This window comes from Oncorhynchus clarkii, chromosome 9 (genome assembly GCF_045791955.1).
Source record: "Oncorhynchus clarkii lewisi isolate Uvic-CL-2024 chromosome 9, UVic_Ocla_1.0, whole genome shotgun sequence".
NCBI lineage: Eukaryota > Metazoa > Chordata > Actinopteri > Salmoniformes > Salmonidae > Oncorhynchus > Oncorhynchus clarkii.
In genome coordinates, this window is record NC_092155.1 from 3,039,788 (window position 1) to 3,183,966 (window position 144,179).

Consider the following 144,179-nt stretch of genomic DNA (forward strand, 5'->3'; position numbering starts at 1 on the left):
GTTTTGCACCATCCACGTTAAAAATGTACCGAGCCGATGTTCGAGGTTTCCTGAATTATCTTATTCAGTTCCGGCCAAATGGTCTGCAAACTAAGGTCAGTGGAATTCGAAAGATGTTACTCTGCTTGGTGAAGATGGACAGGGATTCGCGGCAGAGCCAGGCAATGCACAGGGCAAAATCTCGCAAACGCTGCAGGGATGAGGTGCTCAGCGCTGCGGAGTTAAACCGGTTTGTTGAGCTAAGTAATCAAGCAATTCCTTCAGTTCTCAGTTGGCTGGAGGTCCGAGCCACCTACTCTGACAGGCGTAGGTTTGCGGCTCTCATGTCCAGCCGGTTGGCCATATTTAATGGCACTCGACATTCCCCAGTCACCATGTTCAGTGAGAGTGATTTTACTGAAGTAACCCCGGAAAGTGGGGGTTATCAGATGTGCGTTGCAAGCCACAAAACAAACTATAGCTTTGGGGAGTGCAGAATTGTTCTATGTCAGGAGGAATACACTTGGCTTAAACGATTCCATCAGATCAGGCCTCATCTGAGTGGAATGACCTCAGACATAGAACTCTTCTTTTTCACATCCTGCGGTCAACCTTACGGTAATCTGTGTGAGTATGTGGGCCAGATATTTGCAGAGTTCGGCATTGGAAGTAAAGTGACCTTCGGTACAATTAGACGAAGTGTTGCCACATTGAACTTTAACCAAGGGTTGGTTACAGACCGGGGAACTGTGGCTGACCATATGTGTCAAATCAAATCAAATCAAATGTATTTATATAGCCCTTCGTACATCAGCTGATATCTCAAAGTGCTGTACAGAAACCCAGCCTAAAACCCCAAACAGCAAGCAATGCAGGTGTTGAAGCATGTTGGCTAGGAAAAACTCCCTAGAAAGGCCAAAACCTAGGAAGAAACCTAGAGAGGAACCAGGCTATGAGGGGTTGGCCAGTCCTCTTCTGGCTGTGCTGGGTGGAGATTATAACAGAACATGGCCAAGATTTTCATAAATGACCAGCATGGTCAGATAATAGGTCTGGGACAGGTAGCACGTCCGGTGAACAGGTCAGGATTCCATAGCCGCATGCAAAACAGTTGAAACTGGAGCAGCAGCACGGCCAAGTGGACTGGGGACAGCAAGGAGTCATCATGCCAGGTAGTCCTGAGGCATGGTCCTAGGGCTCAGGTCCTCCGAGAGAGAGAAAGAAAGAGAGAAAGAGAGAATTAGAGAGAGCATACTTAAATTCACACAGGACACCGGATAAGACAGAAGACAGTACTCCAGGTATAACAAACTGACCCTAGCCCCCCGACACATAAACTGCTGCAGCATAAATACTGGAGGATGAGACAGGAGGGGTCAAGAGACACTTGAGGAGATGGCATGAAAGAGCACCAGTAAGCCAGTGACTCAGCCCCTGTAATAGGGTTAGAGGCAGAGAATCCCAGTGGAAAGAGGGGAACCGGCCAGGCAGAGACAGCAAGGGCGGTTCGTTGCTCCAGAGCATTTCCGTTCACCTTCACACTCCTGGGCCAGACTACACTCAATCATATGACTCTAAAATACTTTTCAGAAAGCATTTGATACAGTAAGTCACAATTTTATCTTTGTCTTAAGCATTTGAAGGCGTCACTAGAGATTGATGGATAGGGGGGCTAAGCCTCTTTTAGGGGGGTCTGGCATACTCACTCCTGTCCATTTACTGTTAGTTCCTTCTGTGGCTTGAGACTTCTAGCTAACAGTAACCAAAACGTTAACCAAAACGTTAGCTTTGGAACCCAAACCGGCTGCGCCATCGTGCATAAATGTATGTAGGGTGTTGAACCGCCGCCGGAGAACCCTGTGATTTTGCAATGTTTTGAAAATGAGTTGTCCGTGGATCAGCAGCTGGTGGACGAGGGTGAGCAGTCAGCGGTGGTGGATCAGCAGCTGGGGGCGAGAGTGAGCAGGCGGCGGGTGCGTCGGCGGCGGTGCAGCCAACCAGTCAGGTCGGTAGTGAACCGTGATCGGAACCGAGGGAGCAAGGCTGCGCTGTGGCGACTTCCACGGAGAGCGAGAGTGATGAAGGCGGCAGGGTGCCGTCCAGAATTGAGGTTTGGAGTAATGCAATTTTGACTCAATATGAGCACTATATTACGGGTAGAAACCCTTCAGTTAAAGGAATTGACAATAGTTGCACCAGTCTATCCCGAGTACGGGAAATCCTCCGCATTATGTCAGAGGGCAAGGCCGATGAAGGACTGTGTTTTCTGGATAACTACAGACGTGTGTCTGAGTGGTATGGCCAATGTGAAGACCGTGGTTTTGCACCATCCACGTTAAAAATGAAGAGATCAGTCTTCAGTAAAGACTTAAAGGTTGAGACTGAGTTTGTGTCTCTCACATGGGTAGGCAGACCATTCCATATAAATGAAGCTCTATAGGAGAAAGCCCTGCCTGCAGATGTTTGCTTAGAAATTCTAGGGAATTCTAGGGCGCGGTTACTAATTGACAAATCAATCCATTATTCACTGATCAATAAATACAATTTATTTGAAATTCACTTCAGTCTGTCTGTGTCATTTGGTCACGGTTGAGAATGTATGGAGGCCTGGGGGTCTGAATGACCAGGGTGTTATGGGTTACCAGGTGCACAGAGCTGAAGTGACAGGCCGAGATAGAGGGCAGGCAGGTGGGCATGGTAGAGTAAGCCCAGAGGCATGGAGAAATGGAGCTCCCTTGGTAACCACTTCAATCACCAGGTACACATGTGCAATGAGAGAGAAGGAGGACACTGTCATTGATTTAGATTGAGTTACCAGGTTACCTTGGTGTGGGGCCCCCCTATGGGTTCTCCCTAACCCGTGTATGGACACCTAGCCCTCCCCCATCATCAACTGGTAACCCGTTCAATAACCAGGTGCCCGGAAAACATGCAACATGCAAACATGCAATTTCTGAGATGGACTTTCGTTTTTCAGTATATTTTTTCAAACCTCCATAAATTGACCATTGGCATCCTCCAGTGACTGTTCCCAGTAGTGGGGTGCTCCCATAGCGGGCATAGAGGTCTGGATGACCCCTAAGTGCATTTAAAACAGTTTTGAAATCAGGGTCCAGGTAACCCCCAAAAATTACCAGGTGCACGGAAAACAGACTTAGTCGTTTAGTCCCTAAATCACTCAGGCCGGCCCCCATTGATGAAGGGCCATAGAGGGGTAGTCCCATAGCGGGCATAGTGGTCTGGATGCCCCCTAAGTGCATTTAAAATAGTTTTGAAAATCGGGTTACCAGGTGCCCGGAACAAATTACCAGGTGCACGAAAGGAAAAAGTGGGGACTGTCATATTTTCAACCAATTTCTCAACCAAAAATTATAAAAAATACTTCCCGAAGGGCTAGAGGTCCCAAATTTCGGATCATACGATCTCTCGTGATGGGCAACAATTACACCATGTTTGAAAAAGTTCACAGGATTCTATGCGCCCTGTAACCCGCACTTCTTTTTCAGAAACTTAAAACACGATTTTCTATTAAATGTTTTTATAGAAAAACGGTTTTAATTAGATGTAAATCCTTGTCTTGTGCCCTATCGTCCAAAAAAACTCTATCCAGATTGGAGTTATTGAGTTATTAAAGTTTTGATGTGCCGGAATTTGACCCCCGATGTCGCAGCACACACAAGCCCTGTGAGTGACAGGGCTTAAGTCAATAATTTGGCCTGTCCGGGGTTTACACACTCAGGGGCGGGTGGACCAGACAGGTACCGGAACGAAATCAGAAACCTGGTTTTTGAAAACAAGAGATCCATGTCCTAGAGAGACGGGGGTGGTGCCAAACTGCTCAGCCCAGATAGAAAATGAGAAATTGACACTTTTGAGGGACTTGAGCCCCTCGGAACCATGCTACTTTGGACCTTTTAGACCGGCGACCAATTTGGTGCTTAGATCAGCCCCTTCGGCGGCCGATTTGTCCTAACTATTGATCCATGTTTCCCAGCTTGGTGGTGGGAGGATATTGAGCTCTGTCCTGGCCAGGTGCTCTATCCCAGCTATCAGCTTGTGGGTTTGGGTCATCAATGGGTCATCGATGACCATTGATGTAGTCCTACAAAGGTGCCCGTTCCTTTGGCGTCCCTTTGGAGACCGATTGGTGGTTGTTTAGCCCCGGTGATGGCTAGCTCTCCAGTCCAGTCCCCCTCTTGGTTCACATTGCGTCTCCATGGTTCTCTTCTGTTGTCCAGACAGTTTAATTTCCTCTGACCAATTTGCATTCGTTTTGCACCTGGGAGGGCCCCTGTCGGCCGGCCTTTGGCTGGTGTTCTGACGGACGGTTCCTCCCTCCCCATGTGGATTTGCCTCTATCGGGGGAGCCCCTTTCGGAGACGGTTTCGATACGCTCCAGCCGCGCTCTGTCCAGCCGACCTGTCTGACCTAGTCGCCCTACATTGTTCCGGTGTGGGGAGTGACACACCCAGACTGTGATGCATGTGATGCACCGTAACGCACTGGCGCCAGAGACACATATTCTCTAAAGTGGACCCGACTCTTTTCTCTGTATATATATCAACGATTTCGCTCTTGCTGTGGGTGATTCCTTGGTCCACCTCTATGCAGACAACATCATTCTGTATACATCTAGCCCTTCTTTGGACACTGTGTTAACAACCTCCAAACGAGCTTCAATGCCAAACAAAACACTCCTTCCGTGGCCTCCAAACGCTAGTAAAACTAAATGTATGCTCTTCAACTGATCGCTGCCCACACCCGCCCGCCAGACTAGCGTCACTACTCCGGCCCTCGGTACATATTCATTGCCAGACCCACTGGCTCCAGGTCATCTATAAATCTTTTCTAGGTAAAGCACCGCCTTATCTCAGCTCACTGGACACCATAACAACACCATAACAACACCCACCCAAAGCACGCTCCAGCAGGTATATCTCACTGGTCATCCCCAAAGCCAACACATGATTTGGCCACCTTTTCTTCCAGTTTTCTGCTGCCAATGACAGAAACGATTTGCAAACATCACTATTATATCTCCCTCACTAACTTTAAGCATCAGCTATCTGAGCATTTTACCGATTGCTGCAGCTGTACACAGCCCATCTGTAAATAGCCCATCCAACCAACTACCTACCTCATCCCCATATTTTTTTTTTTTTTGCTCTTTGCACACCAGTATTTCTACTTGCACATCATGATCTGCACCACTATCACTCCAGTGTTAATTTTCTAAATTGTAATTAAATTGTAATTACTTCACCACGATGGCCTATTTATTGCCTTACCTCCTTATGTCATTTTCACACACTATGTAGACTTTTCTATTGTATTATAAAAAATGAAAACATTGTATAGTATTGTATTGCCCTCGTGCGAAATTGAGTCAAATGCTTTTTTGAAATCAACAAAGCATGAGAAGACTGTGCCTTTGTTTTGGTTTGTTTGTTTGTCAATTAGAGTGTGCAGGGAGGGTGAATACGTGGTCTGTCATAGAATAATTTGCATGGTGAATGCGTGGTCTGGGTAATTTGGTAAAAAGTTAATTTGGAGAATCCAGTTCTGGTTCTTTAAAAGTTTATTCTAAGTTTAAGTCTATGTATTTGATTTACTGTTTTTTCTTTGTTATCTTCTTATGGCTCCCGATGATGACAACAGCCAGTGAACGTGCAGGGCGCCAATTTCAAAACATCAAAAATCTCATAACTAAAATTCCTCAAACCTACATGTATCTCATACCATTTTAAAGCTAATCTTGTTGTTAATCCCACCACAGTGTCCGATTTCAAATATGCTTTACAGCAAAAGCACCACAAACGATTATGTTAGGTCACCACCAAGCCACAGAAAAACACAGCCATTTTTCCAGCAAAAGATTTTCCAGCCAGAGTCACAAAAACCACAAATAGAGATAAACTTAATCACTAACCTTTGATCATCTTCATCAGATGACACTCATAGGATGTTTTGTTTGATAAAGTTCATTTTTATAAAAATCTGAGTTTACTTTGGCGCGTTACATTCACTAGTTCCAAAAACATCAAGTGATTTTGCATATCCACATCATTCAACAGAAATACTCATCATAAATGTATATGAGAATACAAGTTATACACATGGAATTATAGATATACCTCTCCTTAATGCAACCGCTGTGTCACATTTCAAAAAAACTTTACGGAAAAAGAAACCCATGCAATAATCTGAGACGGAGCTCAGAAGTAAACGTCACAATAGCCGCAATGATGGCGTTAACATAAACAAGAAATTACATGATAAATATTCCCTTACCTTTGATGATCTACATGAGAAAGCACTCCAGGAATCCCAGGTCCACAATAAATGGTTGTTTTGTTCGATAATGTCCATTATTTATGTCCAAACACCTTCTTTTGTTAGCGCGTTTGGTATACAAATCCAAACGCTCATTCTGGTCAGCGTTACATCGGACAAAAACTTTGTATTACAGGTTGAAGAAACATTTCAAACTAAGTACAGAATCAATCATTATGATGTTTTTAACATATAGTTTCAATAAAGTTCCAACCAGAGTATTCCTTCGTGTCTTCATGAGCAATGGAACACAAGTGGATACCATGAGGAATAAGCGTGATCAGAAAATGGCTGACTGTCAGTCACCTGATAGATTCTGCTCTCATTCACTCCCACAACACCGTAGAAGTCTCATTCAAATTGCTATGGATGGTTGACATCTAGTGGAACCCCTAGTTAGTGCAACATCATTAATATCTCAAGGGGATTTCATTGGGGACTCTGGTGAATACATACAAAGCTCAGATTTCTCACTTCCTGTTTTGACTTCTCCTTAGGATTTTGCCTGCCATATGAGTTATGTTATACTCACAGACATCATTCAAACAGTTTTAGATACTTTAGAGTGTTTTCTATCCAATACTTTTCTATCCAAATACTACTACTACTACTCAGTCCCTTCTGAAGAATCAGAATAGTAACATGGCACCTTACTAACAGTAGAGTATATAATAAAATAAAAAATACATAATCAAAATTGAAAGATAATAAAGAATCAAATCCCTTCAATGTAAGTATTCACCCTTCAGAAACTGAATGTACAATGTTTATATCATAATACAGACTTGCACCTGTTTAATCATACAGAATAATACATTTGTTGAGTAAAAATAACAAAACATATAAAAAAATTACAAGAGAACCAGTGTCTAAACACAGGTCTCATTACAACCTATAGGACAGACAATTTCGAGGATCGTCGAGAGTCACTAGGGACATTATTGTATTGCGAGATGTCCCTCTTAATTAGTCTTAACCTGCTTGGAATATAGGAATTCATTTTATGCATTACCACAAGGGATATGTTTAGTTTACCAAAAATACAGCACCCTGTCCAATTTGTGGGTAGGTAAGCTTTATCACCACAAATCCAATAATTATCAGTAAATGTTGCCGAGCCAAATTGATGAGGAGAACGATCGTCAGTTTCCGCATCAATAAGGGTGTGTCCCACCCTCAGTCTAATGGGGTATCCAGAGCTGCATGTTCCCATCTTCCAGCTACATCCTATTGGGAAAACACTATAATTGACCCGTTGACATTCCCTGATAGGATTCATTCAATTGTGGTATGGAAATATTGCTTGGGTTGTGACAATGACAGGTCCTAAATGGGGTTCGCCGGGGTTGGACTTGAATAGGTTCTGGTACACGGGATCTAGGTTCTAAGATTATTCTACTACACCAATGTGAACAATCAAATTCCCCCCGTAAATATTTTGTTGATGACAAATTACCATTAATGCATTTATCCCTCAGTGTTCTACCTAGTGAAGGTTGACCCCCTGTGTTCTCATTGGACAAGAGCACTTCTAGTGCACATAGTGTCATTAATGCTGATCTCTACTGAATACTGTAAGAATGGGGAGATCGCTGAATGTGGAAACAAGCTACATACATAACAGGAGGTATTTCCTAACATCAGTCCAGTCTTTACTGTATAGTTAAGCAGTGACCACCAAGTGTTTCCCTCGTGATTCCTACTGTGATGCTCATCCAGTGGATGCATTGACCTTCTTCTTCTTTCGATATGGGAGCGGCTATTGTTTGCTGGACTCCTGTCCTGAGCCTGCTGTTGGCTTGAGCTGGAGTGGCTGTTATTTAAGTCCCGCAGTGGGACTGAACGGTTATCAGTCGAGACCGTACCATGTTGTCTTTCCAGGACCAGTTGTCCTTGAGTCACTGTCCATATGGCAACTGTAATGAGAAGGCTCAAGACCAGAGCAAGAAACATGATGCGTAGAGTCTGGGCCTGATGCTCCCATCTAGTCAGTGACTTCCGGCGTCTCTGGTCCTCCATCCTCAGGGTCTGGTGGGCAGTATGGCACCTTCCTGCAGTGGTTGGCGTGGATCCAAGTAGACCTCTCAGCTACGCGAACAGCAGTGGGGGTAATCAGCATCACCTGGTATGGTCCAGTCCACCTCTGCTGGTTCCAATGCTTTCATCTCAGGTCTTTCACCACCACCCAGTCACCTGGTTGCAGTTTGTGCAGGATCCCCACCAGTGGCTGGGGTAGAGCCGCTTTCACCCTGGGTAAAATAGCCTTCAGAACATTGTTTAGAGCAGTACAATAACTTACCATGTCATCGTCACAGCCCATCAGTGTCAGCTTGTTCTGTGGGAAGGGAGAATTAATCATCCTCATTGGTCTACCTGTCAGAACCTCATGAGGAGCCAATCCAGTGGTTCTGTGTGGCCTCCCTCGCATGTACATCAGAGCCAGGGGGATAACAGTGACCCAAGAAAGCCCTGTCTCTGCCATAAGCTTCACCATTTAAGATTTTAGGGTTTGATTAACGCGTTCAATTAAACCGCCGGATTGCGGCCTATAGCTACAATGGGTCCTGAGGTCTATCTGCAGACTCTCAGACAAGCTCTGTATCACCAGGTTTACAAAGTGGGAGCCATTGTCGCTGGTTAATTTAGATGGTAACCCCCACCTTGGGATGATCTCCCTAAGGAGATTCTTGGCTACTGCCATAGCAGTGGAATGTCGACATGGGAAAGCCTCTACCCACTTGGAGAAGGCATCCACTATCAGCAGACAATATTTGTAACCTTGACAAGGAGAGAGTTCAATAAAATCCATCATTATGTGTTCAAATGGTCCTTCAGTGGTCGGATGAGCCGACATCCGGAATCCCTCTTCCCATGTTGTTAGTCATACAAATCACACATTTTGCACAAAATTGTTCAGCAAACACAGAAAACCAGCAAAAAACAGCAAACAAAAATGTATTTACAAAATCAACAACTCCCCCCTGACCATGATCCCTTCCATGTGACAACTTAGCTAAGTAGGGGAAACATGAACGTGGTAAGACTGGTAGCCCAGCCGGGCCCAGCCAGAGTTTATGCACATGGTCATATGTTCATAGGCGTTTCCACTTCCTCAACTCAACAGGACCTACAGAGGATTGCAAGTCAGAGATATCAGTGGGAGAGAAGAGGTTATGATCAGGAAGTAAAACCATCTGTAACACAGGGGCGTCCAAGGAGACAGCTGCTGCCTTAGCTGCCAAGTCAGCCATAGCATTACCTTTGGAGACAGGGTCGGAAGAGTTAGCATGAGCAAGGCACTTACAAACAGCAATTTCAGAAGCAGAACACAAACTTCTACAGATGCACAATCGAGAGCATCCTGTCGGGCTGTATCACCGCCTGGTACGGCAACTGCTCCGCCCACAACCGTAAGGCTCTCCAGAGGGTAGTGAGGTCTGCACAACGCATCAACCGCCCTCCAGGACACCTACAACACCCGATGTCACAGGAAGGCCATAAAGATCATCAAGGACAACAACCACCCGAGCCACTGCCTGTTCACCCCGCTATCAACAGCTTCTATCTCAAGGCCATCAGACTGTTAAACAGCCACCACTAACATTGAGTGGCTGCTGCCAACACACTGACTCAACTCCAGCCACTTTAATAATGGGAATTGATGGGAATTGATGTAAAATATATCACTAGCCACTTTAAACAATGCTACTTAATATAATTTTTACATAATCTACATTATTCATCTCATATGTATACGTATATACTGTACTCTATATAATCTACTGCATCTTTATGTAATACATGTATCACTAGCCACTTTAAACTATGCCACTTTGTTTACATACTCATCTCATATGTATATACTGTACTCGATACCATCTACTGCATCTTGCCTATGCCGCTCTGTACCATCACTCATTCATATATCTCTATGTACATATTCTTTATCCCTTTACACTTGTGTCTATAAGGTAGTAGTTTTGGAATTGTTAGTTAGATTACTCGTTGGTTATTACTGCATTATCGGAACTGCTAACCATGTGTATGTGACAAATACATTTGATTTGATTTTATTTGAAAATAGCTTTTAGCAAGTTATCAACAAGTTTTGAATGAGAGATCGCCTTAACAGAGGCGGTCAGGAAGCCGCGCTGTTTCCACAGAGTATCAAAATCATGTACCACACCAAAGGCATATCTGCTATCTGTATAGATCGTAGCAGACTGGCCTTTAGCTAATATGCAAGCTCTAGTGAGTGCAAAGAGTTCTGCTGCTTGAGCAGAAAGGTGGGAGGGTAATTTAGCACTTTCCAGTGTGGTTGAGGCAGTAGTAACCACATACGCAACCAATGGTTCTCCTTTCTCAGAATGCTGAGCAGAGCCATCTACAAACAGTTCGAAATGTGCATTTTGCTTCAGTAGCAGCAGCCACAGCTCTCAAACAACAAACCAGACCTCTGGCCACACTGTCCAGCTGTTTGGAATAATACCCAACTGGGCGCTGCTTTCCTCCATGTTCCTGTGTTGAAACAGATGACATAAAACCATTTTTCTCACAAACAAAGAGGTTAAAAGGTTTAGAATGGTCAGGGAGCCCCAAACAGGGAGAAGTAGTCGTGAGTTGTTTCAGTCTGTTCAGAGCAGTCAGTCCCTCTGGTGTCCACTTAATTTTGTCACTCATAGCCATTTTGTGGCCATAAATAAGGTCAGCATAGTCAGGTAACCACGCCCTACAATACCCTGCCATACCAGTCAATGACATCATGTGTCATTTAGTAACCGGCTGTGGGACAGAAAGAATAGCCTGTATCCTCTCTTTACCCAGCTGCCTGCCATTGGGAGAGATGTCATAACCCAAATACCTCACTGTCTGTGAAACCAACTGTAACTTCTTCTTTGAAAGTTTGTGACCATTCTCAGCGAGAAATATCAACAGAGCCCGAGTATCAGTTTCACAAGTTTCCATTGAGCTGGAGCACAACAACAAATCATCCACATACTGAATCAGAGTGCTGCCCTCAGGGGGTATAAAACCCTCCAGAAAAATTAGCGGGGGAAATTTTAGCGGGGGTGAAAAATTAGCGGGGGATTCCACGTATCCCATTGGAGCCATAGTCCAAGTAAATCGCTTTCCTGGAAATGTGAAAACAAACAAGTTTCTGGTGCCACTGGAATACTGAAAAATGCATTAATCAAATCAATCACAGAGAACCACTCTGCTGTGGGTGGTACCGCCCCCAACAGAGTAGTAACATTAGGAACCACCGGGGCACGGGCAAAAACTGCATCGTTCACAGGCCTTAAGTCCTGGACCAATCTCCAATCACCTGAAGGTTTTCTAACAGGCAAGATAGGGGTGTTACAGGGTGATTCTGGACAGGGAATTAAAGCACCATTAGCTAACAAGGATGCATGAACAGGTGTAATACCTGCTATTGCCTCCCTACTGAGTGGATACTGTGCTCTAGATGGGCGCCTGGTATCTTTAGGAGTGACTAGCATTGGCTTAGCTCCCTTTATTCTCCCAAAATCATACTTGTCCCTTGCCCATAGGCATTCAGGGACCACTCTCAGGAGAAACTGCCCTCGTGGCCCCAATGGGTTTTGGCCATTGAGAAAACACGAGCAATATTGGGCACCTCATCATCAACATCCCATACATAATACCAGTCAAAACACTCAGACATTAACATCAATTGCTCCCCAACTTCCCCCTCTTCCCCATGAATAACAGTTCAACCGGTTCGGCCACATGTTATGTTGATGCCAAGTTTACACAGGAGGTCCCTGCCCATCAGATTGACAGGACAGTGGTCAGAGTAGAGAAATTGATGTTGACACTTCTCCTCACAAAAGGAGACAGGCAGAGGCATAGTTACCTGCTCTATGAGTGGGAGGCCTGAAGCCCCTACAGTTTTGACTGTTTCATTAGACATGGGAGGTTTTATCCTAGCCTTGCAGTTAATGACAGACATAGCAGCCCCAGTATCAACAATAAATATTAATGACTCACTATTGACGCAAGCCTCCACTGTTGGCTCTACTCTCGGAAGGGTGTGACATTATAAAAACAAATGCTCTTGTTGCTCTGAGGATTTTAGCACAACTGTCCCTGTCTTCTCATCATGTCAATACTCCTCCCCCTCCCCCTGTCCTGGATTGTACAGCGTCGTCTGTGCCGGCGGCCCTATCTGCCAGGTTCCAGGTTGTCCTCTGCCTGGAGGGACTCCTTGTGGTCCCCACTGTTGCTGTTGCTGGACCCCGTGAGGTGGCCCGGCCTGCCATTGGTTGGGAAGTGGCTGCCACGGCTGTTGTTGGAATGGGGCTGTCCATGCATGTGCTCTTTTTCTTCCTCCTCTTGCCCCCTCCTCTCGGGCCCCTCTTCTCGGTCCGCCCCTGCCTTTGTTCTTCTGTGGATTCGTTGGCTCAGAGCAGTCAGCAACCAAAATGACCCGGCTTCCCACAGTTGTAGCACCTGCGCACTCCACCCCCTCGTCCTGTCCCTGCTGGGGCTGCTCCCTTGTAAAACGTCATCTGAGCAGCCTGTAGTTTCTTTGTCTTTACTTTTTCTTCTTTTATTTTTTCTTCCTTCTGAGTACTTTGTTGTCTCTCAGCTTGCTTGCAGTGCTGTACCACCGTTGCTAATGGCTCAGTCACCCAAATTATGCAGGTAGTCCTTACAGCTTTCTCCAGGCCCGGTGTCAGACCACTCACCAGTGCGTCTTTCAGCAGATCCCCATATGCATGTTCGTTTGGTCTGATACCACTGTGTAGCCTGAAACAGGTCTCAAGTCTCTTTCTGAAAGCCTCCAGGGTTTCCTCTTTCTTCATAGTGCATTCTCTGATAGCAGTCCAGTCAGTCTTAGTTGGATACATCTCCACAATCCTGGCCAGCAGCGCCGTTATCTGGTCCTGATATGCGCCATTCTCAGCCCACAGGTAGTTGCAATCAAACTGTCCCTGTACATCCGCCCACCTGAGTCCCAGTTTCTTTTTACAGATATGGGCTATCTCAACAGCAGATGGTTTGTACTGACCCACCAATACCCTCATCTCTGCTGAATATTTCACAGCGTCCTTACTTGGGTCTGGTAGGTCCTCTACAATGTCTTTGATTTCATCATGTCTCCACGTCCTCTGGACATACACAATGGGGTTCCATGCTGCGGCGGCAGCAGCATTAGCATCATCAGGTCGAGGCTGAGGGTTGGGACAGGCCATCAGAGGGTATTGATGATACATGTCTGACGTTGGGTCGTATGGGAAGGGGGTAGAGACACGCCTCTCCGTCCTGGCCCGTAGACGGTTCTTCAACGGGGGAGTCAGCTGGGGTGCCCCTCCGTCCTCACTTTCCTCACTTTCCTCACTGGAGCTGAGTGGAGGAGCCTTGAGAAAAGGATTGTTGATTTTTTTTACCCTTCTGGCGTGCTCCCCCCACTGTGCCTCCAGTGAGACTGGCCGGAGTCACTCCAGAACCCTGTCAGGACTTCAGCCAGGCTCCGTGCCAGACGATCAATCACTGTGGTGTTGGGAGAGACAGGGGTGGGGCTTCAGGTTGTACTAGTCTTGCATCCAGCGGATCAGCAGGAGGCGGCTGAGGAGGAGGTAGGTCCGGCAACACTGGGTAGAGAGTTTTGGGAGTACAGTAGGGAGGGGGACGGTCTCTGTCATCATCATCCATCCTATTCCTTCTCACTGTTTCATCTTTCCCCTTATTTCTCCTTCCTCAGTCTGAACTACCATATTCTGACAGTGTTTTCCCCGAGATGTGTCCTGTCTTTTCTTCCCTTTCCCATTTCCTGAATTTCACCCAGTCAATTTGATCCTTTTTTCCTAGTTTAACTTCCTTCTCTACCAATCTCTGTCTTATCACACCACCCTCTCTATGCCATAGTAGTACCTGTTCCAGAATATCCCTACCCCATTTATCTACCATAACCTTCAAGGCTCCAGTAGGAGGGTCCGGAATGCCTGGTTCTTTGAGCTCGCGCGCGCCCATGGCTCCTTAGTCACACACACACACACACACACACACACACACACACACACACACACATACACACACACACACACACACACACACACACACACACACACACACACACACACACACACACACACATCTCACTCTCTCTCTCTCTCTCTCTCACACACACACACACACACACACACACACAGGGAGAGAAAAACAGTTACAACAGGAATTCCTTACTCACACAGAATTTTACTGATCACCCACACAGGATTGGTCAGATGCTCACACAGAACTGGTCAGATGTCCACACATAACATCAGAACATAAAAAGGTTACCCACACAGAGTCAACCTACTGCAGAACGCTCCTACAAAGCAAAATACTCACACAGAGTAACCCAGGGCATACCTGGCTAGCACATTTAAAATAATTGGAATTCACCACCACTGAGGGTCACTTAGACAATCACACAGACACACAGAATGAGGTCCTTCTTCCAATAGGGCTTCACCAAGTTTCATGTTTCACACAGAAACACACAGTCATCTTGGCCCCTCACCCCCACAGACCCCACCTATCCCCACTATGGTCAATTCAGTGTCAGGACGGCTCTAAGTCTTATCCAACTCAACTTCAAGTGTAGTTTGCTCACCTCACCTCTTTTTTTTTTTACTATGTTCGGGATGTGGTATCCACTCGGCTCGCGGCCTCTCCGATCTTAGGTTGGTCCATCTGCTCCATTCCCGAAGTGTGTTCTCCCTGAGATCCCAAGTTTGAGGGATCCCTTGTGCACGATTACCTAGGTTGTCAGGAGCAGTCACCGAGTGAAGATTCACATCCCATCCTCGTCGCCAAATGTCGTGGAAATTTCCTTAATTACCAAATGATGAGAGAGCAAATCACACACCAGTCAGAGTTATGCTTAATCTTCACTTTTAATAATAATTAAGCTTTTGCAATAGCATTTTGACTTTCAACATTTCAGTATCTCTAATGAAAAGTTGAGAGTGCCAACATAATGGCAACTGAGATCCTTTATAGCAAATATCCCCCCCCCCCTTAGTCGACATGACAAACCACAGGTCTTAGGAACTTACACAAAGATCCACCCCCCCTAGACGACATGACAAACCACAGGTCTTAGGAACTTACACAAATATCCACCCCCCCTAGTCGACATGACAAACCACAGGTCTTAGGAACTTACACAAAGATCCACCCCCCCTAGACGACATGACAAACCACAGGTCTTAGGAACTTACACAAAGATCCACCCCCCCTAGTCGACATGACAAACCACAGGTCTTAGGAACTTACACAAAGATCCACCCCCCCTAGACGACATGACAAACCACAGGTCTTAGGAACTTACACAAAGATCCACCCCCCCTAGACGACATGACAAACCACAGGTCTTAGGAACTTACACAAAGATCCACCCCCCCTAGTCGACATGACAAACCACAGGTCTTAGGAACTTACACAAAGATCCACCCCCCCTAGACGACATGACAAACCACAGGTCTTAGGAACTTACACAAAGATCCACCCCCCCTAGACGACATGACAAACCACAGGTCTTAGGAACTTACACAAAGATCCCCCCCCCTAGACGACATGACAAACCACAGGTCTTAGGAACTTACACAAAGATCCACCCCCCCCCCCCCCCTAGACGACATGACAAACCACAGGTCTTAGGAACTTACACAAAGATCCACCCCCCCTAGTCGACATGACAAATCACAGGTCTTAGGAACTTACACAAAGATCCACCCCCCCTAGACGACATGACAAACCACAGGTCTTAGGAACTTACACAAAGATCCACCCCCCCTAGACGACATGACAAACCACAGGTCTTAGGAACTTACACAAAGATCCACCCCCCCTAGACGACATGACAAACCACAGGTCTTAGGAACTTACACAAAGATCCACCCCCCCCTAGACGACATGACAAACCACAGGTCTTAGGAACTTACACAAAGATCCACCCCCCCCCCTAGACGACATGACAAACCACAGGTCTTAGGAACTTACACAAAGATTCCCCCCCCCTAGACGACATGACAAACCACAGGTCTTAGGAACTTACACAAAGAAAATACTTTACTTCAGAGAGGAGTATCCCCTAGCCAGACAGCATTGGCTATAAATTATCGTTCAGTTTGGTCACCTAAACAAAGCTCTTATCTCGTTCTTGGTACAAAAATACCATTTATTTTACCATTATTTAACTAGGCAAGTCAGTTAAGAACAGATTCTTATTTTTAATGACGGCCTAGGAACAGTGGGTTAACTGCCCTGTTCAGGGGCAGAACGACAGATTTGTACCTTGTCAGCTCGGGGATTCGATCCACCAACCTTTCGGTTACTGACCCATTTTCGGTTCCTTTAAGTTCTAACCTGCTGTGGACTTAGTTTGAGATTCACAGGAGATAAAAGAAAGCTCAGGAAACATTTATGTAAGGGCTGTGAGAGGAGCTGCCATCTGACCGAAATTACGGATGAAACGACGATAGAAGTTCGCGAAGCCGAGAAAGCGCTGCAGCTCGACGCGTGACTTAGGGACGGGCCAATCAATGACAGCTTGGACCTTAGCGGGATCCATCTTAATGCCTTCAGCGGAAATAACAGAACCGAGAAATGTGACGGAGGAGGCATGAAAAGTGCACTTCTCAGCCTTCACAAAAAGACAATTCTCTAAAAGGCGCTGGAGGACACGTCGAACGTGCTGAACATGAATCTGGAGTGACGGTGAAAAAATCAGGATATCGTCAAGGTAAACGAAAACAAAGATGTTCAGCATGTCTCTCAGGACATCATTGACTAATGCCTGAAAGACAGCTGGAGCGTTAGCGAGGCCGAAAGGAAGAACCCGGTATTCAAAGTGCCCTAACGGAGTGTTAAACGCCGTCTTCCACTCGTCCCCCTCCCTGATGCGCACGAGATGGTAAGCGTTACGAAGGTCCAACTTAGTGAAAAACCTGGCTCCCTGCAGGATCTCGAAGGCTGAAGACATAAGAGGAAGCGGATAACGATTCTTCACTGTTATGTCATTCAGCCCTCGATAATCTATGCAGGGGCGCAGAGACCCGTCCTTCTTCTTGACAAAAAAAAACCCCGCTCCAGCGGGAGAGGAGGAGGGGACTATGGTACCGGCGTCAAGAGCTACAGACAAATAATCTTCGAGAGCCTTACGTTCGGGAGCCGACAGAGAGTATAGTCTACCCCGGGGGGGGGTGGTTCCCGGAAGGAGATCAATACTACAATCATACGACCGGTGTGGAGGAAGAGAGGTGGCCCTGGACCGACTGAACACCGTGCGCAGATCGTGATATTCCTCCGGCACCCCTGTCAAATCACCAGGCTCCTCCTGTGAAGAAGAGACAGAGGAAACAGGAGGGATAGCAGACATTAAACATTTCACATGACAAGAGACGTTCCAGGAGAGGATAGAATTACTAGACCAATTAATGGAAGGATTATGACAAACTAGCCAGGGATGGCCCAAAACAACAGGTGTAAAAGGTGAACGAAAAATTAAAAAAGAAATGGTTTCACTATGATTACCAGAAACAGTGAGGGTTAAAGGTAGCGTCTCACGCTGAATCCTGGGGAGAGGACTACCATCCAGGGCGAACAAGGCCGTGGGCTCCTTTAACTGTCTGAGAGGAATGTCATGTTCCCGAGCCCAGGTCTCGTCCATAAAACAGCCCTCCGCCCCAGAGTCTATTAAGGCACTGCAGGAAGCTGACGAACCGGTCCAGCGTAGATGGACCGACAAGGTAGTGCAGGATCTTGAAGGAGAGACAGGAGTAGTAGCGCTCACCAGTAGCCCTCCGCTTACTGACGAGCTCTGGCCTTTTACTGGACATGAAGTGACAAAATGACCAGCGGAACCGCAATAGAGACAGAGGCGGTTGGTGATTCTCCGTTCCCTCTCCTTAGTCGAGATGCGGATACCTCCCAGCTGCATGGGCTCAGCACCCGAGCCGGCAGAGGAAGATGGTAGTGATGCGGAGAGGGAGGCGACGGAGAGCGCGAGCTCCTTTCCACGAGCTCGGTGACGAAGATCAACCCGTCGCTCAATGCGAATAGCGAGTTCAATCAAGGAATCCACGCTGGAAGGAACCTCCCGGGAGAGAATCTCATCCTTTACCTCTGCGCGGAAACCCTCCAGAAGACGAGCGAGCAAGGCCGGCTCGTTCCAGCCACTGGAGACAGCAAGAGTGCGAAACTCAATAGAGTAGTCTGTTATGGATCGATTGCCTTGACATAGGGAAGACAGGGCCCTGGAAGCCTCCTCCCCAAAAACAGATCGATCAAAAACCCGTATCATCTCCTCCTTAAAGTCCTGATACTGGTTAGTACACTCAGCCCTTGCCTCCCAGATTGCCGTGCCCCACTCACGAGCCCGTCCAATAAGGAGAGATATGACGTAGGCGACACGAGCAGTGCTCCTGGAGTAAGTGTTGGGCTGGAGAGAAAACACAATATCACACTGGGTGAGGAACGAGCGGCATTCAGTGGGCTCCCCAGAGTAACACGGCGGGTTATTGATTCTGGGCTCCGGAGATTCGAAAGCCCTGGAAGTGGCCGGTGGATCGAGGCGGAGATGGTGAACCTGTTCTGTGAGGTTGGAGACTTGGGTGGCCAGGGTCTCAACGGCATGTCGAGCAGCAGACACTTCCTGCTCGTGTCTGCCTAGCATCGCTCCCTGGATCCCGACGGCTGAGTGGAGAGGATCCGAAGTCGCTGGGTCCATTCTTGGTCGGATTCTTCTGTTACGGTGCGTGAATGAGGACCCAAAAGCGAATTAACGTAAACAGAGCTTCTTTAATAACAAAACAAACGTAGGCTCAGATGGACCGGCAGATTCCGACAGGACAGGACAAGGTTGCAGCAAACATGACGATAGTCTGGTTCAGGCATGAATAACACAAACAAGAATCCGACAAAGACAGGAACAAAAACAGAGAGAGATATAGAGGACTAATCAGAGGGAAAAAGGGAACAGGTGGAAAAAGGGGTGACGAGGTAGTTAGGAGGAGACAAGGAACAGCTGGGGGAAAGAGGGGGAGAAAAGGTAACCTAATAACGACCAGCAGAGGGAGACAGGGTGAAGGGAAAGGACAGAAACAAGACACAACATGACAATACATGACAGTTTCTTACTTTTTCAAAGTCACTGTGCATTTGGAATATGTTTTAATGGGCAGGTACCATCACGAATTTGTTTATCGAATTTGTTTATGTTTCCTTACTTTTTCAAAGTCACTGTGCATTTGCAATATGTTTCAATGGGCAGGTACCATCACGAATTTGTCATGCTCAAAAAATTTTAGATGTATTTTTTTTTGTTTCTTACTTTTTCAAAGTCACTGTGCATTTGGAATATGTTTTAATGGGCAGGTACCATCACGAATTTGTTTATCGAATTTGTTTATGTTTCCTTACTTTTTCAAAGTCACTGTGCATTTGCAATATGTTTCAATGGGCAGGTACCATCACGAATTTGTCATGCTCAAAATTTTTTAGATGTATTTTTTTTTGTTTCCTTACTTTTTCAAAGTCACTGTGCATTTGGAATATGTTTTAATGGGCAGGTACCATCACGAATTTGTTTATCGAATTTGTTTATGTTTCCTTACTTTTTCAAAGTCACTGTGCATTTGCAATATGTTTCAATGGGCAGGTACCATCACGAATTTGTCATGCTCAAAAAATTTTAGATGTATTTTTTTTTGTTTCTTACTTTTTCAAAGTCACTGTGCATTTGGAATATGTTTTAATGGGCAGGTACCATCACGAATTTGTTTATCGAATTTGTTTATGTTTCCTTACTTTTTCAAAGTCACTGTGCATTTGCAATATGTTTCAATGGGCAGGTACCATCACGAATTTGTCATGCTCAAAAAATTTTAGATGTATTTTTTTTTGTTTCTTACTTTTTCAAAGTCACTGTGCATTTGGAATATGTTTTAATGGGCAGGTACCATCACGAATTTGTTTATCGAATTTGTTTATGTTTCCTTACTTTTTCAAAGTCACTGTGCATTTGCAATATGTTTCAATGGGCAGGTACCATCACGAATTTGTCATGCTCAAAAAATTTTAGATGTATTTTTTTTTGTTTCTTACTTTTTCAAAGTCACTGTGCATTTGGAATATGTTTTAATGGGCAGGTACCATCACGAATTTGTTTATCGAATTTGTTTATGTTTCCTTACTTTTTCAAAGTCACTGTGCATTTGCAATATGTTTCAATGGGCAGGTACCATCACGAATTTGTCATGCTCAAAAAATTTTAGATGTATTTTTTTTTGTTTCTTACTTTTTCAAAGTCACTGTGCATTTGGAATATGTTTTAATGGGCAGGTACCATCACGAATTTGTTTATCGAATTTGTTTATGTTTCCTTACTTTTTCAAAGTCACTGTGCATTTGCAATATGTTTCAATGGGCAGGTACCATCACGAATTTGTCATGCTCAAAAAATTTTAGATGTATTTTTTTTTGTTTCTTACTTTTTCAAAGTCACTGTGCATTTGGAATATGTTTTAATGGGCAGGTACCATCACGAATTTGTTTATCGAATTTGTTTATGTTTCCTTACTTTTTCAAAGTCACTGTGCATTTGCAATATGTTTCAATGGGCAGGTACCATCACGAATTTGTCATGCTCAAAATTTTTTAGATGTATTTTTTTTTGTTTCCTTACTTTTTCAAAGTCACTGTGCATTTGGAATATGTTTTAATGGGCAGGTACCATCACGAATTTGTTTATCGAATTTGTTTATGTTTCCTTACTTTTTCAAAGTCACTGTGCATTTGCAATATGTTTCAATGGGCAGGTACCATCACGAATTTGTCATGCTCAAAAAATTTTAGATGTATTTTTTTTTGTTTCTTACTTTTTCAAAGTCACTGTGCATTTGGAATATGTTTTAATGGGCAGGTACCATCACGAATTTGTTTATCGAATTTGTTTATGTTTCCTTACTTTTTCAAAGTCACTGTGCATTTGGAATATGTTTTAATGGGCAGGTACCATCACGAATTTGTTTATCGAATTTGTTTATGTTTCCTTACTTTTTCAAAGTCACTGTGCATTTGCAATATGTTTCAATGGGCAGGTACCATCACGAATTTGTCATGCTCAAAATTTTTTAGATGTATTTTTTTTTGTTTCCTTACTTTTTCAAAGTCACTGTGCATTTGGAATATGTTTTAATGGGCAGGTACCATCACGAATTTGTTTATCGAATTTGTTTATGTTTCCTTACTTTTTCAAAGTCACTGTGCATTTGCAATATGTTTCAATGGGCAGGTACCATCACGAATTTGTCATGCTCAAAAAATTTTAGATGTATTTTTTTTTGTTTCTTACTTTTTCAAAGTCACTGTGCATTTGGAATATGTTTTAATGGGCAGGTACCATCACGAATTTGTTTATCGAATTTGTTTATGTTTCCTTACTTTTTCAAAGTCACTGTGCATTTGGAATATGTTTTAATGGGCAGGTACCATCACGAATTTGTTTATCGAATTTGTTTATGTTTCCTTACTTTTTCAAAGTCACTGTGCATTTGCAATATGTTTCAATGGGCAGGTACCATCACGAATTTGTCATGCTCAAAATTTTTTAGATGTATTTTTTTTTGTTTCCTTACTTTTTCAAAGTCACTGTGCATTTGGAATATGTTTTAATGGGCAGGTACCATCACGAATTTGTTTATCGAATTTGTTTATGTTTCCTTACTTTTTCAAAGTCACTGTGCATTTGCAATATGTTTCAATGGGCAGGTACCATCACGAATTTGTCATGCTCAAAAAATTTTAGATGTATTTTTTTTTGTTTCTTACTTTTTCAAAGTCACTGTGCATTTGGAATATGTTTTAATGGGCAGGTACCATCACGAATTTGTTTATCGAATTTGTTTATGTTTCCTTACTTTTTCAAAGTCACTGTGCATTTGCAATATGTTTCAATGGGCAGGTACCATCACGAATTTGTCATGCTCAAAAAATTTTAGATGTATTTTTTTTTGTTTCTTACTTTTTCAAAGTCACTGTGCATTTGGAATATGTTTTAATGGGCAGGTACCATCACGAATTTGTTTATCGAATTTGTTTATGTTTCCTTACTTTTTCAAAGTCACTGTGCATTTGCAATATGTTTCAATGGGCAGGTACCATCAAGAATTTGTCATGCTCAAAATTTTTAGATGTATTTTTTTTTGTTTCCTTACTTTTTCAAAGTCACTGTGCATTTGGAATATGTTTTAATGGGCAGGTACCATCACGAATTTGTTTATCGAATTTGTTTATGTTTCCTTACTTTTTCAAAGTCACTGTGCATTTGCAATATGTTTCAATGGGCAGGTACCATCACGAATTTGTCATGCTCAAAAAATTTTAGATGTATTTTTTTTTGTTTCTTACTTTTTCAAAGTCACTGTGCATTTGGAATATGTTTTAATGGGCAGGTACCATCACGAATTTGTTTATCGAATTTGTTTATGTTTCCTTACTTTTTCAAAGTCACTGTGCATTTGCAATATGTTTCAATGGGCAGGTACCATCACGAATTTGTCATGCTCAAAAAATTTTAGATGTATTTTTTTTTGTTTCTTACTTTTTCAAAGTCACTGTGCATTTGGAATATGTTTTAATGGGCAGGTACCATCACGAATTTGTTTATCGAATTTGTTTATGTTTCCTTACTTTTTCAAAGTCACTGTGCATTTGCAATATGTTTCAATGGGCAGGTACCATCACGAATTTGTCATGCTCAAAAAATTTTAGATGTATTTTTTTTTGTTTCTTACTTTTTCAAAGTCACTGTGCATTTGGAATATGTTTTAATGGGCAGGTACCATCACGAATTTGTTTATCGAATTTGTTTATGTTTCCTTACTTTTTCAAAGTCACTGTGCATTTGCAATATGTTTCAATGGGCAGGTACCATCAAGAATTTGTCATGCTCAAAATTTTTAGATGTATTTTTTTTTGTTTCCTTACTTTTTCAAAGTCACTGTGCATTTGGAATATGTTTTAATGGGCAGGTACCATCACGAATTTGTTTATCGAATTTGTTTATGTTTCCTTACTTTTTCAAAGTCACTGTGCATTTGCAATATGTTTCAATGGGCAGGTACCATCACGAATTTGTCATGCTCAAAAAATTTTAGATGTATTTTTTTTTGTTTCTTACTTTTTCAAAGTCACTGTGCATTTGGAATATGTTTTAATGGGCAGGTACCATCACGAATTTGTTTATCGAATTTGTTTATGTTTCCTTACTTTTTCAAAGTCACTGTGCATTTGCAATATGTTTCAATGGGCAGGTACCATCACGAATTTGTCATGCTCAAAAAATTTTAGATGTATTTTTTTTTGTTTCTTACTTTTTCAAAGTCACTGTGCATTTGGAATATGTTTTAATGGGCAGGTACCATCACGAATTTGTTTATCGAATTTGTTTATGTTTCCTTACTTTTTCAAAGTCACTGTGCATTTGCAATATGTTTCAATGGGCAGGTACCATCACGAATTTGTCATGCTCAAAAAATTTTAGATGTATTTTTTTTTGTTTCTTACTTTTTCAAAGTCACTGTGCATTTGGAATATGTTTTAATGGGCAGGTACCATCACGAATTTGTTTATCGAATTTGTTTATGTTTCCTTACTTTTTCAAAGTCACTGTGCATTTGCAATATGTTTCAATGGGCAGGTACCATCACGAATTTGTCATGCTCAAAAAATTTTAGATGTATTTTTTTTTGTTTCTTACTTTTTCAAAGTCACTGTGCATTTGGAATATGTTTTAATGGGCAGGTACCATCACGAATTTGTTTATCGAATTTGTTTATGTTTCCTTACTTTTTCAAAGTCACTGTGCATTTGCAATATGTTTCAATGGGCAGGTACCATCACGAATTTGTCATGCTCAAAATTTTTTAGATGTATTTTTTTTTGTTTCCTTACTTTTTCAAAGTCACTGTGCATTTGGAATATGTTTTAATGGGCAGGTACCATCACGAATTTGTTTATCGAATTTGTTTATGTTTCCTTACTTTTTCAAAGTCACTGTGCATTTGCAATATGTTTCAATGGGCAGGTACCATCACGAATTTGTCATGCTCAAAAAATTTTAGATGTATTTTTTTTTGTTTCTTACTTTTTCAAAGTCACTGTGCATTTGGAATATGTTTTAATGGGCAGGTACCATCACGAATTTGTTTATCGAATTTGTTTATGTTTCCTTACTTTTTCAAAGTCACTGTGCATTTGCAATATGTTTCAATGGGCAGGTACCATCACGAATTTGTCATGCTCAAAATTTTTTAGATGTATTTTTTTTTGTTTCCTTACTTTTTCAAAGTCACTGTGCATTTGGAATATGTTTTAATGGGCAGGTACCATCACGAATTTGTTTATCGAATTTGTTTATGTTTCCTTACTTTTTCAAAGTCACTGTGCATTTGCAATATGTTTCAATGGGCAGGTACCATCACGAATTTGTCATGCTCAAAAAATTTTAGATGTATTTTTTTTTGTTTCTTACTTTTTCAAAGTCACTGTGCATTTGCAATATGTTTCAATGGGCAGGTACCATCACGAATTTGTCATGCTCAAAATTTTTAGATATATATTTTTTTGTTTCCTTACCTTTTCAAAGTCACTGTGCATTTGGAATATGTTTTAATGGGCAGGTACCATCACGAATTTGTTTATCGAATTTGTTTATGTTTCCTTACTTTTTCAAAGTCACTGTGCATTTGCAATATGTTTCAATGGGCAGGTACCATCACGAATTTGTCATGCTTTAAAAATCTTGCAGGAATGTGAAATTGACTGGCCCAATGAACTCGGGATGGCTTTGCAGTGATTCTGGGTCATCTCAATCGCTCGTTTGGGTTGATTTCAGAATGTCGCTTTTGGTGATGTTTTTTCACTATAGGATCATATTGCAAATGTACAAGAGTCAAGTGGACAAGAGTCCATCAGTCAATTAGATATCATTCTGACCACCAAACTGATACAAACTGACACCAAACCCACTTTTTCCAACTCGTTTAGTAGCCAACTATTACATACTTCAGAGCTGGCCCAAAATTCACAACGCCTTCGGTTCAAACCATAAAAAAACCATAAAACACGTAGTTACGTTCTAGCTGCGGGTCCATTTCTTATGTTATGTGTTGGCCTAGCTGAGGCGACCCCGAATCCCAAGTTTCGGCTCGATAGGTCATTTGGTGTCCGAGAAAAACCCTAATTGGTGCTGAAAATCCACTATTTTCCATGACTTGCTACGGGGTCCTTGAATGAGCTATCGGACAGAAACGTTGGGGTCTGTCTATATGGGCCGAGACGTTCGCAATGCACCTAGTCTTGCGACTCTGGGACATTTCTAAATGTCGTCATTTTCGTGATGCAAAAATGAATTGAAGTTATTTCAAATGTACGAGGCTGTTTCTCGGTCCGAGAACCTTCTAGAGCCACGTAACTCACCACGCACCATCTACGGGAAGTCTAGAACAGGTTTCTAAAGTTTCGGAACTCTAGGTCCGACGGTTCTTTTTTAGCTCCAACAAAGCTAACTATTGGAGCCACTGTCTGTCTCTACGCACCCCAATACGTCCCTCCATCCAAGTTGTGTTTTAGTGCAATTTTTTTTTCCTTTGATTTTTTTGGGGAAAAATGACTGATTTACAGTTCATGGGGGTTGCCTAATCACACATATGAAGTTTTGGAAATATCAGACTTTTTTAACCCTTCGAAACAGCCCCTGAGACACCAATTATGGCACTTCCGGTTGGCACAGGAAGTTATAAATCAACACATATCGTCATTGGGGTATGCTGTTACAGAATCCTGAGTTTTAAGTCCTTACGTTAAGAATTGACTGATCTACACAGGGTTGAATGCACTATGTCTATCAAACTGCATGCAGTGTATGGGTAAACACTTTTAGGGGCATTTTAACCACTTCCGGTTGGTCCAGGAAGCTTAGAATCAACACAGGTAGACCTCATAGTGGCCTGATGGACTGGTACCGAAGACAGGTTCATACGGCATTCATAACCCACATAGGCCTCAGGTTGAAATTAGGGGTGCAGGCAATGTATTCCTATGGGGAGAGATGACACTGTAATCTGTGAGATCAAAAAACACTGTTTTACTGTGAAGGGTTAATGCCACACGGTCAAGGTTAGGCTTGTTCAGATCGGGAGGACCTTAGGAGCATTCATGTGGTGGAATTGTGCTTCTCACCCTAACGGTTCTCTCACTGCCCCCCAAAATCAAATGACATTGTGGTGCAGGCTTCATTTTGGGCCTTCTTTTTTTCAAGTTTGCTGCACTCAGAACGAGCTACGGTCAAGCGGGGCGTCTCCTTGAACTCGGCACAGTCTGGAGACTATGGTGATGCCATTTTTTGTGTTGATTTCAGAATGCCATTTTGGTGATGGTCCCTCTCCGTTTAAACATATTGCAAATGTACAAAAGTCAACTAGCAAGTCAGTGTCCATCAGTCAATTAGATGTCATTATGACACCAAATGCATATCAATTGACACCAAACCCACTTTTTCCTACTCATTTAGTAGCCAACTATCACATATGTCAGAGCAGGCCCATAATTCACAGCGCCTTCAGTTGAAAACATAATAAAAAGGTAAAACACATAGTTACGTTCTAGCTGCGGGTCCAGTTCGGACATTATGTGAAGTCCTATGTGAGGCGACCCCGAATCCCGAGTTTCGGCTCGATAGGTCATTTGGTGTCCGAGAAAAACCCTAATTGGTGCTGAAAATCCACTATTTTCCATGACTTGCTACGGGGTCCTTGAATGAGCTATCGGACAGAAACGTTGGGGTCTGTCTATATGGGCCGAGACGTTCGCAATGCACCTAGTCTTGCGACTCTGGGACATTTCTAAATGTCGTCATTTTCGTGATGCAAAAATGAATTGAAGTTATTTCAAATGTACGAGGCTGTTTCTCGGTCCGAGAACCGTCTAGAGCCACGTAACTCGCCACGCACCATGGCCCGGAGGTCTAGAACAGGTTTCTAAAGTTTCGGAACTCTAGGTCCGACCGTTCTTTTTTAGCTCCAACAAAGCTAACTATTGCGGCCACTGTCTGTCTCTACGCACCCCAATACGTCCCTCCATCCAAGTTGTGTTTTAGTGCAATTTTTTTTTCCTTTGATTTTTTTGGGGAAAAATGACTGATTTACAGTTCATGGGGGTTGCCTAATCACATATATGAAGTTTTGGACAGATCTGACTTTTTTAACCCTTCGAAACAGCCCCTGAGACACCAATTATGGCACTTCCGGTTGGCACAGGAAGCTATAAATCACCACATGTCTTGATTGACATGGCCACTTACAGAATCCCGAGTTTTAAGTCTTTACGTTAAGAATTGACTGATCTACACAGGGTTGAATGCACTATGTCTATCAAACTGCATGCAATGTATGGGTAAACACTTTTAGGGTGATTTGAACCACTTCCGGTTGGTCCAGGAAGCTTAGAATCAACACAGGTAGACCTCATAGTGGCCTGATGGACTGGTACCGAAGACAGGTTCATACGGCATTCATAACCCACATAGGCCTCAGGTTGAATTTTGTGGTGCAGGCTATGTATTCCTATGGGGAGAGATGACACTGTAATCTGTGAGATCAAAAAACACTGTTTTACTGTGAAGGGTTAATGCCACACGGTCAAGGTTAGGCTTGTTCAGATCGGGAGGACCTTAGGAACATTCCTATGGTGGAATTTTTCTTCTCACCCTAACGGTTCTCTCACTGTCACTCAAAAGCAAATGACATTGTGGGGCAGGCTTCATTTTGGGCCTAATATTCTAATGGTTGCTGCGCCTAGACCGAGCGAGCTACGGTCAAGCGGGATAGCTCGTTGAACTCAGCACAGTCTGGAGACTATGGTGATGCCATTTTTTGTGTTGATTTCAGAATGCCATTTTGGTGATGGTCCCTCTCTGTTTAAACATATTGCAAATGTACAAAAGTCAACTAGCAAGTCAGTGTCCATCAGTCAATTAGATGTCATTATGACACCAAACCCACTGTTTCCTACTCATTTAGATGCCAACTATCATATATGTCAGAGCAGTCCCATAATTCACAGCGCCTCTAGTTTAAAACATAATAAAAAGGTAAAACACATAGTTACGTTCTAGCTGCGGGTCCAGTTCGGACATTATGCGAAGTCCTATGTGAGGCGACCCCGAATCCCGAGTTTCGGCTCGATAGGTCATTTGGTGTCCGAGAAAAACCCTAATTGGTGCTGAAAATCCACTTATTTCCATGCCTTGCTACGGGGTCCTTGAACGAGCTATCGGACAGAAACTTTGGGGTCCGTCTCTATGGGCCGAGCCGGTTTCAACGCACCTAGCCTTGCGTCTCTGAGACTTTTCTAAACGTCGTCATTTTCGTGATGCAAAAATGAATTGAAGTTATTGCGAATGTACGAGGCTGTTTCTCGGTCCGAGAACCGTCTAGAGCCACGTAACTCGCCACGCACCATGGCCCGGAGGTCTAGAACAGGTTTCTAAAGTTTCGGAACTCTAGGTCCGACCGTTCTTTTTTAGCTCGAACAAAGCTAACTATTGCAGCCACTGTCTGTCTCTACGCACCCCAATACGTCCCTCCATCCAAGTTGTGTTTTAGTGCAATTTTTTTTTCCTTTGATTTTTTTTGGGAAAAATGACTGATTTACAGTTCATGGGGGTTGCCTAATCACATATATGAAGTTTTGGACAGATCTGAATTTTTTAACCCTTCGAAACAGCCCCTGAGACACCAATTATGGCACTTCCGGTTGGCACAGGAAGTTATAAATCAACACATATCCTCATTGGGGTATGCTGTTACAGAATCCTGAGTTTTAAGTCCTTACGTTAAGAATTGACTGATCTACACAGGGTTGAATGCACTATGTCTATCAAACTGCATGCATTGTATGGGTAAACACTTTTAGGGGCATTTTAACCACTTCCGGTTGGTCTAGGAAGCTTAGAATCAACACAGGTAGACCTCATAGTGGCCTGATGGACTGGTACCGAAGACAGGTTCATACGGCATTCATAACCCACATAGGCCTCAGGTTGAAATTAGGGGTGCAGGCAATGTATTCCTATGGGGAGAGATGACACTGTAATCTGTGAGATCAAAAAACCCTGTTTTACTGTGAAGGGTTAATGCCACACGGTCAAGGTTAGGCTTGTTGAGATCGGGAGGACCTTAGGAACATTCATGTGGTGGAATTTTTCTTCTCACCCTAACGGTTCTCTCACTGTCACTCAAAAGCAAATGACATTGTGGGGCAGGCTTCATTTTGGGCCTACTATTCTAATGGTCGGTTATTGTGTTATTTCAGAAAATCATAGAAAATCACAGAAATGTCGCAGAGCTCCGCAGCACACTTTAAAAAGATTCGTATGAACACCCTGCAACTGGATCTGTAACCGTTGAAAAAAAAAAACGCCTATTTGTGACCATCACCAATTTGTCATTGTTCCGTTTCTCTTAAATGACGATAGATAAATGGCTGGTTCTTTTTTTATTGACACCGGAGGCTCCTTGGCTTTGACCCGAAGTGGAAAAATAATTTCTCTACTTCCATTTTAAGCCTTTAATCCCAGAAAAATGGCCGTAGCTCAAAAACCGTCGAGGCCTAGACGCCATCCCGTTCGGGGCCAACTGCCCCTTGAGCCAAACCTACGCTCGCCAAGTTTCGGCTTCGAAATATTTTCAGTTTTTGAGATAAGGCCCCGTCGCGATTCGTGATGTTTTGCCAAATTGCCATATGATTCCGTATGCCATCTGGTGGGAGTGTCCGGGACGGCGGAAAAACGGTCCGAAACTTGTTTTTTTTTTTAAACGGAAACCGAAAGTCCGACAAAGTTCATTCGACGACTTCCCGGTAGGTCCGGCCCTACCGCACGTCCCGACGCCGACCGCGAATTTTACAAACGATTTCGGACGTCGGGTAAGGGACCGTACATTTGCAATATGGACTTTCTCACTGATCATACACGAAATGCCGAAATGTTCCCTTAAGGTATGTTATTTTGGTCACATATTTAACCCCTCATTTTAGTTGGCACAAAACTACCTCCATACTTCCATTCATTTGTATGGGTTACCTTCAGATGAAGGTTTAATATCTATATACAGTGCCTTGCGAAAGTATTCGGCCCCCTTGAACTTTGCGACCTTTTGCCACATTTCAGGCTTCAAACATAAATATATAAAACTGTATTTTTTTGTGAAGAATCAACAACAAGTGGGACACAATCATGAAGTGGAACGACATTTATTGGATATTTCAAACTTTTTTAACAAATCAAAAACTGAAAAATTGGGCGTGCAAAATTATTCAGCCCCCTTAAGTTAATACTTTGTAGCGCCACCTTTTGCTGTGATTACAGCTGTCAGTCGCTTGGGGTATGTCTCTATCAGTTTTGCACATCGAGAGACTGACATTTTTTCCCATTCCTCCTTGCAAAACAGCTCGAGCTCAGTGAGGTTGGATGGAGAGCATTTGTGAACAGCAGTTTTCAGTTCTTTCCACAGATTCTCGATTGGATTCAGGTCTGGACTTTGACTTGGCCATTCTAACACCTGGATATGTTTATTTTTGAACCATTCCATTGTAGATTTTGATTTATGTTTTGGATCATTGTCTTGTTGGAAGACAAATCTCCGTCCCAGTCTCAGGTCTTTTGCAGTCTCCATCAGGTTTTCTTCCAGAATGGTCCTGTATTTGGCTCCATCCATCTTCCCATCACTTTTAACCATCTTCCCTGTCCCTGCTGAAGAAAAGCAGGCCCAAACCATGATGCTGCCACCACCATGTTTGACAGTGGGGATGGTGTGTTCAGGGTGATGGGCTGTGTTGCTTTTACGCCAAACATAACATTTTGCATTGTTGCCAAAAAGTTCAATTTTGGTTTCATCTGACCAGAGCACCTTCTTCCACATGTTTGGTGTGTTTCCCAGGTGGCTTGTGGCAAACTTTAAACAACACTTTTTATGGATATCTTTAAGAAATGGCTTTCTTCTTGCCACTCTTCCATAAAGGCCAGATTTGTGCAATATACGACTGATTGTTGTCCTATGGACAGAGTCTCCCACCTCAGCTGTAGATCTCTGCAGTTCATCTAGAGTGATCATGGGCCTCTTGGCTGCATCTCTGATCAGTCTTCTCCTTGTATGAGCTGAAAGTTTAGAGGTCTTGGTAGATTTGCAGTGGTCTGATACTCCTTCCATTTCAATATTATCGCTTGCACAGTGCTCCTTGGGATGTTTAAAGCTTGGGAAATCTTTTTGTATCCAAATCCGGCTTTAAACTTCTTCACAACAGTATCTCGGACCTGCCTGGTGTGTTCCTTGTTCTTCATGATGCTCTCTGCGCTTTTAACGGACCTCTGAGACTATCACAGTGCAAGTGCATTTATACGGAGACTTGATTACACACAGGTGGATTGTATTTATCATCATTAGTCATTTAGGTCAACATTTGATCATTCAGAGATCCTCACTGAACTTCTGGAGAGAGTTTGCTGCACTGAAAGTAAAGGGGCTGAATAATATACAGTGGGGCAAAAAAGTATTTAGTCAGCCACCTATTGTGCAAGTTCTCCCACTTAAAAAGATTTTCATCATAGGTACACTTCAACTATGACAGACAAAATGAGAAAAAAAATCCAGAAAAAAATCCCAAAAATTACATTGTAGGATTTTTAATGAATTTATTTGCAAATTATGGTAGAAAATAAGTATTTGGTCAATAACAAAAGTTTATCTCAATACGTTGTTGTATACCATTTGTTGGCAATGACAGAGGTCAAACGTTTTCTGTAAGTTTAGTGGGAAGAACAGGTATTTGATACACTGCCGATTTTGCAGGTTTTCCTACTTACAAAGCATGTAGAGGTCTGTAATTGTTATCATACGAACACTTCAACTTTGAGAGACGGAATCTAAAACAAAAATCCAGAAAATCACGTTGTATGATTTTTAAGTCATCAATTTGCATTTTATTGCATGACATAAGTATTTGATCACCTACCAACCAGTAAGAATTCCGCTTCTCACAGACCTGTTAGTTTTTCTTTAAGAAGCCCTCCTGTTCTCCACTCATTACCTGTATTAACTGCACCTGTTTGAACTCGTTACCTGTATAAAAGACACCTGTCCACACACTCAATCAAACAGACTCCAACCTCTCTACAATGGCCAAGACCAGGAAGCTGTGTACGGACATCAGGGATAAAATTGTGGACCGGCACAAGGCTGGGATGGGCTACAGGACAATAGGCAAGCAGCTTGGTGAGAAGGCAACAACTGTTGGCGCAATTATTAGAAAATGGAAGAAGTTCAAGATGACGGTCAATCACCCTCGGTCTGGGGCTCCATGCAAGATCTCACCTCGTGGGGCATCAATGATCATGAGGAAGGTGAGGGATCAGCCCAGAACTACACGGCAGGACCTGGTCAATGACCTGAAGAGAGCTGGGATCACAGTCTCAAAGAAAAGTAACACACTACGCCGTCATGGATTAAAATCCTGCTCAAGCCAGCGCATGTCCAGGCCCGTCTGAAGTTTGCCAATGACCATCTGGATGATCCAGAGGAGGAATGGGAGAAGGTCATGTGGTCTGATGAGACAAAAATAGAGCTTTTTGGTCTAAACTCCACTCTCCGTGTTTGGAGGAAGAAGAAGGATGAGTACAACCCCAAGAACACCATCCCAACCGTGAAGCATGGAGGTGGAAACATCATTCTTTGGGGATGATTTTCTGCAAAGGGGACAGGACGACTGCACCGTATTGAGGGGAGGATGGATGGGGCCATGTATCACAAGATCTTGGCCAACAACCTCCTTCCCTCAGTAAGAGCATTGAAGATGGGTCGTGGCTGGGTCTTCCAGCATGACAACGACCCGAAACACACAGCCAGGACAACTAAGGAGTGGCTCCGTAAGAAGCATCTCAAGGTCCTGGAGTGGCCTAGCCAGTCTCCAGACCTGAACCCAATAGAAAATCTTTGGAGGGAGCTGAAAGTCCGTATTGCCCAGCGACAGCCCCGAAACCTGAAGGATCTGGAGAAGGTCTGTATGGAGGAGTGGGCCAAAATCCCTGCTGCAGTGTGTACAAACCTGGTCAAGAACTACAGGAAACGTATGATCTCTGTAATTGCAAACAAAGGTTTCTGTACCAAATATTAATTTCTGCTTTTCTGATGTATCAAATACTTATGTCATGCAATAAAATGCAAATTAATTACTTAAAAATCATACAATGTGATTTTCTGGATTTTTGTTTTAGATTCCGTCTCTCACAGTTGAAGTGTACCTATGAAAAGTGTAGCATGGGTAGAGTACAGTGTAGTGTGGGTAGAGTCCAGTGTAGTGTGGGTAGAGTCCAGTGTAGTGTGGGTAGAGTCCAGTGTAGTGTGGATAGAGTCCAGTGTAGTGTGGGTAGAGTCCAGTGTGGTGTGGGTACAGTCCAGTGTAGTGTGGGTAGAGTCCAGTGTAGTGTGAGGATAGAGTCCAGTGTTGTGTGGGTAGAGTCCAGTGTAGTGTGGGTAGAGTCCAGTGTAGTGTGGGTAGAGTCCAGTGTAGTGTGGGTAGAGTCCAGTGTAGTGTGAGGATAGAGTCCAGTGTAGTGTGGGTAGAGTCCAGTGTAGTGTGGGTAGAGTCCAGTGTAGTGTGGGTAGATTCCAGTGTAGTGTGAGGGTAGAGTCCATTGTAGTGTTGGTAGAGTCCAGTGTAGTGTGGGTAGAGTCCAGTGTAGTGTGGGTAGAGTCCAGTGTAGTGTGGGTAGAGTCCAGTGTAGTGTGGGTAGTGTCCAGTGTAGTGTGGGTAGGAACCAGTGTAGTGTGGGTAGAGTCCTCTGTAGTGTGCGTTGAGTCCAGTGTAGTGTGTGTACAGTCGAGTGTAGTGTGGGTAGAGTCCAGTGTAGTGTGTGTACAGTCCAGTGTAGTGTCGGTAGAGTCCAGTGTAGTGTGGGTAGAGTCCAGTGTAGTGTCGGTAGAGTCCAGTGTAGTTTGGGTAGAGTCCAGTGTAGTGTGGGTAGAGTCCAGTGTAGTGTGGGTAGAGTCCAGTGTAGTTTGGGTAGAGTCCAGTGTAGTGTGTGGGTAGAGTCCAGTGTAGTGTGTGGGTAGAGTCCAGTGTAGTGTAGGTAGAGTCCAGTGTAGTGTGGGTAGAGTCCAGTGTAGTGTGGGTAGAGTCCAGTGTAGTGTGGGTAGAGTCCAGTGTAGTTTGGGTAGAGTCCAGTGTAGTGTGTGGGTAGAGTCCAGTGTAGTGTAGGTAGAGTCCAGTGTAGTGTGGGTAGAGTCCAGTGTAGTGTGGGTAGAGTCCAGTGTAGTGTGGGTAGAGTCCAGTGTAGTGTGGGTAGAGTCCAGTGTAGTGTGGGTAGAGTCCAGTGTAGTGTGGGTAGAGTCCAGTGTAGTGTGGGTAGAGTCCAGTGTAGTGTGGGTAGAGTCCTCTGTAGTGTGGGTAGAGTCCAGTGTAGTGTGTGGGTAGAGTCGAGTGTAGTGTGTGGGTAGAGTCCAGTGTAGTATGGGTAGAGTCCAGTGTAGTGTGATTACAGTCCAGTGTAGTGTGGGTAGAGTCCAGTGTAGTGTGGGTAGAGTCCAGTGTAGTGTGGGTAGAGTCCAGTGTAGTGTGGGTAGAGTCGAGTATAATGTGGGTAGAGTCGAGTGTAGTGTGTGGGTAGAGTCCAGTGTAGTGTGGGTAGAGTCCAGTATAATGTGGGTAGAGTCGAGTATAATGTGGGTAGAGTCGAGTGTAGTGTGTGGGTAGAGTCCAGTGTAGTGTGGGTATAGTCCAGTATAATGTGGGTAGAGTCGAGTGTAGTGTGTGGGTAGAGTCCAGTGTAGTGTGGGTATAGTCCAGTATAATGTGGGTAGAGTCGAGTATAATGTGGGTAGAGTCCAGTGTAGTGTGGGTAGAGTCCAGTGTAGTGTGGGTAGAGTCGAGTATAATGTGGGTAGAGTCCAGTGTAGTGTGGGTAGAGTCCAGTGTAGTGTGGGTAGAGTCCAGTGTAGTGTGATTACAGTCCAGTGTAGTGTGGGTAGAGTCCAGTGTAGTGTGTGGGTAGAGTCGAGTGTAGTGTGTGGGTAGAGTCCAGTGTAGTGTGGGTAGAGTCCAGTGTAGTGTCGGTAGAGTCCAGTGTAGTGTGTGGGTAGAGTCCAGTGTAGTGTGGGTAGAGTCCAGTGTAGTGTGGGTAGAGTCCATTGTAGTGTGGGTAGAGTCCAGTGTAGTGTGGGTAGAGTCCAGTGTAGTGTGTGTAGAGTCCAGTGTAGTGTGGGTAGAGTCCAGTGTAGTGTGGGTAGAGTCCATTGTAGTGTGGGTAGAGTCCAGTGTAGTGTGTGGGTAGAGTCTAGTGTAGTTTGGGTAGAGTCCAGTGTAGTGTGTGGGTAGAGTCCAGTGTAGTGTGGGTAGAGTCCAGTGTAGTGTGGTTAGTGTCCAGTGTAGTGTGGGACAGCAGTTAGACAGTTAGAGCATTGGGTCAGTAACCGAAAGGTTGGTGGATCGAATACCCGAGCTGACAAGGTAAAAATCTGTCGATCTGCCCCTAAACAAGGCAGTTAACCCGCTGTTCAGAGGAAGTCATTGTAAATAAGAATTGGTTCATAACTGACTTTCCTGTTCAAAAAATGAAAATCTTCCCATTGCTTGTTTTAAACATTAATATTGCGACGGCTTCACTACATTACTATGGAGACGGCTTCACTACATTACTATGGAGACGGCTTCACTACAGAGCTTCAAATCATTACTATGGAGACGGCTTCACTACATTACTATAGAGACGGCTTCACTACAGAGCTTCAAATCATTACTATGGAGACGGCTTCACTACATTAATATAGAGACGGCTTAACAGATTCACTACCTTTCTACCTCTGTTGTCTCTGTACAGGATACAGTCTCTTACCTCTCTGATGTCTCTGTACAGGATACAGTCTCTTACCTCTCTGTTGTCTCTGTACATGATACAGTCTCTTACCTCTCTGTCGTCTCTGTACATGATACAGTCTCTTACCTCTCTACCTCTGTTGTCTCTGTACAGGATACAGTCTCTTACCTCTCTGTTGTCTCTGTACATGATACAGTCTCTTACCTCTCTACCTCTGTTGTCTCTGTACAGGATACAGTCTCTTACCTCTCTGTTGTGTCTGTACAGGATACAGTCTCTTACCTCTCTGTCGTCTCTGTACATTATACAGTCTCTTACCTCTCTGTTGTATCTGTACAGGATACAGTCTCTTACCGCTCTACCTCTGATGTCTCTGTACAGGATACAGTCTCTTACCTCTCTGTTGTCTCTGTACGGGAAACAGTCTCTTACCTCTCTGTTGTCTCTGTACGGGATACAGTCTCTTACCTCTCTGTTGTCTCTGTACAGGATACAGTCTCTTACCTCTCTGTTGTCTCTGTACAGGATACTGTCTCTTACCTCTCTGTTGTCTCTGTACAGGATATAGTCTCTTACCTCTCTGTTGTCTATGTACAGGATACAGTCTCTTACCTCTCTACCTCTGTTGTCTCTGTACAGGATACAGTCTCTTACCTCTCTACCTCTTCTGTCTCTGTACAGGATACAGTCTCTTACCTCTCTACCTCTGTGGTCTCTGTACAGGATACAGTCTCTTACCTCTCTGATGTCTCTGTACAGGATACAGTCTCTTACCTCTCTGTTGTCTCTGTACAGGATACAGTCTCTTACCTCTCTGTTGTCTCTGTACAGGATACAGTCTCTTACCTCTCTGTTGTCTCTGTACATTATACAGTCTCTTACCTCTCTGTTGTCTATGTACAGGATACAGTCTCTTACCTCTCTACCTCTGTGGTCTCTGTACAGGATACAGTCTCTTACCTCTCTGTTGTCTCTGTACAGGATACAGTCTCATACCTCTCTGTTGTCTCTGTACAGGATACAGTCTCTTACCTCTCTGTTGTCTCTGTACATTATACAGTCTCTTACCTCTCTGTTGTCTATGTACAGGATACAGTCTCTTACCTCTCTACCTCTGTGGTCTCTGTACAGGATACAGTCTCTTACCTCTCTGTTGTCTCTGTACAGGATACAGTCTCTTACCTCTCTGTTGTCTCTGTACAGGATACAGTCTCTTACCTCTCTGTTGTCTCTGTACAGGATACAGTCTCTTACCTCTCTGATATCTCTGTACGGGATACAGTCTCTTACCTCTCTGTTGTCTCTGTACAGGATACAGTCTCTTACCTCTCTACCTCTGTAGTCTCTGTACAGGATACAGTCTCTTACCTCTCTGTTGCCTCTGTACAGGATACAGTCTCTTACCTCTCTGTTGTCTCTGTACAGGATACCGTCTCATAACCTCTCTACCTCTGATGTCTCTGTACATGATACAGTCTCTTACCTCTCTGTTGACTCTGTACGGGATACAGTCTCTTACCCCTCTACGTCTGATGTCTCTGTACAGGATGGAGTCTCTTACCTCTCTGTTGTCTCTGTACAGGATACAGTCTCTTACCTCTCTGATGTCTCTGTACGGGAAACAGTCTCTTACCTCTCTGTTGTCTCTGTACAGGATACAGTCTCTTACCTCTCTACCTCTGATGTCTCTGTACAGCATACAGTCTCTTACCTCACTGTTGTCTCTGTACGGGATACAGTCTCTTACCTCTCTGTTGTCTCTGTACAGGATACAGTCTCTTACCTCTCTGTTGTCTCTGTACAGGATACAGTCTCTTACTTGCCTAATTAAATAAAGGTTAAATAAAATTAAAAATATAAAATTGTAAATTAGGGTGTGCAGGGTCTGTCGTTGGGTAATTTGGTAAAAAGCCAATATGACATTTGCTCAGTACATTGTTTTCACTGAGGAAATGTTAAAGTCTGCTGTTAATGATAATACAGCTCTCTCTATATATCTCTGAACCTCATTTTCTCTCTATTTGTGTATCTCTTCTTTCTAGCACCCCTGCTTCTATTACACACATCTTTCACACCTCTCAGTCCATCTCAGCAGAGAGGAAGTAGAGATGGGTAGAGAGGAGAAGTGGTCACAAGAGTTTAGAGAGAGTTAGTGATCGACATGTTGAGATGGAACGGACCTGTCTTCTACTCTGTGAGTTTAATATTATATATATGATTTATTATCTATATGGTTTAATATATATATATATTACAGTTTTTCTCAATTGCTAAAACACTAAAACCCATTGGCTGAACAAAGTTCTCAGTTGCCTGGACTCATTTAGCTAATTATGCAGTCTGTATGATTTAATATCTATATGGTTTAATATCTAGATATAATTCAATATCTATATAGTTTAATATCTGTATAGTTTAATATCTATATAGTTTAATATCTGTATGATTTAATATCTATATGGTTTAATATCTATATGGTTTAATATCTGTATGATTTAATATCTATATGGTTTAATATCTATATGGTTTAATATCTATATGGTTTACTATCTATAAAGTTTAATATCTATATAGTTTAATATCTATACAGTTTAAAATCTATATAGTTTAATATCTCTATGGTTTAATATCTATATAGTTTAATATCTGCATACTTTAATATCTATGTAGTTAAATATCTGTATAGTTTAATATCTATATGGTTTAATATCTATATAGTTTAATATCAATATAGTTTAATACCATCTCTCTGTCTCTCGCTTTGTGTCTCTCTTCTCTCTAGACCCCCTCCTTCTGTCACACACATCTTTCACACCTCTCAGTCCGTCTCGTAGACTGAGATGGGTAGAGAAGTAGAGATGGGTAGAGAGGAGAAGTGGTCACAAGAGTTTAGAGAGAGTTAGTAGTTAGGGATCGACATGTTGAGATGGAACGGACCTGTCTTCTACTCTGTGAGTTTAATATTATCTATATGATTTAATATCTATATACTTTAGTATCTATATACTTTAGTATCTACAGTGCCTTGCGAAAGTATTCGGCCCCCTTGAACTTTGCGACCTTTTGCCACATTTCAGGCTTCAAACATAAAGATATAAAACTGTATTTTTTTGTGAAGAATCAACAACAAGTGGGACACAATCATGAAGTGGAACGACATTTATTGGATATTTCAAACTTTTTTAACAAATCAAAAACTGAAAAATTGGGCATGCAAAATTATTTAGCCCCCTTAAGTTAATACTTTGTAGCGCCACCTTTTGCTGCGATTACAGCTGTAAGTCGCTTGGGGTATGTCTCTATCAGTTTTGCACATCGAGAGACTGATATTTTTTCCCATTCCTCCTTGCAAAACAGCTCGAGCTCAGTGAGGTTGGATGGAGAGCATTTGTGAACAGCAGTTTTCAGGTCTTTCCACAGATTCTCGATTGGATTCAGGTCTGGACTTTGACTTGGCCATTCTAACACCTGGATATGTTTATTTTTGAACCATTCCATTGTAGATTTTGCTTTATGTTTTGAATCATTGTCTTGTTGGAAGACAAATCTCCGTCCCAGTCTCAGGTCTTTTGCAGACTCCATCAGGTTTTCTTCCAGAATGGTCCTGTATTTGGCTCCATCCATCTTCCCATCAATTTTAACCATCTTCCCTGTCCCTGCTGAAGAAAAGCAGGCCCAAACCATGATGCTGCCACCACCATGTTTGACAGTGGGGATGGTGTGTTCAGCTGTGTTGCTTTTACGCCAAACATAACGTTTTGCATTGTTGCCAAAAAGTTCAATTTTGGTTTCATCTGACCAGAGCACCTTCTTCCACATGTTTGGTGTGTCTCCCAGGTGGCTTGTGGCAAACTTTAAACAACACTTTTATAGATATCTTTAAGAAATGGCTTTCTTCTTGCCACTCTTCCATAAAGGCCAGATTTGTGCAATATACGACTGATTGTTGTCCTATGGACAGAGTCTCCCACCTCAGCTGTAGATCTCTGCAGTTCATCCAGAGTGATCATGGGCCTCTTGGCTGCATCTCTGATCAGTCTTCTCCTTGTATGAGCTGAAAGTTTAGAGGGACGGCCAGGTCTTGGTAGATTTGCAGTGGTCTGATACTCCTTCCATTTCAATATTATCGCTTGCACAGTGCTCCTTGGGATGTTTAAAGCTTGGGAAATCTTTTTGTATCTAAATCCGGCTTTAAACTTCTTCACAACAGTATCTCGGACATGCCTGGTGTGTTCCTTGTTCTTCATGATGCTCTCTGCGCTTTTAACGGACCTCTGAGACTATCACAGTGCAGGTGCATTTATACGGAGACTTGATTACACACAGGTGGATTGTATTTATCATCATTAGTCATTTAGGTCAACATTGGATCATTCAGAGATCCTCACTGAACTTCTGGAGAGAGTTTGCTGCACTGAAAGTAAAGGGGCTGAATAATTTTGCACGCCCAATTTTTCAGTTTTTGATTTGTTAAAAAATATCCAATAAATGTCGTTCCACTTCATGATTGTGTCCCACTTGTTGTTGATTCTTCACAAAAAATACAGTTTTATATCTTTATTTTTGAAGCCTGAAATGCTTACTGAATACTTTCGCAAGGGACTGTATATGGTTTAATATCTATATATATTACAGTTTTTCTCAATTGCTAAAACACTAAAACCCATTGGCTGAACAAAGTTCTCAGTTGCCTGGACTCATTTAGCTAATTATGCAGTCTGTTTGATTTAATATCTATATGGTTTAATATCTAGATATAATTCAATATCTATATAGTTTAATACCTATATGGTTTAATATCTATGTAGTTTAATATCTATTTGGTTTAATATCTATATAGTTTAATATCTATTTAGTTTAATATCGTATATCTATATAGTTTAATATCTATATTGTTTAATATCTATATAGTTGAATATCTATATGGCTTAATATCTATATGGTCTAAAATCTATATGGTTTAATATCTATATGGTTTAATATCTATATAGTTTAATATCTGTATAGTTTAATATCTATATAGTTTAATATCTGTATGTTTTAATATCTATATAGTTTAATATCTATATGGTTTAATATCTATGTTTTCATATCTATATAGTTTAATATCTATATAGTTGACTATCTATATAGTTTAATATCTATATGGTTTAATATCTATGTTTTCATATCTATATAATTTAATTTCTATGGTTTATTATCTGTATGGTTAAACCATACGGTGTAATATCTCCTCTAAAATGGGAAGATTTTAAACTATATAGATATTAAACTATATAGATATTAAACTATATATATATATATATATTAAACTATACAGATATTAAACTATATAGATATTAAACTATATATATATTAAACTATATATATATATTTATATATATTTTTTTTTAAACCACATAGATTAAACGATATGGTTCTACTAAGCTAACAAATTGGAATTGTATTAGATGGTCATATAACTATTCGATTTAGAATTGTAGGACCCCTGTCTGAATAATTGTTAGAAAATATACAGTTGAAGTCAGAAGTTTACATGCACCTTAACCAAATACGTTTAAAATCAGTTTTTCAGTTAGGATCACCACTTTATTTTAGGAATGTGAAATGTCAGAATAATAGTAGATATAATTATTTATTTCAGCTTTGATTTCTTTCATCACATTCCCAGTAGGTCAGAAGTTTACACACACTAAATTGGAATTTGGTGGCATTGCCTTTAAATTGTTTAACTTGGTTCAAACGTTTTGGCCTTCCACAAGCTTCCCACAATAAGTTGGGGGAATTTTGGCCCATTCCTCCTGACAGAGCTGGTATAACTGAGTCAGGATTGTAGGCCTCCTTGCTCGCACATGCTTTTTCAGTTCTGCCCACAAATTTTCTAGAGGATTGATTGAGATTGAGTTCAGGGCTTTGTGATGGCCACTCCAATACCTTGACTTTGTTGTCCTTAAGCCATTTTGCCACAACTTTGGAAGTATGCTTGGGGTCATTATTCATTTGGAAGACCCATTTGCGACCAAGCATCCCCTTTTTCCTCCAAACATAACAATGGTCAATATGGTTTCATCAGCCCAGAGGACATTGCTCCAAAAAGTACCATCTTTGTCCCCATGTGCAGTTACAAACCGTAGTCTGGCTTTTTTATGGCAGTTTTGGAGCAGTGGCTTCTTCCTTGCTGTGTGGCCTTTAAGGTTATGTCGATATAGGACTCGTTTTACTGTGGATATAGATACTTTTGTATCTGTTTCCTACAGCATCTTCACAAGGCCCTTTGCTGTTGTTCTGGAATTGATTTGCACTTTTCGCACCAAAGTACATTCATCTCTAGGAGACGGAACGTATCTCCTTCCTGAGCGGTATGAGTTTCCCATGATGTCAAGCAGAGAGGCACTGAGTTTGAAGGTAGGCCTTGAAATACATCCACAGGTACACCTACAATTGACTCAAATGATGTCAATTAGCATATCAGAAGCTTCTAAATCCATGGCATAATTTTCTTGAATTTTCCAAGCTGTTTAAAGGCACAGTCAACTTAGTGTATGCAAACTTCTGACCCACTGGAATCGTGATACAGTGAATTCTAAGTGAAATAATCTGTCTGTAAACATCTGTTGGAAAAATGACTTGTGTCATGCATAAAGTAGATGTACTAACCGACTTGCCAAAACCATAGTTTGTTAACAAGACATTTGTGGAGTGGTTGAAAAACAAGTTTTAATGACTCCATCCTAAGTGTGTGTAAACTTCTGACTTCAGCTATATATACATAGACTCATGGTTAGAACGGAGTGGTTGAAAAACGTTCCAAATTCAACTGTATATATATTTGATAAAGTATTTGGTCTTTACTACTGTGTTTCCATCATGTACCATAGTGATAGTTCTCTCTGTGTGTATCAGTGTTTCCATCATGTACCATAGTGATAGTTCTCTCTGTGTGTTTCAGTGTTTCCATCATGTACCATAGTGATAGTTCTCTCTGTGTGTATCAGTGTTTCCATCATGTACCATAGTGATAGTTCTCTCTGTGTGTTTCAGTGTTTATATCATGTACCATAGTGATAGTTCTCTCTGTGTGTTTCAGTGTTTCCATCATGTACCATCGTGATAGTTCTCTCTGTGTGTTTCAGTGTTTATATCATGTACCATAGTGATAGTTCTCTCTGTGTGTTTCAGTGTTTATATCATGTACCATAGTGATAGTTCTCTCTGTGTGTTTCAGTGTTTATATCATGTACCATAGTGATAGTTCTCTCTGTGTGTTTCAGTGTTTCCATCATGTACCATAGTGATAGTTCTCTATGTGTGTTTCAGTGTTTCCATCATGTACCATAGTGATCGTTCTCTCTGTGTGTTTCAGTGTTTCCATCATGTACCATAGTGATAGTTCTCTCTGTGTGTTTCAGTGTTTCCATCATGTACCATAGGGAGAGTTCTCTCTGTGTGTTTCAGTGTTTACATCATGTACCATCGTGATAGTTCTCTCTGTGTGTTTCAGTGTTTACATCATGTACCATAGTGATAGTTCTCTCTGTGTGTTTCAGTGGTTACATCATGTACCATAGTGATAGTTCTCTATGTGTGTTTCAGTGTTTCCATCATGTACCATAGTGATAGTTCTCTCTGTGTGTTTCAGTTTTACATCATGTACAATAGTGATAGTTCTCTCTGTGTGTTTCAGTGTTTACATCATGTACCATAGTGATGGTTCTCCCTGTGTGTTTCAGTTTTTACATCATGTACCATAGTGATAGTTATCTCTGTGTGTTTCTGTGTTTCCATCATGTACCATAGTGACAGTTCTCTATGTGTGTTTCAGTGTTTCCATCATGTACCATAGGGAGAGTTCTCTCTGTGTGTTTCAGTGTTTACATCATGTACCATCGTGATAGTTATCTCTGTGTGTTTCAGTGTTTACATCATGTACCATAGTGATAGTTCTCTCTGTGTGTTTCAGTGGTTACATCATGTACCATAGTGATAGTTATCTCTGTGTGTTTCAGTGTTTACATCATGTACCATAGTGATAGTTCTCTCTGTGTGTTTCAGTGTTTATATCATGTACCATAGTGATAGTTCTCTCTGTGTGTTTCAGCGTTTCCATCATGTACCATAGTGATAGTTCTCTCTGTGTGTTTCAGTGTTTATATCATGTACCATAGTGATAGTTCTCTCTGTGTGTTTCAGTGTTTATATCATGTACCATAGTGATAGTTCTCTCTGTGTGTTTCAGTGTTTATATCATGTACCATAGTGATAGTTCTCTCTGTGTGTTTCAGTGTTTCCATCATGTACCATAGTGATAGTTCTCTCTGTGTGTTTCAGTGTTTCCATCATCTACCATAGTGATGGTTCTCTCTGTGTGTTTCAGTGTTTACATCATGTACCATAGTGATAGTTCTCTCTGTGTGTTTCAGTGTTTCCATCATGTACCATAGTGATAGTTCTCTCTGTGTGTTTCAGTGTTTACATCATGTACCATAGTGATAGTTCTCTATGTGTGTTTCAGTGTTTCCATCATGTACCATAGGGAGAGTTCTCTCTGTGTGTTTCAGTGTTTACATCATGTACCATAGGGATAATTCTCTCTGTGTGTTTCAGTGGTTACATCATGTACCATAGTGATAGTTCTCTATGTGTGTTTCAGTGTTTCCATCATGTACCATAGTGATAGTTCTCTCTGTGTGCTTCAGTGTTTCCATCATGTACCATATTGATAGTTCTCTCTGTGTGTTTCAGTGTTTCCATCATGTACCATAGTGATAGTTCTCTCTGTGTGTTTCAGTGTTTACATCATGTACCATAGCGATAGTTCTCTCTGTGTGTATCAGTGTTTACATCATGTACCATAGTGATAGTTCTCTATGTGTGTTTCAGTGTTTCCATCATGTACCATAGTGATCGTTCTCTCTGTGTGTTTCAGTGTTTCCATCATGTACCATAGTGATAGTTCTCTCTGTGTGTTTCAGTGTTTCCATCATGTACCATAGGGAGAGTTCTCTCTGTGTGTTTCAGTGTTTACATCATGTACCATAGTGATAGTTCTCTCTGTGTGTTTCAGTGTTTATATCATGTACCATAGTGATAGTTCTCTCTGTGTGTTTCAGTGTTTCCATCATGTACCATCGTGATAGTTATCTCTGTGTGTTTCAGTGTTTATATCATGTACCATAGTGATAGTTCTCTCTGTGTGTTTCAGTGTTTCCATCATGTACCATAGTGATAGTTCTCTCTGTGTGTTTCAGTGTTTCCATCATCTACCATAGTGATAGTTCTCTCTGTGTGTTTCAGTGTTTCCATCATGTACCATAGTGATAGTTCTCTATGTGTGTTTCAGTGTTTCCATCATGTACCATAGTGATCGTTCTCTCTGTGTGTTTCAGTGTTTACATCATGTACCATAGTGATCGTTCTCTCTGTGTGTTTCAGTGTTTACATCATGTACCATAGTGATGGTTCTCACTGTGTGTTTCAGTGTTTACATCATGTACCATAGTGATAGTTCTCTCTGTGTGTTTCAGTGTTTCCATCATGTACCATAGTGATAGTTCTCTCTGTGTGTTTCAGTGTTTATATCATGTACCATAGTGATAGTTCTCTCTGTGTGTTTCAGTGTTTCCATCATGTACCATCGTGATAGTTCTCTCTGTGTGTTTCAGTGTTTCCATCATGTACCATAGTGATAGTTCTCTCTGTGTGTTTCAGTGTTTCCATCATCTACCATAGTGATAGTTCTCTCTGTGTGTTTCAGTGTTTCCATCATGTACCATAGTGATAGTTCTCTATGTGTGTTTCAGTGTTTCCATCATGTACCATGGTGATCGTTCTCTCTGTGTGTTTCAGTGTTTACATCATGTACCATAGTGATCGTTCTCTCTGTGTGTTTCAGTGTTTACATCATGTACCATAGTGATCGTTCTCTCTGTGTGTTTCAGTGTTTACATCATGTACCATAGTGATGGTTCTCACTGTGTGTTTCAGTGTTTACATCATGTACCATAGTGATAGTTCTCTCTGTGTGTTTCCATCATGTACCATAGTGACAGTTCTCTATGTGTGTTTCAGTGTTTCCATCATGTACCATAGGGAGAGTTCTCTCTGTGTGTTTCAGTGTTTCCATCATGTACCATAGGGAGAGTTCTCTCTGTGTGTTTCAGTGTTTACATCATGTACCATCGTGATAGTTATCTCTGTGTGTTTCAGTGTTTACATCATGCACCATAGTGATAGTTCTCTCTGTGTGTTTCAGTGGTTACATCATGTACCATAGTGATAGTTCTCTCTGGTGTTTCAGTGTTTACATCATGTACCATAGTGATAGTTCTCTCTGTGTGTTTCAGTGGTTACATCATGTACCACATTGATAGTTCTCTCTGTGTGTTTCAGTGTTTCCATCATGTACCATAGTGATAGTTCTCTCTGTGTGTTTCAGTGTTTACATCATGTACCATAGTGATGGTTCTCTCTGTGTGTTTCAGTGTTTACATCATGTACCATAGTGATAGTTCTCTCTGTGTGTTTCAGTGTTTACATCATGTACCATAGTGATAGTTCTCTCTGTGTGTTTCAGTGTTTACATCATGTACCATAGTGATAGTTCTCTATGTGTGTTTCAGTGTTTCCATCATGTACCATAGGGAGAGTTCTCTCTGTGTGTTTCAGTGTTTACATCATGTACCATAGTGATAGTTCTCTCTGTGTGTATCAGTGTTTACATCATGTACCATAGTGATAGTTCTCTCTGTGTGTTTCAGTGTTTAAATCATGTACCATCGTGATAGTTCTCTCTGTGTGTTTCAGTGTTTCCATCATGTACCATAGTGATAATTCTCTCTGTGTGTTTCAGTGGTTACATCATGTACCATAGTGATAGTTCTCTATGTGTGTTTCAGTGTTTCCATCATGTACCATAGTGATAGTTCTCTCGGTGTGTTTCAGTGTTTACATCATGTACCATAGTGATAGTTCTCTATGTGTGTTTCAGTGTTTACATCATGTACCTTAGTGATAGATCTCTCTGTGTGTTTCAGTGTTTACATCATGTACCATAGTGATGGTTCTCCCTGTGTGTTTCAGTGTTTACATAATGTACCATAGTGATAGTTCTCTCTGTGTGTTTCAGTGTTTCCATCATGTACCATAGTGACAGTTCTCTATGTGTGTTTCAGTGTTTCCATCATGTACCATAGGGAGAGTTCTCTCTGTGTGTTTCAGTGTTTACATCGTGTTCCATTGTGATAGTTATCTCTGTGTGTTTCAGTGTTTACATCATGTACCATAGTGATAGTTCTCTCTGTGTGTTTCAGTGGTTACTTCATGTACCATAGTGATAGTTCTCTCTGTGTGTTTCAGTGTTTCCATCATGTACCATAGTGACGGTTCTCTATGTGTGTTTCAGTGTTTCCATCATGTACCATAGGGAGAGTTCTCTCTGTGTGTTTTAGTGTTTACATCATGTACCATCGTAATAGTTTTCTCAATCAATCAATCAATCAATCAAATTTATTTTATATAGCCCTTTGTACATCAGCTGATATCTCAAAGTGCTGTACAGAAACCCAGCCTAAAACCCCAAACAGCAAGCAATGCAGGTGTAGAAGCACGGTGGCTAGGAAAAACTCCCTAGAAAGGCCAAAACCTAGGAAGAAACCTAGAGAGGAACCAGGCTATGTGGGGTGGCCAGTCCTCTTCTGGCTGTGCCGGGTGGAGATTATAACAAAACATGGTCAAGATGTTCAAATGTTCATAAATGACCAGCATGGTCGAATAATAATAAGGCAGAATAGTTGAAACTGGAGCAGCAGCACAGTCAGGTGGACTGGGGACAGCAAGGAGTCATCATGTCAGGTATTCCTGGGGCATGGTCCTAGGGCTCAGGTCCTCCGAGAGAGAGAAAGAAAGAGAGAATTAGAGAGAGCATATGTGGGATGGCCAGTCCTCTTCTGGCTGTGCCGGGTGGAGATTATAACAGAACATGGCGAAGATGTTCAAATGTTCATAAATGATCAGCATGGTCGAATAATAATAAGGCAGAACAGTTGAAACTGGAGCAGCAGCACAGCCAGGTGGACTGGGGACAGCAAGGAGTCATCATGTCAGGTAGTCCTGGGGCATGGTCCTAGGGCTCAGGTCCTCCGAGAGAGAGAAGGAGAGAATTAGAGAACGCACACTTAGATTCACACAGGACACCGAATAGGACAGGAGAAGTACTCCAGATATAACAAACTGACCCTAGCCCCCCGACACATAAACTACTGCAGCATAAATACTGGAGGCTGAGACAAGAGGGGTCAGGAGACACTGTGGCCCACTCCGAGGACACCCCCGGACAGGGCCAAACAGGAAGGATATAACCCCACCCACTTTGCCAAAGCACAGCCCCCACACCACTAGAGGGATATCTTCAACCACCAACTTACCATCCTGAGACAAGGCTGAGTACAACTTAAGGGGGGGGGGGGGGGGGGGGGGCGCCAACCCAGACAGGATGACCACATCAGTGACTCAACCCACTCAGGTGACGCACCCCCTCCAGGGACGGCATGAGAGAGCCCCAGTAAAGCCAGTGACTCAGCCCCTCTGTATCTCTGTGTGTTTCAGTGTTTACATCATGTACCATAGTGATAGTTCTCTCTGTGTGTTTCAGTGGTTACATCATGTACCATAGTGATAGTTCTCTATGTGTGTTTCAGTGTTTCCATCATGTACCATAGTGATAGTTCTTTCTGTGTGTTTCAGTGTTTACATCATGTACCATAGTGATAGTTCTCTATGTGTGTTTCAGTGTTTACATCATGTACCATAGTGATAATTCTCTCTGTGTGTTTCAGTGTTTACATCATGTACCATAGTGATGGTTATCCCTGTGTGTTTCAGTGTTTACATCATGTACCATAGTGATAGTTCTCTCTGTGTGTTTCAGTGTTTCCATCATGTACCATAGTGCCAGTTCTCTATGTGTGTTTCAGTGTTTCCATCATGTGCCATAGGGAGAGTTCTCCCTGTGTGTATCAGTGTTTACATCATGTACCATAGTGATAGTTCTCTCTGTGTGTTTCAGTGTTTACATCATGTACCATAGTGATAGTTCTCTCTGTGTGTATCAGTTTTTCCATCATGTACCATAGTGATACTTCTCTCTGTGTGTTTCAGTGTTTACATCATGTACCATAGTGATCGTTCTCTCTGTGTGTTTCAGTGTTTACATCATGTACCATAGTGATGGTTCTCACTGTGTGTTTCAGTGTTTACATCATGTACCATAGTGATAGTTCTCTCTGTGTGTTTCCATCATGTACCATAGTGACAGTTCTCTATGTGTGTTTCAGTGTTTCCATCATGTACCATAGGGAGAGTTCTCTCTGTGTGTTTCAGTGTTTCCATCATGTACCATAGGGAGAGTTCTCTCTGTGTGTTTCAGTGTTTACATCATGTACCATCGTGATAGTTATCTCTGTGTGTTTCAGTGTTTACATCATGCACCATAGTGATAGTTCTCTCTGTGTGTTTCAGTGGTTACATCATGTACCATAGTGATAGTTCTCTCTGGTGTTTCAGTGTTTACATCATGTACCATAGTGATAGTTCTCTCTGTGTGTTTCAGTGGTTACATCATGTACCACATTGATAGTTCTCTCTGTGTGTTTCAGTGTTTCCATCATGTACCATAGTGATAGTTCTCTCTGTGTGTTTCAGTGTTTACATCATGTACCATAGTGATGGTTCTCTCTGTGTGTTTCAGTGTTTACATCATGTACCATAGTGATAGTTCTCTCTGTGTGTTTCAGTGTTTCCATCATGTACCATAGTGATAGTTCTCTCTGTGTGTTTCAGTGTTTACATCATGTACCATAGTGATAGTTCTCTATGTGTGTTTCAGTGTTTCCATCATGTACCATAGGGAGAGTTCTCTCTGTGTGTTTCAGTGTTTACATCATGTACCATAGTGATAGTTCTCTCTGTGTGTATCAGTGTTTACATCATGTACCATAGTGATAGTTCTCTCTGTGTGTTTCAGTGTTTAAATCATGTACCATCGTGATAGTTCTCTCTGTGTGTTTCAGTGTTTCCATCATGTACCATAGTGATAATTCTCTCTGTGTGTTTCAGTGGTTACATCATGTACCATAGTGATAGTTCTCTATGTGTGTTTCAGTGTTTCCATCATGTACCATAGTGATAGTTCTCTCGGTGTGTTTCAGTGTTTACATCATGTACCATAGTGATAGTTCTCTATGTGTGTTTCAGTGTTTACATCATGTACCTTAGTGATAGATCTCTCTGTGTGTTTCAGTGTTTACATCATGTACCATAGTGATGGTTCTCCCTGTGTGTTTCAGTGTTTACATAATGTACCATAGTGATAGTTCTCTCTGTGTGTTTCAGTGTTTCCATCATGTACCATAGTGACAGTTCTCTATGTGTGTTTCAGTGTTTCCATCATGTACCATAGGGAGAGTTCTCTCTGTGTGTTTCAGTGTTTACATCGTGTTCCATTGTGATAGTTATCTCTGTGTGTTTCAGTGTTTACATCATGTACCATAGTGATAGTTCTCTCTGTGTGTTTCAGTGGTTACTTCATGTACCATAGTGATAGTTCTCTCTGTGTGTTTCAGTGTTTCCATCATGTACCATAGTGACGGTTCTCTATGTGTGTTTCAGTGTTTCCATCATGTACCATAGGGAGAGTTCTCTCTGTGTGTTTTAGTGTTTACATCATGTACCATCGTAATAGTTTTCTCAATCAATCAATCAATCAATCAAATTTATTTTATATAGCCCTTTGTACATCAGCTGATATCTCAAAGTGCTGTACAGAAACCCAGCCTAAAACCCCAAACAGCAAGCAATGCAGGTGTAGAAGCACGGTGGCTAGGAAAAACTCCCTAGAAAGGCCAAAACCTAGGAAGAAACCTAGAGAGGAACCAGGCTATGTGGGGTGGCCAGTCCTCTTCTGGCTGTGCCGGGTGGAGATTATAACAAAACATGGTCAAGATGTTCAAATGTTCATAAATGACCAGCATGGTCGAATAATAATAAGGCAGAATAGTTGAAACTGGAGCAGCAGCACAGTCAGGTGGACTGGGGACAGCAAGGAGTCATCATGTCAGGTATTCCTGGGGCATGGTCCTAGGGCTCAGGTCCTCCGAGAGAGAGAAAGAAAGAGAGAATTAGAGAGAGCATATGTGGGATGGCCAGTCCTCTTCTGGCTGTGCCGGGTGGAGATTATAACAGAACATGGCGAAGATGTTCAAATGTTCATAAATGATCAGCATGGTCGAATAATAATAAGGCAGAACAGTTGAAACTGGAGCAGCAGCACAGCCAGGTGGACTGGGGACAGCAAGGAGTCATCATGTCAGGTAGTCCTGGGGCATGGTCCTAGGGCTCAGGTCCTCCGAGAGAGAGAAGGAGAGAATTAGAGAACGCACACTTAGATTCACACAGGACACCGAATAGGACAGGAGAAGTACTCCAGATATAACAAACTGACCCTAGCCCCCCGACACATAAACTACTGCAGCATAAATACTGGAGGCTGAGACAAGAGGGGTCAGGAGACACTGTGGCCCACTCCGAGGACACCCCCGGACAGGGCCAAACAGGAAGGATATAACCCCACCCACTTTGCCAAAGCACAGCCCCCACACCACTAGAGGGATATCTTCAACCACCAACTTACCATCCTGAGACAAGGCTGAGTACAACTTAAGGGGGGGGGGGGGGGGGGGGCGCCAACCCAGACAGGATGACCACATCAGTGACTCAACCCACTCAGGTGACGCACCCCCTCCAGGGACGGCATGAGAGAGCCCCAGTAAAGCCAGTGACTCAGCCCCTCTGTATCTCTGTGTGTTTCAGTGTTTACATCATGTACCATAGTGATAGTTCTCTCTGTGTGTTTCAGTGGTTACATCATGTACCATAGTGATAGTTCTCTATGTGTGTTTCAGTGTTTCCATCATGTACCATAGTGATAGTTCTTTCTGTGTGTTTCAGTGTTTACATCATGTACCATAGTGATAGTTCTCTATGTGTGTTTCAGTGTTTACATCATGTACCATAGTGATAATTCTCTCTGTGTGTTTCAGTGTTTACATCATGTACCATAGTGATGGTTATCCCTGTGTGTTTCAGTGTTTACATCATGTACCATAGTGATAGTTCTCTCTGTGTGTTTCAGTGTTTCCATCATGTACCATAGTGCCAGTTCTCTATGTGTGTTTCAGTGTTTCCATCATGTGCCATAGGGAGAGTTCTCCCTGTGTGTATCAGTGTTTACATCATGTACCATAGTGATAGTTCTCTCTGTGTGTTTCAGTGTTTACATCATGTACCATAGTGATAGTTCTCTCTGTGTGTATCAGTTTTTCCATCATGTACCATAGTGATACTTCTCTCTGTGTGTATCAGTGTTTACATCATGTACCATAGTGATAGTTCTCTCCGTGTGTTTCAGTGCTGTTGAGTAAACTGGTATACTGGAGCCTCGGACAAGCTGGAGGTGAGTACATTTCTCTATATTCATCACCTGTTCTATAATAGTAACATTTCTCTATATTCATCACCTGATCTATATTAGTAACATTTCTCTATATTCATCACCTGTTCTATAATAGTAACAACTCTCCTCCTCTTCCTCCTCCTCTTCTCTCTCTCTTCTTCCTCATATTATTGCCTCCATCTTTCTCCTCTCATAGTACATTCTAATTATATTGTGTATCAAATATGTGTCAAACATCTCAGAGTGCTAATCTAGGATCAGATCCCCTGCCTGTTCACTTCATTGTGAATAACGTAACATCTGGTGTTTAAACTTACTACAGCCCCAGGTGTTGCCCCAGGTGTTGTCCCAGGTGTTGCCCCAGGTGTTGCCCCAGGTGTTGTCCCAGGTGTTGACCCAGGTGTTGCCCCATTTGTTGCCCCAGGTGTTGCCCCAGGTGTTGTCCCAGGTGTTGCCCCAGATGTTGGAATCTTTTCTGTCCATCTTGTATTAGTTCCATGTCTGATCTCCCCCCCAGCATCATCAGTTATATTACTGTATTCATCAGTTATATTACTGTATTCATCAGTTATTTTACTGTATTCATCAGTTATACTACTGTATTCATCAGTTATATGACTGTATTCATCAGTTATATTACTGTATTCATCAGTTATATTACTATATTCATCAGTTATATTACTATATTCATCAGTTATATTACTGTATTCATCAGTCATATTACTATATTCATCAGTTATATTACTATATTCATCAGTTATCTTTTAGGACCTTGAGCGTGGCTGAGGTGCACCCGTGACCAGCTCTGAAACCAGATTGCATAGCGGAGAAGATATGGTGGAATTCAAAATGGTCAATGATCTGTTTGTTCACTTGGCTTTCGAAGACTTTAGAAAGGCAGGGCAGGATGGGTAACAGTTTGGGTCTAGAGTGTCTCTCCCTTTGACGAGGGGGATGACCGCAGCCGCTTTCCAATCTTTAGGAATCTCAGACAATACAAAAGAGAGGTTGAACAGACAAGCATTAAGGGTTGCAACAATGGCGGCGGATCATTTTAGAAAGAGAGGCTTCTAGCAGGATGCACATTGTTTGAAAAAGCTAGCCTTTGCTTTCCTGACTGACTGTGTGTATTGGTTCCTGACTTCCCTGAACAGTTGCATATCACGGGGACAGTTTGAAGCTGGTCAATGCTGGTCAAGGGCAGTCAAGTCTGGAGTGAACCAAGGGCTATATCTGTTCTTAGTTCTACATTTTTAAAAGGGGCATGCTTATTTAATATGGTGAGGAAAGCACTTTTAAAGAATAACCAGGCATCCTCCACAGACGGTATGAGGCCAATATCCTTCCAGGATACCCGGGCCAGGTTGATTAGAAAGGCCTGCTCGCTGAAGTGTTTTAGGGATTGTTTGACAGTGATGAGGGGTGGTTGTTTGAGGCAGTGATCGCTGAGATCCTGTTGGAAACAGCAGAGGTGTATTTGGAGGGCAAGTTGATCAGGACGATATCTATGAGGGTGCCCATGTTTATGGATTTGGGGTTGTACCTGGTAGGTTCCTTGATAATTTGTATGAGATTGAGGGCATCTAGCTTAGCTTGTAGGACGGCCGGGTGTTAATTAAGCATATCCCAGTTTAGGTCACCTAACAGTACGAACTCTGACGATAGATGGAGGGCAATCAATTCACATATGGTTTCCAGGGCACAGCTAAGAGCTGAGGGGGGTCTATAACAAGCTGTAACAGTGAGGGACTTATTTCTGGAGAGATGGATCTTTAAAAGTAGAAGCTCAAACTGTTTGGGCATAGATCTGTTATGGTGAGTGAATGAGGACCCAAAAGCGAACTAACTTAAACAGAGCTTCTTTAATAACCTAACATAGGTAGGCTCAGATAGACCGGCAGATTCCGACAGGACAGGACAAGGTTACAGCAAACATGACGATAGTCTGGCTCAGGCATGAAACACAACAAACAAGAATCCGACAAGGACAGGAACAGAAACAGAGAGAGATATAGGGACCTAATCAGAGGGAAAAAGGGAACAGGTGGGAAACGGGGTGAATGGGTAGTTAGAGGAGACAAGGAACAGCTGGGGGAAAGCGGGGGAGAAAAGGTAACCTAACAACGACCAGCAGAGGGAGACAGGGTGAAGGGAAAGGACAGAGACAAGACACAACATGACAGTACATGACAAGATCTGGATAGTATGACAGAACTCTGCAGGCTCTCTCTACAGTAGATTGCAATTCCGCCCCCTTTAGCAGTTCTGTCTTGACGGAAAATGTTGTAATTGGAGGTGGACATTTTCAGAATTTTTGGTGGCCTTCCTAAGCCAGGATTCAGACAGGGCTAGGACATTGGTGTTGGCGGAGTGTGCTAAAGCAGTGAATAAAGCAAACTTAGGGAGGAGGCTTCTGATGTTAACATTCATGAACCCAAGGCATTTACGGTTGCAGAAGTCAACAAATGAGAGTGTCTGGGGACACACAGGGCTTGGGTTAACCTCTACATCACCATAGGAACAGAGGAGGAGTAGGATAAGGGTACGGCTAAAGGCTATAAGAACTGGTCGTCTAGTGCTTTGGGAACAGAGAATAAAAGGAGCAGATTTCTGCGTGTGGTAGGATAGATTCAGGGCATAGTGTACAGACAAGGGTATGGTAGGGTGCATGTACAGTGGGGATAAACCTAGGCATAGAGTGACAATGAGAGAGGCTGCATCTCTGGAAGAGCCAGTTAAGCTAGGTGCGGTCTCCGCATATGTGGGGGGTGGGGCAAGGGAGCTAACCGAGGCATGTAAAGCAGGACTAGGGGCTCTGCAGTAAAATAAACAATGAGAGCTGCCATAAATAACAGCATCCAGGCATATTGACATTAGACAAATGCATAAAGCAATCACAGCTAAGACAACAACGGGTGAGACAACAACGGGTAAACAGCTAGGACAACAGCAATGAGTAAATAGCGATGAATGGGCAGAGAGGGTCAGTTAGCTACACACAAGGCCTGAGTTTGAGGCTGGGGCCGATAGATAAACAAAAATAAGTGTTAATGAACAGTCCAGATTACATCAGCTGTGTAGCAGAGTGATCATAGGGTCCAATGAGCAGAAATAGATTAAACAGGGAGCCGCTTGGTAGTCAATCACTACGCTAGGCGAGCTGGAGATATGGCATTCAGGAAGCTAGCAGGCCGGGGCTAGTAGATGTTGGTGATGGTTGAGAGCACATTGGCCAGAATTACGTCAGCAGACCAGCAGACCAGTCGTGATGGATCAGCGGGGCTCCGTGTCGACAAAGAATCCAGGCTAATTGGCAAGAGAGGTATTGTAGTTGGTGTACTTCGTTTGCTAGCCGGGGGAATGGGCCTAGCTCGAGGCTAGCTGGTGCATGCTTCTGGACAGGGTCGTTAGCAACAATAGCCACTCGGTAGCAACTAGCTAGCTGCGAAGATCCGGTGTAATGGTCCAGAGATTGCGGCAGGAATCCGGGTTATGTCTTGGGGGAAAAAAGCAGTCTGATATGCTCAGGGCTGATATCGTGCTGTGCAGACTGGCAGGTATTATCCAGGCTATCAGGGCTGATATCAAGCTGTGCAGACTGGCAGGTATTATCCAGGCTATCAGGGTTGATATCACGCTGTGCAGACTGGCAGGTATTATCCAGGCTATCAGGGCTGATATCACGCTGTGCAGACTGACAGGTATTATCCAGGCTAAAGTGGCTGGAGTCTAAGCTAAAGGTAAAGACCGCTAGCAGTGGCTAACAATGACTAAATAGCTAGTAGCTAGTTAGCAGGCTAGCTTCTGATGGAGGTTCCGGTTATAAGGTCTAAAATAGCAGATCCGTACCACATTTGGGGCGGGTTGCAGGAAGGTATATTTAGTTTGAAAATGGAAAATGCATACAAAAATCCCAGAAAAGAACAATATTTACATGGGACAAAAACAAACACGTCTCACTGCTCCGCCATCTTGGAATATGTGTTATTTCATAGTTTTGAAAATAGTAAAATAATGAATAACCCTTGAATGAGTAGGTGTGTCCAATCTTTTGACTGGTACTGTATATATTATTTAAGATATGTATTCATTGTTTTCATGGTCATCTATGTTTTAAAAAAAATGTATACAAAAGTTATACATTGAGCAGTAGTTTTTATTCATACTGTTAGTAGCTTCTGCCCTCTTAGGTTCTATTTCACCCTCTTGTTAAATCAAAACCTCTCAGAGGTGCCAAATATGTTCAAACTATGATAAGAAACTACGACCAACACATATCTGTGTGTGTGAGTGATGATCTATTATTTAAACGTGTAACTCTCTCTCTGTCTCTGTCTCTCTTTTTAGCCATTTATGCACATGTTATTCAATGCGTTTCTATGGGCTATAGTAGTATCAGCCAAATTCAATATGTTATCAAATCATTTTTGTATCTATGTTTGATACATAAAGGGGTCCTACAATTCCAAATCAAATTGCTAAATGATCCATGGTATGAATCAAATGTATTTATATAGCCCTTTGTACATCAGCTGATCTCTCATAGTGCTGTACAGAAACCCAGCCTAAAACCCCAAACAGCAAGCAATGCAGGTGTAGAAGCACGGTGGCTAGGAAAACCGGTTCTTGGTTGAACCCTTTTGGAACGCTCTGAGGGACTCTGGGAGTGTGTCTCGCTGGTCTGGGCGGTGTGTCTGTTGATCTGTTGCTCCTGTGTGAGTTGTCTGTTGATCTGTTGCTCCTGTGTGAGGTGTCTGTTGATCTGTTGCTCCTGTGTGTCGGGTCTGCGGTTGAGGGCAATGCCCTTTAGGGTCTGGCTCTTTAGGCCAAAGGCAGAAGTCCTCAGACCTTGTATTTTAATAATATATATATATTCAGCGTTAGGTAGGTTACCTCCTAAGTGTAATCTGTTACTCTTACCGGTCCAAAATTGTAATCAGTAACGTAACTTTTGGGCTACACAGTGGACCACAGAGTGGACTACACAGTGGACTACACAGTGGACCACACAGTGGACTACACAGTGGACTACACAGTGGACCACACAGTGGACTACACAGGCAGTAGAGCACTTAATAGGGAATAGGCTGCCATATAGGACCCAGACTAAAAAATATATATTTTATTGATTTATTTCACCAGGTCAGTTGACTGAGAACACATTCTCATTTACCCCAACGACCTCAACGACCCCAACGACCTGGGTAATAGTTCCAGGGGAGAGGAGGAGGGGGGATAGATGAGCCAACTGGAAGCTCATTTACCTCAACGACCCCAACGACCTGGGTAATAGTTCCAGGGGAGAGGAGGAGGAGGGGGGATAGATGAGCCAACTGGAAGCTCATTTACCCCAACGACCCCAACGACCTGGGTAATAGTTCCAGGGGAGAGGAGGAGGAGGGGGGATAGATGAGCCAACTGGAAGCTCATCCCAAAAGTAGTAACAAAACAATATCTCTTCCTCTGAGATGGAGGTGACAGAGAGGTCAGTGTCACTGGTTGATGATGTCATACCGTCCTCGTAGGTCGGCGCCGGAGGGTCGTAGATGGCCAGGTGACAGAGAGGTCAGTGTCACTGGTTGATGATGTCATACCGTCCTCGTAGGTCGGCGCCGGAGGGTCGTAGATGGAGGTGACAGAGAGGTCAGTGTCACTGGTTGATGATGTCATACCGTCCTCGTAGGTCGGCGCCGGAGGGTCGTAGATGGCCAGGTGACAGAGAGGTCAGTGTCACTGGTTGATGATGTCATACCGTCCTCGTAGGTCGGCGCCGGAGGGTCGTAGATGGAGGTGACAGAGAGGTCAGTGTCACTGGTTGATGATGTCATACCGTCCTCGTAGGTCGGCGCCGGAGGGTCGTAGATGGAGGTGACAGAGAGGTCAGTGTCACTGGTTGATGATGTCATACCGTCCTCGTAGGTCGGCGCCGGAGGGAAGATGGCCAGCTTGTCAAAGGCTTCCTTGGAGAGAGGAGAAACGGGTTGAACTGATATGAGGGAGAGACACACACACAGGAGGGTTAGGGAGAGGATGTGTGTGCTCTCATCGGCAGCCTAGACTAACGTGGAGTCAAATTAAGTATTTAAATGTCTGCGTGTGCAGGTGTATGTGTGCTCACCAGCTCGTGGAAGAAGTGGTCCATCCGTGCCAGCTGGAAAGGGGTGGAGTTCATCCTGGATGACCCCGCCCCCTCCCTCCCTATTACAGCGTGCGATTGGCGAGGTGATGAAACGTTGGACGATGTTGACCAATGAGCCGTGGAACACTGCCAGCTCCCACTGTAACCAAGATTCAGAGGATTTGATCGTCCAACATTACTGCAAACCTTTTAACCCGAAAGACTCGACACTGAAAGACTGGCTTACTGGTCTGTCCTTCACCATAGAAATATTATTATTATTGTGGTGCATAATTGCCATGGGTAAATTGGAATGTTCAGTCAATGAGCATTATGGGTAATCCACCTCTCCCGAATTAAACATAGAAAGAAAGTGGACGTGAGCTACACCGTCCAAATCTAAACACAGCCGGCGACACCACGTCATTTTCTGAACACAAGTCATTATTGACAGGCCAGCACTACTGTAGCTATCAGAGTGTAGAAACAGTATTAATCAATCATAACAGCACTACTGTAGCTATCAGAGTAGAAACAGTATTAATCAATCATAACAGCACTACTGTAGCTAGCAGAGTGGAGAAACAGTATTAATCAATCATAACAGCACTATTGTAGCTATCAGAGTGTAGAAACAGTATTAATCAATCATAACAGCGCTACTGTAGCTATCAGAGTGGAGAAACAGTATTAATCAATCATAACATCACTACTGTAGCTATCAGAGTGTAGAAACAGCATTAATCAATCATAACAGCACTACTGTAGCTATCAGTGTAGAAACAGTATTAATCAATCATAACAGCACTACTGTAGCTATCAATCATAACAGCACTACTGTAGCTATCAATCATAACAGCACTACTGTAGCTAGCAGAGTGGAGAAACAGTATTAATCAATCATAACAGCGCTACTGTAGCTATCAGAGTGTAGAAACAGTATTAATCAATCATAACAGCACTACTGTAGCTATCAATCATAACAGCACTACTGTAGCTATCAGAGTGTAGAAACAGTATTAATCAATCATAACAGCGCTATTGTAGCTATCAGAGTGGAGAAACAGTATTAATCAATCATAACAGCACTACTGTAGCTATCAATCATAACAGCACTACTGTAGCTATCAATCATAACAGCACTATTGTAGCTATCAGAATCAGAGTAGAAACAGTATTAATCAATCATAACAGCGCTACTGTAGCTATCAGAGTGGAGAAACAGTATTAATCAATCATAACAGCACTACTGTAGCTATCAATCATAACAGCACTACTGTAGCTATCAATCATAACAGCACTACTGTAGCTATCAGAGTGGAGAAACAGTATTAATCAATCATAACAGCACTACTGTAGCTAGCAGAGTGGAGAAACAGTATTAATCAATCATAACAGCACTACTGTAGCTATCAGAGTAGAAACAGTATTAATCAATCATAACAGCGCTACTGTAGCTATCAGAGTAGAAACAGTATTAATCAATCATAACAGCACTACTGTAGCTATCAATCATAACAGCACTACTGTAGCTATCAATCATAACAGCACTACTGTAGCTAGCAGAGTGGAGAAACAGTATTAATCAATCATAACAGCACTATTGTAGCTATCAGAGTGTAAAAACAGTATTAATCAATCATAACATCACTATTGTAGCTATCAGAGTGGAGAAACAGTATTAATCAATCATAACAGCACTACTGTAGCTATCAGAGTGGAGAAACAGTATTAATCAATCATAACAGCACTACTGTAGCTAGCAGAGTGGAGAAACAGTATTAATCAATCATAACAGCGCTACTGTAGCTATCAGAGTGTAGAAACAGTATTAATCAATCATAACAGCACTATTGTAGCTATCAATCATAACAGCACTACTGTAGCTATCAGAATCAGTGTAAAAACGGTATTAATCAATCATAACAGCGCTATTGTAGCTATCAGAATCAGTGTAAAAACAGTATTAATCAATCATAACAGCACTACTGTAGCTATCAGAGTGTAGGAACAGTATTAATCAATCATAACAGCACTACTGTAGCTATCAATCATAACAGCGCTATTGTAGCTATCAGAGTGTAGAAACAGTATTAATCAATCATAACATCACTATTGTAGCTATCAATCATAACAGCACTATTGTAGCTATCAGAGTGTAGAAACAGTATTAATCAATCATAACAGCACTATTGTAGCTATCAGAGTGTAGAAACAGTATTAATCAATCATAACAGCACTACTGTAGCTATCAGAGTGTAGAAACAGTATTAATCAATCATAACATCACTATTGTAGCTATCAGAGTGTAGAAACAGTATTAATCAATCATAACATCACTATTGTAGCTATCAGAGTGTAGAAACAGTATTAATCAATCATAACATCACTATTGTAGCTATCAGAGTGTAGGAACAGTTGCTAACTTGAACAATACAACAACAAAAAGTTACCTCACCTGTCCATCGATCCCTCCATCCTCTGGCCGGGGTAGAAGAGGAGTTCCCACCCTTTCCACCTTCGTCCTCTCCTCCTCTTTCACTCTCCATGGTTACCACCTGCTCTGGTGGTCACCATGGCAGCTGCGGTCCTGTTTTCTCCAGGTACAGGAGGTTTGAGAGTAAGGCTGGAGGAGAAGGGCTGCTTACACAGCGGACACCTAGAGACCAAGATTAAGATGAAAGATCAGAGAAGGAAAATGTTATTCATTCTAGAGCCTAGAGCTGGTAGGAAGGATTTCCTGAACACCTTAGTTGACACCCTATACTGCCCTACCAAGCAAAAAGGCAGTAAATGCTAATTTGGTCAAAAATGAGTTGTCATGTTTTGCTACATTAAATACATGCTTAATCATGTGGACAAGTATCCTGCCTCGTATTGTGTTTTGGAGAAAATGGGGGTCAATGTTAGCAGTAACTGCATAAGTTTACTGTGAAACCAAGGTAAAAAAAAAAAAAAAAAATTTCTCAGTTCCACGCTATGAGCAGTTGCTGCCTTTTTGCTTGGTAGGGCAGGATAGTGTGCTGCTTTCGACCAGAGCCCTAGGTGCCATTTGCGATGCACAGGCCCTGGTCAAAAGTAGTGCACTATATAAGGAAAAGGGTGTAATTAGGGACACAGTCCTATCTTGTTGTTGTTCCACTCCTGTATGCAGAGGAAGCAAAAGCAATGGAGGCACCTGTCCAGGTAAGTTATGTTGTAGAACCGGTCCTAGGCAGATACCAGTCTTAGAGTTTGGAGACTCCTCGGCCGAGACAGACTGCGACAAAGGGAGGGATTCCTCCTGTTGCTGACCTAATCCTCCGCTCTCCCTCAGACAAACACGCAACTTCATCTTAGTAGGGGCCATCTTCTAGAGGGGGGGGGGGGGTCAAGAACAGGAGCCCTCTAAGACTTTATTGCAGTCTTGTCCCCAGACTCTAAGACTCCCATCTGCCTAGACCGGTTCAATAACATGACTTACCTGGACACAGTGTCAGTTGATCCAACTCCCCACTTTGAACAATGGAGCTGCCTAAAGTGTAGGTAGGGCTGAGATTAATGTAGGTTAGCCTACTATGGGAATGTTGGGTCAACAACAATGTTACCAGTGATCTAGTCTTACGGCCTAGATATTTCCCTGTTTAGCTACCTACATTTTAAAGTCAAATGTACCTGTTAGGATTGATATGTAGAGTGAAACGTGTGGCTTTATCCACAAGATGTAGCATATACCCTTTACAGCTGGGTAACGTGCTGCTTCCGTGTCTGTCCACACGTCGTCTCCAGTAGCCGAATTTGAACGCTACAGCTAACCATCCATGCCCTGGTTAGCTGCATCACTAGCGAGTTAGCTAGCACTAACAATATATATTTTAAAATACAACTTTGATGTTGGTTTATAGTAGTTAACGTTAGATAGCTCGTCAGCTGACAGGCTAACCGAGTAGCGTCTCTCTTCCTGACAACTCGAATCCCTGCAGAGTTCTCCGGTTCACAGTCAAAACATCACACCACCGAATCCGTTAGTCTCACCAACTAAACTATCTGACAACACTAAGAATCATTCAGACCTAAATAATAGTATAAATTATAAAGATATAATGTTATAGTAGGATTTTATCGGCGAGGTAGCGGACTGTTGTGAAGCAGAGAGCCTTTGGCAACAGAGAGGATTCTGGGATACTGGAGGACTTCCGCAACACTCTGGTTGCCAAGGAGGATCACATATAAGGGGTTAATGTCGATTTAATTGTATCTACTTTTGTTGTTGTTGTTGTTGGTTGTTGCTATTTGATCTTGTTTTATTGGTATTAAACATCCACATCTCATCTATAAATGGGACAATTGTCATGTAATCATTTCCCGTGCTAGCAGCTATTGTTATTGTCTTTTAATGCCAGTAATTCCGCCAGATGGCGCCAGCGTGAAGCTATTGACTGACAACAAGTGCGACTCCTCGGTTGTTTACAATCCACGTTGTCATAGACATGGAAGACAACTAACTAACCAGCCAGCCAGCTAACCAGCCAGCTAGCCAGCCAGCCAACCAACCAGCCAGCCAGCCAGCCAGCCAGCTAGCCAGCCAACCAACCAGCCAGCTAACCAGCCAGCCAGCTAACCAGCCAGCCAGCCAGCTAGCTAACCAGCCAGCCAACCAGCTACCGGCAGCTAACCAGCTAACCGCAGCTAAACAAAACGTGGTCCATTTCTACCAAAATTGAAGATGATGAACATCAGCAACCGAGCATTGGATAGACTCTACTCTGTTGTGAGTAGTTTTTATGTTCCCCTGTAGCTGGTTGTGCTAACTAGCTACTAGCTAACTGCTAGGGATAACACTTCCAAAGTGTGAGCAGCCCTATTTATCTATACTACAGTACATAGCTAATCACATAACTCCCTATTGAACGTATCCAGACAGACAAGATGTGGCCAATATGCAGGGTTGACTAGGTTACTTTCTAAATCTAATCTGTTACCTGTCCAAAATTATAATCAGTCATTTAACTTTTGGATTACCCAAACTCAGTAACGTAATCTGATCATATTCCTGTTAGAAGAAGACAAAAATGTATGTTACCAATTGAACGACATCTATTGCAGGATAAATCAATGTTAATGTTTACATAGCTGGCCATATATGGATGTTACATTTTACTTTATGGGTTGGTTATGTAGGCTTCTTCTAACCCATTACTTTCTACTACATATAATAATATGATTAAATTATATCTTTATATTAAAAACCAAAGTCTATCAGAATTCCAGTCATTCCAATAAATGTTATACCCCTTAATCTTCAAGAATACAACTTGGAAATATGGAAGTGTTAGCCAAATTGTTTTACCTGAGCATGACCTCAAAACTCAGGACTTAAAAAGCTGAGGGATGGGCCTGGAGAAATGTAACCACTCTCAGATTAATAGACATAGACTATGGATGTAAGGACTTGTCACGATCGTCGTAAGCGGACCAAAGCGCAGTGTGAATACATCATTTTAATAGATGACAAAAAACACGAAGTAAACTGTACAAAACAATAAACGAATAACGACCGTGAAGTTATAATAAGAACTGTGCTGACACAAGCAAATAACATAGGCAATCACCCACAACCCACAATGACAAAACAGGCTACCTGAATATGGTTCCCAATCAGAGACAACGAATAACACCTGCCTCTGATTGAGAACCATATCAGGCCAAACACAGAAACAGACAAACTAGACATCCAACATAGAATGCCCACTCAGATCAAACCCTGATCTAACAAAACATAGAAACATAGAAACATACAAAGCAAACTATGGTCAGGGTGTGACATGACTGACCATCCATGATATCAACATTATAGTTCTAACCATGTTATGAGGCTATACAGGACTGACCATCCATGATATCAACATTATAGTTATAACCATGTTATGAGGCTATACAGGACTGACCATCCATGATATCAACATTATAGTTATAACCATGTTATGAGACTATACAGGACTGACCATCCATGATATCAACATTATAGTTATAACCATATTATGAGACTATACAGTATTTGTTTACATTGGAGTAAAACAAGTTTATATTTGGGTTCTGATGGAGTGTGACAGTTGAACTAAGCTCATGAGGCCATATTCTTCAACAATCAATGGCTATATATAGTCTGACCACGATGATGACAAATGTTTTTGATGGATCACAGGAAAAAATTACATATTATATTGTATATATATATATATATATATATATATATATATATATATACAGTGCCTTGCGAAAGTATTCGGCCCCCTTGAACTTTCGACCTTTTGCCACATTTCAGGCTTTAAACATAAAGATATAAAACTGTATTTTTTTGTGATGAATCAACAACAAGTGGGACACAATCATGAAGTGGAACGATATTTATTGGATATTTCAAACTTTTTTAACAAATCAAAAACTGAAAAATTGTGCGTGCAAAATTATTTACAGATACAGATATGTTCTGTCCTAGCTAGCTTGGTAGCCTCTTAACCCTCTCTTAAGCGCACCCGAGACACAGACGTCTCATCTAGCCACCTGGAAATGCACATGCGCTACGCTAAATGCTAATAGCACTCGTTAAAACTCAAACGTTCATTAAAACACACATGCAGGGTATTGAATTAAAGCTACACTCGTTGTGAATCTAGCCAACAAGTCAGATTTTTAAAATGCTTTTCGGCGAAAGCATGAGAAGCTATTATCTGATAGCATGCAACACCCCAAAATGCCTGAAGGCGACGTAAACAAAAGAATTAGCGTAGCCGGCGCTACACAAATAGCAGAAATAAAATATAAAACATTCATTACCTTTGACGAGCTTCTTTCTTGGCACTCCTATATGCCCCATAAACATCACTATTGGGTCTTTTTTTCGATTAAATCGGTCCATATATACCCAAAATAGCCATCTATGGAAGCTGTGTCATTCAGAAAAAACATCGTTTCAAAACGCTGCGTCATTTTTTAAAATTAAAAAAGTCGACGATAAACTTTCACAAAACACTTCAAAATACTTTTGTAATCCAACTTTAGGTATTAGTAAACGTTTATAATCTATCAAAATGATCACGGGGCGATGTGTATTCAATAGCTCCACGTCTTGAAATCAAAGTCGGAAATTTCTCCTCCAAAACATCCTGTCGGAGACCGGAAGGAATGGGCTCCCTCTCACTCATTTGACCAAGAAACCAAGCCCAGGCAAATGACAAGACTGGCGACATCGTGTGGAAGCTGTAGGACTTGCAATCTTAATTTGGTGTCCTTTAAACAATACATGCGAGTGGCACATTGATATTTTTTCCAGTTTTCAGTGATCAGTTTTTCTTGCGCTTTTCGATGAAACACACGCTCTATTATAGTCACAGCCGTGATTTAACCAGTTTTAGAAACGTGAGAGTGTTTTCTATTCACACATACTAATCATATGCATATACTATATTCCTGGCATGAGTAGCAGGACGCTGAAATGTTGCGCAATTTTTAACAGAATGTTCGAAAAAGTAGGGGGTAAGCTTAAGAGGTTTAATGTAGTATTCAGTCCATATAACGTAAAATATATAACTGTAATGTATTTTTCTTATTGGCTTTACAATTTGCTTCAGACTGAACATTACTCACACAGTTCCAGGTTGAAAGGTATTTTCAGGTTTCTGTTTTGTTTCTTTTGATGGTCATTGGTTTGTCAGAAAGTTTGCTGGATAATCCTTGGTAGTAAGAATCCTTGGTGGTAGAATCATTGGTAGTATGAATCACTGGTTGTAAAGAATCCTTGGCATTAAGAATCCCTGGCAGTAAGAATCCTTGGCAGTAAGAATCCTTGGCAGTAAGAATCCTTGGCAGTAAGAATCCTTGGTAGTAAGAATCCTTGGCAGTAAGAATCCCTGGCAGTAAGAATCCTTGGCAGTAAGAATCCTTGGTAGTATAATTATTTATAGTAAGAATCCTTGATAGTAAGAATCCTTGGCAGTAAGAATCCTTGGTTGTAGAATCCTTGATAGTAAGAATCCTTGGCAGTAAGAATCCTTGGTTGTAGAATCCTTATTAGTAAGAATCCTTGGTAGTAAGAATCCTTGGTAGTAAGAATAATTGGTAGTAGAATCATTGGTAGTATAATCCTTGGTAGTAGAATCATTGGTAGTAGAATCCTTGTGAGTAAGAATCCTTGGTAGTAAGAATCCTTGGTAGTAAGAATCCTTGGCAGTAAGAATCCTTGGCAGTAAGAATCCTTGGCAGTAAGAATCCTTGGCAGTAAGAATCCTTGGTAGTAAATATCATTCCAGAATCCTTGCAGATAATTCTGTCCAAATTCAGAATGTAGGTTTGGAGTTTCATTTGGAGTGAAGGTTATGTGTTGGAGGGTACTCACTCACTCACTCACTCACTCACTCACTCACTCACTCACTCTCTTTATCTTTCTCTCCATTTCTATCTCTCAATTCAGTTCAAGTGGCTTTATTGTCATGGGAAACATGTGTTAACATTGCCAAAGCAAGTGAAGTAGATAATATAAAAAAGTGAAATAAACAATACAAATTAACAGTAAACATTACACATACAGAAGTTCCAAAAGAATAAAGACATCACAAATGTCATATTAGGTATATATATATACAGTGTTGTAATGATGTATAAATGGTTAAAGTACAAAATAGAAAAGAAATAAACATAAATATGGGTTGTATTTACAATGGTGTTTCTTCTTCACTGATTGCCCTATTCTTTTCTGTTATAGAGCCAAAAAGATTGGAGAAGTGGTTTACTCATACATCTCCATTTTTGATAGATAATTCTTTGTGTTGTTGTTTGTTTAGTGTTCCAATTTTCCCAGAAGTGGTTAGTCTATGAATTCTTCAATTACATTGGGCTGATTTCTGACGTTCCTTCTTTTTCCGTAGTGTATTTCAGTATTGTTTTAGTGACTCACAATAGTGAGGATGTAGGCTCAGGTTTTCTGGGTCTCTGTGTTTTTGGTTGGACAGGTTTCTCAATTTGTTTCTTAGGATTTTTTCATTCTTGATCAAACCACTTATCATTGCTGTTCTTTTTCTTTGGTTTTCTGCTTGAAAGTTTTTTGATTTGATAGGGAAGCTGAGAGGTCAAATATACTGTTAAGATTTTCTACTGCCAAGTTTACACCTTCTGTAACGGATGTCGTCTGGAGAAGGAGAGGAGGACCAAGGTGCAGCGTGGTGTCCATAATATATTTTAATAAAGACAAATGAACAAAAACAATAAACGATGACGTGAATCTACAAAGCCGAAAAACAGTACCGTGTGGCGACAAACACTCACACGAAAACAAACAGTGAAACCCAGGCTACCTAAGTATGATTCTCAATCAGAGACAACTAACGACACCTGCCTCTGATTGAGAACCATACCAGGCTGAACACAAAAACCAACATAGAAAGACAAACAGACTGCCCACCCCAACTCACGCCCTGACCATACTAAAACAAATAATAAAATAACAGAACTATGGTCAGAACGTGACACCTTCACTATTACAGTGGAACGTTTTGTCCAGGAAGTTGTCTAAAAGGGATTGAATTTGTTGTTGCCTGATTGTTTTTTTGGTAGGTTTCCACAACACATTCCTTCCATCTATAGCATTTCTTAATATTATTCAGCTCCTTTGGCTTTGATGCCTCGTGATTGAGTATTGCTCTGTTCAAGCAGACTGTGGTTTTGCTGTGGTCTGATAGGGGTGTCGGTGGGCTGACTGTGAACGCTCTGAGAGACTCTGGGTTGAGGTCAGTGATAAAGTAGTCTACAGTACTACTGCCAAGAGATGAGCTATAGGTGTACCTACCGTAGGAGTTCCCTCGAAGACTACCATTGACTATGTACATACCCAGGATGTAACAGAGCTATAGGTGTACCTACCATAGGAATCCCATCGAAGTCTACCATTGACTATGTACATACCCAGTGTGTGACAGAGCTGCAGGAGTTGTGACCCGTTTTTGTTGGTTATGTTGTCATAGTTGTGTCTAGAGGGGCATATGGGGGAGGAAATGCTGTCCCCTCCAGGCAGGTGTTTGTCCCCCTGTGTGCTGACGGTGTCAGGTTCTTGTCCGGTTCTGACATTTTGGTCACCACAGACTAGTACATGTCCCTGGGCCTGGAAATGATTGATTTCCCCCTCCAGGATGGAGAAGCTGTCTTCATTAAAGTATGGGGATTCTGGTGGGGGGATATAGGTAGCACACAGGAGGACATTTTTCTCTGTTAAGTTCATTTCCTTTTGAATTTCTTGCCAAATGTAAAATGTTCCTGTTCCGATTAATTTAATAGAGTGAGTTATGTCTGCTGTATACTGAATTAGCATACCCCCTGAGTCTCTTCTCTGTTCCACACCTAGTAGTTTGGTGGATGGGACTACCAGCTCTCTGTAACCTAGAAGGTCAACCAGTGGGTCCGTCTCCGCTATACCAGGTTTCTTGTCGGATGACAATGCCTGTATTTCTGATTTCTGACCTGCCACCACTCCCCCAGTGCTCTCTTCCTCTCCCTCTACTGTTCATCCTGTGTCTCAGTGACCTGCCACCACTCCCCCAGTACTCTCTTCCTCTCTCTCTACTGTTCATCCTGTGTCTCAGTGACCTGCCTCCACTCCCCCAGTACTCTCTCTCTCTATCTACTGTTCATCCTGTGTCTCAGTGACCTGCCACCACTCCCCCAGTACTCTCTTCCTCTCTCTCTACTGTTCATCCTGTGTCTCAGTGACCTGCCACCACTCCCCAAGTACTCTCTTCCTCTCTCTCTACTGTTCATCCTGTGTCTCAGTGACCTGCCTCCACTCCCCCAGTACTCTCTTCCTCCCCCTCTACTGTTCATCCTGTGTCTCAGTGACCTGCCACCACTCCCCCAGTACTCTCTCTCTCTCTACTGTTCATCCTATGTCTCAGTGACCTGCCACCACTCCCCCAGTACTCTCGCTCTCTCTACTGTTCATCTTGTGTCTCAGTGACCTGCCACCACTCCGCCAGTACTCTCGCTCTCTCTACTGTTCATCTTGTGTCTCAGTGACCTGCCACCACTCCCCCAGTACTCTCGCTCTCTCTACTGTTCATCTTGTGTCTCAGTGACCTGCCACCACTCCCCCAGTACTCTCGCTCTCTCTACTGTTCATCTTGTGTCTCAGTGACCTGCCGCCACTCCGCCAGTACTCTCTTCCTCTCCCTCTACTGTTCATCCTGTGTCTCAGTGACCTGCCACCACTCCCCCAGTACTCTCAACCTCTCTCTCTACTGTTCATCCTGTGTCTCAGTGACCTGCCACCACTACCCACGTACTCTCTTCCTCTCTCTCTACTGTTCATCCTGTGTCTCAGTGACCTGCCACCACTACCCAAGTACTCTCTTCCTCTCTCTCTACTGTTCATCCTGTGTCTCAGTGACCTGCCTCCACTCCCCCAGTACTCTCTCTCTCTCTCTTCACTGTTCATCCTGTGTCTCAGTGACCTGCCACCACTCCCCCAGTACTCTCTTCCTCTCTCTCTACTGTTCATCCTGTGTCTCAGTGACCTGCCACCACTCCCCCAGTACTCTCTTCCTCTCTCTCTACTGTTCATCCTGTGTCTCAGTGACCTGCCTCCACTCCCCCAGTACTCTCTCTCTCTCTCTACTGTTCATCCTGTCTCAGTGACCTGCCACCACTCCCCCAGTACTCTCTTCCTCCCCCTCTACTGTTCATCCTGTGTCTCAGTGACCTGCCACCACTCCCCCAGTACTCTCTCTCTCTCTTCTGTTCATCCTGTGTCTCAGTGACCTGCCACCACTCCCCCAGTACTCTCGCTCTCTCTACTGTTCATCTTGTGTCTCAGTGACCTGCCGCCACTCCCCCAGTACTCTCTTCCTCTCCCTCTACTGTTCATCCTGTGTCTCAGTGACCTGCCGCCACTCCCCCAGTACTCTCTTCCTCCCCCTCTACTGTTCATCCTGTGTCTCAGTGACCTGCCACCACTCCCCCAGTACTCTCTTCCTCTCTCTCTAATGTTCATCCTGTGTCTCAGCGACCTGCCACCATTACCCACGTACTCTCTTCCTCTCTCTCTACTGTTCATCCTGTGTCTCAGTGACCTGCCACCACTCCCCCAGTACTCTCTTCCTCTCCCTCTACTGTTCATCCTGTGTCTCAGTGACCTGCCACCACTCCCCCAGTACTCTCTCTCTCTCTTCTGTTCATCCTGTGTCTCAGTGACCTGCCACCACTCCCCCAGTACTCTCTCTCCCTCTACTGTTCATCCTGTGTCTCAGTGACCTGCCTCCACTCCCCCAGTATTCTCTTCCTCTCCCTCTACTGTCCATCCTGTGTCTCAGTGACCTGCCACCACTCCCCTAGTACTCTCTTCCTCTCTCTCTAATGTTCATCCTGTGTCTCAGTGACCTGCCACCATTACCCACGTACTCTCTTCCTCTCCCTCTACTGTTCATCCTGTGTCTCAGTGACCTGCCTCCACTCCCCCAGTATTCTCTTCCTCTCCCTCTACTGTCCATCCTGTGTCTCAGTGACCTGCCACCACTCCCCAAGTACTCTCTTCCTCTCCCTCTCTCTCTCTGTGTGTGATTGTGTGGGCGAAGACAAGTGTGTTGGAGTCAGAGCAGGTCCCCACCAGCTGCAACCTGTTCCATAATCAAGACCTCTACAAATACTCAGCCCTGCCACTTCCACACTGCCAGATCGTAATCTCTGCTCAGTCAGTCTACGATTCTAGACGTTTGTTACTTTTCAGATCATGTTATCCTGTTGTGCCTGTTTTCCTCTCCGCTACATTTCTGCCCGCTCTGACTCTGGTCCCTGTCTCCAGTCCCACGTCTCGTCATCCTGCTACTCTATCCTGGATTCCCCAATCTACTACTCCCTTGGATTCCCCTCCAGACCTGCTTACCCTGTCTCAACCCTCATCGCTCCAGCCTCAGCCTCCAGACCTGCTTACCCTGTCTCAACTCCCATCGCTCCAGCCTCAGCCTCCAGACCTGCTTACCCTGTCTCAACCCCCATCGCTCCAGCCTCAGCCTCCAGACCTGCTTACCCTGTCTCAACCCCCATCGCTCCAGCCTCAGCGTCCAGACCTGCTTACCCTGTCTCAACTCCCATCGCTCCAGCCTCAGCCTCCAGACCTGCTTACCCTGTCTCGACCCCTCTCGCTCCAGCCTCAGCCTCCAGACCTGCTCATGACCTCCTTCTCTCTCTCTCTCTTTCTGTCTCTCTCTTTCCCTCTTTCTCGTGTTCTCTCTCTCTCTCTCTCTCTCTCTCTCTCTCTTCTCTCTCTCTTTCCCTCTCTGTCCCTCTTTCTCCGTCTGTCTCTCTGTCTCCTCTCTGTGTCTCTCTCTCCTTGTATATTCCAGGACGAGATGGTAAAATCTTTGTGTGCCATAGTGTTGTTTTCTTGTGGTTTAGGCCCGGACCATGACAGTAGGTGTGAGCAGAGCATGTTGATCACCTGATACATACTGTTCTCTCTTTCTCTCTCTCTCTCTTTCTCTCTCTTTCTCTCAATCTCTCTCTCTCTCTCCCTCTTTCTCTCTCTCTCTCTCTCTCTCTCTCTCTCTCTCTCAGATGTCTCTCTCTCAGACCTCTCTCCTCCAGCCTCTCTGAGTGTCACTCCTGACAGATCTCAGTTTTTTAATTATGAGTCAGTGTCTCTGAGCTGTGAGGTTCAGGGGAACTCTGTTGGATGGAGAGTGGTGAGGAAAACAGAGAAAGGAATCCTTTCACAGTGTAATATTGACTGGGGAAAACAACAAGGGGCTTCATGCATCGCGTCACTAATGCCATCAGATAGTGGAGTGTACTGGTGTGAGTCTGGGTCTGGAGAACACAGCAATGCTGTCAACATCACAGTACATGGTATGTCCACAAACACCATCTACTAACATTATAGTGTTTAGTGGTTCATCTGGTTTCAGATAGATGATGTTATATTTATATATGATGTTTATATATTATATACAGCTGGAGCTGTGATCCTGGAGAGCCCTGCCCTTCCTGTGACTGAGGGAGATTCTGTGACTCTGCGCTGCAGATATAAGAGAATTCCCTCTGACCTCACAGCTGATTTCTACAAAGATGGATCCCTCATCAGGACTGAGACTACAGGAAATATGACCATCCCTGCAGTATCCAAGTCAGATGAAGGACTCTACAAGTGTACCATCTCTAAAGGAGAATCACCAGAGAGCTGGATGACTGTGACAGGTGAGAATATGAGAAACCTTGACATTCAGATTATCTGGTTCTTCTTTACACTGTTAAGGTGCTGAAACCTGCATTATAAACTGGGTGGTTCTTCTTGACACTGTTAAGAGGTGCTGAAACCTGCATTATAAACTGGGTGGTTCTTCTTTACACTGTTAAGAGGTGCTGAAACCTGAATTATAAACTGGGTGGTTCTTCTTTACACTGTTAAGAGGTGCTGAAACCTGCATTATAAACTGGGTGGTTCTTCTTTACACTGTTAAGAGGTGCTGAAACCTGCATTATAAACTGGGTGGTTCTTCTTTACACTGTTAAGAGGTGCTGAAACCTGCATTATAAACTGGGTGGTTCTTCTTTACACTGTTAAGAGGTGCTGAAACCTGCATTATAAACTGGGTGGTTCTTCTTTACACTGTTAAGAGGTGCTGAAACCTGCATTATAAACTGGGTGGTTCTTCTTTACACTGTTAAGAGGTGCTGAAACCTGAATTATAAACTGGGTGGTTCTTCTTTACACTGTTAAGAGGTGCTGAAACCTGCATTATAAACTGGGTGGTTCTTCTTTACACTGTTAAGAGGTGCTGAAACCTGCATTATAAACTGGGTGGTTCTTCTTTACACTGTTAAGAGGTGCTGAAACCTGAATTATAAACTGGGTGGTTCTTCTTTACACTGTTAAGAGGTGCTGAAACCTGCATTATAAACTGGGTGGTTCTTCTTTACACTGTTAAGAGGTGCTGAAACCTGCATTATAAACTGGGTGGTTCCAGGTTCATCATGAGTGAGACATTAAATTCATAATAGTTCTTATCTCTGATTGATCAATAGAAGTAATTCATACTGTGCGTATAAGATCAGATCACAGTTTCTAACTATTTACTGTGTTGTTTCCTCTGGTGTTTTTCAAGCTACCACCCCCCTCCCAACCCCACTATCCTCCTCTCCTCCCACCCCCCTCACCCCATCCTTCTCCTCTCTCCCCTCCACTCTCCTCCTCTCTCTGTTTGTCTCTGGGTTGGTGGCTGTTCTCTCCATCTCTCTGATAATTCTACTGGTCCTGTTCTGCAAGAGGAACAAAGATGTAGCAGCTGAACCCAGAGATGTTACGTATGCTGACGTTAGAATCACACAGGACCCAGAACCCAGGAGAAGGAGAGGTACACACACACACACACACACACACACACACACACACACACACACACACACACACACACACACACACACACACACACACATACACATACACATACACACACACACACACACACAGTACAGTGTCTTTTTGTCTCTTTTCCTCCAGAGAAGTCTCCAGGAGCTGATCGAGTCGACTCTGCAGTCAAGACTGTAGTACTGTATAAGACTCTAACATACAGCCATGTATAATGAGTATTCAACACCACAGGTACTGTAGTACTGTATAACACCACAGGTACTGTAATACTGTATAACACTATAACACCACAGGTACTGTAATACTGTATAACACTATAACACCACAGGTACTGTAATACTGTATAACACCACAGGTACTGTAATACTGTATAACACTATAACACCACAGGTACTGTAATACTGTAACACTATAACACCACAGGTACTGTAATACTGTATAACACTATAACACCACAGGTACTGTAATACTGTATAACACTATAACACCACAGGTACTGTAATACTGTATAACACCACAGGTACTGTAATACTGTATAGCACTATAACACCACAGGTACTGTAATACTGTATAGCACTACAACACCACAGGTACTGTAATACTGTATAACACCACAGGTACTGTAATACTGTATAGCACTATAAAACCACAGGTACTGTAGTACTGTATAATACCACAGGTACTATAATACTGTATAGCACTATAACACCACAGGTACTGTAATACTGTGTAACACTATAACACCACAGGTACTGTAGTACTGTATAACACCACAGGTACTGTAATACTGTATAAAACTATAACACCACAGGTACTGTAATACTGTATAACACCACAGGTACTGTAATACTGTATAACACCACAGGTACTGTAATACTGTATAACACTATAACACCACAGGTACTGTAATACTGTATAACACTATAACACCACATTTACTGTAATACTGTAACACTATAACACCACAGGTACTGTAATACTGTATAACACTATAACACCACAGGTACTGTAATACTGGATAACACTATAACACCACATGTACTGTATAACACTATAACACCACAGGTACTATAATACTGTATAACACTATAACACCACGGGTACTGTAGTACTGTATAACACTATAACACCACGGGTACTGTAATACTGTATAACACTATAACACCACAGGTACTGTATAACACTATAACACCACAGGTACTGTCATACTGTATAACACTATAACACCACAGGTACTGTAAAACTGTAGAACACTATAACACCACAGGTACTGTAATACTGTATAACACTAAAACACCACAGGTACTGTAATACGGTATAACACCACAGGTACTGTAATACTGTATGACACTATAACACCACAGGTACTGTAAAACTGTATAACACTATAACACCACAGGTACTGTATAACACTATAACACCACAGGTACTGTAATACTGTATAACACTATAACACCACAGGTACTGTAATACTGTATAAAACTATAACACCACAGGTACTGTAATACTGTATAACACTATAACACCACAGGTACTGTAATACTGCATAACACTATAACACCACAGGTACTGTAATACTGTATAACACCACAGGTACTGTAATACTGTATAACACTATAACACCACAGGTACTGTAATACTGTATAACACCAAAGGTACTGTAACACGTCATAACACCACAGGTACTGTAATACTGAATAACACTATAACACCACAGGTACTGTAATACTGTATAACACTAACACCACAGGTACTGTAACACTGTATAACACCACAGGTACTGTAATACTGCATAACACCACAGGTACTGTAATACTGTATAACACTATAACACCACAGGTACTGTAATACTGTATAACACTATAACACCACAGGTACTGTAATACTGTATAACACTATAACACCACAGGTACTGTAATACTGTATAACACTATAACACCACAGGTACTGCAATACTGTATACCACTATACCACCACAGGTACTGTAATACTGTATAACACTATAACACCACAAGTACTGTAATACTGGATAACACTATAACCCCATAAGGTACTGTAATACTGTATAACACTATAACACCACATGTACTGTAATACTGTATAACACTATAACACCACAGGTACTGTAATACTGTATAACACCACAGGTACTGTAATACTGTATAACACTATAACACCACAGGTACTGTACCACTGTGTAACACTAACACCACAGGTACTATAATACTGTATAACACTATAACACCACAGGTACTGTAATACTGTATAACACTATAACACCACAGGTACTGTAATACTGTATAACACTATACCACCACAGGCACTGTAATACTGTATAACACTATAACACCACAAGTACTGTAATACTGGATAACACTATAACACCACAGGTACTGTAATACTGTATAACACAATAACACCACATGTACTGTAATACTGTATAACACTATAACACCACAGGTACTGTAATACTGTATAACACTATAACACCACAGGTACTGTATAACACTATAACAACACAGGTACTGTCATACTGTATAACACTATAACACCACAGGTACTGTAATTCTGTATAACACTATACCACCACATGTACTGTAATACTGTATAACACCAAAGGTACTGTAATACTGCATAACACCACAGGTACTGTAATACTGTATAACACCACAGGTACTGTAATACTGTATAATACTATAACACCACAGGTACTGTAATACTGTATAACACTATAACACCACCGGTACTGTAATACTGTATAACACCACAGGTACTGTAATACTGTATTACACTATAACACCACAGGTACTGTAATACTGTATAACACTATAACACCACAGGTACTGTAGTACTGTATAACACTATAACACCACAGGTAATGTAATACTGTATAACACTATAACACCACAGGTACAGTAATACTGTATAACACTATAACACCACCGGTACTGTAATACTGTATAAAACTATAACACCACAGGTACTGTAATACTGTATAACACTATAACGCCACAAGTACTGTAATACTGTATAACACTATAACAGCACATGTACTGTAATACTGTATAACACCACAGGTACTGTAATACTGTATAACACTATAAAACCACAGGTACTATAATACTGTATAACACTATAACACCACAGGTACTGTAATACTCTATAACACTATAAAACCACAGGTACTATAATACTGTATAACACTATAACACCACATGTACTGTATAACACTATAACACCACAGGTACTGTAACACTGTAACACTATAACACCACAGGTACTGTAGTACTGTATAACACTATAACACCACAGGTAATGTAATACTGTATAACACCACAGGTACTGTAATACTGTATAACACTATAACACCACAAGTACTGTAATACTGTAAAACACTATAACACCACATGTACTGTATAACACTATAACACCACATGTACTGTAATACTGTATAACACTATAACACCACAGGTACTGTAATACTGTAAAACACTATAACACCACAGGTACTATAATACTGTATAATACTATAACACCACAGGTACTGTAGTACTGTATAACACTATAACACCACAGGTAATGTAATACTGTATAACACCACAGGTACTGTAATACTGTATAACACTATAACACCACAAGTACTGTAATACTGTAAAACACTATAACACCACATGTACTGTATAACACTATAACACCACATGTACTGTAATACTGTATAACACTATAACACCACTGGTACTGTAATACTGTATAACACTATAACACCACAGGTACTGTATAACACTATAACACCACAGGTACTGTCATACTGTATAACACTATAACACCACAGGTACTGTAAAACTGTAGAACACTATAACACCACAGGTACTGTAATACTGTATAACACTAAAACACCACAGGTACTGTAATACGGTATAACACCACAGGTACTGTAATACTGTATAACACTATAACACCACAGGTACTGTAAAACTGTATAACACTATAACACCACAGGTACTGTATAACACTATAACACCACAGGTACTGTAATACTGTATAACACTATAACACCACAGGTACTGTATTACTGTATAAAACTATAACACCGCAGGTACTGTAATACTGTATAACACTATAACACCACAGGTACTGTAATACTGTATAACACTATAACACCACAGGTACTGTAATACTGTATAACACCAAAGGTACTGTAATACTGTATAACAACACAGGCACTGTAATACTGTATGACACTATAACACCACTGGTACTGTAATATTGTATAACACTATAACACCAACGGTACTGTAATACTGTATAACACTATAACACCACAGGTACTGTAATACTGTATAACAACAAAGGTACTGTAATACTGCATAACACCACAGGTACTGTAATACTGAATAACACTATAACACCACAGGTACTGTAATACTGTATAACACTATAACACCACAGGTACTGTAACACTGTATAACACCACAGGTACTGTAATACTGCATAACACCACAGGTACTGTAATACTGTTTAACACTATAACACCATAGGTACTGTAATACTGTATAACACTATAACACCACAGGTACTGTAATTCTGTAGAACACTATAACACCACAGGTACTGTATAACACTAAAACACCACAGGTACTGTAATACGGTATAACACCACAGGTACTGTAAAACTGTATAACACTATAACACCACAGGTACTGTAATACTGTATAACACTATAACACCACAGGTACTGTCATACTGTATAACACTATAACACCACATGTACTGTAATACTGTATAACACCAAAGGTACTGTAATACTGCATAACACCACAGGTACTGTAATACTGTATAACACTAACACCACAGGTACTGTAATACTGTATAACACTATAACACCAAAGGTACTGGAATACTGTATAACACTATAACACCACAGGTACAGTAATACTGTATAACACTTTACAACCGCATGTACTGTAATACTGTATAACCCTATAACACCACAGGTACTATAATACTGTATAACACTTTACAACCGCATGTACTGTAATACTGTATAACCCTATAACACCACAGGTACTATAATACTATATAACACTATAACACCACAGGTACTGTAACACTGTATAATACTATAACACCACATGTACTTGAATACTGTATAACACTATAACACCACAGGTACTGTAATACTGTATAACACTATAACACCACAGGTACTGTAATACTGTATAACACTATAACACCACATGTACTGTATAACACTATAACACCACAGGTACTATAATACTGTACAACACTATAACACCACAGGTACTGTAGTACTGTATAACACTATAACACCACAGGTACTGTAATACTGTATAACACCAAAGGTACTGTAATACTGTATAACAACACAGGCACTGTAATACTGTATAACACTATAAAACCACGGGTACTGTAATACTGTATAACACTATAACACCAAAGGTACTGTAATACTGTATAACACTATAACACCACAGGTACTGTAGTACTGTATAACACTATAACACCACAGGTACTGTAATATTGTATAAATATAACACCACAGGTACTGTAGTACTGTATAACACTATAACACCACATGTACTGTAATACTGTATAACACTATAACACCACAGGTATTGTAATACTGTATAACACCACAGGTACTGTAAAACTGTATAACACTATAACACCACAGGTACTGTAATACTGTATAACACTATAACACCACAGGTACTGTAATACTGTATAACACTATAACACCACATGTACTGTAATACTGTATAACACTATAACACCACAGGTACTGTATTCACTATAACATCACAGGTACTGTCATACTGTATAGCACTATAACACAACAGGTACTGTAATACTGTATAACACTAACACCACAGGTACTATAATACTGTATAACACCAAAGGTACTGTAATACTGCATAACACCACAGGTACTGTAATACTGTATAACACTATAACACCACAGGTACTGTAACACTGTATAACACCAAAGGTACTGTAATACTGCATAACACCACAGGTACTGTAATACTGTATAACACTATAACACCACACGTACTGTAATACTGCATAACACTATAACACCACAGGTACAGTAATACTGTATAACACTATAAGACCAAATGTACTGTAATACTGTATAACACTATAACACCACAGGTACTGTAGTACTGTATAACACTATAACACCACAGGTACTGTAATACTGTATAACACTATAACACCACAGGTACTGTAATACTGTATAACACTATAACACCACATGTACTGTAATACTGTATAACACTATAACACCACAGGTACTGTAATACTGTATAACACTATAACACCACATGTACTGTAATACTGTATAACACTATAACACCACAGGTACTGTAATACTGTAACACTATAACACCACCGGTACTGTAATACTGTATAACACTATAACAACGCATGTACTGTAATACTGTATAACACTATAACACCACAGGTACTGTAATACTGTATAACACCACAGGTACTGTAATACTGTATAACACTATAACACCGCAGGTACTGTAACACTGTATAACACTATAACACCACAGGTACTGTAACACTGTATAACACCAAAGGTACTGTAATACTGCATAACACCACAGGTACTGTAATACTGTATAACACTATAACACCACACGTACTGTAATACTGCATAACACTATAACACCACAGGTACAGTAATACTGTATAACACTATAACACCAAAGGTACTGTAATACTGTATAACACTATAACACCACAGGTACTGTAGTACTGTATAACACTATAACACCACAGGTACTGTAATACTGTATAACACTATAACACCACATGTACTGTAATACTGTATAACACTATAACACCACAGGTATTGTAATACTGTATAACACCACAGGTACTGTAAAACTGTATAACACTATAACACCACAGGTACTGTAATACTGTATAACACTATAACACCACAGGTACTGTAATACTGTATAACACTATAACACCACATGTACTGTAATACTGTATAACACTATAACACCACAGGTACTGTATTCACTATAACATCACAGGTACTGTCATACTGTATAGCACTATAACACAACAGGTACTGTAATACTGTATAACACTAACACCACAGGTACTATAATACTGTATAACACCAAAGGTACTGTAATACTGCATAACACCACAGGTACTGTAATACTGTATAACACTATAACACCACAGGTACTGTAACACTGTATAACACCAAAGGTACTGTAATACTGCATAACACCACAGGTACTGTAATACTGTATAACACTATAACATCACACGTACTGTAATACTGCATAACACTATAACACCACAGGTACAGTAATACTGTATAACACTATAAGACCAAATGTACTGTAATACTGTATAACACTATAACACCACAGGTACTGTAGTACTGTATAACACTATAACACCACAGGTACTGTAATACTGTATAACACTTTAACACCACAGGTACTGTAATACTGTATAACACTATAACACCACATGTACTGTAATACTGTATAACACTATAACACCACAGGTACTGTAATACTGTATAACACTATAACACCACATGTACTGTAATACTGTATAACACTATAACACCACAGGTACTGTAATACTGTAACACTATAACACCACCGGTACTGTAATACTGTATAACACTATAACAACGCATGTACTGTAATACTGTATAACACTATAACACCACAGGTACTGTAATACTGTATAACACCACAGGTACTGTAATACTGTATAACACTATAACACCGCAGGTACTGTAACACTGTATAACACTATAACACCACAGGTACTGTAACACTGTATAACACCAAAGGTACTGTAATACTGCATAACACCACAGGTACTGTAATACTGTATAACACTATAACACCACACGTACTGTAATACTGCATAACACTATAACACCACAGGTACAGTAATACTGTATAACACTATAACACCAAAGGTACTGTAATACTGTATAACACTATAACACCACAGGTACTGTAGTACTGTATAACACTATAACACCACAGGTACTGTAATACTGTATAACACTATAACACCACAGGTACTGTAATACTGTATAACACTATAACACCACATGTACTGTAATACTGTATAACACTATAATACCACAGGCACTGTAATACTGTATATCACTATAACACCACATGTACTGTAATACTGTATAACACTATAACACCACAGGTACTGTAATACTGTAACACTATAACACCACCGGTACTGTAATACTGTATAACACTATAACACCACAGGTACTGTAATACTGTATAACACTATAACACCACAGGTACTGTAATACTGTATAACACTATAACACCACACGTACTGTAATACTGCATAACACTATAACACCACAGGTACAGTAATACTGTATAACACTATAACACCACAGGTACTGTAATACTGTAACACTATAACACCACAGGTACTGTAGTACTGTATAACACTATAACACCACAGGCACTGTAATACTGTATAACACTATAACACCACAGGTACTGTAATACTGTATAACACTATAACACCACATGTACTGTAATACTGTATAACACTATAATACCACAGGTACTGTAATACTGTATATCACTATAACACCACATGTACTGTAATACTGTATAACACTATAACACCACAGGTACTGTAATACTGTAACACTATAACACCACCGGTACTGTAATACTGTATAACACTATAACACCGCATGTACTGTAATACTGTATAACACTATAACAACACAGGTACTGTAATACTGTATAACACCACAGGTACTGTAATACTGTATAACACTATAACACCACAGGTACTGTAACACTGTATAATACTATAACACCACATGTACTGTAATACTGTTTAACACTATAACACCACAGGTACTGTAATACTGTATAACACCACAGGTACTGTAATACTGTATAACACTATAACACCACATGTACTGTATAACACTATAACACCACAGGTACTGTAATACTGTATAACACTATAACACCACATGTACTGTAATACTGTATAACACTATAACACCACAGGTACTGTAATACCGTATAACACCACAGGTACTGTAATACTGTATAACACTATAACACCACAGGTACTGTAATACTGTATAACACTATAACACCACAGGTACTGTAATACTGTATAACACTATAACACCACATGTATTGTATAACACTATAACACCACAGGTACTGTAATACTGTATAACACTATAACACCACATGTACTGTAATACTGTATAACACTATAACACCACAGGTACTGTATTCACTATAACATCACAGGTACTGTCATACTGTATAACACTATAACACCACAGGTACTGTAATACTGTATAACACTAACACCACAGGTACTATAATACTGTATAACACCAAAGGTACTGTAATACTGCATAACACCACAGGTACTGTAATACTGTATAACACTATAACACCATGGGTACTGTAATACTGTATAACACTATAACACCACAGGTACTGTAGTGCTGTATAACACTATAACACAACAGGTAATGTAATACTGTATAACACTATAACACCACGGGTACTGTAATACTGTATAACACTATAACACCACAGGTACTGTAATACTGTATAACACTATAACACCACATGTACTGTATAACACTATAACACCACAGGTACTGTCATACTGTATAACACTATAACATCACAGGTACTGTAAAACTGTAGAAACCTATAACACCACAGGTACTGTAATATTGTATAACACCAAAGGTACTGTAATACTGCATAACACCACAGGTACTGTAATACTGTATAACACCACAGGTACTGTAATACTGTATAATACTATAAAACCACAGGTACTGTAATACTGTATAACAGTATAACACCACATGTACTGTAATACTGCATAACACTATAACACCACAGGTACTGTAATACTGTATAACACCACAGGTACTGTAATACTGTATAACACTATAACACCACATGTACTGTAGTACTGTATAGCACTGTAACACCACAGGTACTGTAATACGGTATAGCACTGTAACACCACAGGTACTGTAACACTGTGTAACACTAACACCACAGGTACTATAATACTGTATAACACTATAACACCACAGGTACTGTAATACTGTATAACACTATAACACCACATGTACTGTAATACTGTATAACCCTATAACACCACAGGTACTGTAATACTGTATAACACTATAACACCACATGTACTGTAATACTGTATAACACTATAATACCACAGGTAATGTAATACTGTATAACACTATAACACCACAGGTACTGTAAAACTGTATAACACTATAACACCACAGGTACTTTAATACTGTATAACACCACAGGTACTGTAATACTGTATAACACTATAACACCACAGGTACTGTAGTACTGTATAGCACTGTAACACCACAGGTACTGTAATACGGTATAGCACTATAACACCACAGGTACTGTAACACTGTGTAACACTAACACCACAGGTACTGTAAAACTGTATAACACTATAACACCACAGGTACTTTAATACTGTATAACACCACAGGTACTGTAATACTGTATAACACTATAACACCACAGATACTGTAATACTGTATAACACTATAACACCACAGTTACTGTAATACTGTATAACACTAAAACACCACAGGTACTGTAATACGGTATAACACCACAGGTACTGTAATACTGTATAACACTATAACACCACAGGTACTGTAAAACTGTATAACACTATAACACCACAGGTACTGTAAAACTGTATAACACTATAACACCACAGGTACTGTATTCACTATAACACCACAGGTAATGTCATACTGTATAGCACTATAACACCACAGGTACTGTAATACTGTATAACAGTATAACACCACAGGTACTATAATACTGTATAACACCAAAGGTACTGTAATACTGCATAACACCACAGGTACTTTAATACTGTATAACACTATAACACCACAGGTACTGTAACACGGTATAATACTAACACCACAGGTACTTTAATACTGTATAACACCACATGTACTGTAATACTGTATAACACTATAACACCACGGGTACTGTAATACTGTATAACACTATAACACCACAGGTACTGTAGTACTGTATAACACTATAACCCCACAGGTAATGTAATACTCTATAACACTATAACACCACGGGTACTGTAATACTGTATACCACTATAACACCACAGGTACTGTAATACTGTATAACACTATAACACCACAGGTACTGTATAACACTATAACACCACAGGTACTGTCATACTGTATAACACTATAACACCACAGGTACTGTAACACTGTATAACACCAAAGGTACTGTAATACTGTATAACACTTTAACACCACAGGTACTGTAATACTGTATAACACTATAACACCACAGGTACTGTAGTACTGTATAGCACTGTAACACCACAGGTACTGTAATACGGTATAGCACTATAACACCACAAGTACTGTAACACTGTGTAACACTAACACCACAGGTATTATAATAATGTATAACACTATAACACCACAGGTACTGTAATTCTGTATAACACTATAACACCACAGGTACTACGAATGATGTAACATGTTGTGTTTGTTATGAATGATGTAGCATGTTGTGTTTGTTATGAATGATGTAGCATGTTGTGTTTGTTATGAATGATGTAGCATGTTGTGTTATGAATGATCTAGCATGTTGTGTTATGAATGATGTAGCATGTTGTGTTTGTTATGAATGATGTAGCATGTCGTGTTTGTTATGAATGATATAGCATGTTGTGTTATGAATGATGTAGCATGTTGTGTTTGTTATGAATGATGTAGCATGTTGTGTTATGGATGATATAGCATGTTGTGTTATGAATGATGTAGCATGTTGTGTTATGAATGATGTAGCATGTTGTGTTTGTTATGAATGATGTAGCATGTTGTGTTATGGATGATGTAGCATGTTGTGTTATGAAATGTAAAATGTTGTGTTTGTTGTGAATAATGAAGCAAGTGTGTGTTATGAATGATCTAGCATGTTATGTTATGAATGATGTAGCATGTTGTGTTATGAATGATGTAACATGTTGTGTTTTTTATGAATGATGTAGCATGTTGTGTTGTGTTATGAATGATGTAGCTTGTTGTGTTATGAATGATGTAGCATGTTGTGTTTGTTATGAATGATGTAGCATGTTGTGTTTGTTATGAATGATATAGCATGTTGTGTTATGAATGATGTAGCATGTTGTGTTTGTTGTGAATGATTTAGCATGTTGTGTTATGGATGATGTAGCATGTTGTGTTATGAAATGTAAAATGTTGTGTTTGTTATGAATAAAGTAGCAAGTGTGTGTTATGAATGATCTAGCATGTTATGTTATGAATGATGTAGCATGTTGTGTTATGAATGTAGCAAGTGTGTTATGAATGATGTAACATGTTGTGTTTGTTATGAATGATGTAGCATGTTGTGTTGTGTTATGAATGATGTAGCATGTTGTGTTATGAATGATGTAACATGTTGTGTTTGTTATGAATGATGTAGCATGTTGTGTTTGTTATGAATGATGTAGCATGTTGTGTTTGTTATGAATGATGTAGCATGTTGTGTTTGTTATGAATGATGTAGCATGTTGTGTTATGGATGATGTAGCATGTTGTGTTATGAAATGTAAAATGTTGTGTTTGTTATGAATAATGTAGCAAGTGTGTGTTATGAATGATGTAGCATGTTGTGTTTGTTATGAATGATGTAGCATGTTGTGTTATGAATGTAGCAAGTGTGTTATGAATGATGTAACATGTTGTGTTTGTTATGAATGATGTAGCATGTTGTGTTGTGTTATGAATGATGTAGCATGTTGTGTTATGAATGATGTAACATGTTGTGTTTGTTATGAATGATGTAGCATGTTGTGTTATGGATGATGTAGCATGTTGTGTTATGAAATGTAAAATGTTGTGTTTGTTATGAATGATGTAGCATGTTGTGTTTGTTATGAATGATGTAGCATGTTGTGTTATGAATGATGTAGCATGTTGTGTTTGTTATGAATGATGTAGCATGTTGTGTTTGTTATGAATGGTGTAGCATGTTGTGTTTGTTATGAATGATGTAGCATGTTGTGTTATGAATGATGTAGCATGTTGTGTTTGTTATGAATGATGTAGCATGTTGTGTTATGGATGATATAGCATGTTGTGTTATGAATGATGTAGCATGTTGTGTTTGTTATGAATGATGTAGCATGTTGTGTTTGTTATGAATGATATAGCATGTTGTGTTATGAATGATGTAGCATGTTGTGTTTGTTATGAATGATGTAGCATGTTGTGTTATGGATGATATAGCATGTTGTGTTATGAATGATGTAGCATGTTGTGTTATGAATGATGTAGCATGTTGTGTTATGAATGATGTAGTGTGTTGTGTTTGTTATGAATGATGTAACATGTTGTGTTTGTTATGAATGATGTAGCATGTTGTGTTATGAATGATGTAGGATGTTGTGTTATGAATGATGTAGCATGTTGTGTTGTGTTATGAATGATGTAGCATGTTGTGTTGGTTATGAATGATGTAGCATGTTGTGTTATGAATGATATAGCATGTTGTGTTATGAATGATGTTGCATGTTGTGTTTGTTATGAATGATGTAGCACTTGCTATTCATACATTGTCAAGGTGCAGCTGTTTTTACAAGAGATCTTAAAACACATATTTATATTTTATATCCAGATCAACCTGGGTGCTTGTCTATTATCTTATAGTTGTAGTAATATTACAGGTTTTATAGTTATCCTTTTCTTTATCCTCTTATGTTTGTATGACAGACAGACTAGTTCAGAAGAGCTGGAAGAGCATGTTACATCATTCATAACACAACATGCTTCATCATTCATAATGCATGTTGTTTTATGAAAGGTGTAGCAAGTGTGTGTTATGAATGATGTAGCATGTTGTGTTATGAATGATGTAGCATGTTGTGTTTGTTGTGAATGATGTAGCATGCTGTATTATGAATGATGTAGCATGTTGTGTTAGGAACTGTAAAATGTTGTGTTTGTTATGAATAATGTAGCAAGTGTGTGTTATGAATGATGTAGCATGTTGTGTTATGAATGATGTAGCATGTTGTGTTTGTTGTGAATGATGTAGCATGCTGTATTATGAATGATGTAGCATGTTGTGTTTGTTGTGAATGATGTAGCATGTTGTGTTGTGAATGATGTAGCATGCTGTGTTATGAATGATGTAGTATGTTGTGTGTGAATGATTTAGCATGTTGTGTTGTGAATTATGTAGCATGTTCTGTTATGAATGATGTAGCATGTTGTGTTATGAATGATGTAACATGTTGTGTTTGTTATGAATGATGTAGCATGTTGTGTTGTGTTATGAATGATGTAGCATGTTGTGTTATGAATGATGTAACATGTTGTATTTGTTATGAATGATGTAGCATGTTGTGTTGTGTTATGAATGATGTAGCATGTTGTGTTTGTTATGACTGATGTAGCATGTTGTGTTTGTTATGAATGATGTAGCATGTTGTGTTTGTTATGAATGATGTAGCATGTTGTGTTATGAATGATCTAGCATGTTGTGTTGTGTTATGAATGATGTAGCATGTTGTGTTATGAATGATGTAACATGTTGTGTGTGTTATGAATGATGTAGCATGTTGTGTTTGTTGTGAATTATGTAGCATGCTGTATTATGAATGATGTAGCATGTTGTGTTTGTTGTGAATGATGTAGCATGTTGTGTTGTGAATGATGTAGCATGCTGTGTTATGAATGATGTAGTATGTTGTGTGTGAATGATTTAGCATGTTGTGAATTATGTAGCATGTTCTGTTGTGAATGATGTAGCATGTTGTGTTATGAATGATGTAACATGTTGTGTTGTGTTATGAATGATGTAACATGTTGTGTTTGTTATGAAAGATGTAGCACGTTGTGTTTGTTATGAATGATGTAGCATGTTGTGTTGTGTTATGAATGATGTAGCATGTTGTGTTATGAATGATGTAACATGTTGTGTTTGTTATGAAAGATGTAGCATGTTGTGTTTGTTATGAATGATGTAGCATGTTGTGTTGTGTTATGAATGATGTAGCATGTTGTGTTATGAATGATCTAGCATGTTGTGTTATGAATGATGTAGCATGTTGTGTTTGTTATGAATGATGTAGCATGTTGTGTTATGAATGATCTAGCATGTTGTGTTATGAATGATGTAACTTGTTATGTTTGTTATGAATGATGTAGCATGTTGTGTTATGAATGATGTAGCATGTTGTGTTTGTTGTGAATGATGTAGCATGTTGTGTTATGAATGATGTAGCATGTTGTGTTATGAATGATGTCACATGTTTTGTTATGAATGATGTACCATGAAGTGTTTGTTGTGAATGATGTAGCGTGTTGTGTTTGTTGTGAATGATGTAGCATGTTGTGTTTGTTGTGAATGATGTAGCATGTTGTGTTGTGAATGATGTAGCATGTTGTGTTGTGAATGATGTAGCATGTTGTGGTATGAATGATGTAGCATGTTGTTTTGTGAATGATGTAGCATGTTGTGTTTGTTATGAATGATGTAGCGTGTTGTGTTATGAATGATGTAGCATGTTGTGTTTGTTGTGAATGATGTAGCATGTTGTGTTGTGAATGATGTAGCATGTTGTGTTATGAATGATGTAGCATGTTGTGTTTGTTATCAATGATGTAGCAAGTGTGTGTTATGAATGATGTAGCATGTTGTGGGTGTTATGAATGATGTAGCATGTTGTGTTTGTTGTGAATGATGTAGCATGTTGTGTTGTGAATGATGTAGCATGTTGTGTTGTGAATGATGTAGCATGTTGTGGTATGAATGATGTAGCATGTTGTGTTGTGAATGATGTAGCATGCTGTGTTATGAATGATGTAGTATGTTGTGTGTGAATGATTTAGCATGTTGTGTTGTGAATTATGTAGCATCTTCTGTTATGAATGATGTAGCATGTTGTGTAAAGAATGATGTAACATGTTGTGTTTGTTATGAATGTTGTAGCATGTTGTGTTGTGTTATGAATGATGTTGCATGTTGCATGAATGATGCATGTTGTGTTATGAATGATGTAACATGTTGTGTTTGTTATGAATGATGTAGCATGTTGTGTTTGTTATGAGTGATGTAGCATGTTGTGTTTGTTATGAATGATGTAGCATGTTGTGTTATGAATGATCTAGCATGTTGTGTTATGAATGATGTAGCATGTTGTGTTTGTTATGAATGATGTAGCATGTTGTGTTATGAATGATCTAGCATGTTGTGTTATGAATGATGTCACATGTTTTGTTAAGAATGATGTACCATGAAGTGTTTGTTGTGAATGATGTAGCATGTTGTGTTTGTTGTGAATGATGTAGCATGTTGTGTTATGAATGATGTAGCATGTTGTGTTTGTTATGAATGATGTAGCGTGTTGTGTTATGAATGATGTAGCATGTTGTGTTTGTTGTGAATGATGTAGCATGTTGTGTTGTGAATGATGTAGCATGTTGTGTTTGTTGTGAATGATGTAGCATGTTGTGTTGTGAATTATGTAGCATGTTTTGTTATGAATGATGTAGCATGTTGTGTTTGTTATCAATGATGTAGCAAGTGTGTGTTATGAATGATGTAGCATGTTGTGGGTGTTATGAATGATGTAGCATGTTGTGTTTGTTGTGAATGATGTAGCATGTTGTGTTGTGAATGATGTAGCATGTTGTGGTATGAATGATGTAGAATGTTGTGTTGTGAATGATGTAGCATGTTGTGTTGTGAATGATGTAGCATGTGGTGTTATGAATGATGTAGCATGTTTTGTTATGAATGATGTAGCATGAAGTGTTTGTTGTGAATGATGTAGCATGTTGTGTTTGTTATGAATGATGTAGCATGTTGTGTGTGTTATGAAATGTAGCATGTTGTGTTTGTTCTGAATGATGTAGCATGTTGTGTTATGAATGATGTAGCATGTTGTGTTTGTTGTGAATGATGTAGCATGTTGTGTTATGAATGATGTAGCATGTTGTGTTTGTTGTGAATGATGTAGCATGTTGTGTTTGTTATGAATGATGTAGCATGTTGTGTTTGTCATGAATGATGTAGCATGTTGTGTTATGAATTATGTAGCATGTTGTGTTTGTCATGAATGATGTAGCACGTTGTGTTGTGAATGATGTAGCATGTTGTGTTATGAAAGATCTAGCATGTTGTGTTATGAATGATGAAACATGTTGTGTTTGTTATGAATGATGTAGCATGTTGTGTTGTGTTATGAATGATGTAGCATGTTGTGTTTGTTATGAATGATGTAGCATGTTGTGTTTCCTATGAATTATGTAGCATGTTGTGTTATGAATGATCTAGCATGTTGTGTTATGAATGATGTAGCATGATGTGTTTGTTATGAATGATGTAGCTTGTTGTGTTATGAATGATGTAGCATGTTGTGTTATGAATGATGTCACATGTTTTGTTATGAATGATGTAGCATGAAGTGTTTGTTGTGAATGATGTAGCGTGTTGTGTTATGAATGATGTAGCATGTTGTGTTTGTTATCAATGATATAGCAAGTGTGTGTTATGAATGATGTAGCATGTTGTGGGTGTTATGAATGATGTAGCATGTTGTGTTTGTTGTGAATGATGTAGCATGTTGTGTTGTGAATGATGTAGCATGTTGTGGTTTGAATGATGTAGAATGTTGTGTTGTGAATGATGTAGCATGTTGTGTTGTGAATGATGTAGCATGTTGTGTTTGTTGTGAATGATGTAGCATGTTGTGTTGTGAATGATGTAGCATGTTGTGGTTTGAATGATGTAGCATGTGGTTTTATTAATCATGTAGCATGTTGTGTTATGAATGATGTAGCATGAAGTGTTTGTTATGAATGATGTAGCATGTTTTGTGAGTTATGAATGATGTAACATGTTGTGTTTGTTGTGAATGATGTAGCATGTTGTGTTTGTCATGAATGATGTAGCATGTTGTGTTATGAATGATGTAGCATGTTGTGTTATGAATGATGTAGCATGTTGTGTTTGTTGTGAATGATGTAGCATGTTGTGTTTGTTGTGAATGATGTAGCATGTTGTGTTTGTCATGAAAATGTAGCATGTTGTGTTATGAATGATGTAGCATGTTGTGTTATGAATGATGTAGCATGTTGTGTTTGTTATGAATGATGAAGCATGTTGTGTTATGAATGATGTAACATGCTCTTCCAGCTCTTCTGAACTAGTCTTTCTGTCATACAAACATAAGAGGATAAACTAAAGGATAACAATAAAACCTGTAATATTTACTACAAATATAAGATAATAGACAAGCACCCAGGTTGATCTGGATATAAAATATAAATATGTGTTTTAAGATCTCTTGTAAAAACAGCTGCACCTTGACAATGTACCTCAGGTGGTAAAAATGTAGTTGAGAATCTAAAATAACACTAGGTTTTCTATCTTTGCCTGTTAATAATTACATTTTGCAACTCTCTCTGTGCTTTTGTTCAACAATAAGTACCTCGGTCAAGTCTTGATTTACTGAAGGAAATTGTGAGAAAACCAAGTATTTAAATCACTAATACAGTCTAATATTTTTCCATGGAGCAGAAATCCTCTGGTGTCACAGAAATTGAAAATCGTGTATCGTCTGCGCAGCATTGAAAATCTGATAACTGATAAGGGGTAACCTATATAAACTGAACAGTACCATTTCTTAATTAATACTGCGTTCAGTATTACCCTGTTATGGGCAACAAGGTGGTATAAATCCCCAGTGATGATCAGATAAAGCAACATCAACAATAGAGGATATGTCAATAGAAAGACCCTTGGTAATAACCAGGTCCAGAGTATGGCTGTGGTTATGGGTGGGCCCAGTAGAAAGCCCCTTGGTAATAACCAGGTACAGAGTATGGCTGTGGTTATGGGTGGGCCCAGTAGAAAGCCCCTTGATAATAACCAGGTCCAGAGTATGGCTGTGGTTATGGGTGGGCCCATTAGAAAGCCCGTTGGTAATAACCAGGTCCAGAGTATGGCTGTGCTTATGGGTGGGCCCAGTAGAAAGCCCCTTGGTAATAACCAGGTACAGAGTATGGCTGTGGTTATGGGTGGGCCCAGTAGAAAGCCCCTTGATAATAACCAGGACCAGAGTATGGCTGTGGTTATGGGTGGGCCCAGTAGAAAGCCCGTTGGTAATAACCAGGTCCAGAGTATGGCTGTGCTTATGGGTGGGCCCAGTAGAAAGCCCCTTGGTAATAACCAGGACCAGAGTATGTCTGTGGTTATGGGTGGGCCCAGTAGAAAGCCCCTTGGTAATAACCAGGACCAGAGTATGGCTGTGGTTATGGGTGGGCCCAGTAGAAAGCCCCTTGGTAATAACCAGGTCCTGAGTATGGCTGTGCTTATGGGTGGGCCCAGTAGAAAGCCCCTTGGTAATAACCAGGTACAGAGTATGGCTGTGGTTATGGGTGGGCACAGTAACATGTTGGATAAAGTCCATAGAGCTAAAATGATTCAGAAATTCAATGGCCTTGGAGTCAGTCTATTTGTCAACATTTAAATCGCCCAACACAATGATTTTATCACAGTTCACAAGGACAATAGACAATAGTTCAGAGAAATCAGTAAATAATGTGGGCTATACAAGGTTATGATGCTCTGGTGGCTGACATTTAAACAGTATAGCATGATGCTCTGGTCTGGTGGCTGACATTTAAACAGTATATCATGATGCTCTGGTCTGGTGGCTGACATTTAACCAGTATAACATGATGCTCTGGTCTGGTGGCTGACATTTAAACAGTATAACATGATGCTCTGGTCTGGTGGCTGACATTTAAACAGTATAACATGATGCTCTGGTCTGGTGGCTGACATTTAAACAGTATAACATGATGCTCTGTTGGCTGACATTTAAACAGTATAACTTGATCCTCTGGTCTGGTGGCTGACATTTAAACAGTATAACATGATGCTCTGGTCTGGTGGCTGACATTTAAACAGTATAACATGATGCTCTGGTCTGGTGGCTGACATTTAAACAGTATAACATGATGCTCTGGTCTGGTGGCTGACATTTAAACAGTATAACATGATGCTCTGATGGCATTTAAACAGTTGTGAGTTGATACAATATTGATCTTTTTCCTGTACTGGTCCCCCGATTCGAACCTACAACCCTGGCATTGCTAGGGCCATTCTCTACCAACTGAGCCTCATGGGAAACACACACACACACACACACACGCACACACACACACACGCACACGCACGTGCACGCACGCGCACGCACACGCACGCACGCACACGCACACACACACAGGCATATAACTGTATCTAACTACACATTAAACACAGACCTGTTGGGGTCTATAAATGTATCTAACTACACATTAAACACTGAGACCTGTTGGGTGTATAAATGTATCTAACTACACATTAAACACTGAGACCTGTTGGGTGTATAAATGTATCTAACTACACATTAAACACTGAGACCTGTTGGGGTGTATAAATGTATCTAACTACACATTAAACACTGAGACCTGTTGGGGTGTATAAATGTATCTAACTACACATTAAACACTGAGACCTGTTGGGGTCTATAAATGTTCCTGTGGTGTTGGAGGTCTTCACTGTAGTAGACTGGATCAGCACCTCTGTCCCTCACTCATCTCTCTCTCCTCTCTCTTTACCTAGTGACCCTGTTCATCAGAACGTCATGGTGTTGGAGGTCTTCACTGTAGTAGACTGGATCAGCTCCTCTGTCCCTCACTCATCTCTCTCTCCTCTCTCTTTACCTAGTGACCCTGTTCATCAGAACGTCATGGTGGATGGAAAAAGATGCTCTCTTCAGCAGTGGTGAATAACCACAACCCTGTCAGTCCATCTCTTTACTTCTCCTTTCTCGTAAATTCTCTCTCCCTCCTTCCCTTTTCGTAACCAACTGCGGCCTTGACCTCCAACAGTATCAGCAACAGAGAGGTGTGAAGTTTCCACAACAGAGAGAGTCAGATTACAGAGTTCGAGTTAGTTTATCATGAAAACATATAGACACCACTAACTGGAACTATCAACCACATAGTTAGTCAGTTTATCATGAGAACATACAGGCACCACTGACTGGAACCAGCTGACAGTATCAGTTGTAAAGACTTCATTACTACTAACAGAAGGAAAGTTGTAGTGTTTTGTCCATGATGAATGTTGGAAAGACTTCATTACTACTAACAGAAGGACAGTTGTAGTGTTATGTCCATGATGACTGATGTAAAGACTTCAATGTGTTTTATATTCTAATTCTAAATGTATCTCTTTGCCAACTTGTCAAATAAAGCTTCCTAAAATGTGTCAGTGTGTCACTTTCATGAGTTTGGAGTAATAACAACTACTGAAGACATTGTCTCTAATCTAGTGGAGTAATAACATGTTCCACTACAGAAGACATGGTCTCTAATCTAGTGGAGTAATAACATGTTCCAATACTGAAGACATTGTCTCTAATCTAGTAGACTATAAACATGTTCCACTACTGAAGACATTGTCTCTAATCTAATGGAGTAATAACATGTTCCACTACTGAAGACATTGTCTCTAATCTAGTGGAGTAATAACATGTTCCACTACTGAAGACATTGTCTCTAATCTAGTGGAGTAATAACATGTTCCACTACTGAAGACATTGTCTCTAATCTAAGTTGGGCCTTTCAATTTCTGGAAAATTAACAACTCAGGAAGAATGTTTCACTTCTCTTTTTGACTTCTTTAACCCCAAAGCCTAGTCAGTCTTGCGATATTGTGCCTTTGGGTTTGGAAATGTCTGGTGGGTTTTTAGCACCAATAGAGAAGGTGTGAATCTTAAGCAACCTGCTAAAACGTTGTTTGAAGTACAATAGACCAACATAGTTACTGTAGTAGGTCAAAGCTGTGTGCTGGAAAACCTTGGTAGAGCATGGGTGTAGAAGGCATTGCGGTGTTCATGTGAATTTCCTTTATTTTTCGGCTAAAGACCAATGCCTACTTCTCACCTAAAATGTACTTTTTTATTTGTAATTAAACACAGTGCATTCAGAAAGTATTCATACACCTATTTCCACATTTTGTTGTGTCTGAATTCAAAATGTATTAAATAGATCTTATTTCTCACTCACCTACACACAATACCCCAAAATGACATCACAATACCCCACAATGACATCACAATACCCCACAATGACATCACAATACCCCACAATGACATCACAAAACCCCACAATGACATCACAATACCCCATAATGACATCACAATACCCCATAATGATATCACAATACCCCACAATGACATCACAATACCACACAATGACAAAGTGAAAACATGTTTTTAGAAATGGACCCCTGATTCAATACATTAACTCTGTACATTAACTCTGTACTCTGTATATTGTCTCGCTATTGATATTTTACTGCTGCTCTTTAATGTTACTTTTATTTCTTATTCTTATTCGTCTTTTTTAAACTGCATTGATGGTTAAGGGCTTGTATAAGTAAGCATTTCATGGTAAGGTTGAATTCGGCGCATGTGACAAATAATTTATATTTGATAATAATAATATGTGATTTGATGTTAGAATATAATTTTGCAGCGAATAGTGATTGTAAGGATTTCTGTCTCTAAGAGGTGTAAGTATTTCTGGGTAAGTCTCTAAGAGCTGTAAGCATTTCTGGGTAAGTCTCTAAGAGCTGTAAGTATTTCTGGATAAGTCTCTAAGAGCTGTAAGTATTTCTGGGTAAGTCTCTAAGAGCTGTAAGCATTTCTGGGTAAGTCTCTAAGAGCTGTAAGTATTTCTGGGTAAGTCTCTAAGAGCTGTAAGTATTTCTGGGTAAGTCTCTAAGAGCTGTAAGGATTTCTGTCTCTAAGAGGTGCAAGTATTTCTGGATAAGTCTCTAAGAGCTGTAAGGATTTCTGTCTCTAAGAGGTGCAAGTATTTCTGGATAAGTCTCTAAGAGCTGTAAGGATTTCTGGATAAGTCTCTAAGAGGTGCAAGTATTTCTGGATAAGTCTCTAAGAGCTGTAAGTATTTCTGGGTAAGTCTCTAAGAGCTGTAAGTATTTCTGGGTAAGTCTCTAAGAGCTGTAAGTATTTCTGGGTAAGTCTCTAAGAGGTGCAAGTATTTCTGGATAAGTCTCTAAGAGCTGTAAGTATTTCTGGGTAAGTCTCTAAGAGCTGTAAGGATTTCTGGGTAAGTCTCTAAGAGGTGCAAGTATTTCTGGATAAGTCTCTAAGAGCTGTAAGTATGTTCAGCTGGTCCAGTCTGTGTTAATATCCTCTCTCTCTCCTGTGTTTAGTTCCAGGTGGATCTGGTCCAGTCTGTGTTAATATCCTCTCTCTCTACTGTGTTTAGTTCCAGGTGGATCTGGTCCAGTCTGTGTTAATATCCTCTCTCTCTCCTGTGTTTAGTTCCAGGTGGATCTGGTCCAGTCTGTGTTAATATCCTCTCTCTCTCCTGTGTTTAGTTCCAGGTGGATCCGGTCCCGGTGATGTGACCTATGCTGATATCAACCACACAGAGAAGAGACAACACAACAGGAGGAGAGGTGGGAAGAAGGGAGAGACCAACAACACTTCCCTAAATAATGTCGTCTTTCTGAAGTAAATATGTTTTTACCGTGTTTTTGACATGTCACTAGTTGTAACCTGCTTATGTGTTTCTATCAGAGAAGGTCATTCCAGACCCTGTCTACTCAGCAGTGAAGACAGATAGACAGAGATACAGGTCAGAAGGTCGTTCCAGACCCTGTCTACTCAGCAGTTTTTATATTTTTATTTCACCTTTATTTAACCAGGTAGGCTAGTTGAGAACAAGTTCTCATTTGCAACTGAGACCTGGCCAAGATAAAGCATAGCAGTGTGAACAGACAACACAGAGTTACACATGGAGTGAACAATTAACAAGTATGTTTTACAGTACAGAGACCTTAAAACCGGTGTAATGTGTTCTCTCTGTCTGGTGTTGGTCAGTACCCTGCAGCATTCTGTATGTTTTACAGTACAGAGACCTTAAAACTGGTGTAATGTGTTCTCTGTCTGGTCTTGGTCAGTACCCTGCAGCATTCTGTATGTTTTACAGTACAGAGACCTTAAAACTGGTGTAATGTGTTCTCTCTGTCTGGTCTTGGTCAGTACCCTGCAGCATTCTGTATGTTTTACAGTACAGAGACCTTAAAACTGGTGTAATGTGTTCTCTCCGTCTGGTCTTGGTCAGTATCCTGCAGCATTCTGTATGTTTTACAGTACAGGGACATTAAAACCGGTGTAATGAGCACGTGATGCCGCGGAGCTGAGCAGACGTTGACAACCCGAGCTCTTCACAGTTATTCAATTTTTTACCTAAATAACAACGTTGAAACAATATTCTAACATCGGCTGATGAATTGTCAAGTACTTACCTTCCCAAAGAGCCATGGACCTCCGACCGAGAAGCAAGAAGGACGACCAAAACGTTGTTGATTCCCAAGATAACGATAACGCTACAGCTAGCAAGATTAGCATTAGCCCTCATAACTCAGACGACAGTTCCAGACTGTTGCTCTCAGCAGCCTCTTGCGAGCCTGCCGACATGCTGGCTACTCTCCTCTGGGAAATTCAGGATGGTAACAGAGGTCTTTCTATGAAAATGGATAAGAAATCGGCTGAACTCCATTCTTCAATTGAAGACCTGAAATCCTCCATGAATGATCTCCTTTTGAGAACGACTGAGGCAGAGTTGCGCATTAGCACAGTTGAAGATACCATCGCTAGACATGACCAGGTCTTGATACAACTGCAAAAGGACAATACCTACCTCAAAAACAAGGTAGATCAGATGGAGAACCAGAGTAAACGTAGTAATATCCGTGTGGTGGGATTGAAAGAGGACAGCGAGGGCCGTGACCCGGTCCGTTTCTTCACTCAATGGATCCCGGAGGTCCTAGGCATTATCCACTTCACCAAGCCGCTGGAAATCCAACGCGCCCACAGAACATCAGCGCTGAAACCCCGGCCAGATGAGCCCCCACGAGCCGTCCTGATCAGGTTCCTCCGTTTCCAAGACAGAGAGAAGATACTGCAACTCGCAAGAGTCAAAGGGTGACATCACCATCGATGGAAAGAGGGTCAGCCTTTTCCCAGATATGAGCGCGGATCTCGCCAGACGTCGCAAGCAGTTCAGAGCTGCCGCCAAAGCACTGAAGGAGAAGAACATCACCGGCTACCTCATCCACCCTGCGCGGATGAAAGTTCAGTACAAAGGCCGAAGCCATCTCTTCAACACACCGGGAGAAGTGCACACTTTTCTCAAAGAACTGAGCAAAGTCTGAGCCAGGACGGTCTCTCTGGGGGATAAAATGCAGTTAGTTTGTTTTATCTTATCCGGACTGAACTGCTGGTATCTCCCGGTCACTATAATTGATTTGTACATTTTCAACTAACTGTATCTTCCCGGGGTGAGTTCTATTACATTTACAGGAGAGTATATTTTGGTTTAGTCCATATCTACTGGGCGAAGCAATAAGTGGGCTTAGGCCCACTGCTTCCCCCCTCATTTATGTTAATCTTTCGAAAAGAGACTCAAGCAGCCCTTACCGTGGGCAGTAAATATTCAGCCATAAATATCTATTCATAACGTTTGTTTTCAACTTAGAGAGCTCGCAGGTTTTAGTTTACGCCAAGGTTTAGCTAGTAAGAGCAAGATGGAAAGCGAGCAGCAACGTATCTGTACAAGTGTATTCATGTTTGATTGTTGGGATTGTTGTTTTAGTCTGGGATGTTTTCTTTTTTTTTCTTCCTTCCTTTCTATGTTTATTGTTTCCTTCCTAAAGAGACACACAGGTCACTTTTGTGCTCAAACCAAAGTTGACACATTTCCTAATTATCTGCATATGATAGATTTCTATGCAGTTACATATTTGAAACCTAACCTATGCTTAAACATTCAACTTAACTTCTTGACCATACTTGAGACGCAGACGTCTCAAGTAGGCACCTGGAAATGCAAATGCGCTACGCTAAATGCTAAATGTACTCGTTACAACTCAATCCTTGATCAAAATTCACAAGCAGGGTATTGAATTAAAGCTACACTCGTTGTGAACCTAGCCAGCAAGTCAGATTTTTAAAATGCTTTTCGGCGAAAGCATGAGAAGCTATTATCTGATAGCATGCACCACCCAAAATGCCAGCACGACACGTAAACAACATATTTTGCGGTAGCCGGCGCTACCCAAAACGCAGAAATAAAATATAAAACATTCATTACCTTTGACGAGCTTCTTTCTTGGCACTCCTATATGCCCCATAAACATCACTATTGGGTCTTTTTTTCGTTTAAATCGGTCCATATATACCCAAAATAGCTTTGTATGGAAGCTGTGTCATTCAGAAAAAAACATTGTTTTTAAACGCTGCGTCATTTTTTAAAATTAAAAAAGTCGACGATAAACTTTCACAAAACACTTCGAAATCCTTTTGTAATCCAACTTTAGGTATTAGTAAACGTTTATAATCTATCAAAATTATTACAGGGCGATGTATATTCAATAGGTCCTCGCTTGCAAATCAATGGCTGCTAATGTCTTCATTAACAACATCCGGGTGAAGACTGGGAAAATGGATGCCAGATAGATGGATTTTCCAACAATTAATTCAATTGAAAATGACGACAATGGCGACATCGTGTGGAATTTGTATGAATTGCAGGCAGGTCGATATTAACAATCGATCTTTTAACAATTCGTGGAAGTGACTTATGGAAATTATTTTTAGCTTTCAGAGAGCAGTTTTTCTTGCGTTTTTCAATGAAACACACGATCTGTTATAGTCACAGCCGTGATTTAACCAGTTTTAGAAACTTCATAGTGTTTTCTATCTACACATACTAATCATATGCATATACTATATTCCTGGCATGAGTAGCAGGACGCTGAAAAGTTGCGCGATTTTTAACAGAATGTTCGAAAAAGGAGGGGGTAGAAGTAAGAGGTTAAAAGGTCTTAACAGCCCGATTAAAAGGAAAAGAGTCTATACATACCTCTTAAAGAGGCTGCAAATTTTTTCATCTTTTTGTTAAAAATCGCGCAAGATTTCAACGTCCTGCTACTCATGCCAGGAATATAGTATATGCATATGATTATTATGTGTGGATAGAAAACACTCTGAAGTTTCTAAAACTGGTTAAATCATGTCTGTGACTATAACAGAACGTGTGTAGGAGGCAAAATCCCAAGGAAAACTGTTCACAAAAAACACAAAAAAAATATCCCTCCGCCGGTCTCTGTATTGTCTATGGCAAGGGAAAATAGATAGGGCCCAGTTTCCACACGATGTCGCCAGTACTGGCAATTGATTTGAAGTTAATCCTTGGTGAAATGGGGAATAGGCACTTCCTGTCTTCGGAGGAAGTTATGAAAGAGAGAATGTGGACCATGATTTCAAAACGTGCTGCTATTGAATACAGATCGCCCCGTGATCAATTTGATCGATTATTAACGTTTACTAATACGTAAAGTTGGATTACAAAAGTAGTTTGAAGTGTTTTGTCAAAGTTTATAGGCAACTTTTTTTATTTAAAAAAATGACGTTGCGTTTTGGAACGGTGCTTTTTCATGGATCAGACGGGTTTCATAAATGGACATTTTGGGTATACATGGACGGATTTAATCGAAAAAAAGACCCAATTGTGATGTTTATGGGACATATAGGAGTGCCAACAAAGAAGCTCGTCAAAGGTAATGAATGTTTTATATTTTATTTCTGCGTTTTGTGTAGCGCCGGCTACGCTAATTATTCTGTTTACGTCCCCTTTGGGTATTTAAGGGGTTGCATGCTATCAGATAATAGCTTCTCATGCTTTCGCCGAAAAGCATTTTAAAAATCTGACATGTTGGCTAGATTCACAACGAGTGTAGTTTTAATTCAGTACCCTGCATGTGTGTTTTAATGAAAGTTTGAGTTGTATCGAGTACTATTAGTTGTCACTCTCAAATTTTTGCTGATGTTGATCCCTGTAAAGGGACAGCAGCCATTAAAGGCTGACATTGTGTTTTTACAAGAAACACATCTTACAGCCAGTGTGTCACGAATCCCGCTTCCTGAGTCTGTGTTTGCCTGTGTTTCTGTCCTGGAGTGTGTTTCCGGTGTCCTGGAACGCACCCTGTCTGGTTGCCGGGCAAATTAGCTTGTTGGGAGATCGATGTTCCCCCGCACCTGTATCCCATCAGTAATCTGCACACCTGTCCTGATCATCACCTCTCCCCTTCAAAAGCTCTGACCTGACATCCATTCCCTGCCGGATCGTTAGCCATGAACAGTATGTTGTGCCAGAGTATCAGCCTCAAGTTGGATAGAATTTGTTTTGTTGTTTGTTACGTATTGCTTGCCTTGAACTTACCTCTGTTTGTTCTGTCTTCAGTTACTCACCCGGATCATTTACCCCATTCCCGCCTGGTCGTCAGAGGATTCCGCTTCCCCATTGGATCCACCTATTTACTCCCATCAACTCATCACCGCTACCTGCTACACCACCTGGATATATCTACCCATTCACTTGTAAATAAATACTCACCTTTTTCCTACTCTCCTTGTCCTGGTCTGCTTCTGGGTTCGACTTTGAAGAATCGTGACACAGTGAACACAATAAATTGAAGAGGGAATGGGTAGGACAAGTTTTTGCATCCTCTTTTAACTCCAAAGCAAGAGGAACTGCAATTTTGTTGAGTAGACACATCCCCTTCTGCGTCAACAACACCATCTCTGATCCCTCTGGCAGGTTTGTTTTGGTGCAGGGGCATATGTTTTCAGAGTCTTGGACCCTATTGAATATTTATGCTCCTAACTTCGATGACCATATGTTTATTCAGAATGTCTTCCTTCAGGTTGCTCAAGCACCACCAGGATGGCTACTGGTTGGAGGAGATTTGAATTTTTGCTTAGATACAGTTCTTGATAGGTCTTCTGATAAACCCTCACTTCTTACCAAAGCCGGCAAGCTCACCATGTCATTCATGAAAGATCTCAATTTACTAGACATCTGGAGACAGTTGCACCCACAGGATAGGGACTACTCTTTTTATTCACACCCACACAAGACACACACACGCATAGATAACTTTTTACTTTCGACACAACTGTTTCATAGAGTGTTAGATGTCGAGTATCTCCCCAGATTGCTTAGTGACCATTCTCCTCTGGTATTATCAATTTCCAGTCATCACAGAGCAGATCAATATATATACTTTGACAAACAAACCCTCTGCTCCTGACAGTTTCATTCTTTGGGACACAGGCCTATCTGAGGGGACAGATTATTTCCTATACTAAAGGGCTGAAGAGAAAACATGGTGCGGAACTGAGTGCCCTTGAATCTGAAATCTCCGAGCTAGAGAAAACCTACCAAAGAGGCCCGACTAAAGATCTATACAGGCTTTTGGTAAATAAAAAACTTCAATATAATATTCTGAACACATATCAAGCTGAGAGGGCCATCACTAAATCAAAACAGCGTTATTACGAGCTTGGAGAGAAAGCTCACAAAGTATTGGCATGGCAACTGAAAGCAGAGGAAAATAAGAGGACAATTAATGCCATAGAAACTCTTACTAATGAGATATCTTTCGACCCTACTGAAATTAATAATACTTTTAAGAAATACTATGAAGACCTCTACACTTCCCAATCAAGCGATGATCTATCAGAGATCGACTCCTTTCTCTCCTCTCTCAACCTCCCATGCCTGTCAGGGGAAGACAGTGAGCGCCTGAGTGAACACTTCTCAGTTCCTGAATTGTTGGAGGCCATTAAATCCTTACCTTCTAATAAATCTCCTGGGGAGGATGGCTTCCCTCCAGAGTTCTATAAAGAACTTAGGGAGCTGTTGGCCCCCTACCTTATGGAGGTACTTAAAAAAGCCAGAGAAGACAACTGCTTTCCAGAGTCCTTCTCTCAAGCAGTGATTACTGTAATCCACAAGAAAGGGAAAAACCCGCTAAACTGCGCCTCCTATAGACCAATCTCTCTCCTTAAAACAGATTGTAAACTGGTCACCAAGATGCTATCTAAGAGACTGGAGTCATGTCTTCCCCTGTTGGTCAACCCAGATCAGACTGGCTTCATAATTAATAGATTGTCCTCCAATAATCTCAGAAGGTTCTTTGATATAATTCACCTTGCTAACAAAAACAAAATACCTAGTGTCGCAGAATCCCTCAACGCTGAAAAGGCCTTTGATAGGGTTGAATGACCTCTTTCGCGTCTTGGAAAAGTTTGGTTTAGGTACCGTGTTTGTAAATTTGATAAAATCACTCTACAAATCTCCTAAAGCTAGTATTGCTACCAATGGGATTACTTCCTCCTCTTTCCCTCTTTATAGGGGGAACAGACAAGGTTGCCCAATTAGCCCGCACCTCTTTGCCCTCGCTGAGGCTATTAGAACGTGCCCCGACATACATGGCTTTGAGGTGGGCCCCCATACCCATAAATTATCACTCTTTGCGGACGACCTTATCTTATTTCTAACAAACCCAGAACACTCCCTCTCTCACTTGCAGATCCTACTACAGTGTTATAGTTCTTTCTCTGGATATAAGGTCAATTTCGATAAAAGCGAAATCTTACCGTTGTCTGTCTTTGACCATCATACCATCAAGCACAAGTTTCCTTTTAGATGGTCGCCTATGGGCTTCACATATTTGGGCATAATGGTGGATGGTAATCTGAACAACCTCTATAAACTCAATCTGGCCAGTTTGTTGCAAAAGGTGGAGGTTGACCTTTGTAAATGGATGGACTTACCTCTCACTCTACTGGGTAGAGAGCCCAAATTTCTATATCTGTTTCAATCTCTCCCTATCCCTGTTCCCGCAGCATTTTTTTCCTCTCTCGACAAGCTGACCAGACGGTTTATCTGGCACGGCAAAACCCCTAGGGTTGGCCTGGATAAACTGACCCTTGATTACAGTCAAGGGGGCTTAAACCTCCCCAATTTTAGAATGTACTACTAGGCTGCACAGTCTAGGTTTCTGGCTGAGAGGTTTGACAATGGTCCCTCTCCCTCATGGTTGAACATTGAAAAGCTTGAGGTAAATGATGACACTGGGGCAGAATTGTTTTACAAATGGGACAGAAAATCTATAAAAACCATCACAGACAACCCTTTAATCATACATTCTGTCCTGGCATGGTGCAAACTGCACGAGCTGTTCGGACGAGGGGGATTCCTTTCCCCTAAAACCCCTTTATGGAACAATAGATTGATCCCTATGTTTTTCCAGAATAGTAACTTTAGACCATGGTCTGATAAGGGGATCACTCTTCTGGAACATTGTTACGAGGTGGGAGTTCTTATGTCTTTTGATCAGCTGAAACAGAAATACCACTTGCCTAACAGGGACTTCTTTAGCTACCTACAACTACGAAACTTTATTAGGGTGACTCTCAAGGGACAATGGAACCTACCTAAGATGTCACCTATTGAACAACTCTGCCACGCAGACCAACCACTGTTCAAGACCATTTCCCATGTATACGATGCTCTTATGTCAGGACTAACACTGCCTGGGCTAGATAAACCCCGACTTAGATGGGAAAAAGATCTGGGTATTGATCTTGATGAGGATCTATGGAGTGACCTACGCAGGGATGGTGTTACATCCACATTGAACTCCAGATACAGACTGATCCAGTTTAATTTCCTCCATCAGCTCTATATCACCCCATCTAGACTGCACAAGTTCAACCCAGATATATCCTTCCTTTGTTTTAGATGTGGCTCAGATGAAGGAACATTCCTCCATTCCACTTGGCAGTGTTCAAAACTACACGGTTTCTCAATTTTTTGTATGTATTTTATTTCACCTTTATTTAACCAGGTAGGCAAGTTGAGAACAAGTTCTCATTTACAATTGCGACCTGGCCAAGATAAAGCAAAGCAGTTCGACACATACAACGACACAGAGTTACACATGGAGTAAAACAAACATACAGTCAATAATACAGTATAAGTAAGTCTATATACGATGTGAGCAAATGAGGTGAGAAGGGAGGTAAAAGGCAAAAAAAGGCCTTGGTGGCAAAGTAAATACAATATAGCAAGTAAAACACTGGAATGGTAGATTTGCAATGGAAGAATGTGCAAAGTAGAAATAAAAATAATGGGGTGCAAAGGAGAAAAATAAATAAATGAATTAAATACAGTTGGGAAAGAGGTAGTTGATAGGGCTAAATTATAGGTGGGCTATGTACAGGTGCAGTAATCTGTGAGCTGCTCTGACAGGTGCTTAAAGCTAGTGAGGGAGATAAGTGTTTCCAGTTTCAGAGACGGGGTTGCATTCCCTTTAGACCCGGAGGTCTACTGGGTAACTTTACGAACACCAATCTTAGGAAAAGCCATAGTATAAAGCTAACAGAAATATTGCAAGCGATTGCCAAGAAATGTATTGCCTTGAAATGGAAATTGGATTCCTCCCTGCCAGTTGCAATGTGGCTATCGGAAGTTAATAGTCCCTTTGGAGAAAATCACTTACTGAATCTCTATATAATACTCACATAATGTTTCACACGTAATGTATAATATGTAGCCTACGGCAGGTGATCCAATGTCTCGTTATAATTGTGCACTTCTCAGGAATTGTGCATAAGAATGGAAGGTTGGATAATTGAAATGAAAATTAAAAACTGTTTTGTAGAAGGTGGTGGGGATTGTATCGAGAAAGTTAAGTTGTGATGTCACTTTCCTGAACATGTCTGTGTCAACCAGGGAAAATAAATCCATAGTGCCTTTGTGTGGTAGGCTGGTACACATATCATCAGACATCTAGTCAGGTCTTGACTGATATCCAGTCTAATGTTGAATCTTATCTCTGAAATATGCTGCAAACTCATCACATTTACATGTGGAGGAAAGTTCCCATAGGTTTGATGGGGTAGGATTTATCAGGCCATCAATGGTGGAGAAGAGCAATCTCTAGTTATTCTGATTATTAGTGATCAAGTTAGTAAAATGAGTCCATCTGGCATTTTTAATGGCCTTGTTATATATGATGCTCTCTCATTTCTAATGGCCTTGTTATATATGATGCTCTCTCATTTCTAATGGCCTATTTATATATGATGCTCTCTCATTTCTAATGGCCTTGTTATATATGATGCTCTCTCAGAATATCATAATGGACCTGCAACTTTGACTTCATCCTCTTTGCCTCTGCTTTTCTGCAATTTCTCTTGAATGTATTCGTTTCCTCACTCATCAAGGGACTGTCCATTTGGATGTGTCCTTTTTCAACTTTACTGGATCTATGGCATCAATTATTGCCCTTCATTTGCTATTAAAGTTACCTGTTAAATGACCACAAGAGGAAGGTATAAATCCCCAGTGGTGATCAGATAAAGCATCATCAATAGAGGATATGTCAATAGAAAGCCCCTTGGTAATAACCAGGTCCAGGGTATGGCTGTGGTTATGGGTGGGCCCAGTAGAAAGCCCCTTGGTAATAACCAGGTCCAGAGTATGGCTGTGGTTATGGGTAGGCCCAGTAGAAAGCCCCTTGGTAATAACCAGGTCCAGAGTATGTCTGTGGTTATGGGTGGGCCCAGTAGAAAGCCCCTTGATAATAACCAGGACCAGAGTATGGTGGCTGACATTTAAACAGTATAACATGATGCTCTGGTCTGGTGGCTGACATTTAAACATTATAATGTGATGCTCTGGTCTGGTGGCTGACATTTAATTAAAAAGTATAGCATGATACTCTGGTCTGGTGGCTGACATTTAAACAGTATAACATGATGCTCTGGTCTGGTGGCTGACATTTAAACAGTATAGCATGATACTCAAAAGACCCAAAGTCAACAAATGAAACTTCTTTACAACTGACAGCATTAGTAAAAATAGAGGCTGTACAGAGCAGGAGATCTGTGGCTGTTTGAGGTTAGAGCTATTTGTGAACAACATCACCCCCCCCCCCTCCCCTTTGTTGACTGCTGCAGCACTGTCTATTTTAGTCTCCATGGGAACCTACGTATTCTGATTGATGTACATTCAGAGTTCTAAACACTTAAAACACCAGTCAAACACATGGTTGAATCAGTCATTATAATTGGACTGTATGTTGGGGTGTATATATGTATCTAACAACACATTAACCTCTATGGTAGGGGGTAGCATTTGGAATTTTGGATGAAAAGCATGCCCAAATTAAATGGCCCGCTACTCGGGCCCAGAAGATATAATATGCATTTAACTAGTAGATTAGGATAGAAAACACTCTAAAGTTTCCAAAACTGTTAAATACCCTTTGTTGGCAATGACAGAGGTCAAACGTTTTCTGTAAGTCTTCACAAGGTTTTCACACATTGTTGCTGGTATTTTGGCCCATTCCTCCATGCAGATCTCCTCTAGAGCAGTGATGTTTTGGGGCTGTTGTTGGGCAACACGGACTTTCAACTCCCTCCAAAGATTTTCTATGGGGTTGAGATCTGGAGACTGGCTAGGCCACCCCAGGACCTTGAAATGCTTCTTACGAAGCCACTCCTTCGATGCCAGGGCGGTGTGTTTGGGATCATTGTCATGCTGAAAGACCCTTCCACGTTTCATCTTAAATGCCCTTGCTGATGGAAGGAGGTTTTCACTCAAAATCTCACAATACATGGCCCCATTCATTCTTTCCTTTACACGGATCAGTCATCCTGGTCCCTTTGCAGAAAAACAGCACGAAAGCATGATGCATGAAGCATTCTTTGTCCTCCAAACACGACGAGTTCAGTTTTTACCAAAAAGTTACATTTTGGTTTCTTCTGACCATATGACATTCTCCCAATCTTCTTCTGGATCATCCAAATGCTCTCTAGCAAACTTCAGATGAGCCTGGACATGTACTGGCTTAAGCAGGGGGACACGTCTGGCACTGCAGGATTTCAGTCCCTGGCGGCGTGGTGTGTTACTGATGGTAGGCTTTGTTAATTTGGTCCCAGCTCTCTGCAGGTCATTCACTAGGTCCCCCCGTTGTTTTTTGGGATTTTTGCTCACCGTTCTTGTGATCATTTTGAATCCACGATGTGAGATCTTGCATGGAGCCCCAGATCGAGGGAGATTATCAGTGGTCTTGTATGTCTTCCATTTCCTAATAATTGCTCCCACAGTTGATTTCTTCAAACCAAGCTACTTACCTATTGCAGATTCACTCTTCCCAGCCTGGTGCAGGTCTACAATTTTGTTTCTGGTGTCCTTTGACAGCTCTTTGGTCTTGGTCTACAACAGACCAGCTGTATCTACTGTCTCCATTTCACTTTGGCCATTGTTGTGGGCCTGCCCTCCCCTCAACAGCCTCAAATAGGCTATTTCATTTGGGGGTGGGGTGGGGCGGCAGACACACCCATCTCACATTTCATGACATTACATGTTTATATATTGCTTAAAAAAAGATCACAAATAATATTTTATATTATTAATTTCTAACAAGGGCATTAGCATGATAATAACTTACAAAACATATTCCTCCACAATCGCTAAATGAATTGTCCTACAACAATCTCTGTCTCACTTTCCCAATCAATTTATTCTAAAATTGTGTGTACATCTGTATATCTAGACTTAGATTTAGCTTTCCCTGACTTAGTCGCCATAATGATTGATATATAAACAGCTGAATCTGCGCGTTTACCAAACAATGCAGTGCATAATATGTTTTTCTCCTATATTTGTATTTACCTGGAATGTGTCGTCGAAAATGGAATGAGACGAAATTCACGACACAAGCGGTTCACAAAATGTTTCGTGTTAGGCTATAAAAACAGATTTTATCAAACAAAAGACCATTCATTGTGTAACAATGAGCATTGCAATTGCAAACAGACGAAGATCGTCAAAGGTAAACAATTTATTTTATTGAAGTTTGTGATTATGTTACGTCTGTGCTGGTTGAAATAGTTGATTTTTATGGGGCTCTATCCTCAAATAATCGCATCGTATTCTTTCGCAGTAAATCCTTTTTTAAATCTGACAACTCAGTTGGATTAGCAAGATTCTAGGCTTTCGATACATGTGAGACACTTGTATTTTCATGAATGTTTAATATGACTATTTATGTAGCGATCACCGTATGTTGTGATATTTCAGCCCGCTAGCGGGTTCCGTGCTCAGGGGTGTTAAAATAGTGTCTGTGAGTGTAACAGAACAGATTTAGCAGGCGAAAACCTTAGAAGAATCCATTCAGGAAGTAGTTTTTTTTGTTGGTTTTGTAGTTTTCTATTCAATGCCATTACAGTATCCATTGACTTAGGACTCCATTTGCAGTTCCCATGCCTTCCACTAGATGTCAACAGACATTATAAGTAAGGGAGTAAGAACAGTCTGAACGAGTGGAACCTAACGTGTCACAGAGTTTTTTCTACAGTGTCAGAGCTTTTTCGTGCTCAATCCCGAGAACGTGCATTTCTTGTTTACCTTTTATATTGACAACGTTATTGTCCGGTTGAAATATTACAGATCATTTAGGCTAAAAAAACAACCTGAGGGTTGAATATAAACATCGTTTGACATGTTTCTATGAACTTTACGGATTCAATTTAGATTTTTCGTCTGATTGTTTTGACTGCGTTTGAGCCTGTGAATTACTGAAGAAAACGCGCTAACAAAACAGAGGTTTTTGGATATAAAGAGACTTCATTGAACAAAAGGAACATTTATTGAGTAAATGAATGTCTTCTGATTGCCACCATATGAAGATCATCAAAGGTAAGGGATTAATTGTATCTCTATTTCTGAGTTGTAACGCTTCTGCTTGGCTGGTTACAGTTTGTAATAATTTGTCAACTGGGCTATGTTCTGGGCTAGGTATGTTCTGGGCTAGCTTTCACCGAAAAGCATTTTATAAATATGACACTGTAGTTGGTTTAACAAGAAGTTAATCTTTAAACCTATGGAAAATATGTTTTGTTTTCTGAATTTTTATAATGAGCATTTCTGTAATTGAATTTGGCGCTCTGCAACCTCACTGGATGTTGGCCAGATGGGACGCTATCCCACATACCCTAGAGAGGTTAAACACTTAGGCTTAATTATGCTGCATGTTGGGGTGTATAAATGTATCTAACTACACTTAACATTTATGGGGCTGAAGTGGAGCAAGTCGAGAGCTTCAAGTTCATTGGTGTCCACATCCCCAACAAACTATTATAGTACAAACACACCAAGACAGTCATGAAGAGGGCACGACAACACCTTTCCCCCTCAGGAGACTGAAAAGATTTGGCATGATCCTCAAAAAGATCTACAGCTGCACCATCGAGAGCATCCTGACTGTTTGCATCACTGCCTGGTATTGCAACTGCTGGGCATTCAACCGTAAGGAGCTACAGAGTGTAATGCATACGGCCAGGTACATCACTGGGGCCAAACTTCCTGACATCCAGGACCTATGTACTAGGCGGTGTCAGAGGACGGCCAAATTTATTTTTAAAGGCCCCAGTCACCCAAGTTTTAGACTATTCTTCCTGCTACCGCACGGCAAGCAGTACCGGAGCACCAAGTCTAGGAAGAAAAGGCTCCTTTGACAGCTTCTACCCCCAAGCCATAAGACTGTTGAACAATTAATCAAATGGCCACTCAGACAATTTATCTGCCCCCCCCCCCCCTTTGTTTTTACACTGCTGCTACTGGCTGTTTATTATCTGGTCATAGTCACTTTACAAATTACCTCGACTAACCTGTACCCCCGCAAACTGGCTAGGTACCGGTACCCCCTTGTATAGAGCCTCCACATTGACTCAGTACCGGTTACCCCTGTATAGAGCCTCCACATTGACTCAATACCAGGGTACCCCTGTATCTAGCATCCACATTGACTCGTTACCGGTACCCCCTGTATATAGCCCCCACATTGACTCGGTACCGGTACCCACTGTATATAGCCTCCACATTGACTCTGTACCGGTACCCACTGTATATAGTCTCCACATTGACTCTGTACCGGTTCCCCCTGTATATAGTCTCCACATTGACTCTGTACCGGTTCCCCCTGTATATAGTCTCCACATTGACTCTGTACCGGTTCCGCCTGTATATAGCCTCCACATTGACTCGGTACCGTTTCCCCCTGTATACATCCTCCACATTGACTCGGTACCGGTTCCCCCTGTATACAGCCTCCACATTGACTCGGTACCGGTTCTCCCTGTTTATAGCCTCCACACTGACTCTGTACCGGTTCCCCCTGTATATAGCCCCCACATTGACTCGGTACAGGTACCCACTGTATATAGCCTCCACATTGACTCTGTACCGGTACCCCATGTATTTAGCCTCCACATTGACTCGGTACCAGTTACGCCTGTATATAGCCTCCACACTGACTCTGTACCGGTTCCCCCTGTATATAGCCCCCACATTGACTCTGTACCGGTACCCCCTTTATATAGCCTCCACATTGACTCTGTACCGGTACCCCATGTATTTAGCCTCCACATTGACTCGGTACCAGTTACGCCTGTATATAGCCTCCACACTGACTCGGTACCAGTTCCCCCTGTATACAGCCTCCACACTGACTCGGTACCGGTTCCCCCTGTATACAGCCTCCACATTGACTCGGTACCGGTTCCCCCTGTATACAGCCTCCACATTGACTCGGTACCGGTTCCCCCTGTATACAGCCTCCACATTGACTCTGTACCGGTTCCCCCTGTATACAGCCTCCACATTGACTCTGTACCGGTTCCCCCTGTATACAGCCTCCACATTGACTCGGTACCAGTTACGCCTGTATATAGCCTCCACACTGACTCGGTACCGGTTCCCCCTGTATACAGCCTCCACATTGACTCGGTACCGGTTCCCCCTGTATACAGCCTCCACATTGACTCGGTACTGGTACCCCCTGTATACAGCCTCCACATTGACTCTGTACCGTAATACCCTGTATATAGCCTCCACATTGACTCTGTACCAGTACCCCCTGTATATAACCTCCACATTGACTCTGTACCGTTACCCCCTGTATACAGCCTCCACATTGACTCGGTACCGGTACCCCCTGTATACAGCCTCCACATTGACTCGGTACAGGTACCCCCTGTATATAACCTCCACATTGACTCTGTACCGGTACCCCCTGTATACAGCCTCCACATTGACTGGGTACCGGTTCCCCCTGTATAGAGCCTCCACATTGACTCTGTACCGGTACCCCCTGTATACAGCCTCCACATTGACTGGGTACCGGTTCCCCCTGTATATAGCCTCCACATTGACTCTGTACCGGTACCCCCTGTATACAGCCTCCACATTGACTGGGTACCGGTTCCCCCTGTATAGAGCCTCCACATTGACTCTGTACCGGTACCCCCTGTATACAGCCTCCACATTGACTGGGTACCGGTTCCCCCTGTATATAGCCTCCACATTGACTCTGTACCGGTTCCCCCTGTATATAGCCTCCACATTGACTCGGTACCGGTTCCCCCTGTATACAGCCTCCACATTGACTGGGTACCGGTTCCCCCTGTATACAGCCTCCACATTGACTGGGTACCGGTTCCCCCTGTATACAGCCTCCACATTGACTCGGTACCGGTTCCCCCTGTATACAGCCTCCACATTGACTGGGTACTGGTACTCCCTGTATATAGCCTCCACATTGACTCGGTACCGGTTCCCCCTGTATACAGCCTCCACATTGACTGGGTACCGGTTCCCCCTGTATAGAGTCTCCACATTGACTCTGTACCGGTTCCCCCTGTATAGAGCCTCCACATTGACTGGGTACCGGTTCCCCCTGTATACAGCCTCCACATTGACTCGGTACCGGTTCCCCCTGTATAGAGTCTCCACATTGACTGGGTACCGGTTCCCCCTGTATACAGCCTCCACATTGACTGGGTACCGGTTCCCCCTGTATACAGCCTCCACATTGACTGGGTACCGGTTCCCCCTGTATACAGCCTCCACATTGACTGGGTACCGGTTCCCCCTGTATACAGCCTCCACATTGACTGGGTACCGGTTCCCCCTGTATACAGCCTCCACATTGACTGGGTACCGGTTCCCCCTGTATACAGCCTCCACATTGACTGGGTACCAGTTCCCCCTGTATACAGCCTCCACATTGACTGGGTACCGGTTCCCCCTGTATACAGCCTCCACATTGACTGGGTACCGGTTCCCCCTGTATACAGCCTCCACATTGACTGGGTACCGGTTCCCCCTGTATACAGCCACCACATTGACTCGGTACCGGTTCCCCCTGTATACAGCCTCCACATTGACTGGGTACCGGTACCCCCTGTATACAGCCTCCACATTGACTGGGTACCGGTTCCCCCTGTATAGAGCCTCCACATTGACTCGGTACCGGTTCCCCCTGTATAGAGCCTCCACATTGACTCGGTACCGGTTCCCCCTGTATACAGCCTTCACATTGACTGGGTACCGGTTCCCCCTGTATACAGCCTCCACATTGACTCTGAACCGGTTCCCCCTGTATACAGCCTCCACATTGACTCGGTACCGGTTCCCCCTGTATACAGCCTCCACATTGACTCGGTACCGGTTCCCCCTGTATACAGCCTCCACATTGACTCGGTACCGGTTCCCCCTGTATACAGCCTCCACATTGACTCGGTACCGGTTCCCCCTGTATACAGCCTCCACATTGACTCTGTACCGGTTCCCCCTGTATACAGCCTCCACATTGACTCGGTACCGGTTCCCCCTGTATATAGCCTCCACATTGACTCGGTACCGGTTCCCCCTGTATACAGCCTCCACATTGACTCGGTACCGGTTCCCCCTGTATATAGCCTCCACATTGACTCGGTACCGGTTCCCCCTGTATACAGCCTCCACATTGACTCGGTACCGGTTCCCCCTGTATATAGCCTCCACATTGACTCGGTACCGGTTCCCCCTGTATACAGCCTCCACATTGACTGGGTACCGGTTCCCCCTGTATACAGCCTCCACACTGACTCGGTACCGGTTCCCCCTGTATAGAGCCTCCACATTGACTGGGTACCGGTTCCCCCTGTATAGAGCCTCCACATTGACTGGGTACCGGTTCCCCCTGTATACAGCCTCCACACTGACTCGGTACCGGTTCCCCCTGTATAGAGCCTCCACATTGACTGGGTACCGGTTCCCCCTGTATACAGCCTCCACATTGACTGGGTACCGGTTCCCCCTGTATACAGCCTCCACATTGACTCGGTACCGGTTCCCCCTGTATATAGCCTCCACATTGACTCGGTACCGGTTCCCCCTGTATACAGCCTCCACATTGACTGGGAACCGGTTCCCCCTGTATACAGCCTCCACATTGACTGGGTACCGGTTCCCCCTGTATACAGCCTCCACATTGACTCGGTACCGGTTCCCCCTGTATACAGCCTCCACACTGACTTGGTACCGGTTCCCCCTGTATAGAGCCTCCACATTGACTGGGTACCGGTTCCCCCTGTATACAGCCTCCACATTGACTGGGTACCGGTTCCCCCTGTATACAGCCTCCACACTGACTCGGTACTGGTTCCCCCTGTATACAGCCTCCACACTGACTCGGTACCGGTTCCCCCTGTATACAGCCTCCACATTGACTGGGTACCGGTTCCCCCTGTATATAGCCTCCACATTGACTGGGTACCGGTTCCCCCTGTATATAGACTCCACACTGACTCTGTACCGGTACCCCCTGTATACAGCCTCCACATTGACTGGGTACTGGTTCCCACTGTATACAGCCTCCACACTGGCTCTGTACCGGTACCCCCTGTATATAGCCTCCACATTGACTCGGTACCGGTTCCCCCTGTATACAGCCTCCACATTGACTGGGTACCGGTTCCCCCTGTATACAGCCTCCACACTGACTCGGTACCGGTTCCCCCTGTATAGAGCCTCCACATTGACTGGGTACCGGTTCCCCCTGTATAGAGCCTCCACATTGACTGGGTACCGGTTCCCCCTGTATACAGCCTCCACACTGACTCGGTACCGGTTCCCCCTGTATAGAGCCTCCACATTGACTGGGTACCGGTTCCCCCTGTATACAGCCTCCACATTGACTGGGTACCGGTTCCCCCTGTATACAGCCTCCACATTGACTCGGTACCGGTTCCCCCTGTATATAGCCTCCACATTGACTCGGTACCGGTTCCCCCTGTATACAGCCTCCACATTGACTGGGTACCGGTTCCCCCTGTATACAGCCTCCACAGTGACTGGGTACCGGTTCCCCCTGTATACAGCCTCCACATTGACTCGGTACCGGTTCCCCCTGTATACAGCCTCCACACTGACTCGGTACCGGTTCCCCCTGTATAGAGCCTCCACATTGACTGGGTACCGGTTCCCCCTGTATACAGCCTCCACATTGACTGGGTACCGGTTCCCCCTGTATACAGCCTCCACACTGACTCGGTACCGGTTCCCCCTGTATACAGCCTCCACACTGACTCGGTACCGGTTCCCCCTGTATACAGCCTCCACATTGACTGGGTACCGGTTCCCCCTGTATATAGCCTCCACATTGACTGGGTACCGGTTCCCCCTGTATATAGACTCCACACTGACTCTGTACCGGTACCCCCTGTATACAGCCTCCACATTGACTGGGTACTGGTTCCCCCTGTATACAGCCTCCACACTGACTCTGTACCGGTACCCCTGTATATAGTCTCCACATTGACTCTGTACCGGTACCCCCTGTATATAGCCTCCACATTGACTGGGTACCGGTTCCCCCTGTATATAGACTCCACACTGACTCTGTACCGGTACCCCCTGTATACAGCCTCCACATTGACTGGGTACTGGTTCCCCCTGTATACAGCCTCCACACTGACTCTGTACCGGTACCCCCTGTATATAGCCTCCACATTGACTCGGTACCGGTTCCCCCTGTATACAGCCTCCACATTGACTGGGTACCGGTTCCCCCTGTATACAGCCTCCACACTGACTCGGTACCGGTTCCCCCTGTATAGAGTCTCCACATTGACTGGGTACCGGTTCCCCCTGTATAGAGCCTCCACATTGACTGGGTACCGGTTCCCCCTGTATACAGCCTCCACACTGACTCGGTACCGGTTCCCCCTGTATAGAGCCTCCACATTGACTGGGTACCGGTTCCCCCTGTATACAGCCTCCACATTGACTGGGTACCGGTTCCCCCTGTATACAGCCTCCACATTGACTCGGTACCGGTTCCCCCTGTATATAGCCTCCACATTGACTCGGTACCGGTTCCCCCTGTATACAGCCTCCACATTGACTGGGTACCGGTTCCCCCTGTATAGAGCATCCACATTGACTGGGTACCGGTTCCCCCTGTATACAGCCTCCACATTGACTCGGTACCGGTTCCCCCTGTATACAGCCTCCACACTGACTCGGTACCGGTTCCCCCTGTATAGAGCCTCCACATTGACTGGGTACCGGTTCCCCCTGTATATAGCCTCCACATTGACTCTGTACCGGTACCCCCTGTATATAGCCTCCACATTGACTCAGTACCGGTACCCCCTGTATATATCCTCCACATTGACTCAGTACCGGTACCCCCTGTATATATCCTCCACATTGACTTGGTACCGGTACCCCCTGTATATAGCCTCCACATTGACTCTGTACCGGTACCCCCTGTATATATCCTCCACATTGACTATATATCGCCTCGTTATTGTTATGTAATTTTCTTGTGTTACTTTTTGATTTTGATTGGATAATTTTTCACTTCAGTTTATTTATTAAATATTTTCTTAACTCTATTTATTCGTTACCATGCTGAATTTCTCTGACTCTGAAAATGAATCAGACGATGTGAACTAGAGTGACTTGACACGACGGGCCAAGAAACTGTACAAACAAAACAGAAACGACACAGGATGTCTTCCTTATTTAAAGTGGTTCCAGTCTGCTGTGAAGAGTTCATCCATGTGGAAGAGTCCAGCTACATTTTCTGATATTATACATTTCTAATTTTGTCAGGATGTTGTTTTCATTGCAAGTTAAGCTTACTGTTCGCTTTCTACCCGACGTTAGGTGGCTGGCTCGCTAGCTAACATTACGTGTATGACCTGTGTAGTAATATTATCTCACAAAGCCATTTGCATGGCTAGTTATAGCCTAATATTAGCTAGCTAACTAGCTAACATTGAACCTATTTGGTTAATTTTAGCTAGCTATGACAATCGGTTTTATTGCTGGTATTCTATGGATTGGGATTATGGTTAATTGTTTAGCTAGCTAGCTGCATATACATTTCTCCAGATGATTACATGACCCATCAAATGATGCCAGGTGTTTTTGACTGTGATTACGGTATTGTATTGTATAATATTGCCAAAATATTTGTATCTGGAATTTGTCTTTCAGCATCCGTAGAAAACCCTTGACTCTGCTCCTCCAGTTATACAAGGAGAATGGTCTAATGCCTCCCATCAAAAAGACTTGTAGAACACACCTGACTCTCCTCACCAATCATACAAGGAGAATGGTCTAATGTCTCCCATCAGAAAAGACCTGTAGAACACACCTGACTCTCCTCACCAGTCATACAAGGAGAATGGTCTCATGCCTCCCATCAAAAAGACCTGTAGAACACACCTGACTCTCCTCACCAGTCATACAAGGAGAATGGTCTAATGTGCCTCCCATCAAAAAGAAAGCAAGCACTTGTTCAGAGTGAGCGGTCTGTCTACCAGAAGATGGTTGCTGACTGCTAGACCACCAGTCAAGACCTGCAGTTGTCTCTGGGGGCCCCTACTGAACCAGCAAGCAAAGACATCAGGATGCATTACAGTTTTGATTTCCTCCTTTATACTGATGAAGGATATACAGTGGCAAGAAAACGTGAGTGAACCCTTTGGTTTACCTGGATTTCTGCATAAAATGGTCTTCATCTAAGTCACAACAACAGACAAACACAGTCTGCTTAAACTAATAACACACAAACAATTACATGTTCGTGGCTTTATTGAACACACAGTGTAAACATTCACAGTGCATGTTGGGAAAAGTATGTGAACCCTTGGATTTAATAACTGGTTGACCCTCCTTTGGCAGTAATAACCTCAACCAAACATTGCTGAACTTTCTCCATTTACAGACAATTTGTCTTACAGGGGACTGACGAACATCAAGGCTTTTAGAGATACTTTCCAGCTTTATGCAAGTGAACAATTCTTAATCTTAGGTCTTCTGATATCTCTTTTGTTCGAGGCATGGTTCATATCAGGCAATGCCTCTTGTGAATAGCAAACAGAAATTTTGTGAGTGTTTTTATAGGGCAGGGCAGCTCTAACCAATATCTCCAATCTTGTCTCATTGATTGGACTCCAGGTTAGCTGACTCCTGACTCCAATTAGCTTTTGGACAAGTCATTAGCCTAGGGGTTCAAGTACTTTTTCCAACCTACACTATGAATGTTTTAATGATGTATTCAATATAGACAAGAAAAATACAATAATTTGTGTGATATTAGTTTAACTCTTGTGTAGTCTTAACATTCTGTATACTCCCCTTGTCCTAAAAAAATGCCTTCACTAAACCCCTACAATAAAGCATCTTAAAAACGTTTTTGGGATCGGTGACCCTTCCACGGGACGGTTGACGTAGGCTAATGTGATTAGTACGAGGTTGTAAGTAACAAGAACATTTCCCGGGACATAGACATATCTGAAATTGGCAGAAAGCTTAAATTCTTGTTACTCTAAAAACTTATTTGGGATCGGTGTCCCGAGTCTAACTGCACTGTCCAATTTACAGTAGCTATTACAGTGAAATAATACAATGCTATTGTTTTGAGGAGAGAGCACCATTTTGAACATGAAAAGCTATTGATATACCAATTAGGCACATTTGGGCAGTCTTGATACAAAATGTTGAACATAAATGCAATTGTTCATTTGATCAGTCTAAAACTTTGCACATACACTGATGCCATCCAGTGGCCAAAATCTAAATTGCACCTTGGCTGGAATGATACATTATGGCCTTTCTCTTGCATTTCAAAGATGATGGTACAAAAAAATACAAAAGATTGTTTTTTTTTTTCTTTGTATTATATTTTACTAGATCTGTTGTATCATTCTACTACATTCTTTTCACATTTCCATACATTTTAAAGTGTTTCATTTCAAATGGTACCAATAATATGCATATTCTTTCTTCAGGGCCTGAGCTATAGGCAGTTAAATTTGGGTTTGTCATTTTAGGCGAAAATTGAAATACAGGGGCTAATCCTTACGAATGTCGGCGTCATTTCGAATAAAGGAGAAAATATCACAATGCTGCACTTTGGTCCTCTTCTTTTAACGGCCGTGACATTATATTTGAGATTCTTCAAAGTGTCCACCCTTTTGTCCCACCTGGAAAAAAGTAACCCCTTTCTGAGAATGCTGTTCATTGACTACAACTCAGCATTCAATACCATAGTGTCCACAAAGCTCATCACTAAGCTAAGGATCCTGGGACTATATACCTCCCTCTGCAACTGGATCCTGAACGTCCTGATGAGCCGCCCCAGCTGGTAAGGGTAGGCAACAACACATCTGCCACGCTGATCCTCAACACTGGGCCCCTCAGGGCTGGGTGCGTAGTCCCCTACTGTACTCCCTGTTCACCCACAACTGCGTGGCCAAGCACGACTCCAACACCATCATTGAGTTTGCTGACGACACAACAGTGGTAGGCCTGATCACCAACAACAATGAGACAGCCTATAGGGAGGAGGTCAGAGACCTGGCAGTGTGGTGCCAGGTGTCATGACGTTGGCCTGGGGGGTAGGTTTATGACAGTCATAAATACCTCTTCCCCCCTTTTTCCTCTCTCTACCCTACTGATGTTACATTTAAAAAACCCTTGGTTAACATGGAGATTCTGGGAACATCAGAAGGTGGGGGGAAATGAACAATATTCTGGTAATCCGACCAATGGAACATATGCGGTGGTACTTAATGAATATGATGTCAGTTCGGTTGTCATCTGAGACATTCTCATCAATGATAAGATGACATAAACTCTACAGTGTAAAGTCGACACATCAGAGTTATCGGATTCACATGGATATTGTTGTTCAATTTAAATGTTTGAATATGAAATGATTTGTGATGGGATAACATTTTTGATTTTAGCTTCTAAAATGTGAGATTTGGGTTTTCATAAGTTAGGGCTGCTCACTCAATGGCCCGCCTCTGTGAAAGGACATGGGCTGTAAAACTTTTCAAACACGCCCTCCTCTCCCTTCCTATATAAGCCCTTGACGACAATATAACCTCCTGTCCCGAGGACGTGAGGACGACAGTCCGATGTCAGAATGGTTCAGATAAAAACTACAGAACGAAGCCAACATCAGTGTGAGCTTGGTTGCGAATGGTGAACTCTTATTCACTACAGAAGTGATACCTCCTAGCCGTTGAGTTAGCAACAGCCACTGCAAACGAGGGTTAGCAAGGAACAGACAGAGTATCCCGTCTCACCACACAACGACGTTACTACAACATATTAAATTTACCAGCAGAGACATTCTTCAAAGGACTCGGTTGGGCAACACGGGCTTCCATCTACCACCAACCTACCGAAGCGCAGCTCAGAGTAAATATTTATTGCATTTTCCTTTTCCAAATGGGAGGTAATTTAGAATGCATAAAATACTGTATTTACGATAGCACAGCTTCGCCCTTTGTTCCTCAGTCTTCCTGCTCTTTTACTCAAACCCAGCCCATTTTCTTTTGTGTAACAAGCTGTCATATCTGCTCCGCCCGCTAGGGACGTTTTCCTTTATGACGTAATTTGTAATCAAGTTATGATTTATTTATGTGTGGATGTGTAATTCTGTGTGATTAGTTAGGTATTTAGTAAATAAATAATTAAACCCAATTTTGTATTGCTGGTTCAACTTGTTTGCCAGGGTTCGTGCAGATAATCAAGAATGTACAACTGTCAGATGAGACTGAATTAAGATGCCGATTAATATTGACTGCTATTGATGTAAAATATTACTAGGTCTTTAAGAGTTTATTCGGAAGATAACATCTCTATAAATATTATTTTGTGGTGCCCGACTCTCTCTAGTCAATTACATTTACATGATTAGCTCAACCGGGTAATATTAATTAAGGATCAATTATTTTATAGAATAGCATGTCATATCACTTAATCCGGCATAGCCAAAGACACGACACAGGACAACAACCTCTCCCTCAATGTGAACAAGACAAAGGAGGTGATCGTGGACTATGAGAAAAGGAGGGCCGAACATTAACATTTATGGGGCTGAAGTGGAGCGGGTCGAGAGCTTCCAGATCCCTGGTGTCCACATCCCCAACAAACTAACATAGTACAAACACACCAAGACAGTCATGAAGAGGGCACGACAACACCTTTCCCCCTCAGGAGACTGAAAAGATTTGGCATGGGTCCCTAGATCCTCAAAAAGATCTACAGCTGCACCATCGAGAGCATCCTGACTGTTTGCATCACTGCCTGGTATTGCAACTGCTGGGCATTCAACCGTAAGGAGCTACAGAGCGTAATGCGTACGGCCAGGTACATCACTGGGGCCAAACTTCCTGACATCCAGGACCTATGTCCTAGGCGGTGTCAGAGGACGGCCCAATTTTTTTTAAAGACTCCAGTCACCCAAGTCTCCCTGCTACCGCACGGCAAGCGGTACCGGAGCACCAAGTCTAGGAAGAAAAGGCTCCTTTGACAGCTTCTACCCCCAAGCCATAAGACTGTTGAACAATTAATCAAATGGCCACTCAGACAATTTATCTGCCCCCCCCCCCTTTGTTTTTACACTGCTGCTACTGGCTGTTTATTATCTGGTCATAGTCACTTTACAAATTACCTCGACTAACCTGTACCCCCGCAAACTGACTAGGTACCGGTACCCCTTGTATATAGCCTCATCATTGACTAAGTACAGGGGTACACCTGTATATAGCCTCCACATTGACTCGGTACCGGTTCCCCCTGTATATAGCCTCCACATTGACTCTGTACCAGTCCCCCCTGTATATAGCCTCCACATTGACTCTGTACCAGTACCCCCAACAGCAAAGGACCTTTTGAAGTTGCTGGAGGAAACAGGTACAAAAGTATCTGTATCCACAGTAAAACGATTCTGAAAGGCGGCTCAGCAAGGAAAAAGCCACAGCTCCAAAACCGCCATAAAAAAACAGATTATGATTTGCAACTGCACATGGGGACAAAGATCGTACTTTTTGGAGAAATGTCCTCTGTTCTGATTAAACAACAATATACCTGCCATAATGACCATCGTTATGTTTGGAAAACGGGTAGGCTGCAAGCCAAAGAACACCATCCCAACCGTGAAGCACGGGGGCGGCAGCATCATGTTGTGGGGGTGCTTTGCTGCAGGAGGGACTGCTGCACTTCACAAAATAGATGGCATCGTGAGGATGGAAAATTATCTGGATATATTGAAGCAACATCTCAAGACATCAGTCACTAGGTAAAGAGAGAGGAGAGAGAGATGAGTCATGGTAGATGGAAAAAGATGCTCTCTTCAGCAGTGGTGAATAACCACAACCCTGTCAGTCCATCTCTTTACTTCTCCTTTCTCTTAAATTCTCTCTCCCTCCTTCCCTTTTCGTAACCAACTGCGGCCTTGACCTCCAACAGTATCAGCAACAGAGAGGTGTGAAGTTTCCACAACAGAGAGAGTCAGTTTACCATGTACTTCTCTTTAGATGCTGAATGATGTAAAGACTTCATTACTACTAAGAAAAAAGTTGTATTTTTCTCTAATGTTATTTTGTATGTTTAGCTCAGCACCATTGTCAATTTGTCAAATAACGTTTCCAAAAATCAGTCACATTCATGTTCCACTACTGAAGACATTGTCTCTAATCTAGTGGAGTAATAACATGTTCCACTACTGAAGACATTGCCTCTAATCTAGTGGTGTAATGACATGTTCCACTACTGAAGACATTGTCTCTAATCTAGTGGAGTAATAACATGTTCCACTACTGAAGACATTGTCTCTAATCTAGTAGAGTAATAACATGTTCACCTACTGAAGACATTGTCTCTAATCTAGGTTGGAGTAGGTATTCCTCTTCTCCATATGGCTTAGGGCAGTGTGATTGCGGCTGTGTCTTCTGTGGACCTAATGGGGCGGTAAGCAAATTGGAGTGGGTCTAGGGTGTCAGGTAGGGTGTAGGTGATATGATCCTTGACTAGTCTCTCAAAGCACTTCATGATGATGGAAGTGAGTGCTACGGGGTGATAGTCGTTTAGCTCAGTTACCTTAGCTTTCTTGGGAATAGGAACAGTGGTGGCCCTCTTGAAGCATGTGGAAACAGCAGACTGGGATAAGGATGATTGAATATATCCGTAAACACACCAGCCAGCTGGTCTGCGCATGCTCTGAGGACGCGGCTAGAGATGCCGTCTTGGCTGGCAGCCTTGCGAGAGTTAACAAGTTTAAACGTTTTACTCACGTTGGCCGCGGTGAAGGAGAGCCCGCAGGTTTTGGTAGCGGGCCGTGTCAGGGGCACTGTATTATCCTCAAAGCAAGCAAAGAAGTTGTTTAGTTGGTCTGGTAGCAATCGGTAGACATCGGTGTCCGCAACGGGGCTGGTTTTCTTTTTTTTTCGTCCGTGACTGACTGTAGACCCTGCCACATACGTCTCATGTCTGAACCGTTGATTTGCGACTCTACTTTGTCTCTATACTCACGCTTTGCTTGTTTGATTGCCTTGCGGAGGGAATTGCTACACTGTTTGTATTCTGTCATGTTTCTGGTTGCCTTGCCATGGTTAAATGCAGTGGTTCGCGCTTTCAGTTTTGTGAGAATGCTGCCATCAATCCACAGTTTCTGGCTGGGGAAGGTTTTAATATTCACCGGCAGTACCACATCACTTGCTAATAAACTCGCTCACCGAATCAGCGTATACATCAATGTGATTGTCTGATGATATCCGGAACATATCCCAGCCCACGTGATCGAAGCAATCTTGAACCTTGGATTCAGATTGGTCGGACCAGCGTTGAACAGACCTGAGCATCGGCGTTTCCTGTGTCTCGGCCGACACAGGCCAGTGTGATCAGTGCCAGCATGCCGCATTTGCCGGGTGCAAGCTGGCATCCAGCCTAGAACGGGTGGGGCTAGATCTGCGCTCGAGACCTCATCCACGACCCAGTGTATCCGATGCCTCGGCCAAGGACAAGGCCTCCTGCATGTCTCCCTAGCCTGGTGAGTCCTGTGCCTGCCCTGAGAATTAACCCTCCTATATGTCTCCCCAGCCTGGTGAGTCCTGTGCCTTCTCCCAGAGCCAGGCCTCCTGTGTGTCTCTCCCCTCCAGTGATGATCCATGGAACGAAGCCTCCAGTGATGATCCATGGCACGAAGCCTCCAATGATTAACCATGGCACGAAGCCTCCAGTGATGATCCATGGCAAGAAGCTTCCAGTGATGATCCATGGCACGAAGCCGTCAGTGATGATCCATGACAAGAAGCCTCCAGTGATGATCCATGACAAGAAGCTTCCAGTGATGATCCATGGCACGAAGCCTCCAGTGATGATCCATGGCACGAAGCTTCCAGTGAGGATCCATGGCACGAAACCTCCAGTGAGGAGTTATGGCACTAGGCCTCCAATGAAAGCCGTCAGTCCGGAGCCTCCAGCGACGCCCTCTAGTCTGGAGCCTCCAGCGACGCCCTCTAGTCCGGAACCTCCCCAGCGACGCCCTCTAGTCCGGAGCCTCCAGCGACGCCCTCTAGTCCGGAGCCTCCAGCGACGCCCTCTAGTCCGGAACCTCCCCAGCGACGCCCTCTAGTCCAGAGCTGCCATAGTCTCCCTCCTGTCCAGAGCTGCCAGAGTCTCCCTCCTGTCCGGAGCTGCCAGAGTCTCCCTCCTGTCCGGAGCTGCCAGAGTCACCCTCTGTCTGGGGCCCGCTGCTAGGGTCCCCAGTCCGTGGTCGGTGGTGAGCGTCCCCGCTCTAGAGGCGCCACTTAAGTGGACCAAGCAAGAGGTGGAGCGGGGTCTACGTCCCGCACCAGAGCCGCCACCGCTGTGAATTGCCCACCCAGACCCTCCCCTATAGGTTCAGGTTTTGTGGCCGGAGTCCGCACCTTTCAGCTCAGCTGTCTATCGTTGTTTCTGATTGAGAACCATACTTAGGTAGCCTCAGTCCCACCTGTGCTTGTTTTCTGTTTTGGGTATTGCACCTTTTCTCCTTTTCTCCCGACGACGTTCGTTACAGGGAGGGCTTTGTATGCGCCGCGGAAATTGGAATAGCAATGATCCAGAGTTTTACCAGATCCAGAGTTTTATCAGCCCGGGTCTCACATTCGATATAATGATAACATTTAGGGAGTCTTGTTTTCAGATTAGTCTTGTTAAAATCCCCAGCTACAATAAATGCAGCCTCAGGATATGTGGCTTCCCAGTTTACATAAGAAAATATACGGCTACCAGTTTAACTGAATCATCATTATAATCTACAGATGAGAATACGGGTATACTGGATCCACGCTGAGAAGGATACTTTGTTCTTACATTATATTGATAGATTGACCCCAGAGGTTAGTCAGTACATTATGTTGATAGATTGACGACCCCAGAGGTTAGTCAGTAAATGTTTTTGATAGATTGACCCCAGAGGTTAGTCAATACATTATGTTGATAGATTAAACCCAGAGGTTAGTCAGTACATTATGTTGACAGATTGACTCCAGAGGTTAGCAGTACATTATGTTGATAGATTGACCCCAGAGGTTATTCAGTACATTATATTGATAGATTGAACCTAGAGGTTAGTCAGTACATAATATTGATAGATTGAACCCAGAGGTTAGTCAGTATATTATATTTGTGGTCATCTACTCTACTGGATCTGCAGCTACTGTCAGGTCCAACATTATCTTGATAAAGATGAGTTAGAAATACTGTATAAAGTAAATTATACAATACTGAGCTATATGTATATATATAACATGTTTTATTTTATATTAATACGGAGAACAGCATTTTTCAGCCCTCCATCCAGGCCTCCATCCAGGCCTCCATCCAGGCCTCCATCCAGCCCTCCATCCAGCCCTCCATCCAGCCCTCCATCCAGCCCTCCATCCAGCCCTCCATCCAGGCCTCCATCCAGCCCTCCCCAAGAGTAGGAGTGAGGAGACTGATAGCAAATCAAATGAAATTGTATTTGTCACATGCACTATTCAGAGGGTGAATGGGCAAGACAAATATGTAAGCACCTTTGAACAGGGTATGATAGTAGGTGCCAGGCACACTGGTTTGTGTCAAGAACTGCAACTCTGCTGGGTTTTTCACGCTCAACAGTTTCCCGTGTGTGTCAAGAATGGTCCACCACCCAAAGGACATCCAGACAACTTGACACAACTGTGGGAAGCATTGGAGTAAACATGGGCCAGCATCCCTGTGGAATGCTTTTGACACTTTGTAGAGTCCATGCCCTGATGAATTGAGGCTATTGAGTAGGATGTCAAATGATGACTGTGATGTAGAGTTAGTATCTTGTCAGGCCTCATCAATGTCCCCCTTCCTGAGAATATGGAGACACCAACAAAAGGTTGGTTGAACCTCACAAAGCAATACATTGGTCTATATTTTCTCATACTATTTTGACTTTTAGAGATTATTTTAGGGATTCAGTCAGTCAATGGTTTCATAAAATGTGTTTTATTTCAGCAGTTACTCTTTCATACATGGACTGTTCTCAAACACACCCACACATATATTTGGAGTCCAATCAAGTTGTAGAAACATCTCAAGGATGATCAATGGAAACAGGATTCACCTACACTCAATTTAGAGTTTTATTTCTGTTTTTTTTTATTACAAATATGCAAAAATGTCTATAAACCTATTTTCGCTTCGTCATTATGGGGTTGTGTGTAGATTAATGAGGGACAAAAATGCATTTAATCAATTTTAGAATAAGGCTGTAACGTAAAAAAAATGGAAAAAGTCAAGGGGTCTGAATACTTTCCAAATGCACTGTACCTTCCACAGAGTGAGAGGTGTTCCTTGAGGGTGTGGAGAACCTGTCTGGGAACGGGGTTCCGCTAGCGAAATTGCAGGGTGTGAAATTCAAAACAACAGAAATCTCATCATTCAAATTTCTAGTATTATACACCTTTTTAAAGATAAACTTCTCGTTAATCCAACCACAGTGTCCGATTTCAAAAAGCCAAAAAGAGGAGTCATAAAAACAGGAATAGAGATAAAATTCATCACTAACCTTTGATGATCTTCATCAGATGACACTCATAGGACTTCATGTTACACAATACATGTATGTTTTGTTCGATAAAGTTCATATTTATATCCAAAAATCTCAGTTTACATTGGAGCGTTAGGTTGAGTAATGTTTTGCTTCCAAAACACCCGGTGATTTTGCAGAGAGCAAAATTACAAAAATACTCATCATAAATGTTGATGAAATACAAGTGTTATACATGGAACTTTAGATAAACTTCTCCTTAATGCAACCGCTGTGTTATATTTCCCAAAAACTTTACGGAAAAAAGCACACCATGCAATAATCTGAGTACGGCGCTCAGACACAAAAACAAGCCATACAGATACCCGCCATGTTGTGGAGTCAACAGAAGTCAGAAATAGCATTATAAATATTCACATACCTTTGATTATCTTCATTGGAATGCACTCCCAGGAATCCCAGTTCCACAATAAATGTTTGTTTTGTTCGATAAAGTCCATCGATAAAGTCCCAATAACTCCGTTTTGTTCACGCGTTTAGTACACAAAAGCACAAAGCTCGTTACCATTATCTAGACAAAAAGTCAAAAAAGCTCCATTACAGTTTGTAAAAACATGTCAAACGATGTTTTAAATCAATCCGTATTTTATCATAAATATGTAATAATATTTCAACCGGACAATAGCTTTTCAATTACAGAGGAAAATCAATCAATCAATCAATCAAATTTATTTTATATAGCCCTTCGTACATCAGCTGATATCTCAAAGTGCTGTACAGAAACCCAGCCTAAAACCCCAAACAGCAAGCAATGCAGGTGAAGAAGCACGGTGGCTAGGAAAAACTCCCTAGAAAGGCCAAAACCTAGGAAGAAACCTAGAGAGGAACCAGGCTATGTGGGGTGGCCAGTCCTCTTCTGGCTGTGCCGGGTGGAGATTATAACAAAACATGGTCAAGATGTTCAAATGTTCATAAATGACCAGCATGGTCGAATAATAATAAGGCAGAATAGTTGAAACTGGAGCAGCAGCACAGTCAGGTGGACTGGGGACAGCAAAGAGTCATCATGTCAGGTATTCCTGGGGCATGGTCCTAGGGCTCAGGTCCTCCGAGAGAGAGAAAGAAAGAGAGAATTAGAGAGAGCATATGTGGGATGGCCAGTCCTCTTCTGGCTGTGCCGGGTGGAGATTATAACAGAACATGGCCAAGATGTTCAAATGTTCATAAATGATCAGCATGGTTGAATAATAATAAGGCAGAACAGTTGAAACTGGAGCAGCAGCACAGCCAGGTGGACTGGGGACAGCAAGGAGTCATCATGTCAGGTAGTCCTGGGGCATGGTCCTAGGGCTCAGGTCCTCCGAGAGAGAGAAAGAGAGAAGGAGAGAATTAGAGAACGCACACTTAGATTCACACAGGACACCGAATAGGACAGGAGAAGTACTCCAGATATAACAAACTGACCCTAGCCCCCCGACACATAAACTACTGCAGCATAAATACTGGAGGCTGAGACAGGAGGGGTCAGGAGACACTGTGAGGACACCCCCGGACAGGGCCAAACAGGAAGGATATAAAAGGGACGACCGGCACACCCGTGTGCCCGAGAGGTAAACATCCCATTTTCCTCTAGTGAGCCACCTAATCAAACTGGTCTTACTCGACTCCCTTTCTCAATAGAAGTCTGGAAACAACTTCTAAAGACTGTTGACATCTGCTGGAAGCCTTGGGAAGTGCAATTTCACCCCACAGACACTGGATATTAGATAGAGGCTGAAATGAAAACTACAAAGCTACAATTTCCCCACGTCCTGGTTGGATTTTTCTCAGGTTTTTGCCTGCTATATGAGATCTGTTATACTCACAGGCATTATTTTAACCGTTTCAGAAACTCAAGAGTGTTTTCTATCCAAATCTACACATCATATGCATATCATAGCTTCTGGGCCTGAGTAACAGGCAGTTTACTCTGGGCACACTTTTCATCCAAACTTCCCAATGCTGCCCCCTATCCCAAACAGGTTTTAGGAGCAAAGTGTTATTTACAATAACGGCCTTCCAAAATGCAAAAGGCCACCAAATCATGTGCAGGACCTCTCATTCTCATTGAAAGAAAGTCTATGAAGCTGTAAATCTATTTTATGTGTTATAGATCTGTCATTCTCATTGAAAGAAAGTCTATGAAGCTGTACATCTGTTCTATGTGTTATAGATCTGTCATTCTCATTGAAAGAAAGTCTATGAAGCTGTACATCTCTTCTATGTGTTATTGATCTGCCATTCTCATTGAAAGAAAGTCTATGAAGCTGTTAGTCTGTTCTATGTGTTATAGATCTGTCATTCTCATTGAAAGAAACTCTATGAAGCTATAAGTCTGTTCTATGTGTTATAGATCTGTCATTCTCATTGAAAGAAAGTATATGAAGCTGTGAGTCTGTTCTATGTGTTATAGATCTGTCATTCTCATTGAAAGAAAGTCTATGAAGCTGTAAATCTGTTCTATGTGTTATAGATCTGTCATTCTGTAAATCTGTTCTATGTGCACTATTTCTGTTGTTCCCAGTTATTTAAGGTCTATTTACTTTGACTCGAAATTCTCCTTACCTCCTCAGAAACGGCTGTCATCACAACCGGAAGGTCAGCCTGGATGGGCCTTATGTAGGCAATGGCCTGGTTAATGCCACAATCCTCCATAATGTACCTTACAGTGTACCTGGTTGGAGGCATAGGCTGAAGGGCCAGAGACCGGGCTCTGGACACTGGCCAGGGGATTTTGAATCCTCCGTTATGAGCTAGGGAAAAGAAATAGGACTCAAGGGTGTCCTGAAAAATCACAGGCCCACCGTCCTCGAAAGTGACCCGTTTCTTCCACAGGCAAACGTTGCCCAAGAGAGCCTTCTCCGCTGAGGTGGGCAGCTCTAGAGGACTTGAGGCAATAACAAAACAATTGTGACTTCAGATCTCATGCTTCCTCTTCCTCTTCGCTTTGGTCCCTAGAGGATTGAACCTGGTTGCAAACGGCTGGAAAAGCAGTGTCAATTTTTGTTGAGTGTTTAGTGGGGTTCGTAAAGGTGTTGGAAAATTGTGAACACTCCCACACGGGGCAGGTTAAGAAACACTTGGAGCAGGTGAGGTAACACTCAGAGCAGGTGATATGAGAACACTCAGAGCGGGTGATGGAACACTCAGAGCAGGTGAGGGAACCCTCGGAGCAGGTGAGGTAACACTCAGAGCAGGTGATACGAGTACACTCTGAGCAGGTGACGGATCCCTCTGAGCAGGTGAGGGAACCCTCGGAGCAGGTGAGGTAACACTCAGAGCAGGTGATACGAGTACACTCTGAGCAGGTGACGGATCCCTCTGAGCAGGTGAGGGAACCCTCGGAGCAGGTGAGGTAACACTCAGAGCAGGTGATATGAGTACACTCTGAGCAGGTGAGGGATCACTCTGAGCACGTGATATGAGAACACTCAGAGTAGGTGAAGGAACACTCGGAGCAGGTGAGGTAACACACAGAGCAGGTGATATGAGAACGCTCAGAGCGGGTGATGGAACACTCAGAGCAGGTGAGGGAACCCTCGGAGCAGGTGAGGTAACACTCAGAGCAGGTGATACGAGTACACTCTGAGCAGGTGACGGATCCCTCTGAGCAGGTGAGGGAACCCTCGGAGCAGGTGAGGTAACACTCAGAGCAGGTGATATGAGTACACTCTGAGCAGGTGAGGGATCACTCTGAGCACGTGATATGATAACACTCAGGGTAGGTGAAGGAACACTCGGAGCAGGTGAGGTAAAACACAGAGCAGGTGATATGAGAACACTCAGAGCGGGTGATGGAACACTCAGAGCAGGTGAGGGAACCCTCGGAGCAGGTGAGGTAACACTCGGGGAAGGTGATATGAGAACACTCAGAGCAGGTGATGGAAAACTCAGAGCAGGTGAGGGAACACTCGGAGAAGGTGAGGGAACACTCGGAGAAGGTGATATGAGAACACTCAGAGCAGGTGAGGGAACACTCAGAGAAGGTGATATGAGAACACTCAGAGCAGGTGAGGGAACACTCAGAGCAGGTGAGGGAACACTCGGAGAAGGTGAGGGAACACTCTGAGAAGGTGAGGGAGCACTCAGATCAGGTGAGGGAACACTCGGAGCATGTGAGGTAACACTCAGAGCAGGTGATATGAGAACACTCAGAGCAGGTGATGGAACACTCAGAGCAGGTGAGGGAACCCTCGGAGCAGATGAGGGACCACTCGGAGCAGGTGAGAGAACAATCAGAGCAGGTGAGGGAACAATCAGAGCATGTGAGGGAACACTCAGAGGAGGCGAGAGAACACTCAGAGCAGGTGATATGAAAACACTCAGAGCAGGTGAGGGAACACTCAGAGCAGGTGATATGAGAACTCTCAGAGAAGGTGATATGAGGATACTCAGAGCAGGTGAGGGAACACTCAGAGCAGGTGAGGGAACACTCGGAGAAGGTGAGGGAACACTCGGAGAAGGTGAGGGAAAACTCGGAGCAGGTGATATGAGAACACTCAGAGCAGGTGAGGGAACACTCAGAGCAGGTGATATGAGAACACTCAGAGCAGGTGAGGGAACACTCAGAGCAGGTGAGGGAACACTCAGAGAAGGTGAGGTAACACTCGGAGAAGGTGAGGGAACACTCAGATCAGGTGAGGGAACACTCGAAGAAGGTGAGGGAACACTCAGAGCAGTGGAGGGAACACTCAGAGCAAGTGATATGAGAACACTCAGAGCAGTTGATATGAGAACACTCAGAGCAGGTGAGGGAACACTCAGAGCAGGAGAGGGAACCCTCGGAGCAGATGAGGGAACACTCGGAGCAGGTGAGAGAACAATCAGAGCAGGTGAGGGAACACTCAGATCAGGTGAGGGAACACTCGGAGCATGTGAGGGAACACTCAGAGGAGGCGAGAGAACACTCAGAGCAGGTGATATGAAAACACTCAGAGCAGGTGAGGGAACACTCAGAGCAGGTGAGGGAACACTCGGAGAAGGTGAGGGAACACTCAGAGAAGGTGAGGGAACACTCAGAGCGGGTGATGGAACACTCAGAGCAGGTGAGGGAACTCTCGGAGCAGGTGAGGTAACACTCAGAGCAGGTGATACGAGTACACTCTGAGCAGGTGACGGATCACTCTGAGCAGGTGAGGGAACCCTCGGAGCAGGTGAGGGAACACTCAGAGCAGGTGATATGAGTACACTCTGAGCAGGTGAGGGATCACTCTGAGCACGTGATAAGAGAACACTCAGAGTAGGTGAGGGAACACTCGGAGCAGGTGAGGTAACACACAGAGCAGGTGATATGAGAACACTCAGAGCGGGTGATGGAACACTCAGAGCAGGTGAGGGAACCCTCGGAGCAGGTGAGGTAGCACTCAGAGCAGGTGAGGGAAACCTCGGAGCAGGTGAGGGAACACTCGGAGAAGGTGAGGGAACACTCATGAGAACACTCAGAGAAGGTTATATGAGAACACTTAGAGCACGTGATATGAGAACACTCAGAGCAGGGGAGGGAACACTCAGAGCAAGTGATATGAGAACACTCAGAGCAGGTGATATGAGAACACTCAGAGCAGGTGAGGGAACACTCAGAGCAGGTGAGGGAACACTCGGAGCAGGTGAGGTAACACACAGAGCAGGTGATATGAGAACACTCAGAGCGGGTGATGGAACACTCAGAGCAGGTGAGGTAACACTCGGAGAAGGTGAGGGAAACCTCGGAGCAGGTGAGGGAACACTCGGAGAAGGTGAGGGAACACTCAGAGCAGGTGATATGAGAACACTCAGAGAAGGTTATATGAGAACACTCAGAGCAGGTGATATGAGAACACTCAGAGCAGGGGAGGGAACACTCAGAGCAAGTGAGGGACCCCTCGGAGCAGGTGAGGGAACACTCGGAGATGGTGAGGGAACACCCAGAGCAGGTGATATGAGAACACTCAGAGATGGTTATATGAGAACACTCAGAGCAGGGGAGGGAACACTCAGAGCAAGTGATATGAGAACACTCAGAGCAGGTGATATGAGAACACTCAGAGCAGGTGAGGGAACCCTCGGAGCAGATGAGGGAACACTCGGAGCAGGTGAGAGAACAATCAGAGCAGGTGATATGAAAACACTCAGAGCAGGTGAGGGAACACTCAGAGCAGGTGATATGAGAACTCTCAGAGAAGGTGATATGAGGATACTCAGAGCAGGTGAGGGAACACTCAGAGCAGGTGAGGGAACACTCGGAGAAGGTGAGGGAACAATCGGAGAAGGTGAGTTAACACTCGGAGCAGGTGATATGAGAACACTCAGAGCATTTGAGGGAACACTCAGAGCAGGTGATATGAGAACACTCAGAGCAGGTGAGGGAACACTCAGAGCAGGTGAGGGAACACTCGGAGAAGGTGAGGGAACACTCGGAGAAGGTGAGGGAACACTCAGATCAGGTGAGGGAACACTCGGAGCATGTGAGGAGCAGGTGATTTGAGAACACTCAGAGCAGGTGATATGAGAACACTCAGAGCAGGTGAGGGAACACTCAGAGCAGGTGAGGGAACCCTCGGAGCAGATGAGGGAACACTCGGAGCAGGTGAGAGAACAATCAGAGCAGGTGAGGGAACACTCGGAGCATGTGAGGGAACCCTCGGAGCAGGTGAGGGAACACTCTGAGAAGGTGAGGGAACACTCAGAGCAGGTGATATGAGAACACTCAGAGAAGGTTATATGAGAACACTCAGAGCAGGTGATATGAGAACACTCAGAGCAGGGGAGGGAACACTCAGAGCAAGTGATATGAGAACACTCAGAGCAGGTGATATGAGAACACTCAGAGCAGGTGAGGGAACACTCAGAGCAGGTGAGGGAACCCTCGGAGCAGATGAGGGAACACTCGGAGCAGGTGAGAGAACAATCAGAGCAGGTGAGGGAACACTCGGAGCATGTGAGGGAACACTCAGAGGAGGCGAGAGAACACTCAGAGCAGGTGATATGAAAACACGCAGAGCAGGTGAGGGAACACTCAGAGCAGGTGATATGAGAACTCTCAGAGATGGTGATATGAGGATACTCAGAGCAGGTGAGAGAACACTCAGAGCAGGTGAGGGAACACTCGGAGAAGGTGAGGGAACACTCGGAGAAGGTGAGGGAACACTCGGAGCAGGTGATATGAGAACACTCAGAGCAGTTGAGGGAACACTAAGAGCAGGTGAGGGAACCCTCGGAGCAGGTGAGGGAACACTCGGAGAAGGTGAGGGAACACTCGGAGCAGGTGATATGAGAACACTCAGAGCAGGTGATTTGAGAACACTCAGAGCAGGTGAGGGAACACTCAGAGCAGGTGAGGGAACCCTCGGAGCAGGTGAGGGAACACTCTGAGAATGTTAGGGAACACTCGGAGCAGGTGAGGGAACACTCAGAGCAAGTGATATGAGAACACCAAGAGCAGGTGATTTGAGAACACTCAGAGCAAGTGAGGGAACCCTCGAAGCAGATGAGGGAACACTCGGAGCAGGCGAGGGAACACTCAGAGCAGGTGAGGGAACACTCAGAGCAGGTGAGGGAACACTCGGAGCAGGTCAGAGAACACTCAGAGCAAGTGATATATAAACACTCATAGCAGGTGAGGGAACACTCAGAGCAGGTGATATGAGAACTCTCAGAGAAGGTGATATGAGGATACTCAGAGCAGGTGAGGGAACACTCAGAGCAGGTGATATGAGAACACTCAGTGCAGGTGGGGGAACACTCAGAGCAGGTGAGGGAACACTCGGAGAAGGTGAGGGAACACTCGGAGAAGGTGAGGGAACACTCGGAGCAGGTGAGGGAACACTCGGAGCAGGTGAGGGAACACTCGGAGCAGGTGAGGGAACACTCAGAGAAGTTGAGGGAACACTCGGAGAAGGTGAGGGAACACTCGGAGAAGGTGAGGGAACACTCGGAGAAGGTGAGGGAACACTCAGAGCAGGTGAGGGAACACTCGGAGAAGGTGAGGGAACACTCGGAGCAGGTGAGGGAACACTCAGAGCAAGTGATATGAGAACACTCAGAGCAAGTGATATGAGAACACTCAAAGCAGGTGATTTGAGAACACTCAGAGCAGGTGAGGGAACACTCAGAGAATGTTAGGGAACACTCGGAGCAGGTGAGGGAACACTCAGAGCAGGTGATATGAGAACTCTCAGAGAAGGTGATATGAGGATACTCAGAGCAGGTGAGGGAACACTCAGAGCAGGTGATATGAGCAGGCCTCTCTTCTTTTTAAGTGGGAGAGCTTGCACAATTGGTGGCTGGCTAAATACTTTTTTGCCCCACTGTATGTTAAGTAAATAACGGAGCCAAGAAAAGGTGGAACAAACAAAGGTGACATGAGAACACCCAGAGATGGTGACATGAGAACACTCAGAGAAGGTAATTGTTGAAGGAATTCTAAATTAATTATAAATTATTATTTCCCAATAAGAATTAAATACTCTGTCAATGCATTCGAAGGGTTTGTAATTTATAAGAATGGACAGAGCCCCGGTCTTAAAAGTCAGGTAACAGCGCTTAATTCAAGAGAGTACTGGGTACATACACATTTTTCCACAGGTTATAATCTGAAAATGACGTCAGCGTTTTCTAAATGTTCTATCTCTTCTTGACACTGGTAGAAAGACCCTATAGTTCTCGAGCCTTCCCTCCTCGCCTGAAGCCAAGGTCAGTCAGTGTAGATAGCATTCTAGACAGTCTGGAGATAGTCCGTCCCTGCCATCTGGAGATAGTTAATTCATTTGTACCAAGGCACTGTTCTAAACTCCTGACTATATTATATACAATTGGGAATGGGAGCAAGAGAGAGAATTCATACATGTACAGTACATAATAACATTTGGACTAGTCAGTCCTGATTGAAATGTATACATAATTAGTCATCATTGATAAAAAAATTCCCTTAACAGTAATATGAGAGGCAGGTTATCACAATACAATAGACCAGGGTAACAGGACAGGCAGGTTATCACAATACAATAGACCAGGGTAACAGGACAGGCAGGTTATCACAATACAATAGACCAGGGTAACAGGACAGGCAGGTTATCACAATACAATAGACCAGGGTAACAGGACAGGCAGGTTAACACAATACAATAGACCAGGGTAACAGGACAGGCCGGTTATCACAATACAATAGACCAGGGTAACAGGACAGGCAGGTTATCACAATACAATAGACCAGGGTAACAGGACAGGCAGGTTATCACAATACAATAGATCAGGGTAACAGGACAGGCAGGTTATCACAATACAATAGACCAGGGTAACAGGACAGGCAGGTTATCACAATACAATAGACCAGGGTAACAGGACAGGCAGGTTATCACAATACAATAGACCAGGGTAACAGGACAGGCAGGTTATCACAATACAATAGACCAGGGTAACAGGACAGGCAGGTTATCACAATACAATAGACTAGGGTAACAGGACAGGCAGGTTATCACAATACAATAGACCAGGGTAACAGGACAGACAGGTTAACACAATACATTAAAGTAGCTATCAATGATGTCTACACTGATGCTCTGTCTAAGGTATAGGGTGTCAATTGCAAAGCAGCCCTAGCATTGACTGATGATGACCCTCCACAGGGTGAACCTGGCATTGGCCTACACTGAGTTGACAGAGTAGCTGGGTCATGTGATAGGTCTGGTCTACACTGAGTTGACAGAGGAGCTGGCTCGTGTGAGAGGTCTGGTCTACACTGAGTTGACAGAGGAGCTGGGTCGTGTGAGAGTTCTGGTCTGGTCTACACTGAGTTGACAGAGGAGCTGGGTCGTGTGAGAGGTCTGGTCTGGTCTACACTGAGTTGACAGAGGAGCTGGGTCGTGTGAGAGGTCTGGTCTGGTCTACACTGAGTTGACAGAGGAGCTGGGTCGTGTGAGAGGTCTGGTCTACACTGAGTTGACAGAGGAGCTGGGTCGTGTGAGAGGTCTGGTCTACACTGAGTTGACAGAGGAGCTGGGTCGTGTGAGAGGTCTGGTCTACACTGAGTTGACAGAGGAGCTGGGTCGTATGAGAGGTCTGGTCTACACTGAGTTGACAGAGGAGCTGGGTCGTATGAGAGGTCTGGTCTACACTGAGTTGACAGAGGAGCTGGGTCGTGTGAGAGGTCTGGTCTACACTGAGTTGACAGAGGAGCTGGGTCGTATGAGAGGTCTGGTCTACACTGAGTTGACAGAGGAGCTGGGTCGTATGAGAGGTCTGGTCTACACTGAGTTGACAGAGGAGCTGGGTCGTATGAGAGGTCTGGTCTACACTGAGTTGACAGAGGAGCTGGGTTATGTGATATTTCTGCCTGTCAACCACACTGAGATCCTGAGGAAGTCATTCCACAAGCAGATGGGTCAGTATATACAGTGCCTTGCGAAAGTATTCGGCCCCCTTGAACTTTGCGACCTTTTGCCACATTTCAGGCTTCAAACATAAAGATATAAAACTGTATTTTTTTGTGAAGAATCAACAACAAGTGGGACACAATCATGAAGTGGAATGACATGTATTGGATATTTCAAACTTGTTTTACAAATCAAAAACTGAAAAATTGGGCGTGCAAAATTATTCAGCCTGCCTGCCTGTTCATGTTTAATTAATATTATATTACTTGTGTGTTTCCTTATCATATCTAAGAGTAAATGCCTTTTTTTTGGTGCAGATATGTGTTAAATATACTACCCACATAAGAAGAACACTCACTGCAAGTAGCCTAGTGGTTACTGGCTTTGGGCCAGTAACCAAAAGGTTGCTAGATCAAATCCCCAAGCTTTTTTTTTGGTGACCGTTCTGGAATTCCTCCAGATGGTACCTGATGGTGGTTTTCTGCTGCATTGCACTTGGGCACTTAGAATACTGATTTTAGACATGTCAGTGTCCCACTTGCTCCTTTCGGTCTCAAACTTATCTGTCATGGTTTGCAGATAGAGGTCTTGAGTACGGAGCGAGAGATTCAGTGAGGAGATTTCCTCCGCTTGCTTAGAAATCAATACTTACGTCTTCATCACCTGAGTTCCCTCATCATTCATTTGCTCAGAGAGTTCTGCTGATTTGTTTGTGTTCATTAACTGATGGTCTTTGGTCTGCAGCATTTGGACTGGAACATTGTTACTCTGAGTAACGTTCAACAAACCTTTCTGCATCCTGATCACAGATAACTCAACAGATTTATCTAGTTTGTAATGGAATACATCGTATTTAGTTTTGGCTAAATCGAGTTGTTCCTGTAGAAAACAATTTTGTTGAAGAGTTTGTGCTCATTCATCGTCATAAGCGTTTGCAATTACTTTTAATTCTTCAGTTTTCAAACGCAGTTCCTCGTTTTGAAGAATGTTTGCATTTCCTGCTTCTGTCATTAGTTACTCAGTTCTCTCCACCTGTCCCTTCATATCAAATCAAATCCAAGTGTATTGTGCGCCGAATACAACAGGTGTAGTAGACCTCACAGTGAAATGCTGAATACAACAGGTGTAGTAGACCTCACAGTGAAATGCTGAATACAACAGGTGTAGTAGACCTCACACTGAAATGCTGACTACAACAGGTGTAGTAGACCTCACAGTGAAATGCTGAATACAACAGGTGTAGTAGACCTCACAGTGAAATGCTGACTACAACAGGTGTAGTAGACCTCACAGTGAAATGCTGAATACAACAGGTGTAGTAGACCTCACAGTGAAATGCTTACTTGCAGGCTATAACCAATAGTGCAAAAAAGGTATTAGGTGAACAATAGGTAAGTAAAGAAATAAAACAACAGTAAAAAGACAGTGGAAAATCACAGTAGAGATGCTATATACAGTAGAGAGGCTATATACAGTAGAGAAGCTATATACAGTAGAGAGGTTATATACAGTAGAGAAGCTATAGACAGTAGAGAGGTTATATACAGTAGAGAAGCTATAGACAGTAGAGAGGCTATAACAGTAGAGAAGCTATAGACAGTAGAGAGGTTATATACAGTAGAGAAGCTATATACAGTAGAGAGGTTATATACAGTAGAGAAGCTATAGACAGTAGAGAGGTTATATACAGTAGAGAAGCTATAGACAGTAGAGAGGTTATATACAGTAGAGAAGCTATATACAGTAGAGAGGTTATATACAGTAGAGAAGCTATAGACAGTAGGGAGGCTATATATAGTAGAGAAGCTATATACAGTAGAGAGGTTATATACAGTAGAGAGACTATATACAGTAGGGAGGCTATATACAGTAGAGAGGTTATAGACAGTAGAGAGGCTATAGACAGTAGAGAGGCTATAGACAGTAGAGAGGTTATATACAGTAGAGAGGTTATATACAGTAGAGAGGCTACAGACAGTAGGGAGGATACATGCAGTAGAGAGGTTATATACAGTAGAGAGGCTATATACAGTAGAGAGGCTAGGGACAGTAGATAGGATATATACAGTAGAGAGGCTATATACAGTAGAGAGGCTACATACAGTAGAGAGGCTATATACAGTAGAAAGGCTATATACAGTAGAGAGTCTACATACAGTAGAGAGGCTATATACAGTAGGGAGGCTATATACAGTAGAGAGGCTACATACAGTAGAGAGGCTATATACAGTAGAGAGGCTATATACAGTAGAGGTTATATACAGTAGAGAGGCTACATACAGCAGTGAGGCTATATACAGTAGCGAGGCTACATACAGTAGAGAGGCTATATACAGTAGAGAGGCTATATACAGTAGAGAGGCTACATACAGCAGTGAGGCTATATACAGTAGCGAGGCTACATACAGGCACCGGTTAGTCGGGCTGATTGAGGTAGTCTGTACATGTAGATATGGTTAAAGTGACTATGCATATATGATGAACAGAGAGTAGCAGTAGCGTAAAAGAGGGTGGCGGGACACAATGCAGATAGCCCGGTTAGCCAATGTGCGGGGGTACTGGATGATCGGGCCAATAGAGGTAGTATGTACATGAATGTTTAGTTAAAGTGACTATGTATATAAGATAAACAGAGAGTAGCAGCAGCATAAGAGAGGGGTTGGGGGAAGGCACACAATGCAGATAGTCCAGGTAACCATTTGATTACCTGTTCAGGAGTCTTATGGCTTTGGGGTAAAACTGTTGAGAAGCCTTTTTGTCTCAGACTTGGCACTCCGGTACCGCTTGCCATGCAATAGTTGAGAGAACAGTCTATGACTGGGGTGGCTGGGGCCTGACAATATTTATGGCCTTCCTCTGATACCACCTGGTGTAGAGGTCCTGGAAGGCAGGCCGCTTAGCCCCATGATGTACTGGGCCGTACGCACTACCCTCTGTAGTGCCTTGCGGTCAGAGGCCGAGCAATTGCTGTTCCAGGCAGTGATGCAACCAGTGCTCTTGATGTTGCAGCTGTAGAACCTTTTGAGGATCTCAGGACACATGCCAAATCTTTTTAGTTTCCTGAGGGGGAATAGGCTTTGTCGTGCCCTCTTCACGAATGCCTTGGTGTGTTTGGACCATTCTAGGTTGTTGGTGATGTGGACACCAAGGAACTTGAAGCTCTCAACCTGCTCCACTACAGGCCCGTCGATAAGAATGGGGGTGTGCTCGGTCCTCCTTTTCCTGTAGTCCACAATCATCTCCTTAGTCTTTGTTACGTTGAGTGATAGGTTGTTTTTTTGGCATCACCCGGCCAGGTCTCTGACCTCCTCCCTATAGGCTGTTTCATCATTGTCGGTGAACAGGCCTACCACTGTTGTGTCATAAGCAAACATAATGATGGTGTTGCCTGGCCATAAAGTCGTGGGTGAACAGGGACTACAGGAGGGGACTGAGCACGCACCCCTGGTGGGCTCCAGTGTTGAGGATCAGCGTGGCAGATGTGTTGTTACCTACCCTTACCGCCTGGGGGGCGGCCCGTCAGGAAGTCCAGGAACCAGTTGCAGAGGGAAGTGTTTAGTCCCAGGATTCTTAGCTTAGTGATGAGCTTTGAGGGTACTATGGTGTTGAACACTGAGCTGTAGTCAATTAATTGCATTCTCACATAGGTGTTCCTTTTGTCCAGGTGGGAAAGGGCAGTGTGGAGTGCAATAGAGATTGCATCATCTGTGGATCTGTTTGGTCGGTCTGCAAATTGGAGTGGGTCTAGGGTTTCTGGGATAATGGTGTTGACGTGAGCCGTTACCAGCCTTACAAAGCACTTCATGGCTACGGACGTGAGTGCTACAGGTCTGTAGTCATTTAGGCAGGTTGCCTTCGTGTTCTTGGGCACAGGGACAGTGGTGGTCTGCTTGAAACATGTTTGTATTACAGACTCAATCAGGGACATGTTGAAAATGTCAGTGAAGACACTTGCCAGTTGGTCAGCACATTCCTGGAGCACATGTCCTGGTAATCCGTCTGGCCTCGCAGCCTTGTGTATGTTGACCTGTATAAAGGTCTTACTCATGTCGGCTATGGAGAGCGTGATCACACAATCGTCCGGAACAGCTGATGCTCTCATGCATGCCTCATTATTGCTTGCCTCGAAGCGAGCATAGAAGTTATTTAGCTCGTCTGGTAGGCTCGTGTCACTGGGCAGCTCGCGGCTTTGCTTCCCTTTGTAGTCTGTAAAAGTTTGCAAGCCCTGCCACATAAGACAAGCGTCGGAGCCGGTGTACAGTAGTACGATTCAATCTTAGCCCTGATGATTCACGGCAGGGCAAAGCAGGATTTCTTATAAGCTTCCGGGTTAGAGTCCAGCACCTTGAAAGCTGCAGCTCTACCTTTTAGCTCAGTGCGAATGTTGCCTGTAATCCATGGCTTCTGGTTGGGGTATGTACGTACAGTCACTGTGGGGACGACGGCCTTTTAAATGGTCTCATTTGTAGGAGCCCATCAATTTGGACATTATTCAAAAGATCCATCCAAAAAAGGTTGGAAGGCAATTTAACTTGTTATGGCTGCATTCCGGATATCGGGATAAGTGTCATCAACAACCGCTGAATAGCATAGCGCTACATGCACAGTTACACAACAAATGTTCAGATTGTTCCATAAAGATTATTTTTATATCCAAAATACCTCCGTTTGTTTGTCGTGTTATGTTCAGAAATCCACAGGAAAGAGCGGTAACGACAACGCAGAGGAAAATTCCAAATAGTTTCCATAATGTCCACAGAAACATGACAATTGTTTTTTATAATCAATCCTCAGGTTGTTTTTAAAATATATAATGTTTAATTATTACGATGGTTAAATGTAGCAATTAACTCACTAGCAATCTTGGGGCACCACGAAAAAAGTTTGTTTAATGAGTTACCAGTTCCCGAATTAATATCAATATCAGAAAATATCATTATCATCTAGTTAATTATTTAACTCAGTCTCATTATAAACATCGTAATATCCTATAAATCTGCACGAACCCTAGTTTCCATGATGAATCAGCGATACACAAATTGGCTTAATTATTTACTAACTAACTAAATAATCACACAGAATTATATAAACACACACACAGGATAGATTATACATTGGTTTCTAACATGATGCAATGAAAAGTCCCTAGTGGACTAACCCGATATGACGGCTTGGTACACAATGAAAAGTCCCTAGTGGACTAACCCGATATGA

At 42.4% G+C, this 144,179-nt stretch overlaps 1 protein-coding gene across 3 annotated transcripts; it reads left to right on the plus strand.

The window, feature by feature from the left end:
* Positions 1-38,389: 38,389 nt before the first annotated feature.
* Positions 38,390-95,703, plus strand: LOC139415759 (low affinity immunoglobulin gamma Fc region receptor II-b-like). 3 transcript variants are annotated; one of them, XM_071163838.1, is made up of 7 exons: positions 38,390-38,450; positions 52,719-52,763; positions 72,454-72,744; positions 72,850-73,092; positions 74,001-74,249; positions 74,396-74,497; positions 95,158-95,703. In XM_071163838.1, the coding sequence occupies exons 1-6, from the start codon at positions 38,426-38,428 to the stop codon at positions 74,476-74,478; spliced, it is 936 nt and encodes a 311-aa protein (XP_071019939.1). In that variant the 5' UTR covers positions 38,390-38,425; the 3' UTR covers positions 74,479-74,497; positions 95,158-95,703. The 3 variants fall into 3 exon arrangements, with proteins under 3 accessions (XP_071019939.1, XP_071019941.1, XP_071019940.1); XM_071163840.1 differs by lacking the exon at positions 38,390-38,450 and adding an exon at positions 42,514-42,661; XM_071163839.1 differs by lacking the exons at positions 38,390-38,450; positions 52,719-52,763 and adding an exon at positions 63,326-63,631.
* The last annotated feature ends 48,476 nt before the right edge of the window (positions 95,704-144,179 follow it).

Excerpts from the sequence above, each read along its gene's own strand:
- LOC139415759 (XM_071163838.1), top strand. The coding sequence starts at position 38,426 with ATGGAACGGACCTGTCTTCTACTCT. Across the intron at positions 38,451-52,718 it reads ACGGACCTGTCTTCTACTCT|TGCTGTTGAGTAAACTGGTA; the intron begins GTGAGTTTAATA and ends CGTGTGTTTCAG. Across the intron at positions 73,093-74,000 it reads GAGCTGGATGACTGTGACAG|CTACCACCCCCCTCCCAACC; the intron begins GTGAGAATATGA and ends GTGTTTTTCAAG.